The following is a 144,179-nucleotide window of genomic DNA, read 5'->3' as shown; positions in this document are numbered from 1 at the left end:
AGGATGAAATGGCACGATCGATTCATCAAGAACAAAACATTCAACAAAGGAGACTTGGCATTATTGTTTGAATCCAAATTCAAATATTTCAAGACAAAGTTCACAACTCATTGGCTGGGGCTATATAAGATAGAAGAGATCTTTGATAATGGCGCTGTCAAGATAAAAACAATTGATCATGAATCTACTTCATTTGTAGTTAACGGACATAAGCTTGAAGTTTACAATAATCCTATCAATAAAGAAGATTTTATGAAACAAATGTCAAAAGATACTGAACTGGAAGTAATGGAACAACATAGCAATATGCCTCCCATTATTCCAGAAGAAGAATAAAAAATAATAATAATAAAAATAAAAATAAAGCAAACAAATGTCAAAAGATACTGAACTGGAAATAATTGAACAACATAGCAATATGCCTCCCATTATTCCAGAAAAAAAAAAGAAAAAAAAAATAAAGAAAGAAAAAAATAAAAAAAGAAAAAAAAAGGTTTGCTTGTGAAAACCAGGTAACTGGCACAAAGAAAACATGAATTCATGAAGGAAAACCAACAAGTTTGGCTTGCATGAATTCACAAAATTTGTTTAACTCTGACGATAGTTTGATTTTGCAGAATGCACCCTACAAAACAATACAAGACTTGAGGACAAGTCTTCAGATAAGCAAGGGGGAAGTTGCAAAAGAAACTCAGTTTGAGTAGCTGAAAGTTTGAGCAACTGAATTGAAGAAGGAACTTGAATTGTATTGCAGAAGGGACCTGAAACATTATTGGAAACATTGTGCAGAAGGGACCTGAAATGTTAGAAGAAACATGTATTATATGAAAAATACTGCATAAAAAATACATGACAGAAGGGACCTGACTCATCGAGTACCAATTGCAGAAGGGACCTGAACGACATCAACAATCAATGATCCTGAATCAATGAAGAAAGCAAGAACATGAAGCAGAAATAAAGTCTACATTTCAATCTATCTTAGACGATCCATTAAAGACATTTTCACCTATTACTTGACCAGAAGACATCATCAAATACTATCAGGGAGTAAAGTACAATGAGTAAAAAGTTTTGCTCTTGAAAATTTCAAAATTTTTAATTTTTTTTAAGAGATTGTTAAGATTAATTTAGTACCTGACATGCATATTTTACCTACATTTTACTACCTTCATTATTCTACTCATCCTATTCATATATATTCATCTCCATACTCATTATTCTACCCATTAAATTCCATAAACATACTCCAAATACCACATATTCATTTCATATTCCATATATACATCATATTAACCCTAAGTATTTTTCTTTTGAAAAGCAAATGGATTAAAATATAGGGTCCAATAATTAAACTCTATACCTACAAAACCATACACAAGTTAGCATTATAAATTTAATTTTAAATATGACCTTAACATGGTCATTTTAAAATTAAATTACATATATTGAAATATGCGCATTATGAAATAATACAAGTAAAGGAAATCGAAATAATTCATTTCGACAAGTTATAATCAAAGTACATAAAATGATGTTATAAAGTGTAAGGTTATCATAACACAAATAATGTAATTCCATGCAATGAAAACAAACATTATGAAAATGTTTCGGAGGCATAAGACGTGGGAAATGGATATGAAGTGGAGGTATGATGACATTTAACGGGCATAAGGCCATGCAATGGAACTATAATGAAATTCAAAGGCACGACGATCAAATCACAATGCACCATGAATAAGTATGAAATGGAATAACAATACGAGCCGGTGGAAATGAAACATATGGCAGACTGACTATACGGTGATATGAGTAAAACAACAGTCAAAGGTTAAGGTAATAAAAGCCGAGACGTGGAGGTAAGCACGGTGGGTAGGTATGCAGGACAACCATGAAGAAACACAGTACAACCACGAAGGGAAGCAGTCAGAGATCGCAACATGTGGGAATGGTCAACCAAAATTTGAAAACACAGCAATAAACATTTCAATAAAAACAACACCGTGGGTTTTTGCATTCAACCAGAACTCATACACTGCACCTCCGCCATTTTTACACACAAACTTTTGTAAAAATTGCTTTCTCTCCACCATCACAGCCATTTGCAGGCTCAGGGAGAACGGTGAGTGTTGTGTAAGCTATTAGCACACATTCGAGAGCTAGAGGTGAATGGTTTGACAGAGAAAAGGAAATCAAACCGAGAGAGAGGAGGCAAGAAATATAGCAGTGAAGAATCAGAGATAAGAAGAAAAAGCGGAGTAGACTGAGGGATAAGCTGAGAAAACTAGCAGTCATGTAAGAGCAAGTAGAGTTAACTAAGGAAGATCTCGTGAGCAAGAAGGTAAGACCAAAACTCGATTTCTCTCAATAAATGCAGTGGATGTTTTGATGAGGAAATCTCGAGGATTTTTTTAATGAGACACAAAGTTTGACTCCGAGATATAAGATAGCGCTTCAACCACCATTTACTATTTGTTAATGCTGTCATTCATTAAGACTCTGCCATCAGTAAAGAAATAAGGTTTTTAAATGAAGTTTAACAGTAGAAAACATTATGAAACGCGGGTTGATAGAGCCACGACACAGAGGAAATCAATTCAGATCCTCCATGTTTACTCATGAAATCTCTGAAGTTGATTGATGAAACAAAATGTTAGTTGTAGTTTGATTGCATAAGTACATGCTTTCGCCGAGTTGATTGATGAGACATAGTGTTAAATTGTAGTTTGATTGCATAAAACACATGATTTCACTGAGTTGGTTGAATACACAGTGAATTAGTTATGGCTTGATTGCACAAACAATGGGCTTGATTGCACAAATAGTGAACTCGAGAATGACTTCACTTTGACATATAAATGAGTTTTTTAACCATAGGAAAGTTATAAAAAAAATGAAAATCGAAAGGAGAAGCTATGGTATGATTTATATATATATTTCAAAATCAAAACAAAATTTTGATTTTCAATTTCTTTTCCTATAAACAGAGAATATAATTAATGATATGCATTAGAAGAACACTTCATTTATATGGACAGAGCAGAGTTTTGATGAAAGAAGAACAAAACCGAGAATGGGTCTTGCATCAGAGAATAAGCAGGATGTTTGTTTTTGTTTTTCATTTACAAAGGGTAATGTTTTGAAAAGAACAATGACTTATTGTTGCAGTGAGATAGAGATTAAACAAGCCTGATTTTATTGTTTCTAAAGAGTATCAGGAGAAAGGTAAGCCCTACTACTACAATGTATAACTGAATCAAAAAGATCTTTATGCATGAATGATTGTTATTTTAATTTTCAAAAATGAGGTTAATGATAGTAGAGGGATATATCAATTGGTTTTCAGAAAACATGACCACCAGAATAGAACCGAAATTTCAAATTGAACAGTGGAAGAAGGAAACAATAGAAAAATTATATCAAGCAGGGCTTATAAGTTTTCTTCAGAGGTTTAATGGTCACAGTGAGAGTATAACCAGGGAGTTTGTAAACAACTATACCCAGGATCAAACAATGGTAGGAAACTTAATCATTCCATTGACTCCGAAATACATCTCCCAAGCATTAGATCTTCCATTGACAGGAGAAAACTATCATAAAGGTCTACACTTCAAGGAGAAAGCATGGACTTTCTTCTTAGAGAAGAACAAGAAGGGAGCCTTTGATAGAACTAAAGGCATACCTAGGGAATGGTTCAACGAGCCATGGGGAGAGTTAGTTTTGATCATTCAAAAATTCTTCACATGTGATAGAGGACATAGTGTGGCACATCTGTACCATGTCAGGCTACTCCAACACATTAAAGGAGAAGTCAAAATAAACTTGCCATATTTATTCTCCCGAAATCTCATCAAGATGATAGAGTCAGTGAAAAATGAAAATAAACCAAAAGAAGCTCAATTTTATCATCAAAGATTAATAAAAATTCTTGTAGAGCATCAAGTAAGAACTCAGGGTATAATCTGGAAAGAGTTTTTAGTCCAAAACCAGCATGAAGAATAGGTCATAGAAGAACAGTACAAAACAAATCAGGAAACTAGAGGCATCATGAATTCACCACTCTATCCAAGAACCAGGGCTAAGAAGCAAAACAACACTGTCATGATTGAGAAGGATACATCCTTCATATCCACTCCTAGGAGGCATAGGAGGAAGAGCCCAACAGAAACAAGTAGCAAGGACCAAGAAGTGCAGATTGTAGAAACACTTTCTATAGAGAAACAGGTAGAAGACATAATTGAGAGATTGGAGAAAGAAGCTTTAGAAAAAGACTCATACTTTGATAATGTAGAAGCCACATCATTTGCAAAAGATACACAAGAATTAGAAAAAGAGTTGCACTTGAGCAAGATAAAAGAATTGACAGATCAGTTAGAAATAAACAAGATCTTGGAAAAGCACTTGAAGAAAGAAAATAAAGCATACAAGAAAAATAATGCAAAGTTAGTGAAGGAAAATGAAAAACTAAATGAGGAGGTAGGCAAACTAAAGAGAAAGAATGATCTACTTTGCAAATAGGCATTCAAGTGGCTTAAAGATAAAAACATGTGGAAAAACAAATATGAGAAACAGAAGGTCAAAGCTACTATTTACAAGGAAGAACACAACATGGGGATAGATTATCTGTTAGAGGCAGCACAACAGGAAGCATCAGGGTCAGGCACAAGATTCATAGTAGAGGTCAGAAGATCCAAGAGGAAGAAACAAGCATGAGGACATGCTTGTGAATCAGTAAGGGGGAGATGTTGGCCCTCATTTTTGGTCCAGTTTTGCTTAAGAAAACATACTTAGTTTCTATATTTTCCATCCATTTAACATCAAATCCACCTCATTTTGATGTATTTTATGCATATTTAGGTATTTAAATTTAATTTTGCAATTTTTAGAAGTTTTTATGAAAATTGAATTTCAAGTACAATTTTTGGACAGAATCAGAAATTCCCGCAATAACTATATGGATGTCATATTTGCAGGACAACTGGGCACGAGCTGGATACATTTATGGAAAGCTTGGGAACTAGGACTGAACTAAATCCAATTGGTTTGGTCAAACCAAGCTAAATTAGGCCCGGTCAAAGCTGGTCAAACATGACCAGTCATTCAGAAAATCCCTAGGAAATACGACAGTTTTATGATTTCATGGGATTTTCCATATTTTTAGTGATAGGTAGGATGAATTCGACTTGTATAGGTGGATATGGATAGATATAGTTGTTAGAGATACTTTAGATCAGTTTGTTTTATGATATTCTATTTAAGCCAAAACTTTGAAGGCTTATGCCATGTAGAATTTGTATAATTTTATGTTGAGACATCTCAATATTTGAAGTTAATTTGAAGAACCTATTCTACCTTCATCTTTATATTCAATGGTGTGGATGATTGACTGAAGTTGTAGTAGTTGATAATCTCTTCAAGTGTGCAAAGCAAGGGCGGAGGGCCCCCACTCCAAGCTAAGTACACTTTTGCTAAACTAGCTTTATTTTCATAAACTAGTTTCTTCAGATTCATTTACTTGTTTTGCTTCAGATTTGCTTACTTGATTTGGTGTATGATGATTTATGTTTTCTAATGAATCTTGGTTTATTTATCATCTTCATTTGAAGGGACAATCCAGTGTTCAAGTTGAACCCTCCTTCTATTGGATTAATGAATACAAACTAGAGTTCATCTTTCTTGTTTTCAATTAGTTTTATGCAATTCCAGTTTTCTAATAATATCATGATGATGAATGAATTTGTGATAAGGAATATCAAGGATCTCCTAATTTAGTAGCCTCTTTAATTATTTATTTGTTTGTCTGTTTCAATTAATGGTTTTTTTGATTTCTATTCATCAAGTAATATTATAGAAGAATAACACAAGTGGATCTCCTAAGTTAGGAGCCACTTCATCTTACATATTTTGCATCAGTGAATTAGAAATTATTTAATTGATATTTATAAAATGTATTTCCTTAGTTATCCATATTTTATCTTCTAATCTTGACTACATTTGATATCCATAAATTATGGACATGCCACCAAGTTTTACAGAACTGGATTGATAATGAAATATTTGTGTTAATAAATTAGCCCAACAGGAAGAGTGTATTGTTGAAGAGATGAGTAGTGTGAGCAAAGTGTGTGCTGTGAAGCGAGCATAGGAGCAGAACTAAAAGGTGTGTAGTAGAGAGCCTATGCGAGAGAAGGCAGAGGCCTAAGGATATGTTGCTGTGAGCAGATGTTAAAGTGCTGCTTTGTAAAACCCAAGGACTCTGTGGAATAGTAGAGGACAGAGAACAAAATTTGTTTCTGTAACCAACCAGATTGGTATTTTTCCATAATTTAATGTGCCTCCATTTTTAGTTTGAAAATTGTATGAAAATTAGAATAGTGGCAAGAGTAGGTTATGGTTTGCATTCAGAAGAGGTTGGTGCCTCTTGGAAAGTAGGTGCTTGCTAACCTAAGGGGGTCAGTGCCTCCTGTGAGTGGGTGCTCACAAACAAACTTATGTAATTAAGTAGGTGCTTAATTTACATCATAAACAACAACAAATTGGTGGGTTTTTCCATTTGGGTTTCCACATGAAAACACCAATGTCAATATGTGTGTGCTACTCATGTGATAGATTATATGAACATATGAATGATTAAGCTTGCTTCTCACTTTCTTTATGAATGAATTCTCTCATAAGTAACATACAATAGAGGAAAGAACTAAATGCATATTCACTATTTTTTTTTAAGAATCTCACTATTACTGATTCACCCCTGCTCTTAGTAGTTCCTTATTCCAACATAAATTATCTACAATTTGAATCAATCAGATTGACCAAAAAATGAAGTTTGGGCGTGCATTTTAGTGAAGCAAGGCAATTTTAGTCTGTTCCAAAAAAATGCATGCCCAACTTTTATTTGAAGGTCAAATTGAATGATTCATATTTGAGAGTACTTTTTTACTCATAATTAACATTAATTTTTCACATATAAATTTATGTTGTGAAAGAATATGCCAAATTGGATTGATTTCGTAGGGTTAAAGTCAAGGTTTGTGTGCCTCAAATAGATGCACATAAGGACCTGTACTTAATTGATTGTGTGATAATGATCATTCCAACCTAAATATAAAACCATTTTATGTAACATAGAATAATCATTTTCATAAAGGAAATGTTATACTTTGAAATCCAAGTTTGTCCCAATAACAATTGATCATATATGGCAATGATCATAGTCGGAACAAATATGCACTGCCAGACCAAACCAATTACACTCTTGGAAATGAAATTTGAAATGCGACATAACTGGACAAATCCTAACCTTAAGATATAAAATTGCATCATGTCTGACAAATATCCTACATAACTATGTTTCTCACTTATACACAACTTTCACATAAGGCAAGTCGAAGCAAAACTTAGAATGTTGTAACAATTCAAAAGTGTTTAAAATAATTAAATAAACAACATACAATTTGAATCAATTAGATTGCCCAATAAATCAAGCTTGGGTGTGCATTTTAGTGAAGTAATGAAATTTTGGCTTGGTTCACAAAAATACACACCCAACCTTCATTTCAAAGCCAAATTGAATGATTCAACTTGGAGAGTATTTTTTTACTCATAAGTAACATTAATAAAATTAAATATTTTTAATTTTTCACATATATATTTTTGTTGTTCAGAATACTCCAAATGGCATGTATTTCAAAGGTAAAAGGCAAGGCTTCTGTGTCTCATATAAATTCACACTAAGAATGTTTGGGAACAAGGTGATGGACTAAGAAAAATGAAACTTGTATTTTAATAGTTGAAACTTGTACCTTGCTGGTTGAAACACTACAAGCAATTCTATATGACCTTATTTTAGGAGTAATTAGGTTTAAATGTTTCTAAGGGATAGATATAGAGATAACACCTAGGGTTTTCAAGGTCTATTTTATGGTTTTTCTATATTGTACATATTTTTTAGGGTTTTATGTTGAAGATTAGGTCAAGTGACCTAGTTAGGACATTTACTATAAAAAGGTTTAGGTGCCATTTTAATGCAAAATTGACATTTGCTATCATTAATGAATAACCAATTGCATGATGGAAATTTTGTCAATTCTACCCATGAGAAAGAAGTGATGGTCATCTTACATGCCATCAAAATATTGCAGCGCTATTTTTAAAAGTGTTATTTTTAATAAATTGTATCTTGTATCTAAATATTTAATTTTAATTTTAATTTTGTGTCTAAGAAAATATAGGAGTAAAGGAGCAAAGTTAAAGCACCTTATAAATAATTCCATTCACTTAATAAAATTTTCTTTTCTTTATAAAATTAATTTGTAGAAAAATAAAGCAATAAGTAAAAAAAAACTCATTTGTGTGTGTATTCCTCATGGTTTATTCAACGAGCATTTTTGCACTCAACATGCATTTGTCACGATTTATTTAGTGTACATTCCTCATGGTCTATGTAGCATCCATTCTTGCATTCAACGTGCATTTAGCAAGCGTGCCTTGACCCCAGACAATGATGGCCTCAATTGAAACATTGACATCCTCTTCCCCATAAACAATTGACACACGGGGTTCCTAGGAGAAGTTCACAGTCAAAAAATTCAAAGAGTGTGTCGATACATGGAAAGATACAAAAAATTGTCCACCAGGTATGCTAGATATCCTTAGAAGAGCACGCGTTTATAATTTTATATTTGGATAGTTCGATTTCCAAAATGATGGGATAGATGAAGTTATAGAAAATTATGATGATAAAGCCATACCATTAAAAACATTTTGGTAGAGGATTAACGTGGACCCTGATCTAGTTGCAAGAGAAAAACAATTCCATGCAATGGGGGAATGATATTTAACTCCAAGAAAACACCTAAGGAAAAAAATATTGAAATGGATAGTAAAATATGTGGGAAAAAAGTATCTATTTTGAGGAATGGATTAAAAATGCAAGATGTTCCCCAAGGACTATACAAATCCTTTATTCAAGTTGTACTTAATACAATTATGAATCATCACAAGTTTGATATTTCCAGTGACTTCATGAGGCTAATTATTCATTGGGTTGAAGGAACGATCGTATATTTCCCTTATCTGTTGCCTAAAAGATTACATTATAGCCTGCAGGAAAAAAAATTAATAAGGTTGAGTTCAGTTTCCTGGGAAAACTGTAGAAAATTATTGATTTGTATTGACCCAGTGTTGAAACAAGGCCGCTTAAAACTTACATTAGGAAATCAAAACCAAATAAAACCATTGAGGAATAACCTAAACAGACACGTGTTGAAGGTGTGGAAAATTTTGTTGATACAATTTTCCATGCTGAAGATATAGTTGCTAGTGTCCTAGGAGACTTACATGTGTGTGTGGATGAAGATGAGGAGCATGAAGGTTTGGACCATTATAAGGAAACATGTAATGATGATTTTTCTAGAATAGACAAAATTCCTTCTACATAATTGGCACCTCAATATAATTGCCCTTTTATGGGTGATTCAACATCTACATCTCTAAGTTTAAATGTTCACAATCCAACATACAATTTCAATAACATATTTGTTGACAAGTGTGCAACAAGAAATGCTTGTTGAGAATGCAACAAGATGATGGAGCTTAGTGGAAAGGAGCCGCCTTCACTAAGTGGTCCCGTAGGCAAGTTTTGGCGCAAAGTCTATTTTTAGACTATGTCTATTTTTAGACATATGGATCATGGTCTATGAGTTGTAGTTTTCTGTTTATGGATGATTGGTCATGTTGGGAAAAATAGATGGACTTCTATTTTTGGATCACAGTAGGAATGATTAGAGTCTATTTTTAGATTGCTAGTCAAAAATAGAAAAGTCAAATATTATTGTCTCATAATAATATTTAGACTATAAACTTTATCTTATCCTCTTGGAGCACTTCAGTTTGAGCTATAGATGTGGCACATGTAGCTGTCAGAAGGAAATACGCTTTCTTTGTGGGTTAGTTGAGCTATTGCATGCAGGACATCAGTTAGAACTCATGTGGTTGAGTTCTATGGAGTTGGATGAGAAGTTAATGGAGTTGTGTTCAGTTTGACTTAGTTGAACTAGTTGTATTTAGTCTAACTGGCCAATAGACTAAGTGATGAGTTGTGTGAATTAGTTATTAATTAATTCAATAATTATTAACTCATAATGCAAATGAAGAATACATCAGTTAACTCAGTGCATGTACAGTTCAGTGGAGACAGGTGTTAGAGGTTGAGATTGCTATCATTTGTGACTATAGTTGTGCATGAGATTTTGCACAATCAAAGGATTGAGTATGCCCATGAGAATTGCATATGCCCAGTAGAATAGCCTGTGCTCACGTGATTTCTAGTGTGAGTGATTCTCCAAGGTAAATAGAACTTTGAACGAGTTTGGATTCATTCATTCTCTTGCAGGATTGTGCAGTGGAGGCAGGCAAGCAGCGGAGGAGATTTGGAGATCAGATCTGAGCTAGTTTTGTGTGTAACAGGTGGAGATAGTACTGAGTACTTGTGAGGAGTATTGTACTATGTAATGTTACATGTTCTCAATCATTAATATACAGATAGTGTGGGGTTTTTAGCTGTATGCTTTCCCCGGGTTACATACTGTGTTAATGTGTGCATGCGATTGATGTTTCATTGTTTTTGATGCTGCTAAATTGATGATCAACGTAGAGGAGGTTATGTATTATGCATGTATTCCACAATAGTGTATAATCGGGATAATCTCTATGAATAAGTGTTTATTATTCAAAATTTCTACAATATTTGTTTTCTCAGTAAATGATAGAATGATTCATTACAAACAAGTTGCAATGGAGGATTCTTCCTCTATTTATAGCTAGAAAGAAAAGTACGAACTAAAGTAGAAGGATATTTTTGAATGCATGAAGAGGATTTTAGTGTTGGAATCAATAATTGTGTAGGAAACACAAAAATCAGTGAAATCCTTAAGAACCAAGGATAAAATTATTGATGAATTGCGTAATCAGGTATCTAGTATGAGTGACGAAGGTATGAAGGAGATAGATGAACTACATGCAAAGTTAAAAAAAGTTTAGGCTACATATGATGAAAAAATTAGTGAACTTGAAGAGGAGTTGAGAAGAAGACCAAAGGTTCTCAATATACCTCCATTGGCAACTTTAGATACTTCTGAGGCTAAATTAGTCAAGTTATTGAATGAAAAAGATAAAATTATTGAATATTTACAGGTTGAAATTTCAAATAAATCTAAATATTAGGACCAATAGAAGCATGAATCACAGGTTGAAGAATACAAGAAAAGAGTGACTAAGTTGGAGAAAACCTGTCATAGGCAAGATAATAAGTTGAAAGATAGATACCTTGAAATTTCCCAGGAAAAAGAGGAGATTAAAAAAATTGAAATGGAAAAATATTGACATTTTTTAGAAGGTGGAATCAAGATTGGGATAAAGGTGAGGGTAAGGGTAAAGGTACAAGTCGAGATATAGGAGTAAAAAAAATGCCTTCAAAGGACTTGGATAAATCCAAGCTAAAAGCACAAGTGAAAGTTTTAGAGACCACTGTCTCAACCATCAAATCTGTGGGTGATCTATATGTCTCACCACCAATTGTTCAATCATTGAAGCATACGGTAGTTGAGAGAGATAAAAGAATTACAAAGCTACACAATGATCTCATGAGTGGCTGAAAAGAACAACATTTGGGATGTGACATGGAGATACACAATTTGAAATCATACGTTTCTCATTTGCAACAACAATTAGAGAGGGAAAAACAACAACAATCAACAAATCAACAAATCCACAATGATCAACAACAATCGAAGGAAAAAGAGCTTGAGCATAAAGTACAACAACTCACTAGTGAATTGGCCAAATGTAGATATCAACTGAAATCTACAAAGGAAAATCTTGAAAGGAATGTAATTTAGAAACAACATAACTATAAAAAGAATCTGGATTTATTGAACAGTCTAAACAAGAAAAATCTGATATGAGAGGATATTATGAAAGGAGAATTTGACGACTTGAGCAAGGATCAAAGGATGTGTCTGTTATAGTGCCCGAACAATCACAATTGTCCTTAAAAGGAAAGAAACACTCTTCTTCTGAAGAGGAGGGCTTGCAAAATCCTCCCAAGCATCCTTGAGTTTCAGAAATAACAATTTTTAGGTGTTTTATCTATGTAGACACATTTCAACATGTAATATATATCCTTATTTTCTATTGACATGCATTATATATCATTATATTTTCTGTTAACGTGCATTTTTGAATAAATTGCTAGTCTTTTTTGAGCACTTACTTTTATGTCTCCTTCATGGATTTTTTATCTATTTGTGGTCTCACTAAGATCTAGTTACTCTTTTATTTCTGGGTAATGTAATGGACTTTTGACTTTTATAAGCTGATAGCTTACTGAATCGAGAAATCAGTGGTATGGAAGGTACTAAATTTCTATTTGAAATATAAAATATGTCTTCTTCTTTCCATGGTAGAACAAATTTACAATATGCTTAGTGAATCATATGGAAAAATTTACCAGAGGGTTACTCAAAAGGCAATCTAGGGGTTGCTAGAGCTGGAGGTGTAATTTTTAACCAAAATGGTAAAAAATTCATGTCTTATGCTTAGGGGATTAGTACTATCTCAATTAATCAGGCATAGATGTGGGCTGCGTGGAAAGGTCTCTCCATTCTTCTCCAACATGGTTTTTTCTATTAATAAGAAAATTGTATAAATCTTACATGAGATACAAATTTAGCAACATAAAAAAAAGGAATATAATCCACATATATTTATCTCACAAGACAAAATATGCTTCTAAGATTGACAAAATAGTACAAAAATAAGGGTTTCAAGTCTCAACAAATTATCAACTCCAGCTCCAACATTCCAAAATATCAAGCAAAAGACATACTCTCTTTACTTAGTTAGTAAGTAAACAATGTACAATTTGAATAAACCATATTGGCCAAGAAATGAAGCCTGGGCGTGCATTTTAGTGAAGTAAGGAAATTTTGGCTTACTTGACAGAAATGCATGCCCAACCTTCATTACAAGGCCAAATTGAATGATTCGAGTTGGAGAGTATTTTTTTACTCATAAAGAACATTAATACAATTAAACATTTATAATTTTTTCCATAGGAAATTTTGCTTAGGTTTAGTGAAATATTTCAAATTGTTTTATAATATAAATTAATGAACCAAGTTTTCATACATGTAGCCTAATGGTTTGGATTTAAATTGTTTTACATATGTGACATATGTAATTATATTCTTTAACAATTGCATATTTAATTTATTGTTATTCAATAATCTCTTCATCCTAGTTCAATCCGAGTCTAACCAGTAAGTTGACAACACCTCTAAATCATTATCAACAAATAAATTCCCACTAAGCATGCTAGCTCTTATCTAAGTAATCATAATTTTTTCTACCAATAAGTCATAACAAAGATTGAACACTTTAAGAATATTGCAATAGGTAATTTGTATTGACACAAATAATATTGAATCATTTCAAAGTTTAGGCTACAAAACCATCATTTTTTAAACATGGATTACTAATAATTCTGAAAATTTAGAAGTCTTGCTCATTAACATTATTGTTTTCAACAATGTCATCCATTGCATCATTATCAATGTTCATATGTTCTTTCAAGTATTTAATATTATGATCATCCTCATCTTAACCTGCGTCATTTTTATCATCATTGAATTTTAATTGCAAACCATCTCTATTGTTACTAGAGCAATTTGGATCATCATTTTCTATACCAACCATATTATTGTCTTCTATAACATCATCTAAATCTAGATTGTTGTATTCTTGTGCCTGAACATAACCATCTTCAACATCATCATGGATGTCGATTTCTTTGATGTTCTCTAATTCCTCTCTCTCATTTTGTAGGCCATCATTGTTCTGCTCACTATCCACTAATGCATTGACAAATACATGCCTTAATATTGGATCATAATGTATGACAAAAATCCATTTTGGGTCCAAAATATCTTCATAGAAAAATACCTACATATGAACGACATACATATATTAGACCTATGTTATAAAAATTTTATTGTTTAATAAACACACACACACACACACACACACACTTATAAACTATGAATTAATAGATTAATGATCACTACCGCTTCTTGTTTGAGTTAAAGAAATACCTAATTACAATGTATTAGTAGAACATAAGGAACCTTATCCTCTGGTAGGAACCTTGAAGAATCTATAGAAAACAATCCACTATGGGTATCATGTCTATGTGTCCCTTCAAATGCTTCATACCATCTACACTTAAAAATATAACATTTAAAAGAGCAAGTAATCCAACTCAATAATTTGTTTGGTTTTCCCAACATATTGTAGATTTCCTTCAATAATATTCTTATCTTTTGAGCTTGCATGATTGGATTGCTTGAAATCAACCATGATGCCATAATCAAAGGATCATCTCTTTACATCTACACTTTCTACACAATAAAGTCAACCATATGCCCACATTGCAAGTTATTTTCTCACACGCAAAAGACCATTTATTTGAGTGAAAATAATATAATGATGAATATTTAAAACAATTGATAGTGTCAAAATAGTAAAGAAATAACATTTTGTAAAATTCCAACTGCACTTTTATTTCAAATCCTCTACACATATTGATTTCGACTTCTTTTATGTTTGAACTATACCTGCATCTTCTATTTGATTTTGAATTTGTTCAGTAACCCATTGTAGTGTGCAATCTTTGCCCCATTCCCCAAGTAGATGAATAGGAAGTGGAGTATTCCTTGGATTCGATCTCTTAAACTATCTGCTTGCTTCTAACACTTCTTTTCTCTTTTGATAATATAAATCAATCCATTTGTTCATAAATGCCATGTGGTACAGAATGAACTTGTCGAATAGAGCACTTTCGTGTACACCTATTACATGTCACATATTTATTTCAAAATCCAAATGTCATGTTGTATATTTGACAAATAAATTACAGAGTAAATTAATGATTGCAAGGAAAACAACCACACTAATCATGAATTTACTTACCAATTTCTACTTCAACACTATTAGATTGTGGTATTTCTCCATCAATAATATCTAATGCTCATTCTTCATCCCAGAAGCATGGTCTGTCTTCAAAATCCTTACAAAGGAATTCACATAGGAAGAAAAATGCTTCATTCAATACATACCCTTCAGCCATGCAACCCTTTGGATGTGCCTTTTGTCGAACATATATTTTTAGACTTTTCATATACCTCTAAAATAAAAACATCCACCTTGTTGATATGACACCACCAATTCAATGCGATTGAATAGGTGTATAAGTAAATGGACTTGTAGGTCCATGAAACTTGTAGGGAGATCCTTCTAAAATACATACAATTTCTGAAATTTCCTTCTTCCATTTTGGCACTTCACATTTGTGGATCGCCTTGGAGGTCATCCACCTAATATAAGAATAGAAAATTAGTATGAACATGTTGACAAGCCAAAATGTACTGCCAACGAGCAGGGGGTCTCCCTGGTGTGAAGTCCCAATTAGACATCACATAGTTTGGGATAGGAACCCCATCCGGTATGTGGGCCCGACTACCACCATGATTGTTTTCTACTCTTAGTTATAAAATTAGGAGAAGCCAGAGTGGGGAAAGAATGAAGTGCTCGGGCAGCAAAACAAAATTAGCCCAAGATTTAAAAATTGCAGAAAGAGGTGCAAACAAGTCACAACAACAATAAGACGAGATAAACGATGAGAGGGATTAGTGAGCTAAAACCCCATTGGACATAATAAACAAGAACATGCCGTAGGTCAATTGCAAAGTAGTTCGCCATAGGTTACCGACATGGCAAGGGACAAGTAAACACATATTCTAAAGTGAAACATAAATGCAATCACTATGTATCAGTACATAACATCTCACGTATATGCAAGCATATATAAAAATATGGTGAAGGTACCAGACAACTAATACAACCACCATGAGTAAGCATGGGAACCAGTGAAAAAAGTTAAAATAAAATAATCTTATTAATATTGTTGCAATCTTCAAATACATATCACGCAACTGGTTAATACCCAATAGTGGAACATGGGCTATTCGTACCATCGCCCAATGTGTTATAGACATATTTGGGCACTACAACCCAAAACTCATATGTCCATAAACTAAGGACTCCTTAAGTCCCTAAAAGTGTTGTTTCACACCCTAAAGGATCATGGTCAACTAATTACATCATTTCCCATAAGTTCCACCTAAAAAACTACTCAGAACTGGCCAAAACTGGACCATACAGACTGCTCCATGGGAAAGGTGTGATGCATACTGACTGCCTAACTGGCTAGGTGCAATGCATACTCAAATGGTCTTCTGTGGGGTGCGATGAGTGAGAATAGACAAATGGCAGAGACAATTTGCAAGGTGGATGATCATGGAATCTTCCAGAAACTTCTCCTGTGACACTTGCCTCTTTGAATTCGCCTAGGGATGAGTAAGAGATCATGAAATCTCCAAGTGGAACCAAGAACTACCAGTGGAATGACACTAATAAAAAACCCAAAGCTAACTCACACCCTTGCAATACATCTATAAATGGATCCCTCATCTAAGAGATATAGAGGCTGGAATTTTGTATTTTGTAAGGAAGTGCTATTGGTTTGTTGGTGAGAAGAGACATTGCATTGTTGGGTGATTTGCTTGTTCATGAGGTGAAGAGGGATTCTACAACTGGGAGGATGATGCTGGATCAGACAACTGGGTTATAATCCTCTCTTACATTACTATTAATAAAGTTCTTTAAGTTTTCCTCCATATGATCTCGTATTTGTGAATCTTATTGTTTATAAATGAAATTGTATGGTCAATGTGTTTCTGATTCCGCATTGTTTATGATGTTTTAGATAGAGATTCTTTGATAGTTTGTTGTTACTTTGACTCTACAGGTACTCTTTGAAGCGGGACAAGTAGCAGAGGAGTGGCAAATTCTATCAAGGAAAGGAGAAATCAAGCTAGGATCAAAGCGGAAGGTCCAGGTTGGTCCTCTTTTCTTCTCTTCCATCTATCACACTTAAAGAAATTCTTGAAAAGCTTTCATTGTTTGTTTCTAAGATAGCTACCCGTCTTAGTGGGACTAGTAGTTCGAATAGACACTAGTTTTCCCTGAAACAAAATGGCGACTCCGCTGGGGAATGAATAGTTTGTTTTGTTTGTTTATTGTTTGCTTTATAAACTACAGACGAAGCCTGAAGTCAGCTAGCTAGCCTTCGAAATGCCTTTGCTATTCAATTGCGAAGTAGATAAATGCTGCTTCAGTCAATATCCGAGTTGGTTTATGAACTGAACATCTGACTTACAAAGCATCCTAAGTGCCCTTGTGGTAGCTCAGAACCTCATCAGATCTTACCCTTATGCTTTGTGTTTACTATCCATCATTACTCAGCCTAAATCACTGAACTTAGCTGCAAGTTTTGAGCAAAAACCAAGCTCAATTTCGCTCCCTGGCCCATCGCACTGTCTGTAACTGTGCAACCTAGATGCATCGCACCTCCCGTGTGTTGCAAGTGAGATGCATCCCTGTTTCCCTGTGTTGCAGGTGCGATGATTGAGTGAACTATTTTTCTTCTCTGAAATTTGGTTTTTCTCTTTGTTTTCAGCTTTATTTAGTAGTTTTGCTGTTCATGATCAGTACCTTCTTGCTGTAACCATCTTCCTTCACATTATTTCAGCCTCCATCAGTTAGGAATTGTAAATGTTTTTGTGTATTTGTCAATCATTTACAATCTTCCTTTGTCGAAAGTAGCCTAATCGAACTGTCGTTTTTGATGCAAGTGTCGTAATTGTCATTCTGAATCAAAAGAAGAGTGTCGTAAAGTCTTCCTCTTCTAGATAGTTGATTGTACTTTTTTCATTGTACTTGATTTTGAAATTATTAGTATTTCAAGTGTCGAAAACAGTTTTCAATTTGAAATTGAAAAGTGTCATCTTAGTCTTCCTTTCGTTTTGAAAAGAAAAATTGTTAGTATTGTCGCTTTGAAAGAAAATAGTTTAGATCTGTACTTAGCTTTCCTTTTTTCATTCACACATTAAGAAAGCGGAAAACAAATACATGCATGTGCATCTGCATTTTGACTGCTTGTGAAATTTGATTTAGGAAAGTGCATTTAGTGTGTGCTCTATGCTCTTTGCTGAAAGAGCATTGGCTCTATTCAATATGCCATGAACCTATTAGCGGATGTGCTGAATGTACTCAATGAAGTTGTTAGCCCTGTCTACTTTGGACTGGACATGAGCCAAATCTACTTTAGTAGATGCAAATGGTATGGCCACATCAATTGGACATAGTGGCTGGAATCCCATCCCCGCGTGAAAGGGGTTGTGGCTAGTTGACCTATGGAGAGCTCTATTTTAGCTGTGTTGGACATAGGGGAGGCTTTCATCCCATGTGCATGGATGCTTCGAGTTGTACATGTGCAAAATGTGTGCAATCATCCTATTGATGACCTGTGTTTGACCATCAGTTTGGGGGTGGAAAGTCGTGGACTTAGTGAGCTTGGTATCCAACATCGACCAGAGACTTGACCAAAACATACTTATGAACCCACTCTCTCGATTTGAGATAATGGATTGTGGGACCCAAAAGTGTACTGACACTCGTTCAAAGAAGATCTTAGTAGTGGCTTCTCCTGTGATACTCTTCTTGCAGGCTTCCAGAATGGCTATCTTAGAGAATCTATTGATGACCACAAAAACGTAGTTATTTCCATTCTTAGTAGAAGGAAGGCCCAAGATGTAATCCATGGAGATGGATTCCCAAGGTCGAGTAGGAGTAAGAAGATGCATATATTGGCCTTGCTTCTTGATGCTCATTTTAGCAATGGAAGTGCATGATCTGATGTACTTCCCAACATCTTGTCGAAGATTCAACCAATAAAAATACTTCTACATCACTGCCACTATTTTCTTTACCCAGAAATGTCCAGGGACCCGAATGTAGTGCACCTCTCAAATCATCTTGGCACACTCTCTTGAAGGAACACAGAGGTGTCTGAGGTGGCATAATAGTGCATCCTGGAGGTGAAAAATTGGAACTTGCTTGCCTTCCAAGAGCGTCTGGTATGTGTTTCCAAATTCTTGATCGCTCTTGTAAAGATGCAGCCACCTCGAAGTCTCGTGCCCACAAGAGTCAAGCACAGTGGTCACCACTGTGCCCGAAGGTCGACAGAGGAAGTCTGCAACATTGTTGGTGCTACCCTTCTTGTACTTAATATTAAAATGGAATTTTTGCAGGTATGTGGACCATTTCTGAAGGTGAGCATTCTAAAACTTCCCTTGTGTCTATATGAATTACAACGGTCGATGGTATATTTGGATGACCATTTCTTTCCCCAAAATGTAATGCTTCCATTGTCGGCAAGCCTGCATAATGGAATACACCTCTTCATCATAGGTGGGATATCTGAAAGTATCTCATAGGGATATGCCACTAGATACCCCTGCTGAGTAAGAATTGCACCAACAACATAGTCTAAGGCATTTGTCTCAATCTCAAATGGTTGCTACAGGTCTGGTAATGTAAGCACTGGTGCAGAGTAGAGGTGATGCTTTAACTCAGAAAATTCCTTCTGCTACGATTCATACCAAAAGAAATTTTCTCTCACTCCCCCCTTGGTGACTTGACTCAAAGGCCAATTGATATAAGAGAACCCCAATACAAATTTGAAATGGAATTTGGCAAGACCCAGAAATCTATGAAGCTCTGTTAGAGTGGTTGGGGTTGGCCAATCCTGAATGACTTGTCTTTTGTCTGGGTCTACATGCACACCTTTCTCATTAATGATGTACGTAAGATATTGAACTTGGGTCATACCAAAAGTTTACTTCTCCAAATTGGCACACAACTTGTGTTTCCATAGGGTTTGGAGGATCTGTTGAATGTGGTGGAGGTTCTCTTACCAACTCTGGATGAAGATTAGGTTGTCGTCAAAATACACCACCACAAATGAGTTGGTGAAGGGACGCAATATGTCTTCCATCATCCTCATGAACATTGTGGGGGAATTTGTCAACCCAAAATGCATGACCGTCCATTCAAAAAGGCCATCCTTGGATTTTAAGGTAGTATTCCACACATGAAACTCTGTTTTCTCCTGAATTTAAAATTCTTGTGTCAAACCTCTCATTTCCTCCTCAAGATTCACAAGCAAGATGACATTAGGGTTTAATAGGAGAGAACCCACAAACACTGTGAGGATGCAAAAACACCCCCAAGTACTTGAAATCTTTATAAGACACTAATGGATGGGGTTTTACGAAAAATTCACAGGGTTTGATGATGAGGTGGCTCAAGAATTTTCTCATTCCCTCACTCCACACAATAGAATCCATGCCACTGTTATAGTTAGAGGGCTTACTATAGATCTCACCCTAGAGCTCATCAGTAGGGTCACCACACTTCCCCTAGGAATTCCATGTAGAAAAGAAGATTAAAAAAATAGTCAGGTGGCAAAAATGAAATTCTTTTTATAAGATGAAGAACCCACAAAGGATAAAAATGGAGTAAGGAGAGACAATACGCCATACCCATGGAGTGAGGTAGGTTACCAACTCATCAAATATATCTCATGTGAGGGTAGACACAGTCTTGTTTATGGTTACCATTTTAGGATGCTTGAAGAATTAAGATTTGGGGTAGAAACACCAGCTCACCAAAGACTCAGCATACCCTATCTCTTGATGCAATCACTCATAGACTCCAACAACAAAGTAAAGGAAGGGAATTCCCAACAATTGGCTTACCATGGGTTGATCAGGATCCTCATTGATGATGCCCTCCAAAACCTCAGGATCCCTATAAAATGGTCAGTCTTCAGAGACTTACCAGCAGAGGATGACATCAAAACCCTCACCTATGATATTAGCCCTACTGTCAGTGAGGAGGAGGCAAAACAAGAAGAAGGAGATACAGAGCTAGATGGGGATAAGATGGATGAAGAAGGAAATAATACAGAGGAACATGATGAAACAGAAGAGAAGGAGGATGATGTTGAAACAGAGAAGGAAACGAAGGAAGAAACTGATGGAGATCAGAAAGAACAACAAGAGGGAGAAGATAAGAAAAATAGAGAGGAAGAAGGCATTGAAACAGAAGGGGAAGAAAACGAGGAGTCACCTAGGGTGTCTCTAGAGGCCCCTAAGAGGAAGGTAGTAACTTCCTTCACTTATCTCAGCACCCCAGTCAAGCAAAAAGGGAAAAGAAGGAAGCAAACCCCTCTATACTTCAGAACAAGAAAGAGCACAAGAATCAAACAAGGGAAGCCACAAATATCAACAAAAATCCCTACTGAGATTGAAGATTCCTCTACACCAAGGGACATAGAAGCAATAATGAGAGATCAACTTGAGAGGGAAAATGCATGGCTGAGAGGATAGTTACAGGAAAGGGAAAACCAACTAGCATGTATGGCTAGCCTCTCCTTGGAGGCCATCCAGTGTAGGATGCCAACTAAATCCTATGCTCTTTACCTCATAGAACAATGGCTACAATTTCAGATTAAAACACTATCACAAAGGGGAACCATGCCATTTCAGGACTACAGGCAGTTTATTGATCTTTGTGATCAAAGTACACTAGAGAATTGGGCAAAAATGGCTAAGTTTTACTTGCACAACAAGGCCCTCATAGACATGAATGTTTGGGATCATAATGCCGAGCTAGGAGATATACAATTAATGGCTTTGGCATCATGGATGAACCATGAGGAGTCAAGGGCTGCAAAGATGAAAAGAATATTGGCCACAGAGCAAAATGAACCTCTTCTCATTAGAGTTGAACAATCAAATCCGATGGACCTAATCAACACCCGTAATATAATTGCAAATGATCCCCAGCTGGCACCTAGATATCTTGCTACCCAAGAGCAAGCAATTTCATATTTTGAGGATATCTTTAGGCTGCTAGGAGATGATAGTATACATGCCTGCTCAAGGAGATGGAACACACTGCCACACAGCTTGAAGGTCAGAGAATATCACTCCTCTCAAAGGTTGAGAGAGGCACTTAATAGGACACCAATATATAAGCAATCAATGCAAAGGTTGAAGGTCAATTGGATAGGCCTGAAACTCAGTCCACCACTGCTCCTAAGGATGCTAGAAGGGAGAAAAGATGAAGAGGAAAAGAGGCAGTGGGAAGAAGTACAAAGGAAAGCACGCTTCTATGAACAAGAAGAAGAGACCACAACAGAGGCATGGGATGTCAGAGAGGCTACCAGAGCCATGAAGGACATGGACATTGACTAAGTTGCTCAGAGGATGAGAAACACTTTCAGTAGGGGGGTGATGATGAGCCTCATAATTGGGTAATTATATGGGCTTTAATTCACCTCCTAGCTTAGTCAAACCAACTATTCTCACAACTTATTACATAATTTTGATTATATTTTGTTTATGAGATGAGTTAGAGTTGGATATTTTGCTTTGTGGTCTAATGTGCATTTAATGCAGGATTAAAGGGTAAAAACAAGGCATTTTGGCAAAGATCTTGGTCAAAACTCGAATGGGACAAGGGAGAGGAATTATAGGAGAGAAATACTCCTCATTTACTACCCCTCCATTTGAATATTCCTTCATCAGCTCGGAGTGCAACTAGCCAAATCATGAGGACTAGAAGGCAGCCAAGCAAGTAGAAGTCAAAGCACCAGTTTATCTCTAGTTTGGGAGCCGAGCCTCCCTAATTTTAAGGAAGTCAATGGAGACTTCAGAAGTATAAGTAGAGAGGCCTAGGGCCTTGATAGGATTCAGACTTTTAATTGTAAAACTCTACTGTATTTTTGAGTTGCAAGACTTATGACAATTTTTGATGTAATCCATTGTTCTGATAATAAGAATGGGTTTTGTTTCAAGCCAACACTGAGTTAACTCAGAGGGCTGAAGCTCTTGGGTTAGGGCCCAACCCTAGCAGTTAAGGCTCCTCTTTACTATACATGTAAGCTAGCATAGATTCATGGTTTAATCATTCATTTGATTAAGTAGCTGCATTTCCATTACAGCAGTGTAGCACATAAATTCATGGTTCAATCGTTCATTTGCTTAAGTAGTTGCATTTCCATTACAACAGTGTAGCGTAGATTGGTTGTGTTTCAATTTGCTTCTGTTTGTACCTTTTTCTTTAGTTAGCAATTTAGTAAGGATTATACCCGTAGATTTCCTTTCACAACAACCTTGACCAACCATTGTCAACCGCATGTCACATAGCTTCTTTGTATTCATTTCAATGTTTGACTTTATGCGCTCCAAATCTCCACCATCGATTTGTCTAGCTTGATCCAACGACTATCACGTTGTCTCAATACTTTATGCGCTCCAAATCTCCACTGTCGATCTGTCTAGCTTGATCCAATGGCTATCACGCAATCTCGCATGGATTCTTGCACGACTGATATCTGCCCGAGAGCATGCGAGAAAAGTGGTTTTCTTGTGCTACATGTCACCCAATTAGCCTAATCACGTAAAATTTTGGAATTCCTCTTACAACCTTGAGGGTGCTCGAGAAACTGCTTACCGCCTACGGAAACCTGCTCCATCATTCTGCACGTTTTCACCCTTCTGTCGCCACATGACTTGATGTGATCCATCCATCTCTTCACTTCATCTCAATGATAAGATCTCCGTCGCTCATCTTCCATTAACCCTTTGCATCCATTTATTCTCTCAATCTCACGCGATAAGATCTATGCCGCTCATCTTCCATTAACCCTACTCGTTGATCGATCTATCCATCTATTAACGTAATCAATCGCAATAAGATGTCTGCCATTCATCTCCCATTAGTCCCGTTCGTCCATCTATTCACTTAATCCAATGCGATAATATCTTCACCACTTATCTTCTGTTAGTCCTGTTCATCCATTCATTCACTTAATCCCCTGCGATACGATCTCTGCCGCTCATCTTCCGTTTATACTGTTCATTGATCTGATTGATCCAACGGTTCCCATGCACTGCTGCTTCGTTACATCAACCTTTCACTGATTTCGATCTTCGCTTGCTCTTCTGCTTAACTCCTTGCATGCTTGATTTTACAAAAAAAAACCAAAAACACGAAAATAGATGTAGTCTAGTTTCCTTGCTTAAACATTAGTTTGGTTTGATACTCTTTGCTTTTGTAACTTAGATAGCAGCATTAGGTTAGTGTTGATTTATAAATTTTTCTTAGCATAGCTATTTAAACGGTTAATTAGGATGGTGTGATTTAGGATTACATGTTGTTTTCCTCATTACTGCAATAGAGTAGCTCTCTTAGAATAGGTTTTCTCTTCTTCCATGAAAGAATCAAGCTTCTTCTGACTCCATAGAAGTCTGGCTTGGAACCCCTGGGGTCTCTCGCTAGATGAACAAGTGACAATAAGTAGGACCTTCACTTCTACTTGTGCATATAGTATTGTCACCTCCAAGTTTGTACGATCCCCGAGTTGATAAGTAAAACTGGTAGCCCAGGAGTTGCAGCATCCTTGCTGCAATACTAGCGCTCATCACTAGGGCATCCATAAAATTCTAAAAAGAAAAAATGCTCAAATTATCTTGAAACTAGCATCCAATCATAGAGCTTGTCAATCTGATTCCAATGATGGTTGAATCACCTCAATATGACACCATATGAACAAGTTATCACGTTCTGAAGTTTTGGGAAAATAAAAAAAAGTCAACCTGCAGGGTTAAGTGTGTAGGGTACGAATGTTGACGTGGTAGTCCATACACTAATGTGGAGGGGTTGAATGGGCTATATGGATAGCATGTGGACCAATGGAATGAGTACATGGGGAAATTGAGTTGGTGGTATTGTTGATGAAGTGGTCCAATCATAGGCCACCATGTGGGCCAATCAGAGGGCGCCACATGGCCCTATGCGAGGTCACCAAGTATCTCAGGTTTTAGCACCAAAATTTTGGTTAACAGTTAGACCATCCTCTAAAATAATTGACCCCACAACATCCGTTACATGAAACAACCATCTGACCAATCGGGCTACTATACGCTTGTTGACCATAGTCCTCGGTGTTTTATTTAACAGGAAGCGATATGATGGTTGGGGTAGTGGGCAAGACGATGGGCTAGCCCACCCAACCTGACCCACGATTTTATTGCATGTCACAAGAATGACAACATAACAAAGGTGGGAGTGTCAGAACCTGGGCCATCTGGCCCATATCATATATGGTCGTTGGTTATATGGTATTGAATGTGACCAACGCTATGAAGACAAGACCGAAATTAGGAGCCAACGGTTATGTGCCATGACACATGACCACACGACAACGCGAATGAGTAAGGTCTGAGGCCTACGATGTTGGGTCACATGGTTTTTAATGTTATTTGGTGGTGGGGAGATTGTATAAATTAATGGGTAGATTCGAAACTGATCATGAAATTTACTAAATCACAAGACTCGAAGCTACTCTATTGATTTGTAGAAGTTAATCCACCATATAGAACACAAATCATAAACATGCAAAAGGAAACATCACACATGCATAGTGATTTATCTAGGGGAAAGAAACTACTCAAAACCCCTTACTATTTATATTGTATTAATCAAATAATAGAGATGAAATAGGTATGCTTGCTCAAGCTTGAGCACACCTTGTAAGTGTATAGTCTATCCCTCTACCTGACTAACTGACTCTGGCAAACACTTAGCCAATTTTCAAGCCCTTCAAGACCCTAATTCCTTGCGTTGTTCGTGATCCAAACTTAAATAGGAATGCAAAAAAATACAAATATAACCATAAATGCAGAGATCTAGCAAAAATAACACCTCATTTCATTAATATCAAATAATTGAAATATGCATACATACAGAATGGAAATAAACTAGCTCAGGCGATGGTAGCTTATCTCTTAGAAGAGTTATTGCAGATACATGCTTTTGAATTGTGTTAAAATGAGGTTCAAGGGCCTTTTTATTATTTAACAACAAAGGAAAACCATAAACAACCAAAACCCTAACCCCAAGAGATGGAATGCGAAGAGTTTGTGGGCTCTGTTGGGGTTAGTTGGGTAGCAAAATTCCCATGGTCGTAACTTGGTCAAATTATCTCTGTTTGGCATGTATGATATGTCGTTGGAAATATATATCTAAGTACTATAGGATTTTTTTCAATCAGGGTTACGAGCCTACTAATGACCTCAAAAAAATATCATTTAGGGGGTCAAAACTCTTCCGGAAGTTCAAGACCCAAAAAAGTGCTAAAAATAGTAAATGCTGCTATAAACAAGGAAACTAATGAAACTGATTGATTGTTTAGGTGGAATAGGTGGGTGGAAACCAATATCCACCTAGATTAGTCCTCCCTCCTTAGGAAGCAATGGTCCCCATTGTGTGTAGAGGCTCCATGAGGTGAGGAAATTCCTAGTGAACCTGGTCCTTGGTGAACCACTTGCCCTGGTGAAGGAGTTGGCATGCTTTGATGACTTGATATAGCTAGATCCTCTATTGGCAAGTGTTCTTAATCTGTGTGTCCATGATCCAATCAGTTGTAGCTTTTTCCATGCAGTCTGGGTTTAATTCTATTGGTGTGAGCTTTCTTGCAATGTCAAATGTGTCCAATAATGGTGGAAAGTATGGTCAAAGGTGATCCACATTGAAAACTGGGTGTAGGACAAGGAATAGTATAATGTTGGGATCAAAGGCGTTATCCCCTATAGCCTTGGTGATGGTGTACAGTCCATATTGGAGCAGGAGAATCTAGCAGTGGGGCCCAACAAGTTTCTCCTTTTGCAAATGTAGTCAAACTTTGTCACCCACCTGGAACTTCTATGGTATCTAATGTTGATCATGTCACTGCTTGTGCTCAGCATTGGCTCTATCCAATATGCCATGAACCTATTGGTAGATGTGTTGAATGTACTCAATGAAGTTGTTAGCCCTGTCTGCTTCGGATTGGACATGAGCCAAATCTACTTTAGTAGATGCAAATGGTATGGCCACATCAATGGGACATAGTGGTTGGAATCCCAACCCTGCGTGAAAGTGGTTGTGGCTAGTTGAGCTATGGAGAGCTCTATTTTAGTTGTGTTGGACATAGGGGAGGCTTTCATCCCATGTGCATGAGTCTTCGAGTTGTACATGCACAAAATGTGTGCGATCATCCTATTGATGACCTATGTTTGACCATCAGTTTGGGGGTGGAAAGTCGTGGACTTAGTGAGCTTGGTATCCAACATCGACCTGGGACTTGACCAAAACGTACTTAGGAACCTACTCTCTCAATTTGAGATAATGGACTATGGGACCCAAAAGTGTACCAACACTCATTCAAAGAAGATATTAGTAGTGGCTTCTCCTGTGATACTATTCTTGCAGGCCGCCAGAATGGCCATCTTAAACAATCTATTGACGACCACGAAAACACAATTGTTTCCAATCTTAGTAGAAGGAAGGCCCAAGATGTAATCCATGGAGATGGATTCCCAAGGTCGAGTAGGAGTAAGAAGATGTATATATTGGCCTTGCTTCTTGATAGTCATTTTAGCAATGAGAGTGCACGATCTGATGTACTTCCCAACATCCTGTCGTAGATTCAACCAATAAAAATACTTTTGCATCACTGCCACTGTTTTCTTTACCTAGAAATGTCCAGGGACCCAAATGTAGTGGACCTCTCAAATCATCTTGGCACAATCTCTTGAAGGAACACAAAGGTGTCCCAGGTGGCATAATAGTGCATCCTAGAGGTGAAAAATTGGAACTTTCTTGCCTTTCAAGAGCTTCTGGTATGTGTTTCTGAATTCTTGATCTCTCTTGTAAAGATGCGTCCACCTCGAAGTCTCGTGCCCACAAGAGTCAAGCACAGTGGCATCCACCGTGGCCGAAGGTCGATAGAGGAAGTTTGCAACATTGTTGGTGCTACCCTTCTTGTACTTAATATTAAAGTGGAATTGTTGTAGGTATGTGGACCATTTCAGAAGGCAATAATTCTAAAACTTCCCTTGTGTCTGTATGAACTACAGTGGTCGGTGGTCTGTGTGGATGACTGTTTCTTTCCCCAAAAGGTAATGCTTCCATTGTCAGCAATCCTGCGTAATGGAATACACCTCTTCATCATAGGTGGGATATATCAAAGTATCTCATAGGGATATGCCACTAGATACCCCTGCTAAGTAAGAACTGCACCAATAGCATAGTCAGAGGCATCTGCCTCAATCTCAAATGGTTGCTACAGGTCTAGTAATGTGAGCACTAGTGCAGAGTAGGGCTGATGCTTTAACTCAACAAATTCCTTCTTCTAGGATTCATACCAAAAGAAATTTTCTCTCGCTCCCCCCTTGGTGACTTGACTCAAAGGCCAATTGATATAAGAGAACCCCAACATGTATTTGAAGTGGAATTTGGCAAGAACCAAAAATCTATGAAGCTTTGTTAGAGTGGTTGGGGCTGGAAAATCCTGAATGGCTTGCATTTTGTTTGGGTCTACATTGTTGGGCATGGAATCCCCCCACAACATGTTTTGGGGCTCAAAACCCAAGTTTTAGTCAAAGGTTTTGTAAGACTCCACGATTTGCGGGCGCGGAGTGCGAAGTATAGGTTAAGTCATAGGGTTGTCCGCCCTAAAGTAATGTAATGTAATGTAAAGTCATGTTGGCCTACCCATGGTCCGTGGACCATGGGATTTTATAAATAGAGTGAGGCTCTACCTTGTAAAGGGAGTGGAAGAAAGAAGAAAAAATAATATGAATGGTTCGAGCTTAGAGTAGGAGTCTAAGTGTATTGGGTCGTAGTAGTAGGAAGAGGCTCTGTAGCTGAGTGCGCAGAGGCCTAGTAGAGTCTGCAACTGAGTGCACGGACCCCTGCAACTGAGTGCGCAGGGTGGTGTCGAGTCTATAATCAGGATTGAAGATAAATAAAGAGAAGTTGATTCGTATTTCTATTTATCTGTTGTGCATTGCCTTCTTTACGTTTATACTATTTTATTTATCGTGCACACTTATATGATTGCTGAATATGCTGTAATAATCATTAGTCTTACCTAAACAAGTTAAGTAACCAGATAATAACAAATTACATAGCAAGGGACTTAGATATTACGAGTTGTGCCCCAAGTAGGGTTGCACGGAAACATCATCGTAGGTTGCGAAGGGATAGCAAGTGTGCGTAGCGACGTGCGCACAGGGTCAAACCGCGGACCCCTAGAAGCTCATCAGACATCCCCAGGGTGCGGAAACCTAGTTCTAGCACCCTCCCATACTACTTTGGGTGAGACCTCAGTGCGCACTTCACGAACTGTTGCTGAAAGGGCTAGTAGTACTGGGATTTGCTTGGCTAAATCACCTCTGAACCTAGGTCAGGCCCATACAATCCAACAAATGGTTCCATTTCTGAGATTGGGATTTGCATAAAGGATGTATGATGTCATGCCACTAGAATCAAATGAAGAAAGAAATTGAAGAGTGGTTGGACAAGAAGATTCACGAGTTCGTGGCGTAGGAAAACAGAAATTTGCGAGTATCTAAGGAACAGTGGTTGGAGCGTTACTTGTATATGGAAATCCACGAAATTTTGTTTGCATCCTTTCCTTCTAAGCTGTGTGAGTGGATCACGAAGTTAGCAGACAGCTAGGGAAGGTGTAGGCTCGAAAAACCAATAGTGTGGTCTCCGAAATTAGTGCGCAAACTAGAAGCATTAGGAGATAAGATAGCATGAGATGTGGACCATTGGCTTGACTGAATAATAGGAGGATTTATCACTGAGTTCACGATCGACACAACCGTCAGCTACAGTGAGGCAGAACGATGTTTTCTCAAGGGACCGTGAGGTAAGTATATTAAATCTTTGAACACTTGGATTAAGATGCTATTGTGTGAAAATTGGGTTATGCGAATAAATTAATGTTTGGAACTACGCGAAGCGGGAAGATCTACAAAAGTGGAAGTAGTGAAGAGTTGGAAAATAGTCCCTTAATTTCACCCTCATAGGAAAGTGAGGAAGAGCTCGCAAAAGTTTCTCTGAGAAGCACAGTCAGTCTGATAAGGTAGCATATTCCACGTTTACCACCTCCACCCACACCACCACCCATCTCACCCTCCTCACCTCCATCTCCACCCACCCCACCTCCGCCACCACCACAGTTCAGTATGGCGAGTGTGATCAAACTATTGGTATTCAGAGGAGTGGGAAATGAAGATCCAGACCAATTCTAGTTCGTGGTAAGAGTAGTATTGGAAGCACAGGGTGTCGTGGATGATAATATTAAAAAGGCTACACTGGTGAGTGCACTGCAAGATCGCGCATTAACGTGGTATATCAAGCATTATAATGACCACCTGAATGTAGAGATCGCAGAGATCCAGGCCACACTGAACAGGGAATTTAACAGGCGAAAATCAGAAACACAATCAATCATCGGGTTTAAGGAGATCGTGATGCTCTCGGGCAAGACCCCGTGGGATCTAGACCAAAGGCTGAATAGTACGATCCACGAAGCCAATATGCAATTAACAGATGCACAACATTGCACATGGTTTGTGGCCTCACTTACACCACACTTAAGGATGACGTTGTCACAACAAAAACTTTCCACCCAGGCCGAAGTGTTGGAAATAGCAAAGAGATTACATGAGACCCCTATACAAGACCCTGGGTTGGGAGTCTAACAAATCCATGTGCAACTGCAGAATCTGTGTCTAGAAATGCAAAGTTTGAAACAAGACAGGACACCTTGGCTGGAGGTGCGCGAGGAAGTATGGTGCATAAAATGAAAAGGCCAAGGGCACGACAAGGACCATTGTCGAGTGTTCACGAACTACTTGGCAGGAGGAGGGCCGATTCCGTTAACATCGGAGGCATAGACAAGGTCAAGCGTGGCATTTGGCCTATGGTGCGCGATCTGCCAGATAGGAGGAAAACACACTACAAACAATTTTCATTTGTTGCAGAAGTATACGCAGATGTCCCAACAATTGTTTTGTAATTTATGTAGGTCGGTAGGCCATGATGAATGCACCTACTGAAGCTATGAATGCACCTACTGAAGCTATGGATCAGACTCCTGCCTACAGGGTGTAGACTGAAATGCGAGCCCTCGACCCAAATGCAGGGATGGCACGCATTGGATTTCAAGGGCGTGGTCGGGGTTGAGGCGGAATGGGACAAGGAAGAGGTCGCGGACAGCTAATTCGTTACAATTGTAGAGGGCCAGAGAATTATGCCCGTGATTGTACAAACCAGACAAGAATATCATGTAGGTACTAAACTCAGTTTGATCATGATGCAAAAGGCTGTCCTTCGCTGATAGAGAGGATGCACGAAAAGGGGGTACTCTAGCCCCCTCCGACCCAGAATTTACAAATGATGAGGTCTGAGCCATGTGAAGAAGACACAAATGTAAACATGATGCTTAGGAGCGGTATGACCACGGGAGCTGATAAATGGAAGCAACCAAAAGAAAGCGTGTGGGTTCACAAGGTTCCTACAAAGGAACCCGAATTTGATTTAGAACGCGCGAAGGAGACATTCATGGAAGCTAAGAAGATCTTCACGGAGGCCTCCATTTTAGGTGGTAAGAATCAACTAGAACCAGGGATGGATCCTTCAATGCTCACTACCTTTCTGGAGACATGCATGAAACTGTTGTGTGATAGCAAGGCAGTGAAAGGACTACAGGAACTTATAACTAGGTGTGTGGGGTCAAGAGAACCGTGCATGGTCCGGAAACTTGGAAAGCATGCATTGCGCACAGGAAGGGAAATGAGGTTGACTGTGCAAATAGGTGAGTACAAAATGGATTAGGTAATCCTAGATCTAGGTTCGGACGCGAATGTACTACCAAATCAAACATGGGAATGCATGGGCAAACCCATGTTACAATGGTCCCCTATTCAATTACGAATGGCGAACCAACAAAAGATTTTTCCCATGGGAAGATTGCAAGGGGTAACAGTAGATATTGAAGGTGCGAGCGCGCAGGCGGATTTTGAAGTGATAGAGATTTTTGATGATAGTAATCCCTATCCCACGCTACTAGGAATAGACTGGGCCACCGATATGAACGAAGTCATAAATCTAAAGAAGCGCAAAATGATCTTTGAGAAAAAGTCACTACGCGTGGTAGTACCGCTAGATCCAGCCGAAGGAGTGCGATACACTAAACCGGTGTGCGATGATGATAGTGATGATAATCTCGATTGTATTTACAAGATAACTGTACGAGAAGAAGATTGGGTGAATTCGACTGTAGATGGAAGGATTTCATGGGAGCAAGAAAGCTCCTGCACTTCAGATTTAGATGAAGAGATAGAGCGATGTCAGAATCGATTGCACGAAGTAACAACGCTTAATTGCAACCTGATGATTAGATCATTGCGCTATGTGACAATAGAGGCAAGGGTGCTGCTGACATATGATGGATTAACAACAGTGGATGAATTTTTGAGCAAATTTGTAAGTGCAGTACCAAAACAGTAGTGGTTCGATACGTTGAAGTGGGCACTACATGCAACACCCGTACGATGGTGGGGTACGCATCAAGGAAATTTTGAGGATTGGCACAGCTGCAGAAGAATGATGTGCCTATGATTTGGGAAACCACAAATATGGCTAGTCGACAAATATGACGGACGAGATGATCCATGCACGCACCTTGCGAAATGGACCAAGGTCTATGGGGAAGAGCCACAGCCTAAATGGGTACATCTATTCTACCATACCCTGGATATCATTCCCATGAATTGGTATACGGAGATAGAGCTCCGCCATGGTACGGGCGAATGGGATGTCTTGCCCAAGGGATTCTTTTTAACTTTCACATTTGAAGATTGCTGGTCGGATACTGTTGACAATGCGCTACAAGCAGTAAAAGCCGCTATCTTCAAAATACCATAGGAGCCAATGGGAGTACTTCAGCCAGAATGGGTGACATAGTTAAGCAGCGCACTAGAGTGTTATAACGTAAATGTTGAAGAAGATGATGAGGACCCATGAAACCTTAACATTTCAGAAACGGAAGGCTCCTGCGAGATTTGCGGACCATCACTTGAAGACCCCAACATCACTGCGCTGCTAAAAACGAAGCAGGTCAACATTGGAACGGAGGCAGAGCCGAAGTACGCAATGCTTGGGGACTATTGGGATGATGCCATGGTTGATAAGGTCACGGAGTTACTCCACGAATACCAAGACTTGTTCCCGACCAAAATTACGGACTTAAAAGGGATTGTTGGTGATTTAGGGATGATGAAGATCACCCTGAAACCCGATGCAAAGCCAGTTAAGCAACGACCTTACCACTTGAATCCAAAATACAAAGAAAAGGTCCGTGACAAATTAGATAAGATGCTCACAGCCGGAATTATTGAACCAGTGGAAGAATCCGACTAGGTGAGTCCTATGGTAGTACAGGAGAAAAAACAGAAGGGTGAAATAAGGATATGCGTAGAACTCAGGAAGTTGAACGATGCCTGTGTACACAATCCATTCTCAACACCATTCACAGATGAAGTATTGGAGAATATTGGTAGTCAGGAATCATATTCGTTCATGGATGGGTTCTCAGGGTACCACCAGATCAAGATCACACTGGAAGATAGGAGCAAAATGACCTTTGCAGCAGAATTGGGCTGCTTTCAACACACCGTTATGCCATTCAGACTGAAGAACGCGCCAGCTATATTTTCATGCATCGTGGTTGCCGCATTCAAGGAATACATCCACAAGTTTTTGGAGGTCTATCTGGATGATTGGAGTCTTTGGATTAGTTAAGCACCATGTAGTGAGCTTACGCTTGATGCTAGATTCCGCCGACACCAGATTTCGCTGAACCTTAAGAAGTGCACATTCCTCATTCCCTTTGGAAACCTGCTGGGACATGTGGTCTACAAACAAGGCCTGATGGTGGACCCTGCGAAGATTGTCGTTATCCTAAATTTGGAAGCACCGTGAAGTGTTAAACAACTGCGCACTACCTTGGGACACACTAGATACTATAGGAAGTTCATCAAAAGTTATGCCCAAATAACCGCGCCAATGGAAAAACTATTGAAAAAAGATGTTACATATTTTTGGAATGATGATTGCATGAAGAGTTTGGATGTCTTGAAGGGGAAACTGGCCTTCGCTCCAATCCTGGTCTTCCCAAAATGGGATGTGGAATTTCATGTACATGTTGATGCATCGTGTATCGCATTGGGAGCCGTACTCACACAGGAGGGTGCAGAGGGTGTGGATCACCCAATCACGTTTGCAAGTCGAATATTGTCCAAGGCAGAAAATAACTACTCTACCACCAAGCATGAAGGGTTGGAAATGGTGTACGCACTCCAAAAATACCAACACTATTTACTCGGAGGACATTTCAAGATGTATACCAACCATTCCGCGTTGAAATACCTGGTGAACAAGCCTGTGTTGGGGGGGTGAATATGCAGATGGCTCCTACTATTTCAAGAATATGATTTTGAGGTCATAGTCAAGCCAGGACGTTTAAATGCAGGATTAGACCACTTGTCACGAATTGAGACAGGCGAGGAACCAACAAATTTGGAGGAGGGACTCCTTGATGCACAACTCTTTGCAGTGCGCGTTGTGGACAGACACTTTGAAGATATAATACATTTTCTAACAATAGGGACTACGCCAAAGGAATACTCAATCCAATAGAAGAAGGAATTGGTGGTGCACGCGACGGACTTTTCTATCATCGCGGGGCACCTATACAAGATGGGCAATGATGAGATATTGTGAAGATACGTACCTAAATTCGAACGAGGTGAAATCCTCACGGAAGCACATGGGGGTGCTACAAGAGGACACTATGCAGGACACGCGACCGCACAGAAGATTCTTCACACAGGGTTATGGTGCCCGACCCTGCACCAGGATTCGAAAGCGCACTTTAAGGTCTACGATATATGTCAAAGGACAGGAAAACTGTCACGAAGGGACGAGATGCCACTAAATACCCAAATGACACTACAACCATTTGAGAAATGGGCAATTGACTTTGTGGGCCCGATCAAACCACAGGGAAAGACGGGTGCATGCTACATCATCATTGGAATAGAGTACCTGACTTGATGGGTTGACGCACAGCCGATCAAGGACTGCATGGCCACTATGGCTGCAAAGTTTTTGTTTAAAAATGTGTTGACATGATTTGGCTGTCCGAAAGTCTTAATGAGCGATCACAAAACACATTTCCTGAATGAAACCATCAGTGTGCTCACAGAAGAGTTCCAGGTGTATCATCAGAAAAGTACACCGTACCACCCACAGGCCAATGAGACAGTAGAGGCATTCAATAAAATACTGGAGACTACGCTGACCAAAGTATGTAACGCGCAGCAGAACGACTAGGACTTGCACATACCTGCTGTGTTATGGGCATACAGGGCAACATGTAAGAAATTGATGGGACAAACACCCTTTCGGTTGGTCTATGGTATGGAATTTATCAAGCCGATGGAATACATCATACCTAGTCTACAAATAGGAGCACTCACATGCATGACGGACCACGAAGCTCTAGAAGAAAGGCTCGTGCAATTAGAAGATCTCAAGGAAGAATGGTTTCTGGTTGGATTTCATCAGCAGGTACAAAATAGCGTGAAAAGGCCTGGCATGACTGCCATATCAAGTTGCGCACCTTCAAGGTAAATGACTTAGTACTACTGTATGACAGTAAGTTTGAAAAATTTCTGGGAAAATTCAGAATGCACTGGCTGGGACCATATGTGGTCAAGGAGGTCATAGATGGAGGTGTGGTCCAGTTAGTCAAACTAAATGGAGAACCCTTCCCAGGAAAAGTAAATGACAGCCACTTGAAACCCTACACAGGTGGGCCGACTCTCTGACTAACCAGCCGACGCACAGTCTTCGCGACCCAAAGAGTCGGACAAGGGCGTGGGACTATAAACATATGCACTAGATGCTGGTACCAAGGAAAGGACACGATTCAGACACAAATGATTCAGAAGCAAGAATGCAGCAAGTCCAACAAACCGCAAAACAGTGCGCTGTGGACCTCCGAGTCGTACAGGGCCAGTTGGAGGTGCTCCGCGCCAAGGTCGCCGCACCAGCAGAGTGACTCGGGATGAGTCACAATGATTGTGTTGGGGGCCTATTGGGCATGGAATCCCCCCACAGCATGTTTTGGGGCTCAAAGCCCAAGTTTTAGTCAAAGGTTTTGTAAGACTCTACGATTTGCAAGCACGGAGCGCAAAGTATAGGTTAAGTCATAGGGTTGTCCGCCCTAAAGTAATGTAATGTAATGTAAAGTCATGTTGGCCTACCCATGGTCCGCGGACCATGGGATTGTATAAATAGAGTGAGGCTCTAAGTTGTAAAGGGAGCAAAAGAAAGAAGAAAAAAGAATACAAATGGTTTGAGCTTAGAGTAGGAGTCTAAGTGTATTGGGTCGTAGTAGTAGGAAGAGGCTCTGCAGCTGAGTGCGCAAAGGTCTAGTAGAGTCCATAGCTGAGTGTGCGGACCCCTACAGCTGAGTGCGTAGGGAAATGTCGAGTATATAATCATGATTGAAGATAAATAAAGAGAAGTTGATTCCTATTTCTATGTATCTATTATGCATTGCCTTCTTTACGTTTATACTATTTTATTTATCGCGCGCACTGATATGATTGTTTAATATGTTGTAATAATCATTAGTCTTACCTAAAAAAGTTAAGTAACCAGATAATAACAGATTACATAGCAAGGGACTTGGATATTACGGGTTGCGCCCCAAGTAGGGCTGCGCAAAAGCAGCATCGCAGGTTGCGAAGGGATAGCAAGTGCGCATATCGATGTGCGTGCAAGGTCAAACCACAAACCCCCAAAGGATTATCAAACATCTCCAGGGTGTAGAAACTTGGTTCTAGCACCCTCCCATACTACTTCAAGTGAGACCTCAGTCCACGCTCCGCAGACTATTACCGAAGGGGCTAGTAGTACCGATATTTTCTTGGCTAAATCACCTTTGAACCTGGGTCACGCCCATGCAAGCCAACATACATGCACACCTTTCTCATCAATGATGTACCTAAGATATTGAACTTGGGTCATACCAAAAGTTTACTTCTCCAAATTAGCACACAACTTGTGTTTCCCTAGGGTTTGCAGGACCTATTGAATATGGTGGAGGTGCTCTTCCCAACTCTGGACGAAGATTAGTATGCCATCAAAATACACCACCACGAATGATTTGGTGAAGGGACGCAATATGTCTCCCATCATCCTCATGAATGTTGCAGGGGCATTTGTCAACCCAAAATGCATGACCATCCATTCAAAAAGGCCATCCTTGGATTTGAAGGTAGTCTTCCACACATCGGAGGGTTCGTTTGGTACCTGGTGATAACCAGACTTCAATTCAATCTTGCTAAAATACTTGGCCCCCTTGAGCTAGTCTAGAAGGATCATCAATCTGTGGGATTGGATACCTATTCTGGTCAGTGATCTTGTTTAGCACCTGATAGTCAATGCAGAGTCTCTAGGTCCCATCCTTGTTTTGTACCAACATGATCGGGCTCCCATAGGGTGATTAACTTGGCCTGATGTGCCCTTTCTGTAACAACTCTTGAATCTACCTGTTGATTTCATCGTTCTCTAGAATAGAGAATTGATTGATCGTTCCATTGGGTAGCTGCATGCTTAGGGTCAGATCGATGGAGTTCTTGACCTGGCAATGTAGAGGTACCCCTGTGGGTGAGGAGAATATTTCCCTGTACTCCTCCACGACCTTGTACATCTATTGGTGTTGTGTGGAGGAGCCCTTTTTGAAGGTCTTGGACATAATCTTCTTCTTTCCTTGAGGGAAAATAATATGGAAAACAAATTTCACGATCTTAGAAATGATCTTACTACATCGCTTCATAGTGATCAAAGAGATGTTTGTAGGCACTGCTACCTCTGATATCCTGTACAAATTATTTCCCAAAGTAATAATAACAATGTGAGGCCTAGACTCATACATAACATGTTTCTTCCACAAATATGGTTGGACTAATAAAAAATCATAGAATTCAATAGGAGAAACATCACACAGTACCTTGTTTATGAAGGGATTGATGTTGTATGGAAGGTAGCACTATTGGCTGACGCAGAGATCTCGTCCTTAGTGAAGCCACCTGATGGTGTATGACTACGAGTATGTTATGGTCAGTAGGACCAACTGCTTCATGACCTTTGCTGAAATGTGGTTCTTTTGGCTCCCGTTGTCAACAATGAACTGCAGCAGAGAACCCTTCACCCACATCTGTGAGTGGAAGAGGTGCTCCCCCTCTGGATCTTTGGGCTCATTCTTCTAGATCTTGGTGGTGGCAACGGTGGCACTAGGCTCCGCATTAATAGTTTTCTTCCCTTTGTCATTCCCCTTTTCATATTTTGACTCAAATTTAGAACATGCATCTAATTCATAGGCCTTCAGCTCAGCCACTAATGAATTCTTGGCCTGAAACTCACTTGTGTTGTGAGTGGGACTCTTAGGGAACTCACACCATTTTCCCATGACCTTCTTTGTCTTCGTGGTGTTGTTCATTTCTTTTTGCTTCAATAGGATGTCTTGTGTCACCCTGCCTTGGATTTTTCATTTATTTTTGTGGTTTGGGGGCGCCTTTCCCTTGCTTTGGATTCGCAAATCCAAATTCTTGTTTCTTATGTAAAAATCTACTTGATCTTGACAACATATTGATAGGCAGTCCCGAGAGAGGAGATGTCCAGGAACTCCATCTCATCTTGGATGTACCTGTGTAGACAAACGTGGTACTTGAGTATGAAATGTCACTCAGAACCATTGATACCCAACTTTGTGCAAAGGGTATGAAAAAATTTGTGAAATTTGTCATGTCTTGGTCCCTTCCCTATCACAACATGGTCCACTTTATGTATTTATCCTCATAGCTCCTGATAGGATAATATTTTTCCTTGATGGCATCTCGGAAAGAATTCCAAGTGGGTGCACTGAGAATAGTGAGGTTCCACTCTTGTCCCTCTTCTCACAATAAGTTTCCCACCAATCCTTGATGTGGGGAGTGGATTTGAGGAGTGAAAAAACAATCTTTTCCCGGTTGGAAAAATCATGAACCAAAAAATATCCTTCTAGAAAATTTAACCATTTATTTAAGGCATTTGCATCTGCCTAACCTCAAAATATGGGGATGTCAAAGTTAACTTGTACCTTAAAGGGAGTTCGCTTCTAAAATGGTTGTTGGAAGAAGATGCATCACCTATGGGTAGATGATGAGGCTCATCAATATGTAAACTATATGGGTCACAATTCCACTCTCCAGCTTATTAAATGCACTTTTCTCACATTTATTTACATATTTGTGTTATATTTTGCTTAGTGAGAAGATTAAAGGTGAGTTACCATGTCATGTGGCCTAATGTGTGTTAAATGTAGGAGTTGGAGCAGTTTTGGTGTTGAATTAAGTGCAAGAAATCAGAGTAGGAAAGAAAGAGAGATTTTAGTTGTTGGTCTCCCTCCTTAACTCCTCATATCATTCAAAGATTCCTCCAACATATCTCATCAGCTCGTTGTCACTGGCAGCCAAGCAAGTCAAGTCCATTTCCAGCCAAGCCAGTGATAATCAAAGGAAAGTTATTCTTGAGTTAGGGAGCCAAGCCTCCCTATTTTCTAGGGAGCTGTCAATAGCTCCAGTTTTGTATAAATAAGTGAGCCAAGGGACTCATTAGGAGTTGATTTTTTTTGTAGCCAAGAGGCCATTTTGAGATAAAACATTTTGATTGTTATTGTTATGATGTAATTGACATTTTTATGATAATTAGAAATTTTGTTTTGATCCAGCACTAAGTTGACTCATAGGGCAGAAGCTCTTAGGTTAGGGCCAAACCCTAGCAGAAGAAGTTCCTCTTTTTCCAGCTGTATTCTTATCTTAGAATGATAGTTAGTTGTTGAGGTTTTTTTTTTTTGTCTTTTTTGATTAGCTTAACAAATACTTAAATTGTTGTTCAACCTTGTTTCCATTAGTTTGAAGAGGTAGACTAGTGTTGCATTTTAGTGGAGAAATTATACCATAAAAGATGGTGATAGTGGCCCCTACATCATATCCCTCATGGGATCATGACTAGACGACCCCACTCTCACAGCCCCAAAAATAGAGTTGTCTTTTGATCATTGCAAAGATTAGGGTTCATTCTTAGCTAGATCCTTTTTTATGATTTCTTGGAAGAACCTACAGTTGTCATCTTGTTTTCTTAAGTTTGTTGTAGCTTAAAAAGCAGTCCATATCATATATCTAGTCCTTAACAGTAGATAGATCAACTTCCTCAAATTCAATTCATCTTTTCCATGTGGACATGTAGTGATGCATAAATGAAAAGAGAAACAAGTTTTGTTGCAAGGATTGTTCATTTGCAGGAAGGGACTCATCCAACCATCTTCACCTAAGTCTTCTCCACCTTCTTCCAAGGCATACCAGCCCATAGTACTTCTATTTTCCAGCCACCATGAATAGCCACCTTAGGAAAATCCAACCTCCTTGGAGTGTTGGGCTTAGCCTTGAGAAATGTGCACCTTCCCTACACCTTCTACAGCTGTCATACACCCCTCCAACACCTCATCTCACTATTATTTCCCTGTAGAAGCCTATTTTGACGTTGTTTTGACCAAAAATGATAGGATAACCTAGCATAGAAGTAGGTTAACCCCTCATCTTGGATTTTGTGCTCATGAGTGCCACCTAGACCAACCTTCCCATTCCTTTCCCACCTGAAAGAATATATAACATTGGCATTTATATTTCTAAAGTTAGTACTTAAAGAATCTTCTTCTTTGCATATGTAAATGAGATAGTTAATGCATGCATGTGTGAATTTTGAGATGATAGAGTAACTTTCTATTTCTAAGCAATCCTAATAGTTAGATGATCAATTGCAAGCTTAACATAGTTTCCTTTCTACAAAGTGATTTGTGTCACTCCATATCTAGATGATTTATGGCATTACATAGCATTTACCATTTGGTAGCTTTCATTTCCTGAATAGACAAGAATTTACTTCCTTGCATTAGAACTAGATTTACATTCACTGTAAGTAGTCAGACTCCTTTTAGTCAATAGAGGACTAGTTTGGAACCCTAATGGTCAAGAACCCCAATTGAGAAGTGACATGAGTAGAATGATGCATCTATTGTGTGTATAACACTACCACCTCCAAGTTTGTATGAAACCCCGGGATGATAAAGTAAAATTGGTAGCCCTAGGAGTTTTCGCATCATTGCTAAAATACTGAGGCTCATCACTTTTTAGCATCGTTAGTGGGGAGGTGTCTAGGTAGATGTAATTTCTAATTTTCTATCTAATTTGCATTCAATAGTTATATGTTATTCTTCTTTCCTTTCTTCTTTGCAATTAATTATGAAAAACACATAAAAAGAAAAAAAATCTTTCATGCCTCATAGGAGCAGAGACAATTTAGGGAAATTCTTACAAAATATCCCCACATCATCAAACAGTCAACCTTACCTCTTCTTCAGTGACTGCCATCTTCCCTCTCTGACTGCAGGGGAACTAGAGGACCCATTAGGTGAACAACCAGAGGTCTTTGAAGAGCATATTGGGGAAGGCGAAGATGAATCCATTCCACACACTTACACCATGGATGAAAATAGAAATGGGACTGAAAACATAAATGAGGGTGTTTTTCCCATTAGAGAGACTAATGGATATGTTAGGATGAAAAACATAAGCCCCTTTTCCCTTCCTCACTTCCATGGCTTAACCTTAGAGGATCCTGATACCTTTTTGTTTGATTTTTCTCTCATCTGCAGAACTTATGATTATACCTCTGATGACCAAAAGTTGAAGTTGTTCCCATCCACCCTTAAGGATGCATACTTGCGCTGGTCCATGGATTTACTTCGGGACAACATCACTACCTGGGCTCAAATGCAACAAGCCTTCAACAACAAGTACAGGGACTGTTGTAGGTCCAAAGACACTAAAGAGAAAACCTTTATAATGACCTTGGGACATGATGAATCCTTGGAAGATTATGAGGAAAGGTTCCAACTCAGTTATAAAAGGGTCAGATGCACCATTGATCCTTAATCACTCAAGTTAGTCCTTCTTAGGGGAATCACGAAGGACATTCTGGAAACCCTAAACATGTTATATGGAGTGGACATTTATCAGCTATGTTATGATGATATGAAGACAATTTTCATAAACGATTCTAGGGCTACCAGAAATAAGGTTAGGGCTATTCAAGCTTTGTCTAGTTCCTCTTCCTCCAACACATCTATCAAGGGTGAAATTGGAAACATGTTGGAAGACTTTAAAAGTGAAATGTTGCACACCCTTTCTTTTTAAATGGACACCATGCAGATCAAGAGGAAGTAGAGAGAGCCTTAGCTATCTTTTTCCCTAGATGCACTAGAAGGCACCCCATAAATGAATGTCCATTGAATGTTATAGAGGCATGCTCAGTCTATGGGGAAATCCATTCCACAGATAAGTTCCCTTATTTTCCTAGATTGAAGGTTGTATACCAAGGGGCTGAAGGTGGGGCTGAACAATTCTGTTATATCAATAAAAGGAGGCCTCAAGGACCTCGACCATACCAGCAGGGCATGCAAGGGGCATCCTACTCCTACTATAATCCCAGTCAGAATTCATCCCTTCCCCCTTGGTGTTATCTTGCTCATCATTCATGGTTTTCACCTTGTCCTTGGTCTTATGCACCTCAATACCCTTCCCAACTTGCCAATCATTCATTTCAGACATATGCCCCCCCACATCCTTAGTGGAATAGGTTGGAGGCATCCATTCAACCAAAATCCAGCCTTACTACCTCCACCTCAATCTCAACCACAACTCCTTCATCCTACTCCACCTAAGAAACCTCAGATGGTTGCTCAACCAAATATGAACCCAAACAAAAAACAGGCATATCATGTCTATAGTGGAGAGGCATCCTATCCTTCCTATGCTGTGGAAATTCATTAAATCAACCTCAGGTATGGAAACATATTTCTAGATAACCAACCTCCATCACCACCTAAGGAGATTGAAGAGGAAAAGTAAGAGAATTTTCCTAAAGCCAACCCACCTCATTTTCCTGAAATATTGATCCATCTTAGTCAGCACACCCCAGAAGAGACTGAACTTCTGGGAGAATAGATAAACTTGTGTGTTAAAATCCCACTCCTCCAATCCATCAAGGATGTCCCCATCTACAACAAGATAATCAAGGAGAAATGATTCAAAAATCCAGGGAGGAGAAAGAAAGACACCCCTACCATTAATGTCATGGGATAGTTTCTGAATTAATGTTGGGGAGAGTGATTTTCCCAAAGTATCTCGACCCTGGAAGTCTTATGGTAGATGTGCACACTGATGGCATCATTGTCCCCCACACATTGATTGATCTTGGGGTTGCCATAAATGTGATTAATAAAGAGACCATGCTCAAATTGAATCTCCAAGGGTCCTTAAGAAATACCACAACAATATTTCAACTTGTAGACAGATCCACAATAGCTCTTGAGGGAGTTGTTGAGGATGTGGTGGTGTCCATTGATTCTTGGGAGTACCCTGATGACTTCTTAGTTCTCCAGCCCAAGACCAAATTTAATGGTTATCCTTTCATCCTTGGAAGGCCATGTCTAGCCACTCATTGGGTAGGATTTGAAAATAAACCCCTCTCTCTCATCTCATCAAGAAGAGAAGTTGTGCAACATGTTGAGAGAGCACTTGGATTCTTTTGCCTAGAGCTATAAGGAAATGAAGGTAGTGCATCCTTTGGTGTGTAATCACCACATATACATTAAGGAAGGATGCAAACAAGTGTGCCAACCTCAGAGGAGAATGAACCCAACCCTCAAAGACATAGTCAAAGAATAATTGCAGGAGTTTTTGGATGCAGGGTTCATTTACCCGATCTCAGATAGTGAGTGGGTGTCCCCTCTAGTTTTGGTCCCAAAGAAGAATAGAAAGTGAAGGATCTATGTGGATTACAGATAGCTAAACAAAGGCACAATGAAATACCACTTTCTTCTACCTTTCATTAATCAAGTCTTAGATGGTCTTGTAGGGAAGAATTTATTCTCTTTCCTGGATGGATTCAGTGGTTATAATTAGATCTAGATTAGTCTAGAGGAGTAAGATAAAGCCACCTTCACTTGTTCTTGGGGTACCTTTTCTTATAGGGTCCTTCCTTTTGGATTATATAATGCTCCTAACACTTTTCAAAGGGAAGTTCTAAGTATCTTTGCTGAGATAGTCCATGACTCTACAGAAATCTATATGGATGATTTCACTCCCTTTGGGTGTGATTTCTCGGAGGCTCTCTCTAACCCGGGGAAAGTATTAAATAAGTGCATCTAAATGAACCTATCACTTAGTCCCAAGAAGAGTGAATTCTTGATAAATGAAGGGGTTTTTTTGGGTCACTCAATATCCCAGGAAGTACTACAAGTGGACCCAAATAAAATTTCCATCATAAAAAAGGGTCCCTACTCCTAAAAATAAGAGGGATGGAAAGAGTTTCTTGGGCTTAGATGGATACTATAGGATATTTATCAAGGAATTTAGCAAAGTAGCCTCACCATTGTTTGGATTGCTGGCCAATGAATCTGAGTTTTGTTGGTTAGAAAGTTTCTAAGAAGCCCTAGAAACCTTGAAGGACAAGTTGACTACTACACCCATACTCAAATGGCCAAATTGGGCTCTTCCTTTTCACATCCATCCTAATACACCTAAAAAATCTATAGGAGCAGCTCTAGGCCAGATAGATGACAAGTTTCCTTATGCCATTTACTTCATTAGAAATTTTTTTTCCAAGGTTGAATTGAAGTACACTCTGACTGAAAAGGAACTCCTAGTTGTTGTCCACTCCCTCAACAAATTCAGACAATACATCACTAGTTATCAAACCTTTGTGCATATTGACCATGATGCTATCAAATACTTAATGAACAAACCTGATGTGAATGATATAATTATTAGATGGTTTCTTTTATTACAACAGTTTGGTTTAACTATCATTAATAAGCCAGGTAGAGAAAATGTAGTTGCAAAATGTTTGTCTAGACTTGCTTTGCCTGTGGGTGAGGAAGGGATAGTTGATGATCAGCTTCCAAATGAGCATTTATTTTCTATTTTAGTCCTCTCTCCATGGTGTCATGCGGAAAGAGTCGACAGTGCGGACACAACCGACCTCCCTAGAAGCAAAAGCTTTCTAGTGACAAACAAGACAAATAAACACTACCTTTCTCTAAACATGCATTGAGAATACAAGTAATCAGGGGATCTTAACATACCTTTAGTCCAACGCTTTGTAGTAGTCCAACCTCGCCGATCCGGATGAGCTCCTCCTTCTCTTCGAAACCTGCATTCACTAACAAGCCAAAAGATTAAATAGCACCTGATAAACTCATAAAACAATACATATCCATCATACAGACCAAGGAGTATATGAAACAAATCATGAATAACAATCTGTTGAGAAAAATGAGTTCATTTGTATTAAGAGGAAACAAAAGGAACCATTACAACCTAAGCCTTGGTGTTGTGCAAGTCCCTCCTAGGGTCCAGCAAGAGTTTTCCTTTACTTTGATCAGCTCACCCACTCTCAAATAAGGCTAGGAAAGGATGGGAATCTCTCCTCTCAAGCTTTACAAGGGAGTCCTAATTCCAGCAGCATCTACCCTTAGGAATATTCAGCTTTTAACCTCCCCTCCCTTTGGCCCAATGCCTGTATTTATAGTGCTCTAGAGGAAGTTATTTAGGTCCACCATCAATGGGATAAGCCCCTCTTTGGATGGGATAGCTCCCCTCTTGATGGGATAAGTTCCTCTTTGGTAGGGATACATGAACCATCTGGAGGCGCTTCATACACGTCAAACAAGCTTCTAGAATGCTCTAGAAATGACCACAAGTAACTTTTTGGGAGTGAAACTTGCGCCTTTTGACCTTTACAGGAGTACGCACCCATTGCTTTATAGACAGAGCGTACAAGTATGCAGGTATTGTGAACTTGGGGTGCGTACACGCAGGTAAGGCTAAGAGAAACTGCGTACCCAGAGATATATAGATTTTTAATGACTTTCTCTCTTTCTTGGAGTTTGACATGGAGAGCAGAGGTATGAGGCTTGCCAAGGAGGATAGTATGACAGTTGATGAAGCCATACTAACTGCAAATAGTCATGGTGACAAATTTTAGTGTAACAGATTGCCCCCTAAAGTGCGAAGCCTGTAGTAGATTAGGGTTTTATATCATCTAGGAAGGGTGAAGTACTTTATCATTTCAAGGATTATCTTGTGGAGAGCCCAGTCGGAACCTGCAAGTATTCAACACAAAATACATATATATGATCATATCATCGCTGAGGTAGGCATTCCCATACTCAGATTGAAAACTTTAACTAATTGACTATCTACTGCTCTGATACAGGAATGATTCTGCAGTACATCATAATCATACACTTTTGTAGACACAGTATGGACGCAGCCATCTGTTTATAGTCAGTCTACTGTATAATGAATACAAAACTCCTCGCAGCCTAGATGGTGGAAACTAGATCCAGGGTCTTCATTTCTACTTCCCGAACAGGTACGATTCTATCCATGCGAATAAATGAGTTGATGTTGAACATGGTAGAAACCACTTGATTACCAGTCAATGATGTAAACTGTTAACAAGCGTGAGAGAAACCACCAGTGATGTCAATGGTTCTCAAAGTACCCAGTACAATCCATGAGATGTGAATGAATGAGTTGATGTCGAACATTTCACGGAATCCTTCGATCGAAAGTCAATGATGTAAACTGTCGTCAAAGGCGAGAAACCTGCCATTGATGCATGCAGACTTCAAGGTACTGACGATTCCTAGGTCATCTTTCTAGATAATGTGCTGATGTCGATAGAAAGCGACCTGTTGCAGGCAAGCCCACAACACGAAATCATAGATCAAGTTGAAGAAATGTAGCTGTAAGGACTGACTCAGGGATGGTCAAAATGGATGACGAGTATTTTGCAGATGAATGTTTATTCCAGAGACCTCTTGAACACATAACGACATGACAGATGGTTTGGTGACATTTGACCCAAAGTTAATACCCGGCTAAAGACTTTCAATGTGGTTTGATCAACTGTGAGGCAAAGGATTTCCCAACCCAGGTGAATGAAAAGTGTCGTGTTCAAGAGTGGTAATAAGGCTTCTTCTGAGACAAAGGATAACAAATGGGCTCATTTTTCTCTCTTTTCCCCCACCATTTCTGGCAAGTACCTCTTTATTTTTTACAAGCTTGAGGAGGATAACATATGCTTGATTATAAGCTCATCCTTCGGATGAGTCCAACTTAGTTTTGATTCGAACCCTAAGAAGGAGTGGTCCGTTCCTGTTTGTAATCGAACAGGTCCTTTACTGTGAAATTTTAACGAGTCCAGTATAGGAGAAACTCGGCATTTTTCATTTTTAGAGAGTCTGAAAAACTTAAGAAGACTCCAGGTTGAACTTTTTCGTAAAGTTGTGTCTCCCAAGCCCGAAAAAGTATAAAATAATACTTAAGAGAACCGCTTAGTCTTGCGACCAAGGAGTACTTTCATGATTAGTGCCTCTGACCTGAAAAGTAAAAAGTGATCAAGGACATGTCGTTTTATTTCCAGTATCGAGTTTGAAACGACAAAAACCCGACAATCTTTTCCTGTTTTTACGGTCAGAAGAGAGCTATAAGGGGACCGTCTTTTAATTCCGTTTTAACGAGTGTAAAAGAAACGCTCGACAATATTTTCATGTTTTAGGAGTCAGAAAAGGGCTTAAAAGATGACTCTGATGTTTTGGTTCGTGAAAAATGATAATTTTCCCTGAAAGTCTTTTTGTCCTGCACAAAAACGACACATTACTCATACTTGTTTAAGATAAGCAAAAATGCATTGAGAAATATCCTTCCATGGTGAAAAATAAACAAACTTAGCATTCATTTATCCAAAAAACCTATAAAAAGACCTTTTACCATGTCATTTTTACCATTTTACTGTTGAGGGAGAGAAAAGGGCTTTTGGCAAGAAACTTCCTGTGGACTTTGCGGAGAATCCGACCGTCGGAATCGAGTGCCGTCTCTTTCAGGTATTTCACAACATCCTCCTCTTTGTTTTTATCCGTTTAGAATTTCATTTTAAGCCCTAGTTTGATTTTTTGGGGGCTCTGGGGTTTTAGGATCCGCTTTTCGGGGTACGCAGGTGCCCCATGGGCGACCTGCGTACCCCGACATTTTCGTTAATGGGAAAATGGCAGGAGTATGCAGCCTACCTTCAGAACAGCTGCGTACCCATGCTCTGTTTTCTGAAAGCGGGGTGCGTACTCCGCGCAAAGTGAATTTAAAACCCCAAATCTCAAAACTAAACCATTAATTTTTGATTTAATGAATTCTAATGAATGTTTTCTGGTGTGTAGATTTCCCACCATGCTTGATTGGCGCAAAAGAGAACACGAAGATGTCGATTTGGCCGCAATAGATCATCAACCTTGCATTGATGCTTTGAAGGCATGCGGTCTCTACAAATACTGGGCCATACCTGGCATGAGGGCCCAGGTGCGATTCTTAGAATGGCTGGTTGAAAGGTGGAACGTTCAGGATCAATGCTTCTACATCGGAGGGCACCAGCTCGAGATAGAGCCCTCAGACATATATTTTCTCACTGGTTTTCCTAATAGGGGCGAGCAACTGACTCTGTCCGGGACTAGGCCGGGTGGCCAATCCCTTGCTAGCCTCCGGCTAGAGTGGTGCAATAATCAGCACCAGGAGAAAGGGATAGAAATCAAATACATATCCCTGCCTGAACTTATGGTAATTGCCTTTACAGTTACCAGACTCTGCGGGGCAACCGCTTTGCATATTGCCACCGGGTCCCAAATGCGGATGGCGATTGATTGCTACCGAGGCACCATTTTCAATTGGTGTGACGCTGTGCTGGCCAATATGAAGGGCCAACTGACTAGGGCAAAGAACGGGTAATTAAAGACCTTTGGGTATGGGCCTCTAGTTGTGAGCTTTGCCCTAGAGAGGGTTCCGATGCTGATCCCACAGCATCTCACTGTTGCAGGTGGGCCTCCTCGGGAGCCAAAGTTGATGCGATGGGTTGCGGTGATGGCCCGGCATCCTGATGAGGGAGCGGGAGTTGTTCGATTTCCTGTGGGTTACTTTCACTGGTTGGAGGACCAGGTCTTTGCGATCCAGGATTTTCCTTATGCTGGAGTAGATTTTTGCGGTGATCCGGACATGGTTCTTCCACAGGGAGAACAATGGGACGACAGAGGTACTTCATTTTTCACAAGTTTTTAAATTATTTACTTTTTGTTTGTTTTTTATATCGTCTCAAAACTGACAGTGACAATTTTCAAAATGCAGATGTAGGTCCACAGCGTCCGGCCAATCTCCGGCCATTCGAGAGAAGAGTACCAGTTGCACTAGCACCGGCCCCACAGGATGCGGCCGCAGAGACCTTAGCCGAGTTGGAACAGGACCTAGAGCGTCTCACGGCGGACATACCAGAGACGACTATAGACGATATTCCTATCCGACTTCAGCGCTATGTGGTCGCAGTCCCAGGACCTTTCAGGAGGTTCCTGTGTAGGGTAGCGCGGGTAGTGGTGTCATATAGAGAGCACCACCAGTGATTGGCTAGTCACTTTTTGTAGACACATGTGACATTTTTGGTTTTTTGTACTTATCATTTTTGCCGATCATAAGGTGTTTTTCAACCTATGATCGAAGACGATGTATATTTTTTTGACACACTCCTATCTATATATATATCATTATTACCGGCTTATCTTGTTAAACATGTATGATGAAATGTTTTTAAATTTACATTTATGATTATCGCAAATGTCTGTCTAACATTCGAGAAGCAATTGCATCTGCTAATGTATTTAATGACCTTGGAATATGCTGATATTCAATGTAATCAAATTCACGTTCCAAGAGGCGCACTCTAAAAAATAACCTTAATAACACTGGATTTCTAATGGCATATACTCTATTAAGCTGTAATATAACGAGTTCAGAATATAACCTCACTATCAAACTCCGAATCCCAAATGAAATAGATTCAGATAATAACTCAATCACTGCACTGTATTCTGCAATGTTGTTTGTTGTTTGACCGAGGCTCACCCCATGCATAGAAACTAACTCGTCAGAGGGCGAATAGATAACCCAAGCTACGGAAGAGATATTCCATGTACTACGACAAGCACCATCAGCAAATCCAATGTACGTTTGGAGAGGCATCGACATCTGCAATATCAAGAGTAAAACCAAGATAAGCCAGAATAACAACAAAAAACACACTCTCTAAGCTAAGCACACTGTCTATACTAACAAACACACCAGCTAGAAAGACAAACTAACCTAACTAAATCTCCATACCCATCATTTAAGCATAATACCTCTTTAGGTACAGTCCATTTCTGGGCTTACCCAAAGAGTCCCCATCAAAATCTACCAGCTCATAGGCCCCTTTTGCTAGCTTTCGCTTGACAATGTAGGGCCCATGCCACATAGGAACGAATTTTCCAGCACCTAATTTATCGTTAGCTTGGTCATATAATAGCACTAGGTCTCCTTCCGAAAAATTACAAGGGGTCACGTTGCGATCATACTGAGCTTTCATCCTTTTTGCGTGAGTCTCGATTGCCAATGCAGCGTCACGTCGAGTCTCATCTAATTTAGCTAAGTATAATAGACGCTTCTCCTCTTCGGAAGTAGCTGGAAGTAATTCGACAACCATTTGAAGTGATGGGATTTCGCATTCAATGGGCAACACTGCTTCCAAACCATAAAATAGTTGGAAAGGAGTGAACCCTGTTGATGTTTTCACTGAGGTTAGGTACGCCCAAAGCGCTGAAAATAACATGTTGTGCCAATTCGACCGATGAATACCAATGATTCGTCGGATCATGATAACTAGAACTTTGTTGATGGACTCAACCAAACCGTTTGCTTGGGGATAATAAGGAGTAGAACTATCATGACGTAAACCAAGCTGGCCTGTAAGTTCTGTCATCATAATGTTTCGAAAATGGCGCCCATGGTCAGTGATTATCACTTGTGGGACACCAAACCTAGCAATAATATGATTGAATACGAAAATCGCAGCTGTCTTGCCGTCTGCCTCGAATGTAGGCATCGCCTCGGCCCACTTAGTAAAATAATCAACCGCAAGGATGATATACACATGCCCCCCGGCCGAGTGAGGGTTACATGTAATAAAATCGATACCCCATTTAGCAAAAGGACCAACGACAATTATAGGGTGGAGAGGAGCAGGTGGTGCGCGCATCTTGCGATCAAACACTTGACAGTTGTGGCATTTTCGGACCGCAATGATACAATATTTAAACATGGACGGCCAGAAGTAGCCAGCACGCAACACCTTCTGGGCTGTGGCATACCCAGACATATGACCGCCACATGCTCCAAAATGACAGTCATTCATAACCCTTTCTGCCTCTTCATGAGTTAAGCAACGACGAAAAACCAAATCTGCCCCACGACGATAAAGAGTATCTCCAATAATTTTGTACTGTTGGGACTGGAATCGAATTTTCCGACGTTCCGACTTTGAAGCTTCGGGCCAAAAGGATTGGGTTTGGAGATAGACGATTATATCCCCATACCACGGATCTAAAGTGCTGATGAGAAACAGAGATTCGTCCGCAATGGGTTCCTCTGCCACAGTTTCCGTGTCAGCACGCGGGAAGTCACACATCAACTCTGCAAAAACTAAAGATTTCTTAGACTTAGATTTTTCAAACTCCAAGTCGAACTCTTGCAAGATAACAATCCATTTAGAGTACTTGCCCCCTAGCAATTGTTTAGTCAAAATGTAAATCATAGGGTTGCAATCCGAAATGACTGTAGTTTTACGGAGAAGAATGTAATGACGAAAACGTTGGACAGCCTGAACAGCTGCCAGGGCCAATTTCTCCACATGCGAATATTTTAGCTCAGTGGGATTTAACGTCCTACTAAGATAATATATCACATGTTCCGTTTCGAATTCATCTTCCTGTACTAAGACCATTCCAATGGTGGAATGAGCGGCGGCGAGGTACAAAAAGTAATCCTGGTTGTAGTTGGGAGGATGCAGCAACGGTGCATGGGTCAACGCATGCTTTAGCGCATCAAAAGATTTCTGAGCTATCTCATCCCAAGAGAATTGAGCATTTTGCTTCAACAACCGGGTAAAACCCTTGGTAATCTCGGCGTAGTTAGGAATGAATCGGCGTAAAAAGTTTGCTTTCCCTTGCAAACTTTGGAGTTGGCGCAGACTCGAAGGAGGAGGCAATTTGATGATAGCTTCGACCTTCGAGGGATCGACGCGAATGCCGACTTTTGAAACTACAATCCCAGCAAACGTCCCACTTCTATGCAGAAGACACATTTGTGTGGGTTCAACCATATACGATAATGCCTACACCTCATAAAAATTGCTCGTAAATGGACAAGGTGATGAGCTCGATGTAAGGAGTGAGCGGGAAAATCATCGAGATATGGTTGCACAATGTGCTTGATGTCATGAAATGCATAAGACATCGCCCTTTGAAAAGTGGCTCCGGCATTCTTAAGCCTAAAAGGTAATTTGCAATAAGAAAATGTCCCCCATGGACAAATGAAAGCTGTTTTTGGTTGATCGGCAGGTAGAATATTGATTTGGTTGTAACCGGAAAAACCGTCCATAAAGGAAAATATTTCACTGCCGGCACAATCATCAATTATTTGATCGATATAGGGCGTTGGATAGTTGTCCTTGGGACAAGCACGATTGATATCCCTATAGTCGATACATATTCTTATTGTTCCCTGCTTTTTGTTAACCAGAACAATATTCGATACCCAATCCGTTAACGGGATCGGATAAATGAAACCTGCTTTCAACAGCTTCTCAACTTCTGCTTTAATTGCAGCCGCTTTCCGAGGGTGTATCTGACGCAGACGTTGCCGAACGGGTTTAGCGTCCGGGTAAGTCTTGATCTCATGAACAACAATGGAGGGATCAATTCCTGACATTTCCTCATAGGACCAGGCAAACACGTCGCGGAATTCTTGAAATAGGGCTTTGTATGTTTGAATTTCGTCATCTGAACACGAGGCACCTATATGAATGTGTTCAAAAATTCCGAGCTTCACTGAAATGTCAATGGGAATAGTACGAGAAACGTTTCCCAAATTCAGCTCTGAATCAGGATGTTTCATTGGACTCTGAGCATCTTTGATGTATTCAGCCGTAAAGATTGATGAGAAATCATTTTCAAAACGATCATCCTCAGGTAAAAACGAAGATCTATGATGGAGATCTTCCCATGGTAAATCGTCTACACACAGGACTTCACAAAGTTGTTCGTCAGATGACACAACTTCGGGAAACGTTATTAACTTTGAGGTTGATGCGAAAAGGGATTCCTCACGGACCACATTCATTTGGTCGATTTTGGTTGAACTTGGGTCGGAAAAAGACTGCACGGCTTCATAGGCAATTTCATATGGACTCAAAGGCATTGCATCACCGAATGAGTCTATCTCATATTCAGATGGGACAATCCAAGGATCATCGTAAACAATAGTATCTGACGTAATCATATGAATGAATGCGAATGAAGGATTTGCGTTGATTGGAGGAAAAGGGAAAGTTCCCAGTAAACCGGAATCTTTAACTAATCCTACGCCAACATCCTTATAAGGGATAGTCATTTTACCGACATGCTGGATACTCTCTGAAGAGGCTGGGTCGGATGAAAAATAAGCCAGCTGGTCTATGGTTACGATCTTGCCATTGTGTGGAAACTTTATTACTCTGAAGACCGATGAAACGACCGCTGTCATAGCGTAAGACCAACTTCGACCCAAGAGAAGGTTGTAGTCTAGAGGGGTATCAACCACCTCCTCATCCAGACTAACGGTTTTTCCTTCAACCCCTATAGGCAAATCCTGTAAAATGCCAAACGGATGGAACCCACGGCCATCAAAGGCCTTAAGAATTGTCGGGGATTGGTTCAGCGAAGGAGAACCAAGCGATCTCCAACACTGAATCGACATAATACACGTGGAAGCTCCCTCATCAATTACAGTCCGATGAATAGGCCTGTTTTTGACTATCACTGGAATCTGGAAAGCCATTTGATGAGGGAGACGCGGTGTACTATTTTCTAGATCAAAGATTATCAGGTTCGGGTCCTGAACATCAACAGCTCCTATAGCCGACAAAAGTAATTTTTGCTGTGCTGGGCATGATTGCAGCACTTCTAAAGCTGACATTGCTGAGGGTGAAACAACTAAATCCTCAACAATGTTGTAATTCTGAGCCGCTCTCGCATGTGGATTGAAAGCAGACCTTTGAAGTACACCCTTGGCGGGTGGTTTTATTACTAAGTCAGGGTTAGGTTTCTCGATCTGTAGTGGATCGGAACCGGGAGCTGAGGTTGATGGATTTGAATGAGAAGATTCTGCTTCTTTCGATCCATCAACAGGACTTTTACTACCATAATCGTGTGATCGAGTCGCAATCCTTACATGAGACATCATCAATATGGGTTCTTCAGTGGCACTCGAGGAAGAGCCTATCATCTTACTCTCTTGCTTTGGAAATGGATCTTTCAAAACAGCAGGAGTTGAGGAACCTTTGACGATTTTCACAACCTCGGCCCGATGGGGGCAATCTCTTGTAAAATGATCCTCTTCACAAATAAGACAAGGATATCGAGGTTTTTGCTTTTCGTCATTGGTTTCCGACTTTTCTGTTTTTTCCCTTGGAGTCTTGTCTGCTTTACCCTTCTTCTTACTCTTCTTCTTCCCACTGTTTTTTGATTTAGCCGTAGATGACTCTACAGCGTGAATATCAGCGGAAATTTCAGGAGAAGACTCTCCTGTCGGGGAATCTGGTAAGGTTATAATGGGCGAAGAATTCTTTGAAGATTTCTTCTTGCTTTTAGTATTTACCGTACCAATCATGCCATCAGCAGCATGAGATCCCGAAGGAGCAGCAGCGATTTGATTTGACTTTGGAAGATCTGGGATCTTTTCATGTAACGTACCTGACTGAGTGTAAACTAAGTCAAGGTACTGCGCTTGAGCAATTACTTGCTCCTCAGTAACTACTCCGGCCTTAGCTACGTCTTTAGTAATCTTCGGTAATAATGATTTAACAAACCATTCAGCTAAGATTTGGTCCGGGATAAAAACTTTCACTAATCGCCGTCGACGTCTCCATTCATGTATATGATCGGAAATATAAGTGGACGTCGACTGTTTTAATGAAGTTAGTAGCTCCGTGCCATTATCATATCTGACCGGCAACTGAAAATGAGTTAGGAACGAGGTAGCTAACTGACTAAAATTGTAAAAAGAGGCCCGTGGTAACTCAATGTACCACTTGGCTGCGAGACCAATGAGTGTACGCTGGAAAAGACGTAAGCGGATCGAATCATCCGAGATGGAATTTGAAGCACACCAGAGGTGGTAAGTCATCACATGATTGGACGGATCCTCTCCAGACTTACCTTCGAACTTGGGTATATCACTGGGCAACTTATTTGGCATTGGCGGCCAGAACGGAAGATAATTTATTGGATCGTTCGTTAGGCGCGACAAGTCTGGTAGATCCAAAGCTGCGATAAACGGTAATTGCCGATTAGGATCCCTAAAAATCTGGGTCACAAGACCAGTCCGAGGAGGAGGATATCCAGGATAACTTGGAATAGGAATCGCATTCGGGATATTGTATCCTCCTGGAAAACCAGGATTAACCGGACCGTACTGGGGTTGCTGAGGTTGTTGATAAGTGTACCCAGGATACAGTTGATACTGGTAAACCTGCTGTTGGACAGCAGGCCCGTATTGGTACTGTCCCTGGTACGGTTGATAAGTGAATTGTGGCTGACTAGTGATAACCGTACTTAAACCAGGTTGTCCTACAGGCATCTGAACCGTAGTTTGAATCGTAGATCCAGACAATGGTAAAGATGCCTGAGGAGTAGTTGCAGAGATAGTAGAAACCGGAGCTGTCGATACTCCAGAAGCAAGTGTGGTAGAAGGAGCAGATGTTGCGGTAGTTGCAGCAGCCGTTTGAGATGGAGTACTAGGTGCAATTGGCGGCTGAGTAACTACCGAAGGTACAGAAGTTTGAACATTAGACTGGACCGGTTGCTGGGATGGACCAGCAACTAAGGGTTGTCCAGCTTGAGATGACAACTGTACACTTGGCTGCAATACCTGTTGAACTTACGATGGATCCCACACTATGTTCATTCCGGGGTATTGACCCATGACAGGTTGAGGATATCGAGATCCATAATTGGATTGAGGATAGGATTAATAACTGAAAGGCACAGTTCCCGTACCTTGAACATATGATTGACCTTGAGGTGGTTGATAACCTTGACTCGAGTATTGACCTTGAGGTTGATAACCTTGAGGTAAATACTGATACTGGGGTTGACCTTGACCTTGAGGTTGATACCCTTGAGGTAAATACTGATACTGAGGTTGACCTTGGGGTACATATTGAGGCTGGGGTTGACCTTGAGGAATGTATTGTACTATGGGTACATACTGTCCTTGAGGTTGCCCCCCAGACGCAATTTGTGTACCTTGAGGTTGCCCCCCAGGCGTTAATTGAGGCTGCCCCCCAGGTAGTAATTGACCACCTTGAGGTTGAGAACCGGGAACTGAACCTGACATCATGTAAATGTCTCCTACACCCAACGGTTTATTACCATTGTTTCCAGCTAAGAACCCATGTTCAATGGGTTGAGGAGATGCTCCCGCAAAAGTACCAGAAAGTGACTGATAGCCGGAGGGAACAGAAGGACCGCCGTACAAGAAAGATTCAGGAGATTGAGTGAACACGGACGACTGACCAGACATATTTACAGGGGTATAAATACCACCAGGTGGAAAAGGAGTACGAGGTGGAGAAAAACTTATCCCTGAGTTGTCTAAATAATTGGTTAACGAAAGGTACCAAGTAGTACTTCTAGGAGGACTGTAAAAGATAGATTCACGCTCCCTTAGATCAATAGTAGGTTGATCTTCAAGGATAGATACGCCAAATTCTTCCTCTGGAGCAAGTTCTTCAATAGCTATCAAACCAGCAGGAAGATTTTCGGTGATGACTCTTTCTACCCTAGGTGAATCAGGTGCACTAGAAGTTGGAGTAACAGGTTCAGATATTTCAGGTTCTTCGCCTATATCACTAGTAGATGAAAAACTACCAGCAAGCTCGGAAACTGCAACAGATTCAGGATTATAACCTGTTTCTAGACCTTGGTAATCTGGATGGACTACCAATGACGATTCTCCTTCTTCAGGTGAACCTACTTTACTGCCACTAGGAGTTATAAGGACCTTCAAACCTTCGTAATGACTCGGGACCTCTTCAGGAGGTTCGCCCCGCAATCTACGGGACTTCCTCAACAAATCGGCCACGGTAACAATCTCAGGATACTTGCCCCGAAGTCTACGGGATTGTCTCGGTAGTTCAGCCACAGTTAAAAACTTTTAACTACTGCACATGCAAACAAAGTAAAATCTCAAAGCAAACCACCTAAAGTCTCTAAAGAACCAAACAAATTTGAATCACACGCCTAAAGAATCTAGGGCGTCAAAACATACACAAACAGTAGCCTTCCGGACCGAAAACACTAGTTGGAGATGAAACCCAACATCGCCGAATTTAGTACAGAAGTGGTCGGGAGAACAGTTACCCCGGCAACCTGCTTAATGAATAGACCGGCACAAGTTCCTCCACTTTAACCGTCTCGAGTGAAGTGAAGCCCCCGGAAAATCCAAGTGAGTCTAGCCGATGTCTGCTCCAGGTACAGTGGGATCTTCCCTCCACCGTCACCTCGGTAGAATCCTAAAGATAATGGTCACTAAGGTTACCAACAGCAACAAATGCACCTGGGGGAACAGTCTACGACCCGATAGCACGCAAGGGCAGAGTAACAAGCTCAATCCCCTTGCCGGCTCCTTGGCAATAATCCAAGGTTTACCGACAAGTGACCCCAGGCTCCTCAACAATAATCCGAGGTTTACCATTTGTAGTACGTGCGTATCTGGCGTCTTTCCCAATGAAGGAGGATTGATCCCCTCACTGGTTCGGGCACGGTCTCGTGCTACTCCTTTAAGAAGAGCTTTCCCAGAGTACAAATGAAACAGTTGGATTTATCCTACCACAAGATGAGATACTTGTTTGGTTTTGTTGTCTTGGAGAGTTAATTACTCTCCTACTCCAAGACACTAGCCTGATCTATATTGGTGTTTCAGAGCCCTAGTAAATAAAAGTTACTAAGTTGATTTTACTTTAAGCGTTAATTTTTATGGCTTTCTTTAAGACAAAAGGTAGTGGAGATGAAACTGGTGGTGTGTAGACTCGACCGAAATCCACTAAAAAGATGCACTTAGGATGATTTATACTAATTTTTCCTTTTTCAATGAATTCCCTAGCTAAGAGAGTTGGAGAATGCAAACTTGATATAAAGACAACTTTCTTGGCAATGAAAAACAAAGAAACAAACTCTTTATCTTTTCAAAACAAACGACACATGACCACCAATCACTTCACAAAAGTTCCTTTTTCTTTCAAAGACTCAAATGCTACCAAAGCAAACCTTCCTTCAAAAGATATTTTTGTATTTTTTCCTAATTAATAAAGCATGTAAAACTTACTTTAACAAAAATCAAAGTTAAAAAAGCTATGGCAATCAAATCAACTCAATTTCACTCAAAAGCAAATCTAAGAGAAAAGCACCTAAAAGTAAATCTAACGAGTCAAAAGCTTACTAAAGATGATTCCTGGATGTTTTACTCAGTCAAAATGTAACTAAGGACTAGTTAATGCAGAACCAAAAACCAGTCAAAAACAAAAATCAAAATCTTTTGTTCTTTTCTCAAGAATAAAATTCAAAGTTCAAACAACAAACTTTTTCGAGATTCGCAAAGAGAAGATGCAAAGGTAGGTCTCTCACATGGGTGAATTCTATGACAGGCGTGACTCCTAAGAGGACTGAACAAAACCAAGGAGATCCAAAGTTTGACAACCTCTAACGCCAAAGTCACTACAGGACCAGTTAAAAATCAAACCCTAAGGCAAAACCTCTATGAATTTCACTAAAACTCTCGACACTGACGAAACAAGCTTAGGTGAAGATTTATGGCAGAAAACCAGTGGATCTGGGCAGAAAAAACAAATTAAAAACAAAATATAAAAGGAAAAAAGAAGAAAATTGAAATTTTCTTAATTTTGACAGGGTACGCAAGCGACCTGTTTGCACAGGTGCGGGTACGCTCTGTGCACAAAGCGACAGTGCGTACACGTACGCACTATGCTCAACTCAGAGGCTGCGTACTTCTAGCAAAACAAAGAAAAAACTAAAATCTAATTTAACCCTAAGCTAGCCCACCCAAATACATAGTCAGACAGCCAAAAACCAGAAAACAAATGACTTTTCTCAGGTCAAAATTTCATACAAAGGAAAAAACATTCACATCAATGGATTCCCCAGTGGAGTTGCCATTTTGTCATGCGGAAAGAGTCGATAGTGTGGACACAACCGACCTCCCTAGAAGCAAAAGCTTTCTAGTGACAAACAAGACAAATAAACACTACCTTTCTCTAAACATGCATTGAGAATACAAGTAATCAGGGGATCTTAACATACCTTTAGTCCAATGCTTTGTAGTAGTCCAGCCTCACCGATCCGGATGAGCTCCTCCTTCTCTTCGAAGCCTGCATTCACTAACAAGCCAAAAGATTAAATAGCACCTGGTAAACTCATAAAACAATACATATCCATCATACAGACCAAGGAGTATATGAAACAAATCATGAATAACAATTTGTTGAGAAAAATGAGTTCATTTGTATTAAGAGGAAACAAAAGGAACCATTACAACCTGAGCCTTGGTGTTGTGCAAGTCCCTCCTAGGGTCCAGCAAGAGTTTTCCTTTACTTTGATCAGCTCACCCACTCTCAAATAAGGCTAGGAAAGGATGGGAATCTCTCCTCTCAAGCTTTACAAGGGAGTCCTAATTCCAGCAGCATCTACCCTTAGGAATATTCAGCTTTTAACCTCCCCTCCCTTTGGCCCAATGCCTGTATTTATAGTGCTCTAGAGGAAGTTATTCAGGTCCACCATCAATGGGATAAGCCCCTCTTTGGATGGGATAGCTCCCCTCTTGATGGGATAAGTTCCTCTTTGGTAGGGATACATGAACCATCTGGAGGCGCTTCATACACGTCAAACAAGCTTCTAGAATGCTCTAGAAATGACCACAAGTAACTTTTTGGGAGTGAAACTTGCGCCTTTTGACCTTTACAGGAGTACGCACCCATTGCTTTATAGACAGAGCATACAAGTACGCAGGTATTGTGAACTTGGGGTGCGTACACGCAGGTAAGGCTAAGAGAAACTGCGTACCCAGAGATATATAGATTTTTAATGACTTTCTCTCTTTCTTGGAGTTTGACATGGAGAGCAGAGGTATGAGGCTTGCCAAGGAGGATAGTATGACAGTTGATGAAGCCATACTAACTGCAAATAGTCATGGTGACAAATTTTAGTGCAACACATGGTTTTTTGACATAGCAAACTACCTAGATGCTACAAAGTTGCCTCCAAATCTGTCATCCAGGGAGAAGAACAAAATTGTAAGGAAGAGTGCCTTATTCAATTGGATTGGGGGCAATCTCTTCAAGTTGGGCCGAGATCAAATTTTGAGGCAGTTTGTCAGGGAGGAGGAAGACTTTGACATCCTTCTAGTGTGTCATGATGGGTCTTGTGGAGGTCACTTTGCAGCCAAGAGGATAACTTTCAAGGTACTACAAGCTAGCTACTACCGGCCCACTCTCCACCAAGATGCAAGAAGATACACCATTCGATGTGATCAGTGCCAGAGAATGGGGAAAACTACTCCCAAGGATGAAATTCCCTTGCAACCTCAGGTGACTCTAGAGCCATTTAAAAAGTGGGGCATGGATTTCATTGGGCCCATTGATCCACCATCAGGGCAGAAAAATTACATAATTGTATGCATTGATTATTTGAAAAAATGGGTCGAGACTAAGGCTGTCCAGGTAGAAACAGTGGAGAATATGGTTGAGTTTTTAATGGAGAACATATTCTACAAGTTTGGATACCCTAGAGAACTAGTCACCGATCAGGGAACTTAATTCACATCACATCTGAACGAGAATCTGTCGGCGCAACATAGGATAAAACACAGGAAGTCAACTACATATCATCCTTAGGCCAATGGACAAGTAGAGGTCACTAACAGAGCATTGGAAGGCATCCTCACCAAGGTTGTGAGTGCCAGTAGAAAATATCTGGCTGATAGACTAGTGGAGGCCACTTGGGCCTATAATACAACTTGGAAGACAACCACTGGTTTCACCCCTTATGACTTGGTCTATGGAAGGAAGGCTCTGCTCTCCATTGAGTTTGATTACAACACCTTGAGAATGGGAGCACAGTTAGATTTGGATGTTACAAAGGCACAACAAGAGAGGTTTCTCTAGCTGAATGGTTTGGATGAATGCAGGATGCAGGCACTCCTACACACTGAATTTATCCAAGTACAAAGGAAGGTTTGGCATGAAAAGAACATCAAGGACAAGGTTTTTCAAGAAGGGGATTGGGCTCTACTACATGACTCCAGGTTCAAGGACTTTAAAGGAAAATTTATGACCAGGTGGTTAGGCCCATACTTGATAGAGAAGTGCCATGATAATGGGGTTGTTCAAATCAGGACCATTGATGAAGAAGGTATTCCCTTGCTTGTCAATAGATATAGATTGAAATATTATAAAATACCTCTGTCCAAGGAGGAGTTCATCAGCACCAATATTAAGGAGGTAAATGTGATTGGAAGTGTCTTAGCTTCCAAGTCACACAATTATTGAAGACAATTTTTTATTTGTGTGGAAAAAAGAAAAAATAAAAAAATAAAATAAAAAAAGAATAAGATGCCCAGGTGAAAACCTCTATGAGGCATTTGAGGCCAACTCTTAGGTTGAAAACCTCCTTGAGGTAGCCCAGGAGTGAAAAAAGAAAAATAAAAATATCCATGGGTGAAAACCTCCTTTGAGGCGCCTAGGGAAAGTAGGCAGGATGAAAACCTCTTTTGAGGCAACTTGTGTGTCTTTCAAAGAACAAAAAAAAAAAAACAAAAACCAAAACAAACAAAAAAAACCATGGCAGGGACCTCAAACCTGTCCAGTAATAAAGTCTGTGATTTTGCAGTTTTGAAGGCACTAAAAGATGCAGAGCTACAGGGACATCATGCCAAGCTTCATCTCATTTATCCCTCCATCAACTCCTTCTCATTCATGCCTAGCATGTCCCTACCACTCATATCCATTTTCAAGCATCAAAAATCATTTTTTATGCATTTTTTGGCTTGCTACAGGAAGATCCTGTAACACTACATGATGTCATGAAATGCTACAGGAAAGGGGTCCTGATAGAAAATCATCAGGCAAGACTATTCTAGGTTGATTGGGGACCGTACACCTCATGAAAACACTCACCCATCATCCATGCATCCCTTGTCCAAGTCACCATAACCATATCTAGCTATGTCTCACTAAAAAAAAAACACAGGAAAATGTCCAAAACATAAAAATAAAAATAAAAGACCAAAGGAAATGTCCTCCCTTGCCCCAACCATTCACTACTCCATCAAATCCCTTCTATCATTATCCAACCCCTACACCAATACCCATCCTCCCTCTGAGAAAAATCATTGAAAAAAAAGGAAGAAAAGGCAACTACAGGATTTCTTGTAGCGGCTACAGGATCTCCTGTAGCAGCCTGTGCCATCAGTGCAACCAGCCTGAGCTTTAGTTTTTCTTCCCAACAAGAGAAAAGGGGAGAAGCATCATCCCTTAATATCATGTTTCTCCTAGCCAAAGCTCCACAGTAGCAGCAACAACAAAGATATATCAAGCACTTGCACACTTGGACCAACAAGTAGTCAACTATACAAGGAGAAATACACATGAAGAGAGCAAAGGAAAACTTCCCTTAGCAGAAGAATAGAAGGCCAATCCTCCAACATGCATTGATCAGCAAATGTATGCACAGTTATGGAAATTCTCCTAGCTCTTCCTTGATTATGATATGATGGAAAATGTATAAATGTCGAAAAATATCTTTTGTAAGCTGGAGGTGGCCATTTAACGTTTCCACCCTCAGCACGTGATTGAAAGTGAACTTCCAATCAGCATACCATGTCGGAGTGTCAAATCAATGGGAATCAATAAAAAATTTGGTCAATTCAGCTATATGGGAATGGGGGATAACTACGAGGAGCAAGTTCATGATCACCAATGGTGGGCCAATGGTCCCAATTAGGGAATCTCATACCACTGCCAGCCAACATAGCGCTCCAAGCATCGACCATAAAAGGAATAAAATCCAAAACTTTCATGCACTTGTTGCTCATTTGAAAATCAAAGAGATAGGGACCAGCTTGTGAAGCCATCATAAAGTTGAACCCTTCTCTGGCCATCCTATAGGAAACAAAGCTACAGGAAGCTACAGGAAACCCAGAAACCTATAGGAAGCTATAGGAAGCACTGGAATCCCACAAGAAGTCTACAAAGGGGTACCTAGGGTCAGATTGCTCATCAATTACCATAATCACAAGCATCACAGTAAGAAGTAGGTGGCCCATCTCTCCTATGTTCATGCCTTAATAACTGAAAAGAAGTTGTGTAATCTTCTAGTAATTACAGTGAGATTGAGAATTAAACAAGGTTTGTGGGCAATATAAGGAAATTGTGTGGCTATAAGAAATGGTATAAATTATAGTCGTCCACTAAAAATTTTAATCTCTCATCCACCCTGAAACCCATACTGAAGCTCACCTAAAAAACCTCTTGTAGTTAGCTATAACCAGAGAAGAGAAATGGGAGGGGGATTCAATAGAAGAGAACCCACAGATACATCAAGGGTTCACCTTCACCCCCATGTGGTAGATATATTTAGGATGTATCATTGGTTAGGCTTCTTTGAGTTTCTCAAGGGATACGATGATTATATAGCCTATGAGTTTTCCATGTCACTAAACCCTAAAGAAAGAACAAGTTCTACCACTATGGTGAGAGGGTTGTCCATTACAATCAACCCTGATGTGATTACAAGAGTAACCACACTTCCTCTAGGGATACAATGGAGAAATGAGGACAAGGCTAGCAACACTTTTTCTAGGAAAAGCTTCTTCCTAAATTATGAACAGCCAATTGAAGACAAAAAAGGGGTTAGAAGGAAGAGCCTTCCCTATCCTTGGGATGAGGTGAGCTCCCACATCCTTAAGTACATTTCTTGTGAAGGTAGACTAAGTGTAGTCTATGGCTACCAATTCAAACTCCTCCATGAGTTGAGATTCAAAGACAGAGTACCCATAAACTAGAGGCTCAGTGTGCCTTATTTCCTTTTACAATCCATTATATACATGAGTGAGAAGGTGAAAGAAGGGAAGCACCAATAATTATCACACCATGGTCTCATCAAGATAATAGTGGAAGATGCCTTAAGCCAATTGATAATTCATTTTCTCTGGTCCACATTTAGGGACATGGAAAGAGAAGCCTTCCTTGAAGCTTGAGCCCTTGAACATGGTGGGACCCCTACCTCTAGTGCTAAAGAGGAAGAAGAGGAAGAAGAGGAAGATGAATAAGATGAATAAGAATCAGAAGAAAAAGAGGAAGCGGATACAAAAAAATATAGGAAGAAGAAAAGGAAGAAAAAGAATAAAAAGAAGAAGAGGAGGAGCAGAAAGCAGAGACCAACATTGAGAAAAATACTACAGAAGGGGAGATATCTCCAATATTGTCTCTTGAACCCACTGAAAAGGAGAAAGCTTTTGCCTTGGCTTCCTTGAGCACACCCATCAAGTCCAAGAGGAAAAGAAGGAGGCAGATTCCCCTTTACTTTAGAACAAGAAGAAGCACCAGGATCAAGTAGGGGAAGCCACAAACACCTACAAAAACTCCCATCATAATTGAAGAATCACCAAACAAGTAGTAATATCTAGGTTCTTTTGGAATGAAGGTTGAGGAAGGAGCATCATTGCAAGCAACCCCAAAGGCTACCATCACCTATGTTAGGAATCTTGTCACTAGGTCAACATCATCTAAGCAAACCAAGGCACTTGTGACCCTCCAACAAAAAGGAAAGGTCTTGCTACAAGATCCCCAAACAGTGCTACAAGAAATATTGTCAGTGCTACAGGAAAGATAAAAAGAGCTACAAGAAGGACAGCAGGGGCAGAAAGAAGGCAAGGAAGCAACCCCATAGGTACAGGAGGGGGCAACTTCTCCAAAGAAATTTGAGGGAGATTTTCCAGAGTTGTAGGATCCTAGCCCACAGCCAAATCTGAGCTCCTACTACAAGTTCATTGAGGGAGGCAGAGTAATACCACATAAATTTTCAATTCCTCTCTTCTTTGAGCTTGAAAAATAAATGGGAAGGACACATTTCTGGATGCAAATTTCTAAGTCAAAGAAAGTATAAGATGTGGGCCATATGGAAGAAAAACTCTTCGAGATGGGTAGGGAGTTGAGTGAATTAAGATACATAAAACACACCATAAGAACCCAATTGTGGGAAGAAAACTCATGGCTAAGGAGGAAGTTGCAAGAAAAGGAGAGTCAATTGGCCATCATGGCAAGCCTCTCCATGGAGGCACTTCAATTCAGGTTTCCATCCAAATCATATGCACTATACCTAAAAGATCAATGTATGCAGTTTCAAATCAAGATATTGGAACAATAAGGGACCATGCCATTCCAAGATTATAGGAAATTCATCGAGCTATGTGACAAGAGCACCCTTGAAGACAAGGCCAAATTATTTGAATTCTACCTGCACAACCTTGCCTTGACATACTTGAATGTGTGGGACCCCAATGCGAAGTTGGGAGACTTGCAGCTGATGGCCCTTACATCATGGATGAGTCATGAGGAGGTCAGGGCTAAGGAGGTGAAGAGAATAGTAGAAAAGGAGGAAAGAGAGCCCCTCTACATTAGAGAAGAACAAATAAATTCCATGGTTGTTATTAGTAACCACAACATCATTTCCAATGATGCTCAACTTGCACCAAGATACATGGCTACATAAGAACAAGCCATCTCCCATTTTGAGAACACTTTAAGATTGTTGGGGACTGAGAGCCAACAAGCATGCCAAAGGAGATGGAATAACCTACCACATAGTCTCCGGATCAGGGAGTACCACTCTCCTGAGAGATTGAGAAATGCATTGGAAAGGACACCCCTATATAAGAAGGCCATGCAAAGACTGAAGATCAATTGGATTGGACTAAAGCTTAGTCCACCTTTGCTGTTGGGTTTGTTGGAAGGTAGGAAGGAAGAAGAGGAAAGAAAGCAGTGGGAAGAGATAGAGAAAAATGCAGGGTTCTATCCTTAAGAAGGGACACCATCCATAGAAGCCTGGGATGTCAGAGAGGCCACCAGGGCTATGAAATATATGGATATAGATGACTAGGCTTCTCATAGGATGAGCAACAATTTCAGTAGGGGGGTGATGATGAGGCTCATCAATAGGTAAACTATATGGGTCACAATGCCACTCTAGAGCTCATTAAATTGAATTTTCTTACATTTATTTACATATTTTGTTATATTTTTCTTAGTGATAAGAGTAAAGGTGAGTTACTATGTCATGTGGGCTAATATGTGTTAAATGCGGGAATTGGAGCAGTTTTTGGGTTGACTTAAGTGAAGGAACTTGAAGTTGGCAAGCAAGAGAGATTTTAGGAGTTGGTCTCCCTCCTTAACTCCGCAGATCATTCAAAGACTCCTCCACCATATCTCATCAGATCAGTGTCACTAGTAGTCAAGCAAGCTGAGTCCACTGCCAGCAAAGTCAGTGACAGTCAAGGGAAAGTTATTCTCAAGTTAGGGAGCCAAGCCTCCCTATTTTCTAGGGAGTTGTTGGTAGCTCCAATTTTGTATAAATAAAAGAGCCAAGGGAGTCATTAGGATTCGATTTTTTGTTGAAGCCAAGAGGCCATTTTGAGCTAAAACGTTTTGACTGTTATTGTTATGATGTTCTTGACATTTTTTTGTAATGAGAAATTCTATTTTGATCTAGTACTGATTTGACTCATAGGGTTGAAGCTCTTGGGTTAGGGCCCAACCCTACTAGCAGAAATTCCTCTTTTTGTAGTTGTATTCTTAGCTTAGAATGATAGTTAGTTGCTGAGGTTTATTTATGCTTTTTCTCATTAGCTTAACAAGTACTTAAATTTTTGTTCAACCTTGTTTCCATTAGTTTGAAGTGGTATATTAGTGTTGCAGTTTAGTGGAGAAATTATACCAAAAAAGCTGGTGACAGTGGCCCATACATCATCTCCCTCATGGGATCATGACTAGACGACCCCACTCTCATAGCCCCAAAAACAGAGTTGTCTTTTGATCATTGCATAGATTAGGGTTTATTCTTAGCTAGATGATTGTTTATGATTTCTTGGAAGAACCTACAATTGTTATCTTGTTTTCTTAAGTTTACTGTAGCTTAAAATTCAGTCCATATCATAGTCCTTAATCATAAATAGATCAACTTCCTCAAATTCAATTCATCTTTTCCATGTCGACATGTAGTGATTTATAAATGAAAAGAGAAACAATTTTTGTTGCAGGGATTGTTGATCTATAGGAAGGGATTCATCTAGCTAGCTTCACCTAAGCCTTATCCACCTTCTGCCGAGGCATATTAGCCCATAGTCTGAACCTCCATTTTCCAACCACCATGAGCAGCCACCTTAGGAAAATCCAACCTCCTTGGAGTGTTGGGATTAGCCTTGGGAAATGTGGACCTTCCCTACACCTTCTATCATTATCATACACGCCTCCAACACCTCATCTCACTATTCTTTCCCTCTAAAACCCTTCAATGAACTTCTTGTAGCTGTTCAGGACATCATGTAGCATATTAGGACATCTTGTAGCAGTTTCCTCTAGCAGCTACAAGATTTCCTGTAGAAGCCTTTTTTGACCCTGTTTTGACAAAAAATGATAGGATAAACTAGCATAGGAGTAGTTTAACCCCTCAACTTGGATTCCATTCCCATGAGTGCCACAGAGACCAGCCTTCCCATTCCTTTCCCTCCTGCAAGAACAGATAACATTGGCATTTATATTTACGAAGTTAGCACTTAAATAATCTTCTTCTTTGCAGATGTAAATGATATAGTTAATGCATGCATGTGTGAATGCTGGGATGATAGAGTAAATTTCCATTTCTAAGCAGTCCTAATAGTTAGATGATTAATTGCAAGCTTAACATAGTTTCCTTTCTACAAATTGATTTGTGTCATTCCATAGCTAGATGATTTATGGAATTAAATAGAATTTACCATTTGGTAGCTTTCATTTCCTGAATAGAAAAGCATTTACTTTCCTGCATTACAACTATATTTACATTCACTATCAATAATCAGACTCCTTTTAGTCAATAGAGGACTCGTCTAGAACCCTAATAGTCAAGTGCCTGAGTTGAGAAGTGACATGAGTAGAATGATGCATCTATTGTGTATATAGCACTGTCACCTCCAAGTTTGTATAAAACCTCGAGTTGATAAAGTAAATTTGGTAGCCCTAGGAGTTGCAGCATCCTTTCTGCAATACTAAGGCTCATTAGTAGCCACTGAAGGATTTGGGAAAAGTTGTTGATCATCACATTCCTCTATCACTCGAGGGCTTCTTCGAGAAACATTTTGAAAGTATCTCTTGCTCCCTCAACTTTATTTTCTTCTTCCATGGGAGATTGTTGGGGTTTGCAAGGCTGAACTTGCAAAGGTTTAACTAGTTCGAGCCATAAATCCTTATACCCTGACCTTGTCGGGGACATGCAAAGAAAAACAGAGAAATAACATAACGATCTGATACCACTGATTTGAACTTAAACAAGAATGCAACAGAATACAGATATAACCATAAATGCAGAGATGCAGTAAAAATAACACTTCATTTCATTAATATTAAAGAACTGAAATATGCTTACATACATAATGGAAATAAACTAGCTTGAGCGATGGTAGCTTATCTCTAAGAAGAAATGTGGTGGCTACATGCTTCTGAACTATGTTAAAATGAAGCTAAAGGGCCTTTTTATTATTGAACAATGAGGGAAAACCCCAAACAACCAAAACCCTAACTCTAGGAGATGGAACACCGAGAGCTTGCGGGACCTGTTGGGGTTAGTTGGGTAGCAAAATTCCCAGGGTCGTAACTTGGTCATCTTATCTCTATTTGGCGTTTACGATACCTTGTTGGAAAGATCTCTCTGATTAATACATGATTTGATACAAGCCCCTATCTAAGGTTGTGGGCCTATTGCAGACCTCAAAAAAATGTCGTATAGGGGGTCAAAACTGCTTCAGAAGTTTAGGACCAGAAAAATTGCTAAAAATAGTAATGATACTGTAAACAAGGAAACTAATGAAACCGACTAGAGGTCTAGGTGTAATAGGTGGGTGGTCACAAATATCCACGTAGATTATTTCCCTTCGTAAATTGGCCCCTATTATTTAGGAATTTCCCACTATTGAATTGCCTAATTCCTTTAGGGTCTTCCTCTTACTGCATGCACCACCTGTACAAATTGGAATATGCTACAACTTATAGTACACTGCCTTGGAATCTTCATCTCGAATGGGTAACTATAATTATCAATTGAAATGTGGCAACAAGAAAATTCCAATTTTAAATTGTACTTGAATTAAAATTCGAATTTAGTCTCACCAACTATTTGAAAAATAATTAATTAATTAACCCTGAGTTAATTAGTTGGATAAATTCAAACATGAAGTCCTTGTGAAGTCATGCAACAATTATCCCTTTGATCGAGGAAGTTATCCCTTAATTAAGGAGATAAGGATGAGTTGTAATTAGTTAGCTTAGTTAACTGAGTTAAGTCTAGTTAAATTAGTTCCAAATAGTTTGTGGAACTAATTGTGAGTTTAGTCAGTTAATGCATGCATGCATGAAACTAGTGTACTCCAGATAACTGAATATTCTCTCATAAATAACTCATGCGTGTCAGTTCATACAAAGGCCTAGTTGAGATTAAGGTAGGGACAGTGTACTATCAGTTGCATGAATTTTCCTATAAGAAAATATCTCGCATGCAGAAGGAATTCATTCATTGAGATTTGCACAGTTTTACAATGTGTTGGAGCAGTGTGTGAGATCAGTGTCACAAAAGGTTACAACAGGAACACCCAAGGAAAACAACGCAAGGAAAGAGGAGGCTTGGAGGGAAGAGAAAAAGGCATATGAGTTGTCTAGTCTGTCTATGAGCAGTGAGAGGGATTGTACTGAGACCTGGATAGTTGTGAGAGCTAAAGTTTTGTGTAATCCTGGGATATTTCCACTTGTATGATGATACTGGTAACAGGGTTTTTAGCTGAGGCTTTCCACAGAGTATTCTTCCGTGTTTCATGTGTGATTGATTCTTCTTCTCTGTTATATGTGTTTTGTTTGATCTTGCTCAAAATTGATTAAGCTTCTACAAGTTTGATTGTAGAAGTAGATTAAGTATTTTTCTTTAGTACATTGCATAATCATATTAATCTACAGTGAGAATTTCTACATGGTATCAAAGCAAAGGTGATCAGAGCTATGAACAGTATACTGAGAAGGGAAAAGTTGAAGTTTGAAGTTCTTGATTGCATGTATCACACCTCGAAGTTCGCCAATGGTGTTCAATGGCTTGAGACTCGAGTATGCACTAGATGGCAACTCAAATTACATAGCATGAAAGGATCACATGGAAGTGGTATTAGAAGACAATGGTTTGAAGGATTTCATTGATCAAGAAATCCCCAAGCCATCTGCAGCTAATGCACAAGAATTGGCCGAATGGAAGAAGTGTGTGGTGAAGGCAAGGAGGATTATTTTGGAGGGAGTTCGAGACCACATTGTCTTGAGTATCCATGGGAAGGAGACTTTGTTTTCAATGTGGAAGACATTGAAGGACCTATATCAGAATAGTAGCGACCAGAGGAAACTAGCGCTCAAGGATAAACTTCGGAAAATCAAGTGTGAAAAGGGCGACACTATTTCCACATATCTAAACAAGCTCACCACCTACAGAGATGAGCTTGGTAGTGTGGGAATAATGACAACCGATGATGATATGGTGAGTCTTGCTCTCCTTGGTCTTCCTAAGAGCTGGCATATCTACCAAGACTTAGTGAATGGAAGAGAGAAACTGTCGGATTGGGAATGACTGTGGTTGGATCTAATGCAAGAGGAGATCAGGAGGAGCACCAGAGATGGTTCTTCATCTAAGCATGATGATGAAGAAAATCTAGCCTTAGGAAGTAAGGAAAGGAAAGGGAAAGGGAAGGCTTCCCATTCCAAATCGAGTTCTTCTCATGGTGGGAATAAGATTGAAAAATCTAAAGTGAGATGCTTTAATTGTCATGAGGTGGGCCATTATGAAACTAATTGTCCATTGAAGAAATCCAAGAAGGGATCCTCCAAGGGATCAGAAGGTGAGGCACTGGCCTCTCAGTTCGAATTGGATTTTACCCGCATCGCATGTATGGTTTCATCAATGGTGGTTTCTGTTTGGTATCTAGATAGTGGAGCCTCATTCCACATGATCGATGATAAGATTTTATTTAGTACCTTGGAGGAGAAAGAACTCAAGATGCGGATATAGATGGGCGATGATGGAAAGTACCGTGTTTTTGGTGAAGGTACAGTTGTTTTTTGGAGGGATCATGGAGCTCCTCTCACCCTGACTGATGTAAAGTATGTGCCTAGACTGAAGAAGAACTTGGTATCAGTTGCAATGTTGGAAGACAAAAGTTATGATGCAGTCTTCAATAAAGGAAGGGCATTCCTGAGACACATAGCCATGGGTTAGACCAAGAGGATTGGGATTCGAGTGAAGAATATCTACAAGCTAGAGGTAGATGATTATGCTACATTGAGTTCGAAAGAAGAATTGGTGCAAAGCCAAGACATTGGCGAGTTATGGCATAGGAGGTTAGGCCACTTGCATCATGGGGCCTTGAAGATAATGCAATAGATTTCTACCGGACTTCCCAAAGGTAAACTTGAGCAAGTGGACACATGCAAAGGTTGTACCTTGGGAAAGTACGCCAAGTCTTCCTTTCATGATCGAGATAGTTGAGCTGAAGAAATCTTGGAGCGAGTTCATAATGATGTGTGTGGACCATTCTCAATAGCCTCCACAACAAAAAAAAAGGTATTATGTGATTTTACTTGATGATTTTTCTCGTAAATGTTGGATCTAGTTCATGCAGAGGAAGGATCAAACCTTTCTCAAAGTTTTGTGAGTTCAAAGCTTTGGTTGAGAAAGAATTAGGGAAGAAGATCAAGGCCTTGAGAAGTGACAATGGTGGAGAGTATGTCTCTCAAGAGTTTAAGGACTTCTGTGTAGCGGAAGGAATTCAATGGGAGTTGAAAGCACCTCATAACCCACAGCAGAATAGGGTGGATGAGAGGAAGAATAGATCAATTGTGGGGGAAGATCAGGTGATGCTACATGACCAAGGCCTACCACTTCATTTGTGGGCTGAGGCATGCAACATGGTGGTCTATTTGCATAATAGAAGCCCGCATCGCATACTTGGGATGAAGACACTAGAGGAAGCCTTCTCCAGGAAGAGACCAGATGTCGATCACTTCAAGGTCTTTGGCTCATCGGTATATTTCCATGTGACCAAGGATGCCCGGAATAAAATTGAGCCAACAACTAAGTTGGGGATACTTGTGGGGTACACTGATACACCCCACAACTATCAGGTGTACTTACCTACCAGTTGGAGGACAGTGGTTCATAGAGATCTTAAGTTTGATGAGCAGAAGGCCATGCAAGTTTCCCTTGAGAGGGAGCTCTAACTACAGGTTGTGGAGGAACTTTTGGTTCCTAACAAGGAGCCTCAGACTGATGCGGAGCAGCCACATGCAGAGGTTCTAGGAGTTGAGACATCCACTCAAGTAGAGTCTTCTAGAGATGGACAGAAGCGCACGAGAGAAGTTGACAGATTGTTGTCGGATGCAAGAGAGAATGTGGGAGAACCATCTTCTCAGTGCAGACAAAGGAGGTCACCTGATAGGTACACTGGATACATGGCCCTTGTTGGGGAATGTGTTGAGACTGAGCCATCTTCCTTTGAGGAAGCAGTGCAGCAGCCAATTTGGGTTGATGCTATGATGGAGGAGTATGACTCCATAGTTCAGAATAGTGTTTGGGATGTGGTTCCAAGACCAAAGAACAAGTCAGTTGTGAGTTCCCGTTGGCTTTACAAGGTAAAGCAAGCTGTTGATGGTAGTGTGGAGAAACATAAGGCAAGATTTGTTGCCTGTGGTTTCTCACAGGTCGAGGGGATTGACTATGATGAGACTTTTTCCCCTATAGCAAGGTACTCATCTATCAGATTGATGTTGGCACTATCAACACATGGGTTGGAAGATCCATCAAATGGATGTGAAGACTACATTCCTCAATGGCAATATTGAGGAAGAGGTGTACATAGAGCAGCCAGAATATTTTGAGACCTTCGATCGTGAGTTGCATGTGTGCCGACTTAAGAGAGCCTTGTATAGGTTGAAGCAAGCACCTCATGCTTGGTACACCAGGATTGACAACTAATTCACAGGGTTAGGTTTCACAAAGAATGAAGTGGATGTGAACCTGTAACACATCATGGTAGAAGGTAAGCAGTTTATCATTGTTCTTTATGTTGATGATCTCATATTGACGGGTGATGATCAGTTGATCATGTCTTGCAAGGAGGACATTGCAAGATAATTCGAGATGAAAGACATGGGTCTCATGCACTACTTCCTTGGCATGGAAGTGTGGCAGAAGGATGAGGAGTTGTTTGTGTCTCAAGGCAAGTATGCCAATGAGATACTCAGAATATTTCACATGGAGAAGTGCAAGCCCATGCAGACTCCTCTAGCAAGTAATTGGAGGAAGGAGGATGCTACTTTAGGAGAAGTAGTAGAGGCTACTATGTATCGGAAGCTTGTGGGTTCACTGATGTACTTAGTGAACATACGACCAGATTTGTGCTATGCGGTGAACCACCTGAGTCAAGCTATAGTTCAACCTACCAAGATGTTTTGGAAGGTAGATAAGCATGTCTTGAGATACCTCAAAGGCACATCTCAGTATGGATTATAGTACAGACAGACAGAGGGAGTGAAGCTACAGGGCTTCACAGATGCAGATTGGGTAGGGAGTCCATCAGATCGGACGAGCACATCAGGAGGAATTTTCAACCTTGGGTCAGCTGTAGTTTCTTGGTACAACAAGAAACAGAGGTCAGTTGCACTTAGCTCAGTAGAGGATGAATACATGGCTGCAATTCAGGCAGCATGTGATGCCATTTGGATGCATAAATTTCTAGTTGGTTTATTTGATCAGAGGATGGATCCAACTGTGATCCATTGTGACAATCAGAGTTATATCAAACTCTCTCAGAATCTAGTATTTCATGACAGGTCCAAGCACATCGACATTCAGTATCATCATCTCAGAGACTGTGTGGCAAGGAGGATCATGTTGTTGCAGTATGTTTCGACCGAGGAGCAAGATGCTGACATTTTGACCAAGGCATTGTCAAAGTGTAAATTTGAGTAGACAAGATCGGGGTGGCAGATAATCCATTTCTTGTTGAGAGGGAGTGTTGAAATGTGATAAAAAAGAATATTCCAATTTTAATTTGTCCTTGAATTAAAATTCGAATTTAGTCTCACCAACTGTTTGAAAAATAATTAATTAATTCATCTTGAGTTAATTAGTTCAAGAAATTCAAACATGAAGTCCTTGTGAAGTCATGCAACAATTATCCCTTTGATTGAGGAAGTTATCCCTTAATTAAGGAGATAAGGATGAGTTGTATTTGAGTTGTAATTAGTTAGCTCAATTAACTGAGTTAAGTCCAGTTAAATTAGTTCCAAACAGTTTGCAGAACTAATTGTGATTTCAGTCAGTTAATGCATGCATGTATGAAACTAGTGTACTCCAGATAACTAAATATTCTCTCATAAATAAATCATGCATGTCAGTTCAGACAAAGACCCAGTTGAGATTAAAGGCAGGGATAGTGTACTATTAGTCGCAAGAATTTTCCTATAAGAAAATCTCTTGCATGCAGAAGGAATTCATTCCTTGAGATTTGCGCAGTTTTACAATGTGTTGGAGTAGTGTGTGAGATTAGTGTCACACAAGGTTACAACAAGAACACCCAAGTAAAACATTGCAAGGAAATAGGAGGCTTGGAGGGCAGAGAAAAAGGCATATGAGTTGTCTAGTCTGTTTATGAGCAGTGAGAGGGATTGTACTGAGAGCTGGATAGCTGTGAGAGCTAAAGCTTTGTGTAATCCTGAGATATTTCCACTTGTATGATAATACAGATAGCGGGGTTTTTAGCTGAGGCTTTCCCCAAAGTATTCTTCTGTTTTTCATGTGTGATTGATTCTTCTTCTCTATTATATGTGCTCTGTTTGATCTTGCTCAAAATCGATTAAACTTCCGCAAGTTTGATTGTAGAAGTAGATTAAGTATTTTGCTTTAGTACATTTCATAATCAGATTAATCTACAGTGAAAATTTCTACATTCTCTGCATGCAACAATTATTTTGGGTTGATTAATCAGTTAACTGGTTGATCACTGAGCGTGGTTGAAGTTCCACTTCCACAACTTAACCTACACTGGTTCTTCTGATAGATAGAACTAATTAAACTGACAATAAATCAAATTAACTGAATAGATTGCTACAAATTAGTAATAAAACATATTGAACTACAAATTAGAGATAAAACATACTGAACTGAACTAAATATTCCCCAACTCAAATTAACTGATTTAATTGAGTGACAAATGCCATGCCACCTCAATTAACTTCCTCCAAGATTTCTGGTAAAATAGAAATTTAAATTTTCTCTAGTCTGACCAAGGAAAAGTCAAAAAGAGATTTTCTTGCTGCATTTTCAACACTCACTCTTAGTAAGAAAGGGATTATCAACCACCCCTATCCTACACTTGTGGAACTCAAACTTCCCTCTTGACAATGTAGGAATTTACAGGGTAAGTTCCTCAGACAGAACACCAAAAGGACACCGCTCACAACCAGATCGCAGATCAATACACCAGTATTTTGACGTGGTTAAAACCCTCAAAGAGGGAAACAGTCCACGGCCTAAGCCAACGCGGCCACTTCAGGCAATTTATTAATAAAAGAATGAAAATTTACATATGTTTCTCTCATGCACGGATTACCCTACAAATGACCCTCCATGCGCTTTAAATAGAATTCATGGACCAATCGAGTGTCAAGCCACGGATCAAGTGTCGGTAATACCGAGGAGAGAATGAACCATTGGATCACTACATATCGTGATCGTCGGATTGTAAGTTACAAAATGTACAACGGTAAAGAAACACACTTTACCTAACTCTATACCTAACTCTACACTAGACCAAGTTGTACTTAACTATTTCCTATGTGTCAGAATATCCTAACATCCCCCCTTAAGAACAACTTGGGATAGGATTGAAGGATTTACAAATATGACACAATAGGAGAAGGAAGGAGGCACTAGAGCCTATCCCCCCTTAGTGACAACTTCCTGAACTCCAACCATAAATCGAAGTTTAGTGAACTTCGCCTCTGTGAGAGCCTTTGTGAAGATGTCAACAACTTGATCATCTGTTGAACAATATTGTACTTCAAGAACATGGTCGTGAATGAGCTTTCTGATGAAGTGCATGTGCAGTTCAATGTGTTTGCTGCGCTGATGTTGGACTGGATCTTTGCATAGCTGAATGGCACTTTGATTATCACACCAAAGTGTAGTCGGATGCTGCTGCTGAAAGCCAAACTCTGACAAGATCTGACGAAGCCACAAGGCTTCCTTACTAGCTTCTACGGCACCACGATACTCTGCTTCTGCTGATGAAAGAGAAATGGCAGCTTGTTTCTTATAAGCCCATGTAATAGGTCCTGAACCAAGAGTGAACACATAACCGGTAATAGACTTTCGATCATCAGGGTCACCAGCCCAATCGGAATCAGTGAAACCAACCAATAGAGGAGATGCTTCGGCACTGTAATGAATCCCAAACTGAACTGTACCTCGAACATAACGAAGTATTCTTTTAGCTGCTTTCCAATGAATTTCACGGGGGTTTTGCATGAACCGAGAAACAAGGCCAACAGCAAAGGAAAGGTCAGGACGAGTATGAGTTAGATACAAGAGTTTTCCTACAAGTTGACGGTATAATGTAGCATCAACTTCAGGAGAAGTACAAGTGACTGAAAGTTTGACTCCAGACTGAAAGGGAGAAGGGGTTGGCTTACAGTCTTCCATGTGAAAATGACGTAGAATATCACAAGCATACTTGTACTGGGAAAGGGAAATACCCTCCTTGGATTGCAAGACTTGAAGACCGAGAAAATAGCGTAAGTGTCCTAAGTCTGTCATTTCAAATTTCCTTTTAAGGCTAGACTTCACATGGTTTATAAGGTTGGGATCACTACCAGTAAGGATAAGATCATCAACATAAAGAACAAGGATGATAAGAGAGTTGCCCACTTTCTTGGTGTAGACAGTATTGTCAGAATGACACCTAGAAAAGCTAGATTCTAAAAGAAAGCTATCCATTTTGGCATACCAAGCCCGAGGAGCTTGCTTGAGACCATAAAGGGATTTCTTAAGTTGACATACAAGGCTGGAGTCTGTTTGTATGAAGCCAATGGGTTGTTCCATATAGATTTCTTCATGCAAGTCCCCATGCAAGAAGGCAGATTTAACATCCATCTGATGGACTTCCCATTTGAAAGAGGCAGCAAGGGAAAGAACAAGGCAGATAGAGTTCATTTTGGCAACAGGGGAGAAGGTTTCGGTGTAGTCAATGCCTTCAACCTGTGAAAAAACTTTAGCAACAAGACGAGCTTTATGTTTATCAACTTTCCCATCTGGTCCATACTTGGTTCTATAAACCCATTTGCATCTGACAAGTTTTCGTCCCTTTGGTAGAGGAACAAGATCCCATGTATCATTTGCCAATAATGAATGATATTCTTCATTCATAGCTGCTTCCCAATATGGATGGCCTGAAGCCTCTGCAAAGGTGTTAGGATCATAATTTACTGGAGCTTGAGCCAGTAAAGAAGAGGTTCTCTCGAACTGAGAACGTGTACGTCGCTGATCTGTAGGATCACCGACAAGATCACCTGTTGCATCTCGAGTAGCACGAACCCATTTTGGAAGCTCAGGAGCTGAAGGAGGATCCTGAGATGGTGGGGGAGGATTGTCATCCTCACTTTCATCATCTGAAGAAGAAATGTTTTCAAAAGTAGAAGAGATAGGGAGAGGTGGCACAACCGCTGGACTAGGCTCGCAGGCCGATATATTTTCATCAAATTTTACATCTCTTCTAATGATAACATTTTTGGACTTAAATGGAATAAGTCTATAGCCTTTGACATCTTCAGAATATCCAACAAAAGTACATTTTTCACTCTTAGGTTCTAAAGCTTTATGTTTTTCATCTGGAATATGGGCCCACGCTTCACTTCCAAAAACACGAAAGTGACTTACATCTGGTTTGATTGAGCTCCATGCTTCTTCTGGAGTGATATTCTTTAAAGCCTTAGTAGGAGTGCGATTTATTATGTAATTTGCACAGTTAATTGCTTATGCCCAAAAACTAAGACCAAGTCCTTTAGATTGTAGCATACAATTAGCCATTTCCTTTAAGGTGCGATTCTTCCTTTCAGCTACACCATTTTGTTGTGGAGCATATGGAACAATATGTTGAATTTGAATTCCATTCTAAGTGCAATAGTTGATGAATGTGTTTTTAACATATTCTCCACCATTTTCAGATCTTAACTTAAGAATTTGATGTCCAGATTGTTTTTCAACAAAGGCCTTGAAGGCCAAAAAAGTGTTAAATACTTCACTCTTAAGTTTTAAGAAGTATACCCAAGTGCGTCTGGAGAAATCATCAATGAAAGTTAAGAAATACTTGCAGCCAGAGAATGACACAACGGGAAGTGGACCACATAAATCAATATGCACAAGCTGTAAAGGGGCTGAGGCGTGCCAAGAGGCACGTTTTTCAAAACTGTCTCTATGATGTTTTCCGAGTACACATCCGGAACAAACACCATCTCTGCAAGATACCATAGGAAGACCTGTCACCATATTTTCTTTACATAGATGCTGAAGGGAGCGATAGTTTAAGTGACCAAATCGCTCATGCCAAAGTTTGCTCACTTCATCGTTATGAGCAACAAATACTGAGGGAAGATTTGATGACCCAAAGTTGTGAAACTTATACAACCTTATAGAATCATCAACAATGCCAGTAGCCAAAATCTGTTTAGGATCTCTTAAGTCCTTGATTACAACATCATGAGGTGAAAATTCAACGATTTTACCTTCACCTGAATGAGTTATCTGATATACAGATAGAAGGTTGCAGGATAAGGTTGGAACACATAATACATCATTAAACTGACCATTGTCTAGATGAACAGTTCCAGTCCCTACAACATTAAGAGATCTATCATCACCAACATATATATTTTTGGTGTTACAATCATTTAAAGAAGAAAACATGGCTTTGTTTTTGGCCATGTGATAAGAAGCTCCAGAATCAATGAGCCACTCATGAGAATGAGAAGAAGAAGATACATTTAATGCATAGCCAGACCGAGATGCTTGACAACCACATGCAGAAAGTGCCATTCCTGAAGATGAAGTTGAAGTTGAAGATTGCCCCAAATGGATGTTATGCTTCTTCATTGCTGCTTCTAAGGCTTCCATCTTCTTAAAGCATTTTGATTCTAAGTGGCCATCTCGATTACAAAAATTGCAATGTCTATCAGTCTTCTTCCCTTTGTTTTTATTTGTCTTATCATTTTGTTGAAATGATTTTTCATTTTGGGGCTGAAATTGCTTAGGACCCTTGTTTGGTTTAGGACCATTGTTTTTAGGATATGACTTCTTGGGATTCTTTGAATTTGGTTGTTGCTGGGCGGCTAACGCTTTCTTGGAAGAGTTTCCAAGATTAAGAAGACCAAGGTGTAAGAGTTTTTCTTGTTCTCTTATTAAAGAATCACAAAAAGAGTCAAAGGAAGGGGACTTGTAGTCTGTTCCTTGATAAGTGAAGGCTTCTCTTGTAGAATGGAAGGTGGAAACAAACACAGAGTAGGTTGGTCCCAACTTTGTAAGAATGGAATAGATAAGATTACTATCTTCTTTCTTAACTTTAACACCTTCCAAAAGATATCTAAGGGTCTTGAACTTGGACAAGAAATCTTCAATGCAAGAAAAATTATTAGGGTCCAATGTAAGCAACTCATTTTCAAGTTGATGGGCTCTAATTTCATTTTTAATGCCAAAAACTTTATTGATTTGTTTCATTGCTTCATCAGGAGAATCAGTTTCTGCAATATGGAATCTAAGATCTGGAGAAATAGACATCCCTATCAGTCCACGTGCTTGATCTTGCCTATTTTCCCATTTAGCAGCCTTATCTTCATCCTTCGGTTTCTTTTCTTGGCCTGAGGCTATTCTGAAGAGACCTTTACTTCTAAGTAAATCCTCAATGTAAGCCAACCATTGGAAGTAGTTGGTGCTGTCAAGGGTAACTTGGTATTTAATTTCCATTTCAATGGAAACTAAAGCTAAAGATGCTGAAAATAAGTGTTCCAATGGATAGATCTTGAAAAATTAGGCTGGTTTAAAAAAAACGGCTCTAAAAACGGCTTCCGGATGAAGAATTTATGGCTTTTTGAAAAAAAGTTGTTGAAGTTGCCGACGAAGTGCGGGAATGTGCGGAAATGAAAAAGTCCGCCCCCTCAAAATGGAGACTTGAACCCAAGACCTCTACTCTCTTAAAATAGCTTTGAACCAATTGATCTATACAAAAAATTTGAGAGAGAGAGAGAGAGAGAGGGGGGGGGGGTGCTTTGGGTTGCGTGCTCTTTTTCCCTACAAAACACAAAACACAAAACCCAACACGGACATGCAAAGAAAATGAACCTTATGGCTCGAAGTTAGCTTTAACCGAAAAACTAAATATTTTCAAAAATGAACCTTGCAGCTCAAAGTTAGCTTTGGCCGGAAACTAAATATTTTTCTCAATGTTTCTGATTTTCCGAGATCACCCTAAGGCGCAGGGAAAAGAGCATACGCATGAGAAAAATCCTTCCTTTCTGTTTCTGATTTGCCCAGATCACACAGAGTCGCAGGGCAAAGAGCATACGCAGAAATGAAAGGTATAGATCCGGTAATAAAAGGGCTAAATAAACCGAAACCGAAATAAACAGAGAGAAAATAACAGTAAACTGCAAATAAAGACTGTATACCTCCAGATCTTAAAAATGACGCAACTAGGGCTACCGGAAACCTTTTCGCGTGAAACCAAAGGGGTTCCTCATTGGAACAGATGCTCCAAACACAACAGAGTAGTCCTCTCGGCCCGAAATCAGTCAGAAACAGTAGATCTAGGAAATGGCAGTCGGATGCAGTTCTACCGGCTTCAGATTTGGATCACCAACGGACGCGGCCCTCAAATAGCTCTGATACCATGTAGGAATTTACAGGGTAAGTTCCTCAGACAGAACACCAAAAGGACACCGCTCACAACCAGATCGCAGATCAATACACCAGTATTTTGACGTGGTTAAAACCCTCAAAGAGGGAAACAGTCCACGGCCTGAGCCAACGCGGCCACTTCAGGCAATTTATTAATAAAAGAATGAAAATTTACATATGTTTCTCTCATGCACGGATTACCCTACAAATGACCCTCCATGTGCTTTAAATAGAATTCATGGACCAATCGGGTGTCAAGCCACGGATCAAGTGTCGGTAATACCGAGGAGAGAATGAACCGTTGGATCACTACATATCGTGACCGTCGGATTGTAAGTTACAAAATGTACAACGGTAAAGAAACACACTTTACCTAACTCTATACCTAACTCTACACTAGACCAAGTTGTACTTAACTATTTCCTATGTGTCGGAATATCCTAACAGACAAGACCTTTGTCAAAATATAAGCATCTTGTTCCTCTGTTGGAATGTACTACAACAACATAATCCACCTCTGCACACAATCTCGTAGATGGTGATACTGAATATCAATATGCTTGGATTGATCATGAAAAACAAGATTTTCAAAGAGTTTGATACAACTCTAATTATCACAGTATGATCCATCATCTGACCAAACAAGCCAACGAGTATCTTTCTCATTTAGATTGCCTCACATGTTTCTTGACTTACAATCATCTATTCTTCTTATGTCGAGATGAGTGCCACAAATATTTTCTTCCTTCTATACCAAGAAACCTTTGTGGACCTAATACTAAAAATTCCACTTGATGTACTTTTTTGGTATAATGGACTTTCCACCCAATCTACATCTATAAGCCACACGACTTCACCCCCTATGTCCTTCTATACCATAATCCAAACTGGGTAGTTCTTCTGAGGTACCATAAAACATTCTTAGCTACCCTCCAAAATAGTTTGGTTGGCCTAACCATAGATTGACTCAGTTGGTTGACTACAAAGCACATGTATGGTTGTGTGTTCACAAGATACATGAACCCAACAACTATTGGTAAATAGTCGCATCCACTTCCTCACCTGAAGTGGCATCCTTCTTCCTCTAGTTGGTCACTAGTGACTAGAGGAGTCTCCATGGGTTTGCACCTATCCATGTGGAATCTCTAAAGTATCTCATTGGCATACTTTCCCTGAGAGACAAAAAATTCCCCATCACCATGCCATACTTCCAATCTAAGGAAGTAGTGCATGAGGCCCATGTCCTTCATCACAAATCTTGCAAGGTTCTCCTTGCAAGATCTAATCAGCTGCTCATCACCAGTCAAAATCAAGTCATCAACATATAAAATAATAATCAACAATTTACCTTCTACCAAAATATGATAGAGGTTTGCATTCGCTTCACTTTTGGTGAATCCCAAACCAATGAGATAGCTATCGATCATTGTGTACCAAGCATTGGGTGCTTTCTTGAGACCATACAATGATCACTTGAGTCTAGACATATGATACTCTTGATCAAAAGTCTTGAATCCTTCTGGTTTCTCAATATAAACCTCCTCCTTAATAACTCCATTGAGGAATGTTGTTTTCACATCCATCTAGTGGATCTTCCACCCCATCGGTGCAGTCAAAGCAAATATTGATATGGTGGATGAGTACCTTGATACAGGAGCAAAGGTCTCCTCATAGTCAATCCCTTGAATCCAAGAGTGCTCCTTGGCCAAAAATTTGGCCTTGTACTTTTCTATGCTTCTGTATGTTGCATGCTTCACCTTGAAGATCCATCTTGAACCCACAACTGATTTGTATACTAGTCTTGGGATCACTTCCCAAACACTGTTCTTTACAATGGATTCGTAATCCTCCACCATTGCATCAACCCATACTAGTTTCTCTCCTACTTTCTCTGAAGAGGATGGCTCAGTGTCTACTAGCTCAATCATGAGATCGATGTAGCCAATGTATCAATCTAGTAACCTTGTCTGTCTCCGCTGATTTGAAGGAGCACCCACATTCTCCCTCGCATCCTGCAAAGGTCTCTCAACTTATCTAGTCCTTTTCTTTCCTTCTTTGGATGTTTTTTCTTGAGTGGCTATATCCACTCTCTGCTCCTCAGCTTGTGGCTATTCCACAACATCCTTAGTTTCCTCCTTTGGAGCTAAAATCTCCTCCTGTATTGGGATTTGAAGATCCCTCTCAAGAGAGCACCGCATGGGTTTGTCTTCATCAAATTTTACATCCCGTCACACAAATTTCATTCTGAGGGATGGAAAATACACATGGTAGGTGTGGGGAGTAACCCACAAATACCCCCAACTCTGTTTTCGGATGTAGCTTCTTCCTTGATTCTTTGGATACATGGAAGTAAACAGAGGCTCCAAAAATTCTAAAGTGCAACACATCCATCTTCCTCCCCGAGAAATCCTCCTCCAATGTGATCATGCTAAGAATGAGATGAGGAATCTTGTTTTAGAAATAGATCAATGTGTTTCATGCTTCAACCCACAAGTGTAGAGGTATTCTTTGGTCATGCAACATCGTCCATGCTCTCCCACAATGTTATGGTTCTTCCTCTTAGCCACCCCATTCTGTTGTGGGTTGCAGGATGTTTTCAACTCTTGTCGAATGCCTTCTTTTGCACCAAAATTTTTAAACTCATTCGACATGTACTCACCTCCATTATCGCTCCTGAGAACCTTCACCTTCTTGTCCATTTCTTTCTCCACCAGTGACTTGAACTCTAAGAACATGGAGAAAGCCTCATCCTTCTTTTGCATGGAGAATATCCAACACTTCCATGAGAAGTCATCAATAAAGATGAAAAGACACTTATACCTAGAAGTGGAGGCTACCGAGAAGGGTCCAAAAAAATTAGAGTGGATCCTTTCAAGGACTGCATGTGCTCTTCTATCTCGATCATGGAAAGTGGCTTTTGTGTACTTTAACAAGGTACACCTTTTCATGTGTCCTGCTTCTCTGGTGCTCCTTTGGGAAGGCTAGTAGTAATATGTTGCATGATATTCAAAGCGCCATGATGCAAATGGTCATGTCTTCTATGCCAAAGTTCACTGACATCGCGACTTTTCACCTTCTTTGCCTTTGTGCTCAATGCAGCACAATCCTCGACATCTAGATTGTATAGGTTCTTCACATGAACCTTGATCTTCTTCACCTATCCTGTGGCTATGTGTCTCAGGAATTCCTTTCTTTTGTTGGATATCACATCATAACCACGGTCTTCCAAGAATACAATAGAGATAGTATTATTCTTTAGACCCAAAACAAACATCACATCCTTGAGCCTAAGAGGGGAGCCCAACTCCCTCTGAAAGGTGACTGTACCAATTCCGGTCGCACTGTACCTTCCATCATCTCCCATATCGATTTGCATATGGAGATCTTTCTCCTCAAAATCACTAAAAAATTCTCTATTCCCCATCATATGGAATGAGGCACCATTGTTGAGGTACCACACACTTCCCATCATTGTGTTGGCCATGCATGCAATGAGAGTAAATTCAAGCTCAAACTATGAAGCCAAAGCTTCACTTGTCGCTCCTACTGAGGTCTTCTTGTTTTTCTTCTTACGTGGACACTTCATGGCATAGTGCTCGAATTCATGATAGTGAAAGCACTTGATTATGGACAAGTCTTTCTTATTGCCCCCTTGACTAGATTCTGCTTTGGATTGGGATTTATTCCCTTTCCCCTTCTTTTCCTTTCCAGCCAAGGAACAATTCTCTTCATACTCACCCTTAGATGAAGTCCCGTCTTTGGTGTTCCACCTTATTTCCTCCTGTACAAAATCATACCATAGGCATTCCTAATTTGGTAGTTTCTCCCTCCCATTCACTGAATATTAGTTGTTGTACCAGCTCTTGGGAAGGCCTAAAGGGGTTAGGCTCACCAAATCATCCTCTACTACAGTAACACCAACTTGACCAAGTTCATCATGACATTGTGTGGACCTGCTCAGGTACAGTGGAATGGTCTCGTTCTTCTGTATCTTGATATTTCGAAGCTTGTCCTTGAGCGTCATCTTCCCGTGGTCACTACTATTATGGAACAAATCCATCAATTCCTTCCACATTTCATATGAAGTATCTTTCCCGTGGATATTTGAGACAATATGGTATTTTACTCTCTCCAATATTATTCTCCTTTCCTAGGCTACACACTTATTCACTTCTTCTAGATCTTGAGCATCAAATGTTGATGGTTTTGGAATATCATTATCAATGAATTCCTTAAACCCATTATATTCCAACACTACCTCCATGTGGTCCTTCCAAGCAACATAATTCGAGCTTCCTTCAAGGGAATATTCGAGCCTTAGTCCATAGAAATCTATCCTTCTAGCTCTAAAGAATTGATCCTATAATTATGATCCTCCTACAATAGCAAATTCAAAATCTTTGCTCTACCGTGAATCCAACTCTGATATCATGTAGAAATTAATGTGTATATTCGAAACTACTCATGAAATTTACTAAATCATAAGACTCAAAGCTACTCTACTGATATGTGGAAGTTAATTCACCATATTAAAAAAAAATCATAGACATGAAAAAGGAAACATCACACGTGCACAAAGATTTATCTAGGGGACAACAACTACTCAAAACGCCTTACTATCCATATTGCATTAATCAAAGAATAGAGATGAAATACATATGCTTGCTCAAGCTTGAGCACACCCTGTAAGTATATACTCTATCCTTCTACATGACTGACTAACTGTGGCCAACACTTAGCAAATTTTCAAGCCCTCCAAGCTCCTAATTCCTTGTGATGTTCCCTTGGTAAATTGGCCCCTATTATTTAGGAATACCCCCCTTATTGAATTGTGCAATTACTTTAGGGTCTTCCTCTGATTGCATGCACCACCTGTACACATTGGAATATGCTACAACTGATAGTACATTGCCTTGGAATCTCCATCTCAACTAGGTAACTCGAATTCTCTGCATGCAATGATTATTTTGGGTTGATTGATTAATTAACTGGTTGATCACTAAGTGTGGTTGATGTTCCACTTCCACAACATGACCTCCACTAGTTCTTATGACAGTTAGAACTAGTTAAACTGACAATAACTCAAATTAAATGAGATAGATTACTACAAATTAGAAAACAAACATACTGACCTAAACTCAAGCTTCCCCACACTAATTAACTGAGTTAACTGAGTGAAAATTTCAATGTCACCTTAGTTAACTTCCTCCAAGATTGTTACTATAATAGAAATTCGATTTTTCTTTAATTTGACCATGGAGAAGTTAAACTGATATTTTCTTGTTGCATTTTCAATAGGCGTAGGGAATGGAATCAATGAAGGTGACAGTTAGTGGTTCACTAACAATTAATATGGCCACGACAGAGGAGGGTTTAGGGTTGAAAAATCATAAAACAAAATTATTTAATATTGAAACAATAACATGTCAATACCACCAACTATTGCGGCTCGAACTCAGAACCTCTAGGAAATAAATACAACACACCACCCTTGGTCCAGTAGTAGTTTTGTTGAAATTTTTACAGAGCCAGAGGCATTTTTAGAACAATTATGCAGTCAAATCTTTGGAGGGGTATATTTTTCTCAAATTTTAACCTTTTTGAGCTTAAGAAGAGCCTATATGGGGTTTTTTAGCGTTCTAAGCAGCACGACAATGTTAGATTTTTGTTTGGAGCTTGTAAATTGATGTAATGAACATTTGAGCATTTTAATAAAGCGTTCATCATTGGAAGTTGGACCTGGAGATGTAGCCCAAGATGGGTGAACTCCATTACCAACTTTCTCTTGTCCTATGTTGCATTTTTTTCCTCTTATTACTATAAAATTTCTGCAAATTAACTTATGTTTGTGTACTTTTGCAATTTCAACCTGTTTCCTAAAAGGAAATTAACAAACCTTCAAATTAATAAATGAAACATTCACTTATATTTTTGTATCAATTAGAAACCCAAAATAAACTAACTCGTCCTTCACAAAATTGCACTTCTTTAAATTTATCAAAAATATATATATATTTTTTTCCGTGTGCCTAGGATAGACTTGAGGTTCTATAGATGTTCTTCTCTCGTCCTATTGTATACCAAGATATCATCCAGGTAAACAATTACAAATTTCCTTGTGAATTTCTTTAAAACTTTGCTCATCAGTTGCATGAAGTTGTTGGGTGCATTTGTTAGATTGACGGCCATCACAATCCACTCATACCATCCCATGATTATTTTAAATGAAATTTTACTCTTACTTCCCTCTCTAATGCGAATTTGATGATATCCACATTTTAAAACAATTTTTGAAAAAAGTTAGCATCTCTTAGGAAGTTAGTTAAATCATCAATTCGTGGGAGTGGAAATAAATACCTAGTAGTAATTTTGTTGATTTCCCTCAAATTGGTACACATCCTCTAGTAACCACCTTTTTTTGGACTCAAAACTGTAGGTACAACAAAGGGACTCATGCTTTCTTGAATGAAGCCTTTATCTAGTGATTCTTGAACCTGTCTTTTCACCTCTTCTTTTTCCTTCCATTTCATTTGATAGGTTGCTTTGTCTAGTAGAGTGGATCCTGAAATCAAATCAATATGATGGATTATGCTTCTCACAAGAGGCGATCTAATTGGTAGCTCATTTATGATAATGTCAACAAACTGACCTAATATGTGTCTAATTTACTTAGGCAAGTCATTTTAATTGGTACTAGTAATAATTACGCGTGGCTTCCCAATTAAAGAAAAATGTACCTCCTGTTTTTTCCTCTTACAACAAATCCTTCCCACCCATGAGCATTATGTTGGGGCCTGCTTCATCCTTAACTTATTTATCTGGTAAAGGCAACAAAACATGCTTTTTTCCATCCTTGTCAAGAGTGTATGTGTTTTTCCTACCATCGTGTATGGATTTCCTATCATATTTCCATGGCATCCCCAATAAAATATGGTAAACATCCATTGACATTATATTGCTAAAAATTTCATCCTTATACCATCCAATTTGGAATGCTACTCTGCACTGTTCATTAACCAAAACTTGGTGGCTTTTTGTAACCAAGACATTTTATAAGGATGAGGGTGTGATGTCTTTTTCAAATTCAATTTTTTCACCATTTCAATGAAAACCAAGTTATTATTACTTCCACTATCAATGAAAACTTTGCAACACTTACCTTTGGACTAGCATATATTCCTAAACTAACTTCTCCTTTGAGTTGGCTCTTTAACTTCCTTTTTTTTCTTGATCAGAACTCTTTTCATTAGAAATGACTCCCCTTCTTCGGGAACTTATTCAATAATAGATTTTCATCTCCTTCCACTGCTTATGCAACATGATCACCTCTCTAACATGTTTGTGCATTCTCAGGACATTCCCAAGACATTTGTCTAAGTTTCTCAGATTTGAAACATCTAGGCTGATAGTCTGTTCCTCAACCTCTACCTACAAAGAATGATCTTCTCCCTCTCAAATCACCTCCCCTTGGTGATTGGCTATCAAATCTTCCTCACATTTCCATTGCATATTGGGTTCCTCCTCTTCGTCTTTATTTCCCTTTGCCTCATGTAGGACTCCTTCCTCAAGTTCTCTGACTTTTCTTCCAGGCAAGCTTCTCTTATGCCTTCAAGGAAACTTGATATGCATCCTCAACAATCTTCAAATATAACATGTTGATTTCATCTTGAATATCAAATCTCAAACCATTTATATATCTAGAAACTTTCTCAGCATCATCTTCTACATGACCAACTCTAATATTCAACTTATGGAACTCCTATATGTCTTCTCTAACTAACATGGACTTTTGTCTAAGGTTTTCCAATTATCTAAATAAATTAAGTTCAATAATCCTTGGGTAAAAATTTACCTTTGAGTTTTTCTACCATTATGTCCCAAAATTTAATCTTAGATTTTCTTGTCCTATTTCACTCATCTTGTACCTCATCCCACCATAGCACAACATGGAATTTTAGTTTAGTCACTGTGTACTTGACTCCCTTACCTCCTTCAACATCCTCATAATAAAAATATTTATCAAGAGCACTTATCTAGTCCATTAACTCATCAACATTTATGTAACAACCCTAGGTTAAAAGTTCATGTAATAAAGTTAATGAAGGAAAAATAAGACCAAGGTCATAGGACATGGATTCCAAGCTGAATGTTGGGCAAAACATCCTCTTGGGCATCACTTGTTGCATAATATGGTTAAGGGGAAATTGGAAAAGGCAATGGAAAAGGATTTGAAAAGGAAAAAAGGCATTATTGGTATTTTATTCATGAAAATAAAGGAAAATAGGAGAAAAGGGAGGTGAAAGGTCACATGTTGCACCTGAGGAGGAAATTTAAGAAAGTGAAGAAATTAGAGACAACAATAATAAAAAGACACCAAAGCATCAATTTGGGGCATTTTTGTTAGTTTTGTTTTGGAATTAGTCTCAGCGACGAGAAGAGCACCAAGAGGAGAAGGAAAGAAAGTAAGAAAAGAAAGGATAAGGAAAGCAAAGGAAAACAAGGATCAATCAAGGAAAGGTTGGATCAAGCAGCTTCAGTGGGAATACTTGTAGGTAACAGGTTGCCTGTATAATTTCCTAGTTGGTTTTGGCATGCATGGTATGTGCATGTGTTTATTTGGTTCATATGTTGTCATTAGCATGTGTTGGCTTAGTGGGTCCTGACCTAGGTTCGGAGTTAAGCTTGCCAAACAAATCCCTACACCACTAGCCCTTTCGGCATCAATCCGTGGAGCGCGGACTGAAGTCTCACCCAAAGTAGTATGGGGGGATGCTGGAACTAAGTTTCAACACCCAAAGATGATTATGATGTTGTTTTATGCCCAAAAACTTCCTTCGCACAGATCAATAAGCCCTTTAGGCTTATCGATATAATTTCCTTTTAGCAACCTCTAGACCTTCGCGAAGGTCTATGATTCTCTTTCATGGACCTTAAACAAGTGAATCAACCACTTACATGCCTTTGTAATTACTCTTAGTTCTGTATTTACCCATATTTTCCTAAGTATTAGATATCTTTAACATTCATTAAGATATTCTTCGCATAAACAGATATTAGTACTTGCGTTCATATAACAATGTAAACCATGCAGAATCGCGCATCAATACAGTATTAAATCATAAACCCATCATTTATCATAAAATAAATTCAATCACTCATAACAGAAGTAAATGGACAAAACATATATATTTCAAGAATAATCTCTTTGTTAATGCTTCATTTCTGCTTATAGACTCAAGACTACCCTGCGCACTTAGTTGCAAGTGTCCGTGCACTCAGTTGTGGACTCTAATCTAGGCCTCTGCAAACACAACTTCAGGGCCTCTCTTCTACTCTAAGACTTTTCACTCTTCACTTATTAATGACCCATTACATCAATATCCTCAAATATGAACTTAACTTAACTCCCTTAGACTCTCTAAGACTCTCCTTTTTATACAATCCCATGGTTTGCGGACCATGGGTAGGTCTATACAAGATGGCGCAACTTACATAAAAGAAGGGAAAATCCCTTTATGAAACTTACTATCTATGTGCTTCGTGACCACAACTTGAGGAGACTTTACATTTTGCATAACAAAAACTTGGGTTTTCTGCCCCAAAACTTGGAAGTTTGCCCCAAAATTGACCCTGTCCCAACAGGCCCCCAACAAAAATATCATGACTCGCCCCCAAGTCACTCTATTGGTGTATAGATCTTAGTGCAGAGACCTCCTAGCTTGACTTGTGCCACTGCTACCTCACCCACGCTCTGCATGGCTGCCTACTTGAGCTGCTCGACTAGTTTCTCTGTTGCTGGCTCTACCTTGTCTTCTTTTACCTTCTATTGTGTCCTGTGTAGGCCCGCCAACTTCTCTTCAATGGTGGTAGAGATGACATAGGCCTCGTCCAACCAAGGTCCCAATCTGGCCTTGAGGACCGCCTCTTTCTGTTGCGCTGCCTCCACCTGTTCGAGCAACTTCTTTGCCTCATGCAGCTTACCCAACTGCTGTGATATAACGATGGTGCGTGTCTTCGCTCTTGCTTCATCATATTGTTGCTACAATCCCTAGCCTCTGTGTTCAACCTCTACAGGTTAGGATCCTCCTGCAGAGTCATAATGACCTCCATAGACTGCTCAAAGAGCGCGGTGCAATCCATCACCGTGGCATCTATTGTTGCGACTGCATCCTTTATAGCTGCCTCGCGCTGTTCTCTGACCTCTGGTGGAGTTGAAGGCTGTGACTTCAACTCAAGCTCTGCGATTTTAAGGTTTACCTCAAACTGAACCTTGGCCATCTCTATCTTCACATTTCACACACCTACATCCAACTTCCTAATCTTGGCCTCCACCGGCACTTCTTCCGGGATATGCAGTTCTAGAACGGTTCTACATGCTTTGTCTACCACTGTTGCGGTTCGCTCATTCTTCTCCTAAACATTCTTCCATGCTTCTAGCACAGTTGTATTCTCAACGAAAATCTGTTCATTGTTGACTTTCTACTCATTTATCATGCTCAACGCGCACTAATCTCGGGCCTTAAGCTCTAAATTCGCACCTACTTGTAGCGCGTGAAGGAATTCACTGTGGAGCGTGGCCAAGTTCAGACCAATATTCTTTAGAGTGCTAACAGTAGCCTTGTCAGCGTTCGCCTCCACGCTCAAAGCTCCATCAGGTAGTGCGACGGCCTAAAGATCCAAGGATCAAACCAACTTTGCTGCTTGAATGGTCGTCGATGCCAAACTAGTCGATGTCACGTTGCTCTGCTATGAACCTTCTTAGAGTCTAGTTGTTTGGATCTACAGCTCACGCATACCCATTTGTATAATGACTAATGCTTGCTTCTGTTTCTACTCACACTGTTGCAGTAGTTCCACTGTTGTGCCCCTTACCTTGTCTCCAATATCATCCAAGTCACCCTCTGTCAAGGTGATTGGATCGAGTGACGATTTGGAGGCCTTGGTCTTCTTTCATTGTCCCTCCTTTTCCTATTCCCTATGTCGCTTTATGTGAAAATGAGTGCTCTCCATATCTCCTTCACCTTGTTCTAACTGTTGTTCTTCCTCCATTTCAGGCGAAGGAGATTTCTGACTTCGGTCAGAGCCATGCTCTTCCTGCTCTGCCTATTCCTTTGCAGTGTGCTCCGCTTCTGCGCGGTCCTTCTCCTCGATCTCCTTCTTCCTCTTTTCTGCCAAAGGCTGAACCTTCAGTCAGGCTACTTCCTTTTTCTACTTCTCCGCTGAGTTGCTAGTCCTGACCGTCAAATCTAATGGTGTGTGTCAATCTGCTGGCCATCGCTTAAGGACTTTGGCAATGGCATAATTCATAGCCAAGTAGGGGAGATCATACCACTTCTGATCTAGATCCTTCAGCGCCCAAATGTGAACACAGTGGAAGTCTGCCTTGAACTCCGTGTAACCAGATAACTACTCAAAGACGGTTGGTGACAACTGCGACTTTTGGTTGATGGCCATATGAATGCTCATCTCCATTAATACCCAAAAAACTTTACTTTCTCGAACCCATACAACATCCTTTATGGCCCATAATGAAGAAAACTTTGTTGCTTCTGGTAAATATGTTTGAATCGAAGGAAACTGGCTATCCTCTAGTAACTCCCACTCGACCAACATAATTGATAGTAATAGCCATGAGTAATGGAAAGTTTTACTTTGGTCGTCTGCCTCTCTGTAGTTCACGAGGAACTCGTTGCACAGGTAGCGGGCCCAATTGAACTATACGCCCTCCGCACACTGAGCTGCTAACAAAACCACTAGTGTTGGCACCTCGTCCGCGCGACACTTCTTCATCACTTTTCCAGCCAAAATTTGGGTGGCAACCTTAACCGTGTGGTTAGTAATACTGGAAATAGAATACCCGCGCGCTTTCTTAACAATTTTGAACCTCTCCTTCATCTTCTCAGTGAGGTTGCGCTCACCCGTCTTTCCGCCAAATGCCTTTGTAGGATTCATTCCAGAGTGAGTAACAATGTGATTAGATGGATCAGTATATCAGTGATTGGTATTGGATCACTCAATCACAAGCACCCGTCATGCGTAAGGCATGACAACTACTTAATGAATTTCAAATTTATGGAGGTGCAGTGGTAGTGAGGCACCTATAGGAGGTTCAACAACCCTGCCTTGTTTACCCCGTGAATCCACTCCACCAGCTCCAACGCAGTGCATGCACGGTGACACCAGACTCTTTGTAGAATACTCACTTCATAAACTGCTCAATGTCTCCCAAATCCCAATCTTCAAGTTTCAGATGTGGGACATGCACCAAGCGTGGCCCTTCAAAAGTGATTTTTTCTGGTAGCAAGGGTGTGTTCAGGAAGAACTGTCCCTCATTTGGGTCCTTTGAGACCTTCACCTTGCCTTTGTGCGGAGGGATGTACTCCGAAAACCTAAAAATAGGGTCTACCCCTTTAATATATATGTCTTCAGCACCCTCCTCGGCCTCCAAGTCTACCACTTTTCCTTTCTCCTACGCGGTTATCTTTTCCTTCCGATGCGCATGTGTAGCTGCATGTTTTCTTGGTGTCTCGTACATCGACAGCGTCTTCTTCTGTTTATCCTTCTTCAGCTTGGGAACCTCTCTTGGCGGTGTAGGCGTCGGCCTAAGTGGCCTCGGCACCTTAGGTACTGCTACAAGAACCTCCATACTCATGACTTTAGGGGCAACTCCCTCAGAGGCGATAGTACCCTCAGTACTAGCAGCCTCATCTAGTGTAGACATGACACTATTAATTAGGTTCTGATCAGATTCAAGATACTTCTCAGACACGGGGCTTGGAATCAAATTCTCAAAGAGCTCATGCAATAGACATCAAGACTCAGAAATTATCAAAGTGCAAAATGCTTCTTGTTGGATGGCCATCTATAATTCGAATTGAAATTCGACCGTTCCCAAAAAAATCCGTTCATAAATGCGAGATCAGCGACAAATTCCCAAATATTTCACACTTAATTTCAGCCTTAAATTCCTTAAATTCCATCTGCCCGCTCCTCTTAACCATCTTCTGGCAGTCAAATCATGAACAATGATAGTAACGGTCACTTTCTCACTACGCTGCATGGTCTCTCGTCTTGTAGCACAGCTCCCTTCTCGCGTCTATTGATACTGTGACACCCTTCTATTCCACGTAGAACCCTCATCGCACAGCTCTACAACCTGATCAATGTAGTTTATAGTCTCGCGCCTCCTTGTAGCTGCCTGGAGCACTAAAACTGTGCTATGTCATATAGTCATCTGGCTGGATCCTCGATGTATGGCTTCAATTAGCTGCCATTTACCTTTTCTGGAAATGGATCTCCATTCAATTTCACAAGCTAAACTGCTCCACCATTGGTAATCTCCTTGATCACATATGGCCCCAGCCAAAGCATCTAAAATTTTCCTGGAAATTTATCAAACTTGTTGTCATATAATAAAACTAAATCATTTACCTTAAAGGTGTGCAGTTTGATGTGCCGATCATGCCATGCCTTTTTGTGCTCCTTCTGAACTTGTTGATGGAATCCAGCCAAGAATCTATCTTCCTCTAGCTCTGTCAGTTGCACGAGCCGCTCTTTAGGGCTCCGCGGTCTGCCCTTCCTATGAACGCCACTATGTGTAGACTAGGCACAATGTATTCCATTAGCATCACAGCTTCTACGCCATAAACCAACCTGAAAGGTGTTTGTCCAGTCAACTTCTCACAAGTAGTTCTATAAGCCCATAGCACCATTGGTATGTTCATGTCCCAGTCGTTCCTCTGCACATTTAAAACTTTAGTCAACACATTCTCCAATATCTTATTAAACGCTTCCACCGTCCCATTAACCTGAGGATGATATGGCATGCTCTTTTGATGATACACTTGGAACTCTTTCGTTAGAGCATTGATCGTTTCATTAAGGAAGTGTGTACTATGATCACTCATCAAAACCTTTGGGCAACCAAACCTGGTTAGCACATATTCAAATAGGAACTTCATTGTTGTTGCCCCTGTACAATCCTTCACAGGCTGCGCCTTTTCCCATCTGGTCAAATACTCGGTCGTGGTGATGATATACCGTGCACCCATCTTCTTTCCTGGACGCTGAATCGGCCCTACAAAATCAATCACCCATTTCTCAAATGGCTGCAATCATACCTGTGGATTCAAAGGCAGCTCATCCCTTCGCGATGGCCTATCGGTTCTTTGACATGCATTGCATGCCCTACAATATGCTTTCGAATCCTTATGCAAGGTTGGCCACCACAACCTAGCACGTAAAATATTAGGCATTGTTGCTTTACCTACATAATGGCCTCCCACAGCTCATCCATGAGCTTCAGCTAGGATTCTGCTTCATTCAAAATTAGGCACATAACGTCGCAGTATTTCGTCTGATCCCATATTATACAAGTGACCTGCAATAACAGAGAAGTCTGTCACGTGCACCACTAATTCCTTCTTCTGTTGACTAGTGTACCCCTCTGGAGCCGTTCCCGTAGTCAGGAAGTGGATGATATCTACAAAATGATTGTCTGCCACGTGCACCACAAAGAGCTACATTTCAAACAATCCTTCTTCCCAATTAGTAGGCTCCTCTCCTGTTTCAATGCGTGACAGATGATATGCATATGGCTGTTGTTATTTCAATGTGCAATAGATGATCTGGCCCTGCATTCAAGCATCCTAGCTTCACAATTACTTCAAATCATACTCTTGAAATAACAACAACCATCTGCATATTTTCCACCCCAACACAGGCTTGTTGACTAGGTACTTTAATGCAAAATGGTCTATGTACATCTTAAAGTGTCTGCCTAGCAAGTAATGCCTGAAATTCTAGAGCATGTACACCATAGATAACCCTTCGCGCTCCATTGTCGAATAGTTCTTTTTAGCCTTTGACAACTTCCTACTCGCGAATGCTATTGGGTGATCCAATTCTCCTTCACTAACTTGTGTGAGTACTGCTCCCAGCACAATACATGACATATCCACATGAAATTCCTTCTTCCAATCCAGGAAGACTAAGATCAGCACGGTTACCATATTTTATTTTAACACATCCAGGCTCCACTAACTTTCCTCATTCCAACAGAATGTAGTGTCCTTCTTCAACATCTTTTCCATCGGCGCAGTAATCTGAGCATAACTCTTTATGAACTTTCGGTAATAACCAGTATGACCTAGTGTTGTGCACAACTGTTTAACACTTCTTGGCGCCTCCAAATTAATTATAACCATGATCTTAGCTGGGTCCACCATTAATCCTTTTTTTCACACTACATGACCCAACAAGATTCCAAAAGGGATGCAAAATAAACACTTCTTCAAGTTTAGTGCGATCTGATACCTCCGACACATATCCAACATCAAGCACAAACTAGCTACATGGAGTTTGACCAATCCAAACACCGTCCAATCATCAAAGTATACCTCCAAAAACTTATGAATCAACTCTTTGAATGCCGCAATGACTACGTGCAAAAAGATTGTCGGTGCATTCTTAAGTCTAAAAGGCATTACAGTATACTAAAAACATCCCCACTCAGTCGCAAAGGTCATCTTACTCCAATTTTGCGATGCGATCTTGATCTAAAGGTACCACGAGAACCCATCAGTGAATGAATATGCTTCCTATCCTCCTACATTATCCAACACTTCATCAGTGAATGAAGTTGGAAAATGATCATGTACACAAGCATCATTTAGCTTCCTGAGATCTACGCATATCCTTATTTCATCCTTCTGCTTCTTTTCCTGAACTACCATAGGACTTACCCAATCAGACTCCTCCACTGGTTCAATAATACCCATTGCCAACATCTTGTCCAACTCCAAGTGGACCTTTTCCTTGTACTTAGGATTAAGGCAATATGGCCTCTACTTCAAAGGCTTTGCGTCTGGTTTCAATGTTATCTTCATCACTCCTAAACCGCCTATTATCCCCTTCAGGTCTGAAAAAATTTTAGGGAACAAATCTTGGTATTCGTGGAGCAACTCAGTGACCTTATCCCCCGTAGCATCATCCCAGTAGTCCCCTATCTTCACAAACTTCGGCGCTGCCTCTGTTCCAATGTTCACTTGTCTCGTTTTCAACGATGCAATGATATCTAGGTTCTCTATCTGTGGCCCCTCAAATTCGCAGTGGCCTCCAGCCTTTGGGATATTAATGTTCCTTGGATCCTCCTCTTCTTCTCCAGAAGTCACATTATAGTACTCTAGTGCATGGCGCAGCTGGGTGGTCCAACATGGTTGAATCAAATTCAAGGGATCCTGTGGGATTCTGAAGATTGTTGCCTTGATCTGCTACAGTGCTTTATTGATGCACTCAAATCCATCCTCAAAGCTGAATGTCATCAAGAATCCTTGCCTTAAGATATCCCATTCATCCATGCCATGGCAGAGCTCTGTCTCCAAGTACCAATTCATTGGTATTGCATCCAAGGTGTGACAAAATAGATGCACCCACTCCAGTTGCGGTTCTTCTCCATAAGAATCAGTCCATTTTGCTAACTGATCGTGTGGGTCACTCCTCCCATCATATTTCTCTGTTAATCGCACTTTTGGGTGACCAAATTGCACTCTCATAATTCTTCTATATTCGCGCCATCCATCAAAATTGTCTTTATGCACACCCCACCATCTTGCAGGCGTAGCACACAGCGCCAAGTCCAAGGCTTGGAAGTGATGCTTCTCTGGCACTTCTCTTTCAAATGCATCCAAAAATTTATCAACATCAGTTAAACCATCATAATAAGGTAGACTTCTTACCTTCGACAATACGAAGCGCAATGATTTAGTCATCATGTTACAACGTAGCATAGATACTGCGTGCAATTGATTCTGCCAGTCTTCCAATTCCTCAACTTAATCTAATGTGTACGGGCTTTCACGATCCCATGCAATACATCCATCAGCTATTGGATTCAACCAATCTTAGTCCAAATCATCGTCACTTTCACAATCACGGACTGGTTCAGTATAGCGCGGTCCTTCTGTAAGGTCCAGAGGTACTACTATGTGGGGTGATTTTCTTTCAAATGACATCGTCTTCTTCTTCAAATTGATCACCCCATTGATATCAATAGCCTAGTCGATCCCAAGGAGCGTAGGGTAGCGATTGCTATCATTGACAATCTCTATCACTTCAAAAGTTGTCAATGCACTTGCGCCTTCGATATCTACTGTCACTCCCTGCAATCTTCCCATGGAGATAATCTTTTGCTGATTCACAATCCTCAATTGAATATGAGACCACTGCAACGCAAGTCTCCCCATTCTCTCCCACGTTTTTTTAGGCAAAACATTCGCATCCGACCCAAGATCTAGAATAACTTGGTCCATTTCATACTCTCCTATTTGCATGGTGAGCCTCATCTCATTCCATATTCTTCGCTTATGCTTACCAATTTTTCTGACCATGCGCGGTCCCTCAGGAGCATTTTCTTTACCAACACATTTATTGATCAACTCCTACAATCCTTTTACATCCTTGCTATCACTTAGCAGCTTCATATAGGTCTCCAAAAAGGTAGTAAGCATGGATGGGTCCATATCTTCAAACTGCTTATCCTGACTTCCTGAGGTAGAAGCCTCAGCGAAGCTTTTCTTTGTTCCATGAAGTCTTCTTTCGCGCGGTTTCTCTAGACTTTGTGGACCCATTCACTTTCTTCAGGCTACTTTCGCTTATCTTCGCAAGTCATCATTCCACTTCGTAACATGATATTCACATTAGAATCCTCTTTACGGGGTTCCACCCTCACCATCTATAGGTTTTGGGTAGGTTGTTAAGGCTACATCCCCTTTTCACGCATCTTAACTATTAACATAGGGCAGTATTTTGTCGTGTGGTCAAACTGAGTACAACATCAGCACGAGGGGCATGTCGGGTTCATACATTCTCGTGTGTAGTGTCCTGGCCCTCCATAATTGTAGAAAATAACTTGTCCCCAAACTCTTGCAGGTCCTCCTCCATCTCGGCCTTGTCTGCGCCCCTGATATCCTCCTCGCGCTCCCCCAACACCTTGATTTGGAGCCCGAGTTTCTATATGCGTCCGATACATGGGTGTTCTCTCCATCATTAACTCATAACTATGGAAATTACATTCATTGTGACCTATTGATTTGCAGAAGTTGCAAAAGAGCTCTTGCGATGTCTGTACAAATTTCTGCAGTAAGTCACAATTGTCTGTCACATGTTTTCCAGCTACTTGGCATATAGCACAACACAGTGCCGACCCTATACTTGGCCTTGCTTGAGCTTCTGGCCTTAAGGGCATCAGTCCTCCTCCTACAACATAATTCACAAAGACAGGGCAATGATTTTTATCATGCCCCTGACTCTTACATTTCAAACACCAAACTTCTTTGCGCACCTCAGGCCGATCCGCTCTATCTTTCTTTAGACTTTGGAACTCTAGGAAAATATTCTGCAACCCTGTGTGAATTTGCTAAACTCCCAAAGCAACACCTTGAATTGGTGTCTCATGCAATCTCATCACAATCTCCAGGGCTTCTGCCTGGGTCCCAATCTTTTGCTATGATAAAGCAACCCTTAGACGAGGCAAGAGAAAAGCCACAAATGATTTGCGGTGTTGCCCATCCGTAAGATTCATGTTAGCTTTGTGGATCTTGTATTTCAATCTCTAATCCATCTCCCAGGGTGTCTTGCTAGGCTTCATCATGATCTCCTTGAATCCCATGATTGATTTCACTTCAGACGTGGGTCTATTGAATTCCTTATTCAGCGTAGTCTGAATATCTGCCAACGCAGTCGTCAGGTTATCAGTGTAGTACTTAATGTACCGCGTTAGCGTGTGCTCTTGTAAAGAAGTAACCAATGTTTCTTTCTTCATCTGATCATCTGTAATGTTCTAGGCATGCGACACAACCTTCGCAATGAACAAAAACTGATCTGGGTCCTCATTTCCCAAGCCCTTGAAAACGGGAAACTTCATTTTATTTTCCATATTGAATGGTGGTGGAGGTGGTGGCAGTGTGGGCGAAGATGGAGGTGGTATGGGCAGATGGGGTATTTGCAAAAGCCCTTGCCTTATTAACTGGACAACGCTCTGTGGTGAAGCTTGTGCTGCTTCTTCGTCGTCACTCAGAGGAGGCTCAATCAGCGGGCTATATTCAAGACTTTTTCTCCTTCTATCCATGAATAAATTTCCACTTCGCATAGCTCCAAACATCAAAGTAATTGCATAACCTACCTTTCAAACAAGAGAATTTTAATCCAAGTATTCAAATATCTCAAATACTTACCTCGCAGTCCCTTGAAGAAGTTTCACTCTGCTTCATTGTAGTTCACCGAGGTATCGACCACGAACTCTATCACAAATCCTCTGATGACATGATCAAGCTAGTGATCAACAGTGTGCGCGATCTTATCTTTAGAGGCTTCCAATCTCTGCACTAGCTTTGGGGTCCACATTATTGGACTGTCAAGCCTCCACCTTCCCTGTCCGTTCGCTAATTTAGTGATCAACTCATATAGCTCGACCGGGAAGGAAAAAAAGAAAATTTCATGGATCTATGTGTACAGGTACCTGTCCATCCACTATTCTTTTGTCAATCACAGATTTCTATTTTCTTACACTGCGAATTTGTGAATCTTTCTATCCAACCAGTCTTCAATTCATTTCTTTGTTGGATTCCAGTGATGCAACATCACACATCTCTTTATGTAGATCCCAGTCCCGTAAATAGAACCATTTGTTGGATTAGTGGGTCCTGACCCAGGTTTAGAGTTAATTTTTCCAAACAAATCCCTACACTACTGGCACTTTCAGCATCAATCCACAGAGCGCGGACTGAAGTCTCACCCGAAGCAGTAAAGGGGGATGCTGGAACCAAGTTTTCGCACCTAGAGATGATTATGATGTTGTTTTATGCCCTAAAAATTCCTTTGCATAGATCGATAAGACCTTGAGGCTAATCGATATAACTTCCTTTTAGCAACCTCTAGACTTTCGCGAAGGTCTACGACTGTCTGTCGCATACCTTAAACAGGTGAATCAACCGCTTACGTGCCTTTGTAATTACTCTTAGTTCTGTATTTAGCCAGATTGGCCTAAGTATCAGATATCTTTAACATGTATTAAGGTATTCTTCATGTAAACAGATATTAGTACTTGGTTCATATAACAATGTAAACCATGTAGAATCATGCATCAATACAATATTAAATCATAAACCCATCATTTATCATAACATAAACGCAATCACTCATAATAGAAGTAAATGGACAAAACACAGATATTTCTAGAATAATATGTTTCTTAATGCTTCAGTTCTGCTTACAGAATCGAGACTACCCTGCACACTCAGCTGCAGGGTTCCATGCACTCAGCTGCGGACTCTATTCTAGGCCTATGCACACATAGCTGCAGAGCCTCTCTTCTACTCTAGACTCTTCGCTCTTCACTTCTTAATGACCCATTACATCAATATCCTCAAATATGAACTTAACTTAACTCCCTTAGACTCTCTAAGAGACTCCTTTTTATACAATCCCATGGTTCGCGGACCATGGGTAGGTCTATACAAGCCGACACAACTTACATAAAAGAAGGGAAAATCCCTTTATGACACTTACTATCTATGCGCTCTGCGACCAAAAATTTGTGGAGACTTTATATTTTACATAACAAAAACTTGGTTTTTCTGCCCCAAAATTGACCCTATGGGACCCTATCCCAACAACATAGGTTTTATCAGGTTTTGATGGTGGTTTTAGCGTTTCCTTTCCATTTCTAGATAACCATGGTGTGATGGGATTCTTTCTTGGTTTAGATTTGGATTGTGAGAAGGTTTTGGATCCGGGTGAGGTGGTCTCAGGAAAATCCCAAGGGTTGGGGGTGGAGATGTTCTTCTCCAAGAATCCCTCAACATATGGGTGGAGAGAAGAAAATTTGTTAAGGGATGGTGAAGGAATTCTGAAGCATCCAAGGTCAGTTTGGTTTTGAGATCTCGGGAACAATTTAGGTGAGATTATGGTATGGTGGGGTGGAGGTGGTTTAACCTCTAGATTACCTTGGTTTTTTATGGATTGATTTATCACATGAGATCCCATATTCATGCTTGGAATATGGCACAAGGGTGATTGGCTGAAAGGAAGATTTGGTTTAGCTCAATCTATGGTTGGGTGGTATGTGGAATTCCTTGACTTGGTTGGATTTTTCATGTGGTTAATAAGATCTAAGTTTCTCTTTTCTTTGATGAGTAACTGTACGTGTATTATGTGGCTTTAATGATTGTTCTATCATTGTTATTTACCTGGTTATACACTAGTTATAAGCATGTTTATATGATAGATTTAAGTATGGCTCTTATCACATTTTAATTAATGAATTTCTGGTTAATGAATGCATGACCTGATTGGTTTTATGCGAACTATTGTGAGAAGGCATCGGTCCTCCTTTTTAAACCTCAGATAAGTTTCAAATCCATATGTTCAGATATGCATTCATGACCTGTAAGTTACATGTTAACCTTGTGTTTGATGGAATGCCTGTCCTGGTTGGGAGGGGTCAGGTCAAGTCCTTTTTAAATTTCTAGGTTTAGAAGCTTTGTTTCTATGTTATTCACCATTTTTGGAAGTTTCATTGAGTTTTGGGTAGAGGCATGAGTCATAGCTCTGAAAAAGTGGCTCAGAATTCGGGGTCGCTAGCACATAACTGAATGGAAAAGTCCATAGTTGTTGCGAAGTTGGCCTATGGGAGTGACTAGAAGCTTACAGTCAGTTAGAGGGCTTATCAAGGAAGCGATTGAGAGACCAGGTCAGTGAAAAAGAGAGTCAACTAAGGGGTTGGGTAGCTCTTGAAGGTCTTGTAACACCTGAGGGAAGTAAGTAAGTTCTTAAGTTGTTGACTCCATTTCCTTAAGGTCGTATAGGAGGTTAAGTCTTATCATAGTGATGCTCAACTCATGTTTACCTCGAGAAAACTGGTGAAAGTGGGAGGAGGCGGTTATAGGGTGGTATCAGAGTGGGTTGTGCTCTCTTTGGGTAAAATCTGGTGTTGTCAAGGTTATGGTTGTCATCCATGGGGTCATGGTATACAATTGGTATGGTCATGCATGATGTTTTTATATTAATATGATTATGAATATATATGTATCATTTTAATGTGGACTAATTTTGCAGATAAGATAAGCCTCCCATGAACGTTAATGAGGTATGGTTTTGATTTTGGTATCTATTTGGTTTATCTAACATGGTGTTGAACCACTAATTTGTCATTATTATTATCACTTTTTAACGTCTATTTCTACCATTCTTTATCACATAATTTATCATATAATTCCATTTTATAGTTATTTATGCTCTTTTGAGTAAAAAATACTTGTTCCTCTTTATTTTTAATATATTGAAGATTATTATGCATTATTTTTCCAATGATTGTTTATTAATAAATTTGTTATAACATCACTCATGATTTTAGCCTCCAAGACCTTTTCCAGATTGCAAATTTGATCTCCAACTCATAATCAAATATTCCAACTCAAAAATTCGTTGGAACAAGAAGTGACAATTTTGCGTTGGGCATTCCGAACAAATGAAGATGAATCTTAAAAATCTGAAACATGGGTTTTGTCTAGAATGGACCCAATTAGTTTTGTAATGAGTATTTTTCTGAAATCTGGTTTGTATTGAGATAAACTCAAGGTTCTCTGAAGGTGATTTTATTAGATTTGCTGTTGCAACTTCTTCCAATTGCAATACCAGATTCGACTTGTTCCTGCTGAATGACGATGGGAAGATCTTTTAGATCTGATATTGTTTATTGAGATTATGCAATCAATTCAAAATTATAATAGAAATCATTTTGTAATCAACTTTGTTGTAACTTCTCTTTGCTCTCTGTGTATTTAAATGAAAACAGAGATCAAAGAGAGGATGGATAATTAGGAGATAGGAGATGGACAATTATTAGATAGGATGTAGGAGATGAGATAAGAGATGAGAGATGGGAGATGAACAATTGTTGAATTGGAGGCAAAGCTAAGAACTTCAATTTTATGTAATTATTTCTCTCATATGTTTTAATCAAGGAAGTTATCCATTGAGTTCTACATCTGTTATCTATAATCTGATTTGAGTTATTTCTCAAGGCAGAACTGAGTCTTGGGTAGTTGGGCCCATTACCTTGGATTGGCTTCTGCCTTGAGAATATAAAGTAATTTAATTATGTGCTTGTTTATTTGAATTTCAATCATTGTTCTTTAAAGTAAATTTCCTTTTATTCAAGTAATTTGTCGGTTGCTGCATTTTTCAGATTTGTTGTTTCCTGCAATTTCTAAATTTCATTTAATTTACTGCTCTAGATTAGCATTTGAATTATGTTGGGTGAAATAGATTAAATTTCCAATTCAGCAATGTGTGGTTTAATTTAGCAATGAGTCAAGTTTTGTGATTAGCATAATTGTTTTTCCTATCATTTACTTTCTTCTTTTTAATTTTAGTTTTATTATTCAAGTCTTACATTTTATTTATTGTTGAATGAGTTTGATAGTATAGAACACAATCATATAGAACTAGTGTTAGCTCTTGGTATTGTTATGCATATATTTTTCTGATTGACTTGAAATAAAAATATGCTCCTCAGGTTGATAATTAATGTTCAAGTGATTAGTTGTTTTATTAAGCAATTAATTTTACCCAACATTTTGGCGTTGTTTTCAAGGAGACAGTGAAATTTCACTACCACACTAATATCTAGTTGTAGATGCATACCTGACTTCGTGAGAGTTGGTTATTGAAGATGGAAGGTAAGAACCTACGTGCGCATCCTAGGGAACCAACGATGGGTCTACTCTCATTAGTCAGGCTTCGGTCATATAGCATGCACTGATAAAGGTAGGAATTTTAGAGGTAGAATTTTGAAAGAAAAAAATCTGATGATTCCACTCAAGTGGTGATGTAAGCACCACCCATTTCACTAACCAATTGACAGGAACATTTGGAGGAGGAGCCTCAAAGCAACACATGAAGAACATCTTCTATTAAGGTAAGAAATGGCTCACATTGCTATTTTTGAATTCCCTATCAAAGATCTAGGAGGAGTGACACAAATGCACATAATTCCCCCATCTTCTCTACCAAATTTTCACGGTTCAGCAAATGAAGACTTAGATACATTCTTATTTGAGTTTGAAGTACTTTGTAGAGGATATGATTATTGTAGTAATGATCAAAAGTTGAAATTGTTTCCTCTTACTCTAAAAGAAGCAGCTCTCCAATGGTTCATGAGCCTTGGTGGGAACTGCATCCAAACATGGGAGGACATGAAGAATGTATTCTTGAAGAAGTATCAAGACTATTGCAAGGCCAGTGAAAATATTCCCAGTATGATAAAAGGGGAAGATGAAAGCTTGGAGGAATATGTAGAGCGATTTCAATACAACCTTCAAAAATCAAAGCATAAGTATTTAGAAAAAGAGATCTTAAAAACACTCCTACTCAACGAAATCAGAGATGAATTTTTAGAACTCTTAAATCTAATGGGAAAAGGTGATTTTTTCAGTTATCATATGATGATGTTTTTGAATTATGCATAAAGTATTCAAGAGGAATATCCAAGGCTGGTAAGAATTCTAGAGAAGTTTCTTCTTTCTTTTCCAAATCTACTACAAGAACAGGAGATATAGGAGTTGAAATCGATGATTTATTTGAACATTTTAAAAATGATTTTATTAGCTCTCAAAATTCACAATTGGATGTTTTGCAGGTTCAAAAAAAGCAAGAAATTGAGCAAGTGTTTTTCTCTCATTTTCAAAAGGAGCATCCCATAGATAGTTGTTCTTTCTTATCTAGGATGGAAGCATGGGGGTTTCACTCAATTGACCTCTGACCTATCGCGTGCATTTGTGGCATATTAAAAAATACCCTGAATTTGACTATATATTGGAAAATACCCCTAAAAATAACATTATTTAACCCCCTACCAATATGAATCCAATACACCATCCCAATTTTTAAAACCCCTACTTCTACTAGATATTGTAGGTATCCATTTTTTCATTAACATTTTTTATACCCCTTTATATTTTTTCAATAACTTTCGGTTCCCTTTTTTGTACCTGCCAATATAAAAACCTTTTACCCCCTATATATCCCGCAATGTATGATGCCATTTTTTCCACAATATATATCCCCTAATATGAACCCATCTGGTATGGTATTGCTTCCCTAGTGAAGCCCCCATGGATGGAAGAATCATATCAAATAGATGGAAAAGTTGCTACAGTTTCACAACCATGGAAATCATGGCTTACATGTATGGTTCAAAACACTTCCTCTCAATTTTCTTATTTGCATAATCCATTATGGAATACTCCTGTGTTAGGGAATCCATTTCAATCTCAATATAACCCCCACCAATCTTGTCTACAAGTTTGGCATGGTTCATCTTATGATTACATGAATACTCTTCCACATCTTGTAACACAAACACATCATCCATATTCTTTTCCAGCTTTTCAACAACATCTTTCTTGTCTATCAAAACCATCCACACAACCTAATCAACTACATCATAAAAATGCTCCATGTCCTACACAATTTCCTCCTCAACTCATTCCACACCCTCACCATAATAAACTAGTACAACATTCTTATAGTGTTGAACTGCAAAATTTAACTACCCTTCCCACCCATTCTATCTCACATGCACCATTGCAGAAAACTTATATTGAGATTGGGAATGTTTCAAATCCAAAAATTGTAGAAGTTGTGGAAGAAAATGAGGTTTCTTCTAGTCTGCATCAACAAGCTGTTTTAAAAACTCAAGAACTTCATGATATGATGGCTATGGGAAATTAAGAAAGTAAAGGATATATTGAAGATGGTTTCACTCAATCATTTGTTTGCATCATCACTCCATACTTCAACAATTTTTGACACCATCTTTTCGAGGGAAGTTGGCTTCTCATACCATACTATTTATTAACATGCATTTTTCAAACTTGGGTATGCACATACTTGAGGCTTTATTTCAAAAATGGCTCTACTAGAAGTAATCTTATACATAAGCATATTCATTTTTCAAAGCAGAGTAGGTTGTGTAGAAGATAAAATAAATAAGGACATAAATAAATACATTTTTTTAATGTAAAAATAGTTGTTTTTGTTGCAACACATTGTGGAAATCAATATTGGTGATAAATGTTTTAATTTATTTGTGTATTTATATGTACTATATTTAAAATAATAGTTATACAAACACTCATATTCATTTTTATCACAAATTTGGAAAAATTGCTTGAATATTATATTTTTTGGCTTGAGGGCTTGATGAAAATTTTTGAAAACATAGTTGAGACAGTCATGTTTTGAGGGACCAAAAGGGAATATTTTTAAAAAATGTTCCTATACAAAGTATCCCTTAATTTATACTTTCCAACCCAATTTGAATCACTCCATTTGGATTTGAAACGAAGAAATTATAACCAAAACATTGACAAGGTGTTTAGTAGGCAACTCAGGAAAAGAGTTGGGACAGTTAGTTTTTGGAGGCCTAAATAACTATATTTTTAAAAATTGTTTCTATGTATATTACCCTATTAATATAGTTTATAAGTATATTTTAATCACTTTATTTTAATATCGTATGAGAAAGTTATGACCCAAATACTGATTGTCTATCGTAAATCAGCACTCTTAAAACTATGTTTTTCCGGTTGTTCATTAGAGCATTTGACCCATCAATTATTATTGTCCTTAAAACATATTTCTATTGGAGATAAATAAATGAATCTAATTTAATCTCCAATTTGAATAATTTGAATCCATCATCAAACGAAAACATTATGCCTAAAATATCAATTGTTGGTCTAAGTTGGGAAATCGAAAATGAGTTTGTTATGCAGGTTGTTCCAAGTAAAATTGACATATCATACCATGTAATTATTAAAACATATTTTTATTGGTGATATAACTTTGAAATAACTCTCATTTGGATTTGGAATCACTCAAATCAGAAGAAAAACAAAGGAGTTATGAATAAAACACTACAGGTTAGCATGATTGGTCACTGCTCTCCCGCAGGTAATAAATTAATTTTACTTTGTTATTTTTTCCATGGATTGATTTTACAGAGTAACTACTTGTTATTTTTTTGCATACTTCTTGGATTAGGGGAGCCCAATCACCTACCTTTCTCCATGATTTAATGTTTTATTGTAGGTAGACGCTCGTTTTTTTCAAGTTCTAGGAAAATAAAGGTCAATTTATGAATGAGTTATTCTTGAAGACAATGTTAATAAAATAAGAGAATTTGATCTGAATACTTGTTAGGAAATTTAATATCATATGATTTTGATTTTTTCTAGGTGTCACGATCTATTTTTTTTTGGAAACATAATACCTTGTTACAAAATTGTTCCTGCTATTGCTCACCAATATGGAGAAAACAATGTGAAGACTTTTTCATTACTAACAGATTCATAATAGAAGAAATGGAGAATTGATTTCAATTTGAAGATTCATGTCACTGCTGCTAAAGCATTTTTCCAAGAGATCATTTTTTTTTCCATTGATAGATTGTTGTTCCTTGAAACAGATTGATGTTCCCTTAGGAAACAAAACCATAGTTGTTGTAACTTTATTTATTTATTTTTTTAAAATAAAGTGTTGTTTCTTTTCTGATTTCTCTTATATTTTTGTGTTTTAGGTGTTGCTTCATTCAAAGTTGTAGTTGCCATTACATTGGTGAATGCACAATTGCTGTTATGTCAAATGAACAACTTATGTTCATTTAAACGGACAGCTCTGATTCCTTTTTCGTGTGTTTATAATTTTTGTTCAATCAATTGAACAACTGTTGTTCAGTCAATTGAACAGTTGTTGTTCGATAGAACGAACAACTTTGATTTCTTTTTGGTGTGTTTATAATTTTTGTTCAATCAATTGAACAATTATTGTTCATTCAATTGAACAGTTGTTGTTCAGTAGAATGGACAACTCTGATTCCTTTTAGGTGTGTTTATAATTGTTGTTCAATCAATTGAACAACCATTGTTCAGTCAATTGAACAGTTGCTGTTTGGTATAACGAACATCTGTGATTTCTTTTTCTTATAATAAAAAATTGTTGTTCCAATAACCTCACAATTGCGGTTCAATTTTAATCAAGAAACCATTTTTCTCTCCCACGTTTTCCTATCAAAACCATATTTTTGGATTGGGAGTTTGTACCCAAGATAAAGGAAAAACAATAATATTAATACCATTATGATTTGTAAAACCTTTGATGGTTATATTTATTCTGAAACTGACCTGGTTTATCTATATAATGATTGGTTGAATATCTTCTCTTTGGACATATCATAAAATGATTCACTATCTTAATACCATGTTGGTTTATATTTCACACTTTCAATTGATAATTCTCTTTGGTATGATGATATAGGGATAAAAGCATAACTTTCATTGGCATGTTTTACTTCTCACACCATCCCTAACTCTTAAGGAGTAAATAAGCCTCCCTCCCTTTATAATAAAAATATGGAAATACAATACAAATCTTCTTAAAGAGGATAGGGGGTCTCATTACAAGCCAACCTACCATGATCATAAGGATATAACAAGTGACATTCCATTATAGCCACCACACTAGGGTAATGGTCTTCTAAACAGTCAAAACTGTCAGAAGGACAGGAGGTCTCATCACGAGCCGATCTGATCACTTTGTTATATCCTAGTGAATGGCACTATGATTATCTGGTTACCATGCTAGCATAGTGATCTCTTTATAGCAATAAACAACCATCTAAATACTAAATAGAGGATTCTCACTCATTTTTGTGTTAAAAAAAAACCCTGTCGAGGCTATGAATGCTTGCTGGCAGCAATGGCTCTACTTATGGTATTGAAGTTCTATGTTACATTGCCAATTATTCTTTATCCCATTATTTCCTATTGATTCATTTCTAAAGGTGAATTTACCATTTGAACAATGTTTATAACTATATTAACCCATATGCATGGTAAACTATACTTTTATATGAATTATATCAATATTGTCCGATCAATCGATACCAGCAGTCGTTATCATCTATCGCCTGTCATGCTTTCATCATATTTTTCCACCTAAGGAAACATCTCTTCTCATAATGATCAATTCTTTGTTTTACTCCTTTTGCGGTCATTTCCCATCTTCACGATTTGTACTGCTCTGACTGTTCTTCTGGTTTGTTTTTTTTTTTTTTCTGTATTTACACCGCTCTGACTATTGTCCTGCTGCATTTATGAATCCCCAACGTCCTTTCCCTTTTTCCTATGCTTTATGGTCGTGGACGCCCTTTTCTCATTGGAGGGGGAAGGTCATGCACTATGATGATATGACAAGATATAATTATCAAACTCCGCCATAACTTGTTGATTTGACAAAATATTATTATTGCATTTATACAAAAGTTTTTCTGATTGAAATCTTTGCATGCGACTTATCTGTTGTTGTTCAAAACTAAAACTGTGGATTCAAGAAAATTGCATGCAGAGTAGTGAATTGTTTATAGGAGAACAACAAGTATGGGGGCAAATCTATTCACAGCGATCCCACACTATTGCAACTAACAGAAGAGGCTCGAGCAACTCGCAAATGCGAACAATTGTTCAGACATTATGTTCTTGTAGGGCTTCCACCTTTTGCATCACTTTCAACATCAGCTCAGCCTACATTAGCTTCAACAAATTCCAGTCCATACATGTCATTCCACATTTTTTCAGAGGTAAAACTTGAGGTAAAATAGCATAAGTTTCTGATTTATTAAAAATATAGGAGAATTTCATGAAAATATATTGAACATTATTTATAATCATTCATTCCACACCTTTACCACTTCTCATTTTTCAGAGACATAGAAACTTTCAGTTTGGGGGAGTATTACTTTCATTCATTTATTTACTATGACCTAGCCATCATCCATCGATCTCTTTATTCATTCTCAAAACCTCCCTTATTCCATGTTGTTTTACACCAAGCAGAGATTTCAACAACGATTGTAGAAACCACCTCAATTTGTTTTCTAGTATTGCATGAGGGCATGCTAATTCTCTAGTTTTGGGGAGGAATTACTACACATGATGGATGTTTTCCACTTTCTTTCTCATTTAAGGCATACAATTTCATTTTTATATAGTGCAAAAACTGATTTGTGTATATCTTTAAAACTATGAACTGAATTCTTGTGATATTTGGACAGCAAAGAGGTATCATTGAAAAACACAAACCCAGAAAATTTCAAGTTAAATTAGTTTGTAAAATTTCAGAAATCATGCATTGTCACCTACCACCATTTTTCTTATGCCCCATGATCCATGCATCAAAATGATCTGATTTTTGGATTAGAGAAGCATTAATATAGTAGAAATCTGCTTGCAAAATTTTAACAAAATATGGTTTGTAATTTTTAAGAAAATGGTTAATGAAGTTTGTCGTTACTTATATCATATTTCTCTGCAACTTCATATACATTTAGTTGAAATTCAATTTGAAAATTGTTACACCTTCATCAACATTGCTAAAATTGAATATTCATTATTTGAGGAAGAAGTCATTTGTTCCATCAATTTCATGAATTGGGATGAACATTTTTGTATTATAGCTTGGTTAATACAGAGGATTTGGGTTGCATGAGGACATGCAACATATTCAGTTTTGGAGTATGTTGAGCCACTAATTTTTCATTATTATTATCAATTTTAACGTCTATTTCTACCATTCTTTATCACATCATTTATCATAATTTATCATATAATTCCATTTTATAGTTATTTATGCTCTTGTGAGTAAATAATATTTATTCTCCTTTATCTTTAATATATTGAAGATTATTATGCATTATTTTTCCAATGATTTTATTAATAAATTTGTTATAACATCACTTCACGATTTTAGCCTCTAAGATCTTTTCAAGATTGCAAATTTGATCTCAAGCTCATAATCAAATATTCCAACTCAGAAATTCACTGGAATAAGAAGTGACAATTTTGCTTTGGAATTTCCGGACAAATGAATGTGAATCTCTAAAATCTGAAACATGGATTTTATGCAGAATGAACCAAACTAGTTTTGTAATGCACATTTTTCCAAAATTCGGTTTGGATTGACAAAAATGCAAGGTTCTCTAAAGGTGATTTTCTTAGATTTGTTGTTCCAACCGTTTTCCAAATTCTTCCAATTACAATGCTAGATTCGACTTGTTCATGTTGAATGATGATGGGAAGATATTTCAGATCTAATATTGTTTATTGAGATTATGTAATGAATCCAAAATTGTAATGGAAATCATTTTGCAATGAACTTTTTTGTAACCTCTCTTTGCTCTCTGTGTATTTAAATGAAAACAAAGATCAAAGAGAGGACGGATAATTAGGAGATAGGAGATGGACAATTATTAGATAGGATGTAGGAGATGAGATAAGAGATGAGAGATGGGAGATGAGCCATTGTTGAATTGGAGGCAAAGCTAAGAACTTCAATTTTATGTAATTATTTCTCTCATATGTTTTAATTAACGAAGCTATCAATTGAGTTCTACATCTGTTATCTATAATATGATCTGAGTTATTTCTCAAGGCAGAACTGAGTCTTGGGCAGTGGGGCCCACTACCTTGGATGAGTTGTTGCCTTGAGAATCTAAAGTAGTTTAATTATGTGCTTATTTATTTTAAATTCAATCATTGTTATTTAAAGTAAATTTCCTTTTATTCAAGTAATTTGTTGGCTTCTGCATTTTTCAGATTTGTGGTTTCCTACAATTTCTAGATTTCATTTAATTTACTGCTCTAGATTAGAATTTGAATTATGTTGGGTGCAATAGATTAAATTTTCAAATCAGCAACGTGTGGTTTAATTTAGTAATGATTCAAATTGTGTGATTAGCATAATTGTTTTTCTTGTCATTTACTTTATTCTTTTTAATTTTAGTTTTATTATTCAAGTCTTACATTTTATTTCTTATTGAATGAGCTTGATAGTATAGCACACAATCATATATAACCAGTGTTAGTTGTTGGTATTGTTATGCATATATTTTTCCGATTGCCTTGGAATAAAAATACACTTCTCGGTTTGATAATTAATGTTAAAGTGATTAGTTGTTTTTATTAAGCAATTAATTTTACTTAACACATGGCCTACTTACTAGAAGAAAAGAATCATAGATGATGAGAAAAATGTTAGACTATAGTTCACGTGACTCTCCCTACATATCATTTGGGCAAAAAGTAGATGAGTATTCTCCTGGTATAGTAGATACATTGAGGAGTTTGAGGGCAAAGATTAGAAGTTGCAAAACAGACAATGATAGGTTGTTTGGGGCTCAGGAAAGACTTGCAAGGGCTCATGAAAGAAAATATAATTCAGTGCAATGATTCTTTAGAGCTTTTCATATTTTCAGAGACAGGGACTATTGGGGATCAATTAAGAGTAGGAAGAGAAAACTAATGGAGCCTATGGTAGTAGGTCTCAATCAAGATACATGTTGGATAAAGGGGATACAATAAGAGGTGAAAAATCATTAGATATACCTAACAAGAGGACTAGTATGTATGGGCATCATTTTAGTTCTTCATCTAGGAGACATTATCACCATCATCACCATCATCATCCTTATAGGAGGAGTGAGTACTTTCCTGAGTTAAATAAAGTCAAGCCTCCTAAATTTGATGGAGAGATGAAGAAGCCAGAAGATGCAAAGACATGGTTGCTTGGGATGAAGAAATTCTTAAAATTCCATAACTACTCAGAGAACATGAAAGAAAAAATAGCCACCTTCAGTCTTAAAGGGAAAACATACATTTGGTGGGAAGATGTGAATAATGTCAATGGTATTCGAGAAGAAGAGTTTATTTTGGATGAGTTCGAGAGACTCTTCAAGAAGAAGTACCTATCGGAGAGCTACTATGATGGCAGAGCTAAGGAATTTTATGAGCTGCAAATGGGTTCTATGACAGATGATGAGTATATTAGCAAGTTCCTGGAGCTATTGAGGTATGTTCCTTACCTCAAGGATGAGAAGGCTAAGATCCAGAGATTCATCAGTGGGTTTCCAATAGCATATAAAGACTAGATTGAGATTGATGAGCCCAAATCGTTGGAGAAGGGCATCCGGAAATTGAAGCATTGTTACGAGTAGTCAAAGCGCAAAGTTGAGCCTAAGCGTGATTTGAAGGGAAACGATAAAGTTAAAGGGAAGTGGCCACCGAAGTGGGAAATACCTCTAGATGTAGGTGAGAAAGAAAATGTTTCTCCTTATAAGAAGTGCAATGCAGTTGAGAAGGGACACAGGTCACAACCTGAAGAGAAGGAGAACAGAGGTGATGGTAGGGGACCATTGCAATGTTGTATATGTGGAAAATATCATCACAAGAGGGATTTTCCATTGTACTAGGGCGGAAGGCCTCAGATCTATAGCTCTTAGGAGGCACAGACAGTTGGAGATGTTGGTCATAACATTCCTTAGATTTATGCAGTTGTGGAAAACAAGCAAGAATATTGTAGGTTTTAACCCCGTACAAAAATTACCTACATACGAATTCTAAAAGCAAAAAATAAACAATGGTGAGAGCATAAAACATAAAACATATATACACAGAGATTTTCCCTTGGATCCCAAAACCGAGACTACCAAATTGATTTTTCATTATATTCATTTCAATGTTACAATAAATATGTATACATGCTGAAGCATCCATAAGCCCCAATCCATTAACTCTGGATTAGAACATAACCATAGTTTCCTTCACCAGATCTACAAAATACCATGCGAAAAAACTATCATGCCAAAAACCATGTGTGAAAGCCATGCACAAAACCATAGGTAGGTCCGCCCACCTAATATAGGGTCCAAAAAAAATTTCACCAAGTCGTTGCCGCGGATCCCATAGATAGGGGCTACCGCCCCCCTCAAACACCCCAACAAGGGGGTTTGTCAGCTCCCTTGTGACACCCCTGCTACACCTCGCGAAACGAAGAGGGAGTTGGGTGCCCCCCAGCTTCAACTACTGGAGCTATTCATGGAAAGAATATAACACACACCCAAAATTCTCCCACTTGTTGCTCTATTTCCAAAGGGGGCCACAGGAGAGCTTAGTCATTAGTCCAGACCTACAATGCCCATTGTTTATCTACACTAAGCAAACTTCTCAGTGCTCAAAGGCTTTTTCAATGCATCTGCAATATTCTTCTAAGTGTCAATATTTACCAGCAACACCTTTTTTTCCTCAACCATATCCCTTACCAAATGATACTGAACATCAATGTGCTTTGTCTTTAGATGATAAGCAGGGTTCTTTGCCAAGAAAATTTCACTTTGGATGTAACAATCTGTCCTTATAGCTCATTGTATTAACCCCATACTTGAACACAATATCTGTAACCAAACTTCTTCGTTGCTTGCATGAGTGGCTTCCATGTATTCTGCCTCTGTAATTGAAAGTGTCACTATAGACTGTCTCTTACTCATCCAACAAAATCCACCTCCAAATAGGTTAAACACATACCCACTTATAGATCTTCTCTGATCCAGATTTCCAGTCCAGTATGCATCAAAAAAGCACAGATGTCCAAAACTCTATCCAATTCTCGTCTTCCTTGGTAGTATAGACCATAATCACTAGTGCAAAATACCTGAAAACCCGCTTCACTGTTGTCCAATGCTCCTTTCCTATTTTTGACATAAACCTGCTCAATACTCCCACTGCATGTGCAATGTATGGTCTATTACAAACCATTGCATACATTAGGCTACCGACTGCACTTGCATATGGAACACGGGACATGTCATCTCCCTCTCTGCCTGATCTCATTTAATTTCCATGCCCAAAATATAGTTTTCAGCACCAATATCTTTCACGTTGAATTTGGAGGACAATTGGGTCTTCAATTCTTGGATAATTTCTTTGTTATTTCCAATCAGCAACATATCATCCACATATAAGACCGAATAAATAACACGGTCACCCATTAATCTAAAATACACACAATGATCTGCTTTGCTTCTGGTGAATCCAGGTTCCCGTATATATGTATCAAATTTCTGATACCACATCGTTAGTTACTATTTTAACCCATACAAAGACTTTTTTAACCTACATACCAGTTCTTTCTTACCCTTCATTGCAAAGCCTTCAGGTTGTTTCATGTAGATATCTTCTTCTAGATCCCCGTGAAGAAATTGTCTTCACATCCATCCATTCTACCTCAAAATCAAAAGCAGCAGTAGTAGATAAAAGTAATCTAATAGAAGCTTCCTTGGAAACGTAAGAAAAAATATCACCAAAATCAATTCCCGACACCTAGAAATAACCTTTTTCTACCAACTGAGCTTTGTATTTCTCCACCTTGCCTTCTGCATTCATCTTCTTCTTAAACACCCATTTTCTTCCAATGGGTTTCCTTCTAGCCAACAACTCCACCAGATCCCAAGCCTCATTTTTGTGCAAAGATGCCATTTCATCAACCACGGCTTCTTTCCAAAGTTTTACATCCTCTGAATCTACTGCTTCCCTGACAGTTTGTAGAGTCTGATTCTTCCTCCTTTAGCTCAAACTCTATCTTCTCGGTTCCTTTGGTAGGACTTCATTTTTAATAACATCTTTTACCTATCTAAACACCACATCATGACTGTACACAACCTTCCTTTTTTTTAGGTTTCAAATTTTTTAACCTTTTAAACCATCCTTATACCTAATAAAGATGCACATTTCAAATTTACCATCCAACTTGGTTCTTTTCTCTTTTAAAACATGTACATATGGAATCACATCCAAATACCCTCATATGTGAAAGAGAGGGTTTCTTACCAGTCCATACCTCTTGTGGAGTCTTATCCTCCAACACTGATGAAGGTGATCTATTGACCAGGTAACATGTAGTCTCCACCACCTCTGCCAAAAATTCCTGTCTTAACCTGGCACCACTGAGCATGCTTCTTGACTTTTCCATCAACGTCATGTTCATTCTTTCTACAACTCCATTTTGTTTAGGTGTGTATGGAGTAGTTTTCTGTTGTATTATACCACAATTCTTACAGAACTCTTCAAATTCCTTCTTGGAAAACTCTCCACTGTTATCTGTCTTCAGCACCTTTATCTTATTCTCTGCCTGGTTTTCCACTGTTATAGGAATAATACACCCTAGAGTATGGGTTGAGCACCCCAATAGAGCAGAGGGAATACACCAAAAAGAAGCAGACAAACAAGCAGCCTTAATACTTAAAATACTGAAGTAGGAAGAAGAAGTATTACCTGAAGGTCCTATGTTTGAGGTCATTCCCATAAGGTCCAAATCATCTGCTTCCTCCAATGCCTTAAAACCTACAACTCATTCAAGCAAAGCATATACAACAACAGTAATTGAAAGCATGTTCATGATATAAGTGTTAGATCATATAAGCATATAAGTATAAAACATGAAATCATACATCAATTAGATTAAAACATGAATTAAAGCATTAAGATCTAATCATCAAGAACAAGACATGGCTTCTTTATTGATGACAACAAAAGAATATGGAAGAATACAACCTGATCCTTCTCCGGCTCCAAGTGAAACCTTCATCTGGATCCGTCCAGCCCAAGCCTCAACAATCCTCTTTCAAAAGCATACACATGGATGCCATATAAAGGAGATGGACATCACAATGAGGAAACAGGAGTTTCCTATAGCTGGGAGTGCAAGAGGCATAGGGATAAAATCAGACTTGATTAGGGACAACTTGGATATAATATCAATATCCTATCTCTCTCTCCCCTTAGGCCTTCCCCATGAGGTGTATTTATATGACCTCAAAATAGTTTTTTCAGTTGGGAAACAGTTAGGCCATGGGCTCTTGTAGGTAGGCTTCCAGTGTAACCCATAAACCCCACCCAAAAAATATGGATTTTATATTTTTTTCATATTTTAAATCATATATGCAGGTTGGGTATAATTGAACCCACGTGTTCATGTGCTTTTTACAGGGCAGAGTTGTGTATGGAATTTAAAATAATAATTTTCAATATTTGGACCAAGTCTGAAGGGAAAGGGTTTCCTAAGGCTATGACTCAGAGCATCAAGTATACAAAGGTGGTAAATGATGCTATAACACCACCAAAGCCTTAAATTCTTTAAACATGTCAAAGACTTCAGATTTCTTCCTAAGGAAATATATCCATGTATTCCTTAAGAAGTCATCTATACATGATACATAGTACACAGACTTACCCAGTGATTGAACCGACACATGTCCAAACACATCATTGTGCACAAGCTCTAATATTGTTTCTCCCTCTTAGTACTAGAGGGGAACTCACCCGATTCTGCTTCCCATATACATAGTTTTCACAGGAATCAAAATCCAGAGAGAAATTACACATACCTTCTACCATACCATTATCATGAAGTATTCGAAGGCCCTTCTCTCCAATATGTCCAAGCCTTTGATTCCATAGCATGATATTTTCTCCAGAGACCACTATATTTTATGTTCCATTTTCAAGAACCACAAAACTGTTGCACCCATTAATAAAAGTGCTACCTTGAAGCTTGTACAAAGTTATAATCTAAACTCCCCTCATCAATACTAGTGCTCCCTAAACCATATTGTAGGTATATTTCTCCAACACTATTTTTACACCTGCATCATCCTGCTTGCTTACAGAAATCATATTTTTTTGCCAATGTAGGAATATGAAAAACACCCAAAAGTGCTCTAATCCTTCCACCTTGCAACTTCAACTTGAATTTTCCACGACCGATGATTCTAGCCTTCTAGTCATCCCATAAGAAGACATCACCACCATCATATTTATCATACTCGCAGAACCACTCCCTGTGGGGAGTTAAGTGAAAAGATGCACTTGAGTCAATCAACCATGCTTCATGATCTACATGTGTACTTGAAGAAGAAGCCAAGTACACTTACCCACCTTCATCTGAGGTAGTGTTCACCTCTGTAGAAGAAGCATCATCATATACCTTCTATTTCTTAGGAGATTTAGATCTACAATCCTTTTTGAAGTGTCATTCCTTTCCGCATTTCCAGCACACCTTCATAGGTTTTCCTGGAGATTTAGATCTCCCTCTATATTTAGATCTCCCACTCAAGGATTTATTTTTGTTTTTGTTCTGGGACCTTCCTTGTATAGAAAAGGCATCACCATTCTGGCCCTCCATATTTTTCTGTTTCATCTCCTTTGACAACAAAGATGAGACTATTTCATCAAATTGCAAGGCAGTCACATTACTACCTATTGCAACAACCAAACTATCCCACGAATCTGGGAGAGAACACAACAAACTGATGCACTTATCTTCATTTGAAATTTTTATATCAATAGATAAAAACTATCTTACCACAGTATTAAAGGCGTTCAGATGCTCTATCACCGAATCTCCATCCTTCATCCTCGGGTTATATAGCTCTTTCCATAGGAACAGTTTATTCACTAGAGACTTAGATTGGTACAATGTGCCTAACTTTTCCCAAAAAACCTTCACCATAGCTTCTACAGATACATTCAACAATACTGAATCTAAGATACACAACCGTATTGTGCGCTTTGCCTTCTGATCCAACTTTGCTCAGTCTTCAGCTGACATTAGTACCCAGATCTACCGCGATCCAGTGATCTTTATCCACCAACGGATCCTCCATTTTGATTTTCCACAACTCAAAACTATGACCATTAAATTTCTTGATCTCTATCTTTCCACTGCTCACCATCTTCTTTCACCACAAGAACCGATCCTGCAGATCTCACACTTAACAGGGTCTACCATGGGCCTAAGCAAAACCCCTCAATAGTAAAGGCGTCCCCTTCAAGCCAAAAAAACTCTGATACCAAATGTAGGTTTTAATCCCGTATATAAATTACCTACATACGAATTTTAAAAACAAAAAATAAATAATGGCAAGAGCATAAAACATAAAACAAACATACACAAAGATTTTCCCCTGGATCCCAAAATCAGGACTACCAGATTTAATTCTCATTATATTCCTTTCAATGTTACAATTCATATATATACATGTTGAAGCATCCATAAACCCCAATCCATTAACCCTGGATTACAATATAACCACAGTTCCCTTGACCGAATCTACAAAATACCATGGGTTGAAAACCATCATGCCCAAAACTATGTCCAAAAAAAATTCCCCTAGGGCGCTACCCCGAACCCGTAGAGGGGGGCTACCACCCCCTCAAACCCCCTAATAGAGAGAGCTACCACCCCCCCTTGTGACCCCCTCGTTGCAACCCACGCAACAAAGGGGGTGCTGACCACCCTCCTCTAACCCGACGACTTCACTACTACTTGGTGAATAAGTGTGGCTTGAGAAAAGAAGTGCATGCAGAGTCTTGGTTGGTGGAGTTGGCTATACCTTTCATTTCTGCGTATGCTCTACTCTGTGTGATCTGGGAAATAAAAAACAGAAAGGAATAATTTTTCTCATGCATATGCTCTTTTCCGTAGTGCCTTAGTGTGATCTCGGAAAATGAGAAACATTGAGAAAAATATATAGTTTCCAACGAAAGCTAACTCCAAGCCATAAGGTTTGTTTTTTTTTTTTTTTTTTGCATGTCTGTGTTGGGTTGTGTGGTTTTTTGTTTTGTAGGCAAAAAGAGATTTTTCAAGTAAGCACGCACCCCAAGTTTTAGTGACTAAAAAAAAAACTCTTCATTTTTTCCAAAAATTACTAGCCTTTTAAACTAGCTCACTTGGTCCAAAGTTACTTTATGAGAATATAGGTCTTAGGTTCAAGTCTTTCTTTTTGTTAAGTTACTTTTTCAAAAAGCACATGTAACTTATGTTTTAAAATTATTTTATGTAAAAGTGTTCTCACCCATTATAAAAAGTGAGTCACTTATAAATCTAGAGTCTCTTTATCTTTTATTTAAGTTACAATTTAGTGAGTAGCTCATAAAGTACCATTGTAAAAGTGACTTTCACTTATTTATAAAAGTGGGTCACATAATTTTTTTTAAAGTGATCTAATTAGATTAAGTTTGGAAATGTGCGGGGGATTTTTTTAAAATATAACATTATCATTCATTTCCGCACATTCACGCACTTCGTCGGCATCTTCAACAACTTTTCTTTAAAAAGCCATAACTTCTTCATTCGGAAGTTGTTTTTAGAGCCGTTTTTTCTTTAATCAGCCTAATTTTTCGAGATCTTTCCATTGGAACACTTAGTTTCAACATATAAAACTTTAGTTTCTGTTAATATGGAAAGTCCATGCCAAGTTATTCTTGACATTACCAACTACTTCCAATGGTGGTCCTACATTGTTGATTTACTTAAAAGCAAATGTCTTTACTGAATAGCCTCAGGCCATGAAACTAAACTTAAAGATGAAGATAAGGTAGTGAAATGGGAAAATAGGCAAGATCAAGCACGTGCGTTGATAGGGATGTCTATTTCTCCAAACCTTAGATTCCATATCACAGAATTTGATACCCCTAATGAAGCAATGAAGCAACTCACTAAAGTTTTTGGAATTAAAAATGAAATTAGATCCCGTCAACTCGAAAATGAGTTTCTTATGTTGGACCCCAATAATTTTTCTTCCATTGAAATTTTTTTGTCCAAGTTCAAGACCCTTAGACTTCTCTTGGAAGGTTTTAAGGTTAAGAAAGAAGATGGTAGCCTTATTTCTTCCATTCTTACTAAGTTGGGACTAGCCTATTTTGTGTTTGTTTCCACCTTCCACTCTACTAGAGAATCCTTTATTTCTCAAGGACAAGACTACAGGTCCCCCTCATTTGATGCCTTTTGTGATTATTTAATAAGAGAACAAGAAAAACTCTTACATCTTGGTCTTCTTAATCTTGGAAACTCTTCTAAGAAAGCCTTAGCCTCCAAGCAATAACCAAATTCAAAGAATCCTAAGAAGCAATATCCTAAAAATAATGGTCCTAAACCAAACAAGGGTCCTAAGCAATTTCAGTCTCAAAATGAAAAATCATTTCAATAAAATGATAAGGAAAATAAAAACAAAGGGAAGAAGACTGATAGACATTGCAACTTTTGTAATCGAGATGGCCACTTAGAATCTAAATGCTTTAAGAAGATGGCAGCCTTGGAAGCAGCAATGAAGAAGCATAACATCCATTTGGAGCACTCTCCAACTTCAACTTCATTTTTAGGAATTGTACTTTCTGCATGTGATTGTCAAGCATCTCGGTCTGGTTATGCACTAAATGTATCTTCTTCCTCTCATTCTCATGAGTGGCTCATTGATTCTAGATCTTCTTATCACATAGCCAAAAACAAAGCAATGTTTTCTTCTTTAAATGACTGTAACACCAAAAATATATATGTTGGTGATGATAGATCTCTTAGTGTTGTAGGGACTGGAACTCATCTAGACAATGGTCAATTTAATGATGTATTATGTGTTCCAACCTTATCCTGTAACCTTCTATCTGTATATCAGATAACTCATTCAGGTGAAGGTAAAATCATTGAATTTTCACCTCACGATGTTGTAATTAATGACCTAAGAGATCCTACACAGATTTTAGCCATTGACATTGCTGATGATTCTACAAGGTTGTATAAGTTTAACAACTTTTGGTCATCAACTCTTCCCTTGGTATTTGTTGCTCATAATGATGAAGTGAGCAGACTTTGGTGTGAGTGATTTGGTCACTTAAACTATCACTCCCTTCCAAATCTATGTAAAGAAAATATGGTGACAGGTCTCCCTATGGTATCTTGCAGAGATGGTTTTTGTTCCAGATGTGTACTCAGAAAACATCATCAGGATAGTTTTGAAAAACATTCCTCTTGGCATGGTTCAGCCCCTTTACAGCTTGTGCATATTGATTTATGCCATCCACTTCCAGTTGTTTCATTCTCTGGCTACAAGTATTTCTTAACTTTCATTTATGATTTCTCCAGGCGCACTTGGGTATACTTCTTAAAACTCAAGAGTGAAGTCTTTAACATGTTCTTGGCCTTTAAGGACTTTTTTGAGAAACAATCTGGACATCAAATTCTTAAGCTAAGATCTGATAATGGTGGAGAATATGTTAACAACAAATTCATCAACTTTTGCATTGAGCATGAAATTTAATTGCAACATATTATTCCATATACTCCACAACAAAATGGTGTAGATGAAAGGAAGAATCACACCTTAAAGGAAATGGCTAATTGTATGTTTCAATCTAAAGGACTTAGTATTAATTTTTGGGCAGAAGCAATTAATTGTGCAAATTACATAGTAAATCGCACTCCTACTAAGGTTTTAAATAATATTACTCCAGAAGAAGCATGGAGCTCAATTAAACCAGTTGTAAGTCACTTTCATGTTTTTGGAAGTGAAGAATGGGCCATAAAGATTTAGAACCTAAGAGTGAAAAATGTATTTTTATTGGATATTCTGAAGACATCAAAGTATATAGACTTATTCCACTTAAATCCAAAAATGTTATCATTAGAAGAGATGTCAATTTTTCTGAAAATATATCGGCCTACGAGCCTACTTCGATGAATGTGCCACCTCTCTCTATCCCTTCTACTTCTGAAAATATTTCTTCTTCAGATGATGTCAGCGAGGATGACAATCCTCCCCCACCTTCTCAGGATCCTCCTTCAACTCCTCAGCTTCCAAAAATGGGTTCGTGCTACTCTGGATGCAGAAGGTGCTCTTGTAGGTGATCCTATAGATCAACGACGTACACGTTCTCAATTCGATAGAGCCTCTTCTTTACTAGCTCAAGCTTCCGCGAATTATGATCGTGACACCTTTGCAGAAGCTTGAGGCCATCTAGATTGGGATGCAACTATGAATGAAGAATATTTTTCATTATTGGGAAATGATACATGGGATCTTGTTCCTCTTCCAAAGGGATGAAAACTTGTTAGATGCAAATGGGTTTACAGAACCAAGTTTGGACCAAATGAAAAACTTGATAAACATAAATCTCATCTTGTTGCTAAGGGTTTTTCACAATTTGAAGGCATTGACTATACTGAAACCTTCTCCCTTGTTACCAAAATGAACTCTATCTGCCTTGTTCTTTCCCTTGCTGCCTCTTTCAAATGGGAAGTCCATTAGATGGATGTTAAATCTGCCTTCTTGCATGGGGACTTACATGAAGAAATCTATATGGAACAACCTTCTGGCTATATACAAATAGACTCCAGCCTTGTATGTTGGCTTAAGAAATCCCTTTATGGTCTCAAGCAAGCCCTTCGGGCTTGGTATGCCAAAATGGATAGCTTTATTTTAGATACTGGATTTTCTAGGTGTCATTATGACAATATTGTTTACACCAAGAAAGTGGGTAAGTTTCTTATCATTCTTGTTCTTTATGTTGATGATATTATCCTTATTGGTAGTGATCCCAACCTTATAAACCATGTGAAGTCCAACCTTAAAAAGAAGTTTGAAATGGTAGACTTAGGACACTTGCATTATTTCCTTGGTCTTCAAGTCTTGCAATCCAAGGAAGGTATTTCCCTTTCCTAGTCCAAGTATGTCTGTGATCTTCTATGACACTTTCACATGGAACACTGTAAGCCATCCCCTTCTCCCTTTCAGTCTGGAGCCAAAATTTTAGTCACTTGTACTTCCCCTGAAGTTGATGCTACCTTATATCGTTAGCTTGTAGGAAAACTTTTGTATCTGACCCATACTCATCCTGACCTTTCCTTTTCTATTGGCCTTATTTCTCAGTTTATGCAAAACCCACATGAAAGTCATTAGAAAGTAGCTAAAAGAATACTTCGTTATGTTCAAGGTATAGTTCAGTTTGGGATTCATTACAGTGCAGAAGCATCTCCTCTATTGGTTGGTTTCACTGATTCCAATTGGGCTAGTGACCCTGATGATCGGAAGTCTACTGCAGGTTATGTCTTCACTCTTGGTTCTGGACCTATTACATGGGCTTGCAAGAAACAAAGTGCCATTTCTCTTTCTTCAGCAGAAGCAGAGTATCGTGGCACCATAGAAGCTAGTAAGGAAGCCCTGTGGCTTCGTCAGATCCTGTCAGAGTTTGGCTTTCAGCAGTAGCATCCGACTACACTTTGGTGTGATAATCAAAGTTCCATTCAACTATGCAAAGATCCAATCAAACATCAGTGTAGTAAACACATTGAAATACACATGCACTTCATCCGAAATCTCATTCATGACCATGTTCTTGAAGTGCAATATTGTTCAACTGATGATCAAGTTGCATACATCTTTACAAAGGCTCTCACAAAGGCGAAGTTTACTAAACTTCGATTTATGGTTGGAGTTTAGGAAGTTGTCACTAAGGGGGGATAGGCTCTAATGCCTCCTTCCTTCTCCTATTGTGTCATATTTTTACATCCTTCAATCCTATCCCAAGTTGTTCTTAAAGGGGAATGTTAGGATATTCCGACACATAGGAAATAGTTAAGCATAACTTGGTCTAGTGTAGAGTTAGGTAAAGTATGTTTCTTTACTATGTAAATTTGTAACTTACAATCTGACAGTCACGATATGTTCTAGACATAAAGTCATTTGACGGTTCATTCTCTCCTTGGTATTACCGACACTTGATCCGTGGGTTAACACCTGATTGGTCCATGATCTCTATTTAAAGAACATGAAGGGTCATTTGTAGGGTGACCGTTCATGAGAGAAACTTATGTAAATTTTCTTTTTTTTATTAATAAATTGCCTGAAGTGGCAGCGTTGGCTCAGGTCGTGGACTATTTCCCTCTTTGAGGGTTTTAACCACGTCAAGAATACTGGTGTATTGATCTGTGATCTGTTTGTGAGCAAGGTGCTTTGGTCTTCTATCTGAGGAACTTACCCTGTAAATTCCTACAATTTTCTATTGAGTTGGTACCAAGAGAAGCACCAGCACCAAAGGCACCTTATAGAATGAGCACACCAAATTTAGTAGAGTTAAAGTTGTAGCTAAAGGAAATGCTTGATAAGGGATATATTAGGCCAAGTGTATCACCTTGGGGTGCACCAATATTGTTCGTGAAGAAGAATGATGGTAATCTCAGGTTGTACATTGGTTACAGGAAACTCAACAAGGTGTCGATCAAGAATAGGTACTCATTACCGATAATTGCTTGTTATCACCTAAAAAAGGATCACCTAGCCATTTCTAACTAGGTGGATCAAAATACACCATGTAGGATTAATTTTATCATAGTAAAATCACTTTCACCATGGTAAATAATTTAGTATACCATTTTTATTAAATTATTTATGATTAAAATTTAAAAATCCCCATGAGAATAATTGAATAAATCATTATTTATTTAATTTTCTCTAGGAATAATTATTAGATCATTATTTGATAATTATTTCTTGTCACATTTGACTAAATCACTTGGGAATAATTAAATATATCACTATTTATTTATTATTCCTTAATTCTATTTTTGGAATAATTGTTAAATCACTATTTAATAATTATTTCAATTTCACACCTTTATTAATCCTCGCAAAATAATTAATAAATCATTTTATTTGTAAATTATTTCTAAATAAAGATATTTGACCATTTTGAATATCTTTTCCCCCTCCAAAAAAATATAATAAAGTATTCCTAATGGTTAGACCTTGATTTGGTCAATATTATTTTATTATTTTCAATTTTCGAGATCAATACAATATTTTTTTTATAAATAAGAGGGTTCTTCATTCATTCTTCACCATTATCATTATCAATGTCACCATTATTGTCTTCCCACATCTGAGCTCCCACTTGAGTTCCATTCTTTGTTTTGGTTTTTTCACACATTGAGAGAGAGAATAGATCGTTGAAGTACAAGGATATCAAAGGACCCACCCCACGGAGTGGGGTTTGCACACCCATGTTGTAGATATGCTTCACTAGGTGTTTTAATAAAAGATTATTCATATACAAGTCTTATTCTATTGGGTTATTACATTGGATATTTCTTCTTATTTTCTATTTTGGATTGCATACAATCTTTTCGCTATAGGTTTTTCTCGTTTTATTATTGCAAATCTGAAGTGTAAACAACCACATATTGTTGTTAGGGTCACTTGTCACTAGTGACTTAAGTGAATTATTTCTTGTACACTTGCTAAGATTTTTCGTGGATTTTTCATACTAACATTGATGACTTGTTTGATTAGTTGAAGGGAGAAACAATTTTCTCGAAGATTGATCTCAGATTAGGATACCATTAGGTACACATCAAAGAAGAGGACATCTACAAGACTTATTTTAAGACAGGGTAAGGGCATTATGAGTTTGTTGTCGTTCCTTTTGGTTTGATTAGTAATTCCCTAGCTAATTTTATATGCTTGATTAATAGTGTATTGTGTCCTTATCTGGACAAGTTTATTCTTGTATTCATTAATGATATATTGATATTTTCTAAGAATTAGGAAGAGCATGCAAAACACTTAGAAACAATGTTGAGGTTACTAAGAGAGAACTAGTTGTATGCCATACTTAGCAAGTGCAGATTCTTTCATACATAGGTACATTACTTGGGACATGTATCTAAGGAAGGCATAGTAGTGGACCCAAAAAATGTAGGTTTTAACCTCGTATAGAAATTAGCTGCATACGAATTCTAAAACACAGAAAATAAACAATGCGAGAGCATAACACATAAAACACATATACACAGAGATTTCCCCTGAATCCCAAAACTAGGACTGCCAGCTTGATTTTTCATTATGTTCTTTTCAATGTTATAATACATATTTATACATGTCGAAGCATCCAATACCATGGACCAAAAACCATCGCGTCCAATACCATGGACCAAAAACCATCGTGTCCAAAAACATGTATGAAAATCATGCACAAAACCATAGGTGGGTCCGCCCAACCTAACATAGGGTCCAAAACCAAAAGTTTCCGGGGCGCTGCCCTGGACCCCATAAAGTGGTGTTGTGGGTATGCCTCAAACCCCCTATGACCCCCCCTCCGCTACACAATCGGTGCAACGAAGCGGGGCTTTGCCCCCCCTCTAACCCCCGGTTAACTACATGGGCTAGTCATGGAAAGAATATAACACAACCCAACTTTCTCCCACTTGTTGTTTTCTTTCCATAGGGGGCCACAAGAGAGCTTAGTCATTTTTCCAGCCCTGAAATGCCCATTGTCTCTCTACACCAAGAGAACTTCTCAGAGCTCACAGATTTTGTCAATGCATCTGCAGTATTATTCAAAGTGTCCACCTTTACTAGCAACACCTTTTTGTCTTCTATCATATCCCTCATAAAGTGATACTGAACATCAATGTGCTTTGTCTTTGAATGATATGCGGGGTTCTTTGCCAAGAAAATTGCACTTTGGCTGTCACAGTCTATCCTTATAGCTCCCTGTACTAACCCCATACTTGAACACAATCTCTGCAACCAAACTGCTTCCTTGCTTGCATGAGTGGATGCCATGTATTCTTCCTTTGTAGTTGATAGTGCCACTACATATTGTTTCTTACTCATCCAACTGACTGCACCTCCAAATAGGTTAAACACATACCCACTTGTAGATCTTCTTTGATCTAGATCTCTAGCCCAGTCTGCATCAACAAAGCCACGAATATCCAACATTATGTCCAATCCTGATCTTCCTTGGTAGCAAAAACCATAATCACTAGTGCCACGCAAATACCTTAAAACCCGCTTCACTGCTATCCAGTGCTCCTTCCCTGGTTTTGACATAAACCTGCTCAATACTCCCACTGCATGTGCAATGTCTGGTCTAATACAGACCATTGCATACATCAAGCTACCGATTGCACTTGCATATGGAACACGGGACATTTCCTCTTCCTCTTCTTGTGTCTTGGGACACTGTTCAGCAGATAACCTCACACCTACAGGAATAGGAACCTTCACCGGTTTACTATCCTGCATATTAAACCTCTGCAATATTGTCTCGACATACTTCCTCTGGTTTAACCAGAACTTCCTCTTTGTCCGATCTCTTTTAATTTCCATGCCCAAAATATAGTTTGCAGCAACAAGATCTTTCATGTCAAATTTGGAGGACAATTGGGTCTTCAAATCCTAGATAATTTCTTTGTCATTTCCAACTAGCAACATATCATCCACATACAAGACTAGATAAATAACACAATCACCAATTAATTTAAAATACACACAGTGATCTTCTTTGCTTCTGGTGAAGCCAAGTCCCCATATAAATGTATCAAATTTCTGATACAACATCCTTGGTGACTGCTTTAACCCATACAGAGACTTATTTAACTTGCATACCAATTATTTCTTACCCTTCACCGCAAAGCCTTCAAGTTTATTCATGTATATCTCCTCTTCCAGATCCCCGTGAATAAATGTTGTCTTCACATCCATCTGTTCTACCTCAAAATCAAAAGCAGCAGCAACAGTAAAAGTAATCTAATGGAAGTTGGAGAAAAAATATCACCAAAATCAATTCCTGGCACCTGGGAATAACCTTTTGCTACCAACCGAGCTTAGTATTTCTCCACCTTTCCTTCTACATTTGTCTTCTTCTTAAACACCCATTTGCTACCAATGGGTTTCCTTCCATCCGGCAACTCCACTAGATGCCAAGCCTCATTTTTGTGCAAAGATGCCATTCCATCAACCATGGCTTCTTTCCATATTTTTCCATCCTCTGAATATACTGCTTCCTTCACAGTTCTGGGATCATCGTCAGTAATAGATAAAGCAAAATTTGAACAGAAAGTAGATGGAATATACCTTTTTGGATGCCTTCTTTCTCGAACTGATCTTGTCACACCCAGAGTTTGTGGCTCTTCATCTTCTGATTCCTCCTCTGCTATAGAGTCTAATTCTTCCTCCTTAAGCTCAAACTCTATCTTCTCATGTTCCTTTGGTTGGACTTCATGTTTAATAACATCTTTTACCTCTCTGAACACCACATCTCGGTTGTACAAACCTTCCATGTGACTGGGTTCCAAAGCTTATAACCCTTTAAACCATCCTTATACCCAATAAAGATGCACTTTTCAGATTTACTATCCAACTTGGTTTGTTTCTCCTTTGGAACATGTACATATGCATCACATCCAAATACCCTTAGATGTGAAAGAGAGGGTTTCTTACCAGTCCATTCCTCTTGTGGAGTCTTATCCTCCAACGTTGATGAAGGTGACCTATTGACCAGGTAACATGCAGTATCCATCGCCTCTGCCTAGAATTCCTGTCCTAACTCGGCACCACTGAGCATGCTTCTTGCCCATTCCATCAACATCTTATTCATTCTTTCTGCAACTCCATTTTGCTGAGGTGTATATGGAGTAGTCTTCTGTCGTGCTATACCACACTTCTTACAGAATTCTTCAAATTCCTTGCTGCAAAACTCTCCACCATTATCTATCCTCAGCACCTTTATCGTCTTCTCTGTTTGATTTTCCACGGGAGCCTTAAATTCTTTAAACCTGTCAAAGACTTCAGATTTATTCTTAAGGAAATATATCCACGTATTCCTTGAGAAGTCATCTATAAATGATACATAGTACACAAACTTACCCAGTGATGGAACCTTCACAGGTCCAAACACATCACTATGCACAAGTTCTAATATCTATTTCTCCCTCTTACTACCAGAGGGGAAACTCACCCGATTCTGCTTCCCATATACACAATTTCACAGAAATCAAAATCCAGAGAGCTATTACTCATACCTTCTACCATACCTTTACCATGAAGTATTCAAAGGCCCTTCTCTCCAATATGTCCAAGCCTTTGATGCCACAACATGGTCTTCTCTCCAGAGACCACTAGATTTTCTGCTCCACTTTCAGGAACCACAGAATTGTTGCACCCATCAATAACAGTGCTACCTTGCAGCTTGTATAGAGTTCCAATTCAAACTCCCCGCATCAATACCAGTGCTCCCCGAACCATTTTGCAGGTATCCTTCTCGAACACTGTTTTTACACCTGCATCATCCAGCTTGCTTACAGAAATCAAATTTCTGGCTAATGCAGGAATATGCAGAACACCCGGAAGTGTTCTAACCCTTCCACCTTGCAACTTCAACTTTACTTTTCCATGACCAATGATTCTAACCTTCCTATCATCCCCTAAAAAGACATCACCACCATCGTATTTCTCATACTCACAGAACCACTCTCTATAGGGAGTGAAGTGAAAGGATGCACCTAAGTCAATCAACCATGCCTCATGATCTATGTGTATACTTGAAGAAGCCAAGTACACATCCCCACCTTCATCTGAGGTGGTTTTTGCCTCCGTAGAAGGAGAATCATCAGATCCCTTTCCTTTATCAGGAGCTTTAGATTTACAGTCCCTTTTGTAGTGCCCTTCCTTTCCTCATTTACAACACACCACCTTTACAAGTTTTCCTGGAGATTTAGATCTCCCTCTAGATTTAGATCTCCCACTCGATGACTTATTCTTGTTTCTATTCTGGGACCGTCCTCATACAGACAAGACATTGCCATTCTGGCTCTCCATATTTTTCCGTCTCATCTCCTCCGTCAGCAACGATGAGAATATTTCATCAAACTGCAAGGCAGTTGCATTGCTACCTATTGCAATAACCAGACTATCCCACAAATCTGGTAGAGAACACAACAAACTGATGCACTTATCTTCATCTGAAATTTTAATATCAACAGATGCTAACTGACTTACCACAGTATTAAATGCGTTCAGATGCTCTTTCACCAAGTCTCCATCTTTCATCCTCAGGTTATATAGCTTTTTCCGCAGGAATAGTTTATTCACCAGAGACTTAGATTGGTACAAACTCCCTAACTTGTCTCACAAAGTCTTCGTCGTAGCTTCCCCTGATACATTCAGCAATACTAAATCTGAGACACACAATCGTATTGTGCTCTTTGCCTTTCGATCCAACTTCTTCCATTCTTCATTGGACACTCTCATTGGTTTAGTACCCGGATCTACTGGGATCCACTAATCTTTATCCAGCAACAGATCCTCCATCTTAAGTTTCCATAGCTCAGAACTCTACCCATTAAATTTCTTGATCTCTATCTTTCCACTGCTCGCCATCTTCTTTCACCACCAGAATCGATTTCACAGATCTCCCACTGAACAAGGTCTACCACAAGCCTGAGCGAAACCCCTCAGCAACAAAGGCGTCCCCTTGAAACCAAAACTGCTTTGATACCAAATGTAGGTTTTAACCCTGTATAGAAATTACCTGCATACGAATTCTAAAACACAGAAAATAAACAATGCGAGAGCATAACACATAAAACACATATACACAGAGATTTCCCCTGGATCGCAAAACCGAGACTACCAGCTTGATTTTTCATTATGTTCCTTTCAATGTTATAATACATATTTATACATGCCGAAGCATGCAATACCATGGACCGAAAACCATCATGTCTAATACCATGGACCGAAAACCATCGCGTTAAAAAACATGTGCGAAAATCATGCACAAAACCATAGGTGGGTCTGCCCAACCTAACATAGGGTCCAAAACCAAAATTTGCTGGGGCGCTGCCCCAGACCCCATAAAGTGGGGTTACAATTACACCTCAAACCCCTTGTGACACCCCCCCTCCCCCCGCTACACAATCGGTGGAATGAAGTAGGGCTCTACCCCACTTCTAACCCCCGATTAACTACATGGGCTAGTCGTGGAAAGAATATAACACAACCCAACAAAAAATATTAGAGCTATCATGGAGTGGGCAGCGCCTAGAAATGTGGATGAAGTTAGATCATTCATGGGGTTAACAAGTTACTATAGGAGGTCCATCAGGAGCTTCTCACGCATTGCATATCCTATTACATCATTTCAAAGAAAAGGTAAGAAATTTGAATGGACAGAGGAATGCACAACCTGTTTTGAGCAGTTGAAGAAGTTGCTAACAAATGCTCTAATCCGGATAAAGTGTTTTTGGTGTGTACAAATGGTTTCAAAAGAGGACTTGGTGGAGTTTTGATGAACGAGGGACAAATGGTGTGTTATGAGTCCAGGAAACCAAATGATCATGAGCATAACTATGTGACTCATGATCTTGATCTAGCAGCTATTATTCATTCCTTGAAGATGTGGAGGCATTATCTTCTTGGAAAGAGGTTTTTATTAATGAGTGATCACAGTGGGTTGAGATATCCGTTTGACCAACCAAATCTGAATGCCAGGAAGGTTAGGTGGTTGGCCACGATCAATGAGTTTGACTTCGAGATCAAATACGTTAAGGGTAAGGAGAACATGGTTGCAAATGCTCTCAATAGGAGAGTGCAGATGAACCACATTGCAGTTGTAAGCTCGTATGGGAAAATTTTATAGTGTCAGATTTTATAGGCAGGACAACAACATGATAGGTATAAGGATCTTAGGCACAAGTTATAGTAGGGCACACGTGATCTGGATGTGGACTATCATGTCACAATAGATGGTTTCGTGATATTTTGAGACAGGATCTATGTGTTGATGGCAATGGGATTAAGAAGCTTATATTGAGGGAGTTTCATGTCAAGTCATATTCAGGCCACCTAGGATATTATAAGATGTTAACAACAGTGAAGAAGTTCTACTATTGATCGAATCTTAAAAAGGAATTGGCAGAGTTTGTGGCTAGATGTTTGAACTGTCAGTAGGTGAAAGTAAAGTGTAAGCATCCAGGTGGGTTGCTTCAGCCTATTTCGATTCCAGAATGGAAATGGGAGGTCATTTCCATGGATTTCATTACATTTCTTCCAAGGACATTGAGGCAACATGATTCTATCATGGTTGTGGTCGATAGGTTGAGCAAGGTAGCTCACTTCATTCCAGTGAAGACTACTTATTCAGCTAGTGAGGTGGGACAGGTCTTCATTAGGGAGATCATGAGATTTCATGGTGTTAAAAAGAATATTGTGCCAAACAGGGATGCTAAGTCCACTTCCAAGTGTTGGAAGGAGTGTTCGTAGGTTTGGGGATAGAGTTGGACTTCAGTACAACTTACCATATGCAGAAAAATGGACAGACATAGAGGGTCAGCATAGTTTTGGAGGATATGTTGAGGATGTACATCATGCACCAGCAAAGGAGATGGGAGGAGTACCTTCCATTGGTTGAGTTCACTTACAACAATGGTTATTAGAAGTCACTGAAGATGAGTTTTTTTAAGGCACTATATGGGAAAAGTTGTAATACTTTCATCAACTGGAATGATCCATTGAACATGGTACTTATTGGATCGAATATGTTGGCAAAAATGGAATAGGAAATATATGTTATAAAGAAGAATCTAAAGGAAACACAAGACCGACATAAGAGTTATGCAAATCAACAGAAGGAATTTAAGGAGTTCAATGTTGGGGAGCATGTGTATTTGCGCATCAAGCCCAAGAAGATCTCCTTGAGGATTGGATCATGTGCCAAGTTGGTGCCACGGTATTGCAGGCCTTTCAAGATCCTTGAGAGTATTGGACCAGTGGCCTACAAACTTGCACTGCCTCCGAAAATGAACTTTCATAATTTTTTCCATGTTTCATTACTTAAAAAATATGTGAAATATGTTGATCATGTTATTGATTGGTCTGTATTGCAAGTGGAATCAGAAGGAGAATTCTAGCTAGAACCTTAGAGCATATTGCAGTGGAAATAACTCATGCTCTAGAATAGAGAAATTGAGAAGGTTAAAGTGCAGTGGGATCACTTTGGGACTGATGAAGCTACATGGGAGATGGTTGATCAGATGCAGGCTATGTATCCTTCATTTTTTGTTGGTGGATGAAAATGATTTTTTGGTTTTTGTACGTATTTATGCAAGGTTGTTAAAGTTGTGTTATAAAGTTCCAATAAGTGGTATGGTTGTCAGGTTTTCATGTTTGTCATGATGGTTTTTCTTTTGAGTGGGTTGTTCATTGTAAATACCACAACGAGTTGGGTTATAAATCTCCATGGGAAATATATTTTCGTTTTCAGTGGTTTTACTAGTTGTAGGTGTCATAGAACACATAGCACCATATTCCCTTAAGGGGGAGGGGTCTATAACAACCCTGGGTTATAAGTTCATGTAATAAAGTTAATAAAGGCAAAATAAGTCCAAGGTCATGGGACACGTGTGTTGGAAATAATACTGAGAGGGGGGTGAATCAGTATTATTAGATCAATAATTTAATTTCCCAAACATATTTATATACGCTACTTCAGCTAAGTGAACTAGCATGTACACACAACTATACTTAAAGAAACCAGCGTATATGCAGAGAACTTTTGATTTAGACAATTTATCATGTATTGAACTTTAACCAGTATATCAGAGATTTATTAGATAATGTAGTAAAAGCAGAATAAAGAATCACATAGAAGAAACACACATGAACACCAAGATATAAGGTGGAAACCCAATGTGGGTAAAAACCACTTGCTGCTGACATCTTTGTCTTCTTTTAATAATAAGAAAATCTATTTACTTTCTTGTACTGGTGCAGACTCATACCAGTACGTAGGCACCCACCTGCAGAAGGCTACAATGTTCTCTCATTCTCCAGCTACTACTGGAAGGGAGCTACAACCCCCTAGCTCTTGTACTAGACAAAATGTTTACTAGTACGTAGGTTCCAGCCTATAGAAAACTCCACTCTTCTACCAGGGACCATGTTTCATGAATTTTCAAATTGGATACTCCTGGAACACAACACCACAATTTGAAGGCCGCGTTTCATTCAATTTTCATATTGGACCCATCAACAACATCATAACTGCAATACAATCATCAAGTACATCTATATCAACCAATCACTAAAACTCAATCATCATAACCTGAATCTAATCATTCAGAACACTATCACCAGAATACAGTCTCCATAACCCAAAGCAGAACCCAGAACTCTGCAACAGCAAACAGAAACAACTGAAACATAGTTCATAAGGTATATGCTACTTCCATGTGTTGAACCAGCGTGTATACACGCATTTATCAAAGCCAACCATCGTACACGTCTGTAAATATTAATTCATAATTTTGCAGCTATTCCAGACTTCAATTATACCCAGATCATAACATTTAAAGAATAACACATGCGTCAGTATTCAGATCTAGAATATACATGATCAAGCCATATAATGATAATTCATTTCAAACCTTAAGATCCTGATCCATCATTAGATATTATCCCTCATCAACCTATTAAGGTTCATCCTTGGTTCAGATCAAGCAAAGCACCATAAGCCAATAACCTACATGCTAGATCTCACACTTCGTCAGATATTCGATACTTGCACCACTTGGCCTAATGATCTTCTCCTCCTTATATAGTTTTAAGCCTTTCTCAATACCATGAATCAAAACCACTTAGGACCAATACCTTGGAACAAATACCTAAGGTCAATACCTTGGACCAAATACCTTGGACCAATACCATGGATCAAAATACCTTGGACCAAAAACTTAGTTTTCCAAGATATACGCGCTTTTCCTTCTGTGAAAGTGCATGTGTACATATACGCTACTTGTGTTCAGTGAACCTGCGTGTATACGCAGCTTGGTCAAGGTGAACCTACGTATACCTCTCTTTCTTAATTCTTTGTAGTCTGATCTGTAATTCTTTGTTGTTGACATGCTGCATTGTGATCTTTCATCTGAGTGAGCTGCCATCAAGGACAACACCTGTATCATAATGCCAACAACGTATTCCAAGCTAAATGTTGCGAAAAGCATCCTAGTGGGAATCACTTGTTATGTATTATGGCTAAGGGGAAATTAGAAAAGGCAATGGAAAAGGCTTTGAAAAGGAAAAAATGCATTATTGGTATTTTATTTACGAAAATAATGGAAAATAGGAGAAAAGGGAGGTGAAAGGTTGCAGGTTCCATGTGAGGAGGAAATTGAATGAAAATTAAAGAAAATAAAGAAATTAGAGGCATCAATAATAAAAATACATCATAGTATTAGCTTGGGGTCTTTTGTAAGTTTTGTTTTGGAATTAGTCTCAGAGAGGAGAAGAGCACCAAGAGGAGAAGGAAAGAAACCAAGAAAAGGAAGGACATGGATAACAAAGGAAGGACAAGGAAATAAAAGCAAGGATGAAGAAAGAAAAGGAAAGCAAGGTTGAAGAAAGGAAAAGTTGGATCAAGCAGCTTCAACGAGAATACTTGTAGATAACAGGTTGCATTTTTAATTTCCTGGCTATTCTTGGCATGATTGGTATGTGCATGAGTGTATTTGGTTCATTTTTTGTCATTAGGATGGGTTTTGTCAGATTTTGACATTGGTTTTAGCCTTGCCTTGCCATTTTCAGATAGCCATGGTGTGACGGGATTGTTTCTTGGTTGAGGTTTGCATTGTCGGAAGGTTTTGGATCTGGGTGAGGTGGTCTTAGGAAAATACCAAGGGTTAGGGGTGGAGATGGTTTTCTCCAGGAATTCCTCAACAAGTGGGTGGAGACAGGAAAATTCCTCAAGGGATGGTGGAGGAATTTTGAGGCATCCAAGCTCAGTTTGGTTTTTTGATCTCGGGATCGGTTTAGGTGATATCATGGTATGGTGAGGGTGGAGGTGGTTTAACCTTGGGATTCCCTTGGTTGTTTTTGGATTGATTTATTCCATGAGATCCCACATTCATTCTTGGAATATGGCATTGAGGTGATTGGCTGACAGGACTATTTGGTTCAGCCTAATCTATGGTCGGGTGGTATGTGGAAGTCCCTGACTTGGTTGGCTTTTGCATATGGTTAATAAGAGTTAATTTTTTCTTATGTTTGATGAGTAACTATACTTGTATTATGTGGCTTTAATGGTTGTTCTATCATTGTTATCTACCTGGTTATATGATGGTTATAAGCATGGTTATATGACAGATTTAAGTATGGCTCTTATCACATTTTAATCAATGAATTTCTGGTTAATGAATGCACAACCTAATTGGTCTTATGACAACTATTGTGAGAAGGCATTGGCCCTTCTTATTAAACCTCAGATAAGATTCAAATCCATATGTTCAGGTATGCATTCATGACCTGTAGGTTACATGTTTACCATGTATTTGACAGAATGTTTGTCCTAGTTGGGAAGGGTCAAGTCAAGTCCTTGTTAAATTTCTTGTTTTATAATCTTTGTTTCTATGTTATTCACCATTTTTGGAAGTTTCAATGATTTTTGGCCAGAGGGCTGAGTCCTAGCTCTAAAAAAGAGGCTCAGAATTTGGGGTCACTGGCACAGAACTTACTCGAAAAGTTCATAGTCGCTGAGAAGTAGGCCTATGAGAGTGACTAGAGACTTACATTCACTTGGAGGCCTTGCCAAGGGAGCTATTGAGAGCCCAAGTTAGCGAAAAGGAGAGTTAGCTAAGCGATTGGACACCTGGAGGGGTTGGGTAGCTCCTAGAGGTCTTGTAACACCTGAGGGAAGTTAGTAAGGTCTTAGGTTGTCGGCTCCATTTCCTTAAGGTCATATATGATGTTGAGTCTTATCATAGTGACTCTCAACTCATGTTTACCTCGGGAAAACTAGTGAAAATTTCAAATGTGGGAGGAGGCAGTTACAATTTAAATTTCCTTCATATAGTGGTAGCTCCATTTTCAGTATGACAATCATATTAGCAAGCATATTCAATATATTCACTTCTACAAATTATTTTGTTCTTCTTCACTAGAAGATTCTTCTTCAACATCACTGACATATCCCACATCATTTCCTATTTTGTGTGTCATCTCCATAGATACCATTCTTTCTTAAAGTCTCCTCACTTCAACTTGTAAATCCACATTTGCTATAGGTTTCCCTCGACCTGCCCCTTGAGTTTCTCCTCTAGTCACTCCTCCAAAATCTTCCATTTTCCTTTAGTTTAGAAAATGATCTAAAACCAAAGTTGGTGCCGATTTGGTATCACAAAGGCACCCTATCCTTCATAGTGTCTCTTGCAACACACCTACATCCAAATTCTAGGAAACAAAGCCAATTCAACAATTTATGGCCCTATGGTAGACCCTACAAACTGATTCTAGGAACATTTTGCGATGGATCTTCAAGTTTTGATTAAAAATTAATTTATGCCTATGATTAAGTTAAAACAAAGAAGTCACACAACAAGTCATTAAGCTCTGATTCATTCTTGCAACAAACTAGCGAACATAACTTAAATTGGACATAAATAACAAGATGTTAAAGAGAAAGTAGTTTTTTTTTTTTAGTCTTTTTACCTTTTTACTCCAAGAAGGATGAATCATCATCCATGCTTGACATAATCATCTTGAATCCTATTGTTTCTTATGATGTTAATTTTGGTTGTACATTTTTGTTTGAGGCCCATTTTTTACCTCAAAAATTCTCTAATGTTGCCTCTAAAACAATTTTTTTACATATTCATCATAAATATCAATGGGAAGACTTATTCTCTTTAGATAGGAATCTCCGCCTCTATCTCTTCTCTTATGTAATCCATTGAAGAGAAATGGGGCATGCCTTCTAAATTTCAAAGTCTGCAATTTGAAGGGAAGGTTCTCGAAGACTCCTTTCATCTCAAGTATTACATCATCACAATCAACCTTAATCCTCAACTCCAGGTTACATGGGATTGCACAAGAAGCCAAGACTTAAAATGGAGCTTTTGTTTTATTCAAAGAAGTAGGGAAAGGGAAGGTCTCCACCCCAGTAGCACAAAATCAAAACATTCCAAGCCCATGCACAGTTGATCAAATGGAGCAAGCCCCAACTATGGAATTCAATCTTTCAGATGCATCTTCCCTGTTTTATGTTATCCATTCAAAGGTTTTTATTTGTAGATTTAATGGACTTTGGCCAAAACTTGAAGATTTATTTCAGTGGATTTTCACCCTTTGGACACCCAACTATGACATTTGTTTATGCTCTAAAGGATTTTTCATTGTCTAATTTAAAATACAAAAGGATATGGATTTTGTACTAAATGAAAGGTCTTGGTTCTAGGGTAGTGCTAGCCTTATCACTCCATGGTTCCATGGGTTTGATGCCACAAATATGGTGGTATCAACTATGTCGGTTTGGTTGAGGCTTCCAAACCTTCATCTCCTTTTCTAGCATCACAAATTGCTCAACGATATTGGAAATAATTTGGAAAAATTCAAAAAAATGGACCTAGAAAGAACAAAGAAATGCCTCTTTACTTATGCCAAAATATGTGTGGAGATAGAACTTAGTAAAGGGCTTTTAGACCACATACTATTGAAGCACAAAAACTTCCAGTGGTCACAAGTTCTAGACTACGAGAACACGACATTTTGATGTTGAGTATGTTTTCAAATGGGACACTTACAGAACACATCCATTGGCAAAGAACTTTCCAAGAAAGAAAGAAGGAAATCCAATAGGCCTAAAGGATGAAAGTTTTTCGAGCACCGTCTTTCCAAAGATGAAGGAGAATATATTAAGGAGAGCCAACTTGTCCAAGTAGACACAAATGTTTTGGCTCAACATGGAGACTATCCAGATGGGGATGCGGCAGCACAATCAGGTATAGCCACCTTTCTTTAGAATGGTATTGAATCAGAAGATTATCAGATATCGAATGGGAACGGGGGGCACTAAAAGAGCTCATATTCATACAAATAGGTTTCTCATATGGAAATAGGTCAAGAATTGGCATTAGTTCATGTTGTACAAAGCTCTAATAGGTTGTAGAAAATGCAAAAAATGAAAGGAAAACCAGAAAATCTTAGCGCAAATTTTCAGCCTTAATTTTCTTTCTTATGTTGTATGTTTCACAAAAGTTGTTATGTCCTCTTCTCTAACTCAATGTCGTGAGGCGTTTTCTTCTAGAATGCTTATAACATACACAAAATGTAATTTTATTTTTCCTTTTGCTGAATACAATTATGCATCTTTTTCTACAAAAATTAAATTGTATTTCTTATTTATTATGTACAGGGAAGTTTTATTTTAATCTTAAATTTAATTTATTATTTTTAAAAATTAACTACCATGTAATTATATTAAAAATATAATATATTTTACTAATTTTATACAAAATATTTATATAACTAAATCAAAACATAAATAATCTATAAATTAAGTGATTACTTTACACACACACACACACACATATATATATTCTTTTTTTTTATAACAATAGTGAGTACTTTTCTATTAAATCAATGCATGGATGTGAAAAAATACATGGGGGACTTATTATTCAGTTACATCAATGGGATTCAAATTCAATAGTGGCAGACAACCAAGTCATGCCCATTTATCACTTCTAACTACAAAAAATGACAATACTCTAATTATTCTACTAGTATAGACTTGACAAAATTTTGATAGAAGGAGGATGCAGTAGAAACCAACCATTACAAATGCAAATTAGTGATCAGGATATGTCGGGTGATTTACATCAAATCCCTGGCTCTTATCTTCGAGTGGAGTGCTCAGCTTAGCCACCTGCAATTGGAGGTCTTCTATCATGCTTCAGAGTGCCCCGACCTCATCCTCCAACCAAGCAATATGTTTTATTTTAGCTTCCATGATATCCAGATTTTCACTAGCCGCTTCATTTTGCCTATGCAACAGAACCTAGAGGTCAAATATTTCAGCCCTAATCTCTTCATGCTCACTAACACATTGGTCTCAGATCAAAGAAATTGAGGGTGCAGAGGGAGGGTACGTCCTGTCCATGGAAAAATTCTTGAAATTATTTATTGCCACCCTTTCTGAATGAGCATGATGACTACCCTAGGAACCAGAAGCCATGGAAACATAGATTTGTTGCAATGAAACAAGAAAACAGAAGGGGAGGAAGAGGAAATTGATTGGTTCCATGACACTTTCTTTTCCCATCAATATCCTCTTCATCGAGTTAATTTTCCTATAGGGAAAGTGACCACCAAGACCGAGCCGCAAAGTTGGGAACTTGAACTACTAAGCAACCAAAAAAGTGGAACAATTGAAGAAATTTCGAGGAGTTTCGACTAGTGAAGCTCTCTGGATAGAGAAAAGGAACCCAATTAGAGAGGTATGACCCAAAACTAATATAAAATCTTCTCGAGTTTGAGACTCACCCGACTTCACCTCACTAAGAGAGTGGAGCTAGATCCTAGCTAGGCATAGACCAAACCTGTATTCGACCAACAGAATGGGAAATTTCGAACTATACCAGGGAGATTTAAAGAAACTACCATGAAAATTCCTTGTGCAATGATGCAAAGAGATGCCCGAGCCACCAGGATCCCAAGGCGACTCCATCATCATTCTGTGGTGTGAGGGTACTTCCTCCTCACATTACTTGTATCTCAAACGGTTCGACTATCTAATTTGATCCAGGGAGAGTAAATGCAACTCGTAGGTTGAGGGAGTTCACACGAGGAACCATTGAAGATGCATGAGATAAACCTTGGATGATGGATAGGAAAAGAACGATCCCACACTTAATTGCAGATTCAGCTCAGGGAATGTCATGTGGGAACTGGAATGAGTGCCTCACATCATGGAGAGAAGGGAGGGCAACATCATGCAATTGAGCGGGAGGGAGTAGTGAGCTGATGTCACGGAGTTACGGGTCAGCAGAATGGAGGGGAATGCATAATGCACAATAGGGGGTGGTATTGTAATCATTGGGTTCCTTTTATGGGTGGGACTAGGAGGGGGTAAATAGAGTGGGTCACCATGGGAACAAGTTAGGGGATGGGTGAAAATCTGTCAGCCACATTGATTTCTATTTTCCCTTCTTTCAAGCGACAAGCCTTGTTTTCCAAAAGATCTTTGAATTAAGATTCCTTAGAACATTAGCAAAAGCAAGGAGGATACCTTGAGCTCGTTGTAGCATCTGATTTAGTTAATTTTCATGTGCGGGGGAATTTAATCGTAAATGCCTTATGACAAGAAAGGAGTCTCCCGGGATTGTGATGTCGCTAACTCTCCTCTTCTGGGCTAAGAGGAGCCCTAGGTAGAGACCATAAACCTTTGCTTGATTATTGATCTTTCATCCTAATCCCCAAACATACTTGTCAACTATTATTCCTTTGGAATTGCAAAGAATTCCCCTCTTGCCACCTCTTACTTTACACATATTTTATAAATTAAAAAATCTCACATAAAATTTTAAAAATATATATAATTTAAATTTTAATATTAAAATATTTCCAACCATTATAAAATTATTATTTTTAAATAAAATATTAATTTTTAATATTTTGATATTTGTAAATAAAAATATTATATTTATTACTATTAATATTAAATAATATATATATATATATATATAGATATATATATATAATATTTTATATATAAATTAACCAAAATTTATATATTCTGTAAGTGTCAAGTTATAATAAACATAAAATTGAGAAGTGATTTGAACAGAAAATGAGTATATATCTAATTTTTTAAACTATCCATATATATAATTAAAAAAATTTAAAATAGAAATAAAATTCAATTTTAAATATTATTATAATAAATTAGTATTATTTTTTTTTACTTTTTCTTTTCTAATTTATTTTTTATAAAAAAATTTGAACATTGCTTATTTATAAAACATGTTACTAAACAATTCTTTTAAACATTATAATATTTAAATTTTTTTAAAATGATCGTGGAATTTTTACTATTTATTCACATTATACACCTCCAAAATATCAGAGGGTTAAATCAAAGTTTATTATATTTTATTTATCTTAAATTTAAAAAAATATATATTATAATATATATTTTGGTTATTTATTTTTTATTTATATTGTCTA

This window comes from Pinus tabuliformis, chromosome 4_2, assembly GCF_031772625.1.
Source record: "Pinus tabuliformis cultivar Carrire ecotype Pingquan chromosome 4_2, CPIR1, whole genome shotgun sequence".
Taxonomy (NCBI): domain Eukaryota; kingdom Viridiplantae; phylum Streptophyta; class Pinopsida; order Pinales; family Pinaceae; genus Pinus; species Pinus tabuliformis.
Note: the sequence above shows the minus strand (reverse complement) of the source record.